This window comes from Polistes canadensis, unplaced genomic scaffold, assembly GCF_001313835.1.
Source record: "Polistes canadensis isolate GaletaPanama2010 unplaced genomic scaffold, ASM131383v1 scaffold_0, whole genome shotgun sequence".
Taxonomy (NCBI): Eukaryota; Metazoa; Arthropoda; class Insecta; order Hymenoptera; family Vespidae; genus Polistes; species Polistes canadensis.
Genome location: NW_014569547.1, coordinates 506,836 through 651,014, shown reverse-complemented (window position 1 = coordinate 651,014; position 144,179 = coordinate 506,836). Strand labels below are relative to the sequence as shown.

At 38.0% G+C, this 144,179-nt stretch overlaps 1 protein-coding gene across 3 annotated transcripts; it reads left to right on the top strand.

The window, feature by feature from the left end:
- The first annotated feature begins 50,936 nt into the window (after positions 1–50,936).
- On the top strand, positions 50,937–133,427 carry LOC106789119 (discoidin domain-containing receptor 2-like). Of its 3 annotated transcripts, XM_014753172.1 has the most exons (11): positions 50,937–51,106; positions 79,485–79,660; positions 105,105–105,211; positions 111,607–111,740; positions 118,350–118,455; positions 121,958–122,189; positions 128,137–128,592; positions 131,403–131,610; positions 131,723–132,274; positions 132,569–132,666; positions 133,030–133,427. In XM_014753172.1, exons 4-11 carry the CDS (start codon positions 111,629–111,631, stop codon positions 133,195–133,197), a joined length of 1,932 nt encoding a protein of 643 aa, XP_014608658.1. In that variant the 5' UTR covers positions 50,937–51,106; positions 79,485–79,660; positions 105,105–105,211; positions 111,607–111,628; the 3' UTR covers positions 133,198–133,427. The 3 variants fall into 3 exon arrangements, with proteins under 3 accessions (XP_014608658.1, XP_014608749.1, XP_014608573.1); XM_014753263.1 differs by lacking the exon at positions 79,485–79,660; XM_014753087.1 differs by lacking the exons at positions 79,485–79,660; positions 105,105–105,211.
- Positions 133,428–144,179: the final 10,752 nt, after the last annotated feature.

Sequence of the window (144,179 nt, the reverse complement as noted above, 5' to 3'; positions counted from 1 at the left end):
ATTATGCATTGAAAATAAAATCAATTCTCTCTGTGTTGAACTACGTCAAGGTTGTTGCTTCAGGAAACTTAATTTTTTTTAAATATATGTTTGTATAATATTTCACATATCGATAACAGCAAACGTTGTTGGCTAAAACCCAACAAAACTTGCTAGCGAGGTATTAAAGTTATCCAAGTGTTTGTTGTTTACATGACTAACTTGCAACAATTTTGAACTGCACCAAACTAAATATCAGATATGATCCATTTCATTTTTCAAGTTTATCGATAGTTAAGTAATGTTTAAACAAATTTAATATCGTTCAAATATTAATTAATTATACTACAGGATTTTGAGTATACATAAAAAAATAAATAAAAATAAATGTAAAATAATTAAAAGTATGTATTACAAGTCTAAAGGAAGAATTTACGGAGATGTTTACTCGTCGACGTGTATAAAAATAAATCTAAATCGATAATCATCAAAAAGTCTTTTGTATACGTGTCCACAGAGACATTTTTGTTGTTTTGATCGTTTGTCAGTATAAAATTTCTTCTTAACGTAATATGTACATATACGTGTATCAAATTACGATATAGATATTTTAATAATGATCGATCCTCTTATTAAATTTTTCAATCAGTAAAAAAAAAGAACATTGAAAAAATGATACAGTTAACGTATATCAAATTTTGAGTTCAAGTACAACACAATCTTGGGAGTTAAGTAAGAAACGTATTTTCTCAAATCCATCGTTCTCCATCATTCTTGCTCTGGATTTCCAACTGGTATGCGATTTTACTTTATGTTACGAGACGAGAAAGGAGTGAGAGTGAGAAAGTGAGAAAGTAAGTGTATATGTATGGAAGAAAGAGAGAGAGAGAGAGAAATTACGAGCTGACGCACAAAATGCTTTCCTTCTGCGAATGGTCTAAGAAAGCGTCGGCGGAATACAATAATTACTTCACCTCAGATTTACGAGGAGCTGGAAATTGAAATTTTCGTGCCACGCCAGGCGGCCACCACCACCACCACCACCACGGGTGGTGGTTCTCCTCTCCCTCTCTCTCTTCTCTCTCTCTTTCACTCTCAAGCACTACAGAACATTTTCAATTATGGCATTATAATTTGTTGCCTCTGCCGGTGGCGAAACTCGAATGCACGGACGGCGGCTGTGTGCCTGTGTATAAGAGAATTATATTAATTTAATTTCGTCTTCTTTGACCGTGTCGGCCGAACCTTTCCTCCCCTCTCTCTCTCTCTCCCTCTCTCTCTCCTTGCTTCTGTTCATGTATTGAGTTCTTTGACATCGTATACGTGTTCGCGTGGGAGTACATATGTCTATTTCCATAGGATGTTGAACAAGGTCAAGGAGATAGCGTTTGTGAACTTATCGATCACCATGTATCATCTTGTGGATGTCACGAAGGTAATGTATTCGGTTGGTAATTGGATCGATGATAATGGATACTGATACTATTATGTAGTATAGGAACACATTGTTCCGAAAACACACATTGGGGGAATTATTATTAATATTAAAAAGAAATAAAGATTTTTTAACGGAATGAAATATGTCGTCGTAGATAGAAATGAAATAGAATATAGGAAAGGAACAGAAAAAAAAATGTTTGAGATAAAAAGAGTGGGAATTAAATAAATAAGTAGAAGTAGTTTTTAATTCCACATTCAACTGGTCCAAGTTCGCGACTACGGTTGTTTCGCATGAGTACTTCAAAGTCAAGAAGAAAAACGATAAGTACCGGTAGCTGACTCGAGAGAAAAGTTGACAGTCGCGTTCGCGAGGTGGAAGAGAAAAAAGGGGCAGAGAGAGAGAGAGAGAGAGAGAGAAAGAGAGAGAGAGAGACAGAGAGAGAGAGAGAGAGAGAGATTGAGAAAAAGAGAGATATAAAGACAGCAGGCAGGCAGGCAGGCAAGCTGACTGAGTTCTCGTGATGGCAGACTGGACCGAGTGGATGGTTTGGGATGAAGGAAAAGAGTGAAAAGAAGGGTGAAGGACAGTAGGAGTGGGGTTAGCGATTCGGACAGTCGGGCCAGCATAGCGGAAGAGCATGAGGGTTGTTCGGTTGTGGAACGAGAGGCTAGTGTCAACACTCTCTCACTTTGTGAACGCGCACCGGCTCAGGCAAACCATGCCACGGCACGATATTAACGTTTCTCCTACTCTACCCTCGACTATAACCTCCTCCTCTCATCAACAGTACTCCACCAATCGACCAACCAACCCCTGCGCGCTACGAATGGCCACTTAAATAAACATCCCGCGTGTTTTATTTGATATTTTACACACGACTCGTTCGAAAATGAAATAACTCCGTGCGATACGTCTATCGAACGTTGCTGATGTGTACGTATATGTACGTGTGTGTATGTGTGTATATGTTTGAAATTAGTGGCTCGAAAAGCGACCTCGAAGTTTAAACTTTTTTGGGGTTACACTCTCAACGTGATCGATTCCGTTTTCATTTTTTGGCGGTCTCCCTTAGTTTCACGCGATACAATATGACAATACAAACAACGTTTTATCTTTATATATATATATTTGCCCGTAAATTATTATATTAATCGTTAATAATAATAATACAGATTTGATATTTTTTTTTTCTTCTTAAATATTTTTCATTTCAATATATAAACGATATTATTTGTCTCTGCTAATTAATTACCCAACAAAAAATTCGTTTAATTACCCGTCCAATCGATAGTTATATATTTTCTTTTACTTATGTTAGTAGCTATAAACTTTTTCTTTTTTTTTTTTTTTTTTCAAACAACTGTGAAAAAGTCTTCTTTGATTTGCACTTTCTTGCAATTTCATCGATTGCTATATCGAGGCCGTGTACACGATATGCCTTCGCTTGGACGATCAATTTCCGCGGGATCGATTGGACAAGTAAAGAGGTGGGGGACGGTCGCTCTATAAGACCGTCTGGCATGACGCTGCAACATGGAGCGCAATTTACTGCAAACGGCATTGGTCGGCGAGCGGAAAACGATGGATGAGTCTCTGACCGGGGCGTTCGCAAAAATTCCAACTTTTTCGTGCATTTTTATTTACGAGCTGAAGATCGAGTTCTCTCGCTCTCTCTCTCTTTCTCTCTTTCTTTTTCCTTCTTTTCACTTTCTTTTTGTCCCTTTTTTTTTCTCTTCTTTTCTTTTCCCATCTCTCGACTTTAAAACGAATGAAACGTACGAAAAGCTTTATCGAAGATGAAAAACCAATCGAAGATCACTCTGGTTCATTTTTGATGAAGAGTTTGAGTACCCAGCTTGAATTCTTTTCTTCTTACTCGGGGAAGAAATAAAAGAACTGAATCCCTTTTTATTATCGAGATATTCATTCTCATATATCTGACAAAATTCCGAACATCTTCGGGAAAATGTTGAAGGAGAGCGGTAGAAACGGTGATAGAGGAAACGATGGTGGAAGAGGAGAATGGATAAATGGTCAGAGAAAATCATTTACACCCCTCTACGTGAGGAATAATAGGAGCCACGTATATTTAGGTGGACAGACTAATCACCGGTTATTAATATTGCATCGACGCACGAATCCAGGATTAAGGATATTTCCCTTGGACCCTCCGATCTATCCTAATAATTGATTACCTTGGATGAATCATTTTGAATCGGTCTCTCGATCCTCCTATCCCTTTCTTCGATCAGCTGATTATCATCCATGGGGATTATGCAAAAGTTTGATTGGAATCGTATATGAATATTGTGAAAGCTTGAAATTTTGTGGTTTCATAATGGTTTTATAACAAGTGTATTGAAGCTAATAGGAAGATTAAGAGATATCGAGTAACGTATGAAAATATTTAAACGAAATGTAACTAAATGTACATTGCTTTTTTTCGATGAAGAAAGATCAATATTTCTATGATACACATGACTTAGGTACACAATTAACATTGACTACCAAGTTAGATCGTATTCGTTGGTTGATTTGATCAAACGCTGGAATATATCGTATCACGGGAATACGAGCCTCAGTTGTGTACGATTAACGATTCAGAGGGAGAAATTTTTGATCATTAATCATACGGTTGATCGGTGAACGAACGATTTTTCACACATGCTAATCGTGGTTTATTAATATCGAATCGATTATGCACTACGTCGAGGGTTTATGTAACGTAGCAAAAGGGGGAAGAGAAAGAGAAAAGGGATAGAGATGGAGAACGAGAGAGTATAAGTGGGATTCGTAATCGATGGCCATGAGAAATACGTTGTTCCATGATCCTCCTCATTTCGTTCTCGTACGTCCAACTGTGAGAACGGCATTGCATATCTAAAGATTCAATCTTTTTCAATCTTTCTTCGATCATTTATATTAAATCGACATTTACTCTAACGTCAAATTTATTTGCATACATTCAATTATTCCAATGAGAAAATGTATGGTAAATATATATTTAGAATTTATTTCATTTATATTATTCTTATTATTATTTTGTTAATTATAGTATCGATGAATGTTAATTGAAAAGAAAACCGAATATAATATGGTTTATTCAATGTAATCATTTGCATGACCTAGTTTCAATAGTAATAGGAGAATGATGAAAAATCAAAGGATCGATCCAGGTTGGACATTTGAAACTGTAACGTTTCCTTTTCTTGTATCAGTATCTTCTCTTTCTCTCTTAGGTTAATGGATTGGAATTGGCCAAAGGTCGATTACGTGATTGCGTCGAGCAACGAGTAGACGATTGAAGGGCTGGTAGAATATTTCGAATTTCGATCGAAAACGGCCACGGGCACAACTAGAACCACTACACAGTACGTACCATCCCTTACAGTTTGCCTGTGAAGAATGGCACCCTTCGTGTGCTTTATGGGTGCTACTTAACGAATTGATATTGCCGTTTTCGATCGAATCCAAGCGAGTAATAGCCCTCGCTCGATATTCGAACGCTTGTAAGCGTCGCTTTGAGCTTAGGTCTGTCGAACATACGCTTTGCCTGTTCAATAGATATGCTTGAATGGGATGAATCCTAAGGGAAGGTAGATTGTCGACTGACTAAATGTAGATTGCGTTACTGAGCTTCGCATATATGTTTTCTCGGAAAATCCATTTGAAACGTTCTACCCATTTGTCAGTCATTTGTCGTAACTGCAATAATGAAATAGAAAGTTTTTGCGGACGTCATGTTAGTCTCTCTCTCTCTCTCTCTCTCTCTCTCTCTCTCTCTCTCTCTCTCTGTTAAAGTTACAACGAATAGTTTTCTTGCTTTGTTTAGTTGAAGTACGGGAGATGCAATTTTATTTCGTTGATTGAAACTATTCTGTCGTTTTATCTTTTCAATATTTTGAAATAATTTTGAAAGTTTAGTAATGAAATATATAAATAATGATAATAATGCACATATAGTTGGTAAGATTGGATCATCATACTCAATCCCATCCTTAGTCCCAAAATCGCAACGCAGATGGGCCAAGCTTAACTTTACTTTTCTCCGTCCATATAGCTCGATCCGTGGCGAGCTAATCGTCCTCATTAATTATCGGATTAATATTGTGCATTATATAGGGAAGCCAGCAAGTTACGAAGGGCCATCCATCATCCGACCGAACGAATACGCCTCACCGATCTTCTGCAGATGCGCGTGCCTCCTGTCTCTTCTAACTCGTACGCGTTCAATGAAATTTGAGTGTGACGATGTCATTATCCTTGGAATCTAAATACACGAACAGATTTTTTTTTTTTAATTAGGACATTGCTTTTTTCTTATTTCTTTTTTTTGTTTCCATTAATACACTCAAATATTATGGCATCGCGTTCGTGGTATAAATACGATACGAAAAGCAAATGAATTTATTTGAATAACTTTAATATTAAAACGAATATTAAACTGTTAATAATTAATTAAAAATGCAAGAGATAAAAATATTAGAAATACTTTTTAGGTACTTTTTAGAAAACAAGTTCGGTAATAACAAAATTGATAGTTTCATTTTGTGGAATGTAATTTGAAATTAATCGATAGCATAAATACAACATAGTTTTCACTTGAACGTTTTAAATATTATCTTAACAGCCTTTTTAAATGCTACTTATTGAATGCAAAGTTTAAGCGAGAATAAGGAAAAATAGTGATACGTTATTCGTAGAAGACGAAACGTCGTTGGAACACGACAAAAGCATCCGAGACGTTCCATGCTCGATTACCCAACTGATGGATCGTTCTCGAATCGACCTTCTAATAAATCTACTGCCATCCACGGATACAGGCAAACACGTAGATGCACACACACACGTAGATACAAAAGTGTGAGCTACCATTTATCGACTTTTTTTGTTGTACTCGCCAATTATTTTGTTTCGAGTGGAGAAAGCGTCTAACTAAGAACCGGATACGACTGCTTTTGCTTGCTAGCTTTCGAGATGACTTTTCTGGAATCTGGCCAAAGTTGGACAATGGCGTGGACGTGCCACAGCAAGTTTCCTTCCTGGACGTTAGATTTTTTCAAATTGTTTTTGTTTCCAGCTACTAGCAGTTTTACGTTGTCGCTCGTTGTTATAATCCTTACTTCGTTTGAACGATCCTTTCCTAACGTTCTCGTGGAGTTATTTAAGAGCTCAAACTCTTCCAGGTCAAACAATTTAATCGAAGCGATGAATTAGCAATCCATCAAAATCGGTGCAAAGTTTAACGGGTATAACGTAATTTTGAGGTAAGAGAGGAGAGAGAGAGAGAGGATTGAAATGAACGAAGTTGCTATACGATCGAACTGATCGGCAATGAACTACAGAAATAATTCTCGTTCGAACAAGCATGGTAAAATGGAAACGGCTAGCCCAGCTCCTGTCGACAATAATTGAAACCGCATTCTTCGTGGCCATTAATACCCCTCCTACCTACCCTTTCTTCTTTCTCTCTCTTTCTCTTGCTCTTCCTCTTTCTGTTTTACTGCGGCAGACCCGTTCTCCATTTCTCTTTCTACACCCTTCTCTACCATTCTCTCGCCCTATATATCACCTGTTCTCTCTCCAACTCATTCTTCAGCTATCCTCGTCTGGCAGCATCCATCTGGTGCCGAGCATCCTTCTCTTTTCCTCTTTTCCATTAAGCCTCCTAGTCAGGCGAACCTATGATTTGGAAATCCACGGTAGACGCGAACAGGTAGGAAGGTTGGTTGTCGCGACGGGGAAATATATGGGTTACCCGGAAGCGGGGGCTTCATACAAATTGAATTTGTGCAATTACGGGAGTAATTACGTTGGGATTAGGGCCATTACCGGCGCGCCCCACGCAAACGTATCACGGTCGCCTTACCTCGACTTCCTTTCTACGGTTATACCATTTACCTATACTATACTGATTTTTCTTTTTTCTTTCTCTCTTTTTTTCTTTCTTTATTTTCCTTTCGCAGTCTACTCTCCATCGATTTTGATTCAACGATTACAGCTAAAGACAGACGTTGTTTCGTGACGAGCCACCTCGTTGACTGTTATCCTGCTTTGATGGTTACCTTCATTTCGAGGAAGAAACATTTTCGTGAGAAGGAAATATTAACTAGAGGGGATCGGCTTTGATGTCGTTGTTTTTCCACGTCTAGGATGTCCCTTTGTTTCTTTGAGATGCGTTAGAGTTAAATAAACTTATTGTTAGATTTACATCAAAATCATCTTAACAAACGATCGTAATGACATCACGACAAAATTGAAACAAAATGAAATTTTCTCTTTATTTTCCTCTTATACATATATTTTCGTGCTTAGACATCAAAGTGTATAAGAGATTAAGAGAGAGAGAGAGAGAGAGAGAGAGAAAGTAAGAGACGTGTTTAATATACATTTCGGTCTATAAAAAAACCTAACGATTATAGTTGAAGGATAATTAGAAGGTGGGAAAAGTGTCCATCCAATATTTCATTAAATCGGTAAAAAAAAAATGAAAAGAAAAAAAAAATAAATGTTTTCGTAGCAGCAAGAGCAACGGTTAACAGTTACGGGAGAACACCCTGCGTGTTCTATCTCGACAGGAGGATGCACAAGGCGCAACTCTAGCAGCAGCAAACAGTTGTAAAGAATTTCTGGGAAGGACGGTACGCGGTTGGGTAGGCACTATCTACCCCAAGCAGGGTGCCCCGCTAACTACCATTTATCGCGAGACCGCCGCTGCGTAATCAATTCCTCCACTACTCTCTCACGCCCGGAATTTCAAAACTTTTCGGTCCTTCCTTCTCTCCCTCTTTCTCTACCATTTCGTTCCTCCTTCGTTGGCATTACCAGTCGGTGGTGTGAGGTCCTCCTCTTATTCCCTCCACCTATCACCACCCCTCAAGGTTTCACTGACTGGCTTATATATCGGATTAAATTCGTGCTACTTCCGGCTAATTTCCAATTAATTATCTACCCGCAAGAACCGGTGACGGGATTATCTCGAATAAACTTTTCCAGTTACGAAATAGTTTCGCTGGCTCGTTGACGATACATTCTACCGAGTAGCGAGTAGAAGACACGTCTTTTTCTTGAAGTTAATATCGACCATGTCAATGGTTTTGTCTGGTTGTATTTTTATTTTAAACTTGTTGACTATTGTCAACGATGAGACGGTACCATGTAATAATCATAACCGCTAATAGCAGTAGTACACAGTATTTGCATATATACATAGTTTGATATAAATTTTAATAAAAAACTTTTAATGTTAAAGTCATACTTTATAACTAAAATATTTCTCGTGGAAAATGTACTACCTATATTTTTCAAAAGAACCAACGTTGTCAGCCGAGTCTGGATGAAATGCGTTTATCTTCTAACGTCTATTTATCTATCCTCCTGGAATTCTGTTTATCCTGTTGCGTCCGAGGAGATGGTAAAAGGAGAAACGTTCCAAATATTCATTCGCGTCCCATGATGCATAATTCCGTGTAGTCTTGGATGAGACGAGATATTACTGTGAGCTGAAATAGGCAGAGTCGTAAGCTCGAGTCTCCAACTACCAACAGACGAGACACGAAATGTGCCTGAGCTACGTTGCGAAATTTATTTCAAACCTCTCTCTCTCTTTCTATTTCTCTTTCTCTTTTATATACTTTTTGTCCCGTTCTTCCTTTTTTCTTTTTACCCTATGCCCTTCTCGTTCCTTCAAAAGTATCTTCTTTAAGAGAGCATTTCCATTATATTAATTAATAAAAAGGTCCTCATGGAATATGACACGATTGTAAGCAATAAAATTGAAAAGTGGTCCCAAGGAAAACCATTGCCGAGCAGTTTTATGCACTTAAGAAATATAAGTGGTTAGAAAATCGTCATTGTAAATTTTATTATTAAAATCATTATCGTTGATAATATCAATTAGAATATCAATATTAATGTTGTAGTCCTTAACAGTTAGATAGACATTCTTTTGGATTCATCGATTCGACTCACGTTTCTACTCTTCAACGATAATAAATGCAGGTGATTAATCAAATAACGGAAAAGACGTAATGAGCCGTCACGAAGGGTCACGCGCCGTCCACTCATTGGGGTTGGTTCAAGTGCGGTCAAGAGTAGAACTTAGCAGGTATCTCTTACTTTACTTTCTTTATTCCCTTTTTCCTAATCCGTGTTAATCTCCTACCTTCATTCATATTTATGAGTAATATATTTGATAAAGGATAGACCAAAATTTGATATACGATATATCGTTGGAATTGTTTCTCATAGTTTTTATTTTTAAATTAATTTCACGCATATCGTAAACAACACATTCGATGGAATTAAATATCGATTGACCCAGTTCGAAGAAAAAAGTCATAAAATATTTTAGAAGGTGTAGAAATTGAATAGGCTAGTAGAAACGTAGACCACATCGTTTACGATGCGAGAGGAGAAGAGAAAGGGTTAGGCGAGGATATGAGAGACTAGCCGGTTCAGCGATACTGGTAGGGTGCCATAGAAGAGAACGGAGGTATAGGATTGATTAATAGGGGGTACATCTGTTACCGGTGAACGAGGGGGTGGATGGCAATAGTCCGTAGGAGGGATGACTCGCAGTTAGCATTAATCACTGCAACACGCCGCGGCCTGACTGTCAGCTCCCATACAATGGCCAATGGCGCAAAACGAACTGATCTTTCCACCTGGCTGAAGAGAAAGAGAGAATAGAAGCTTCCTGGTAGCACTTTGAAACGCGTCATCTTGTTGTCGTTTAAGTGTCTTTTAGAAATGTTTCAATCGATTTCGGATGGTCCAGCTTTTAAACAAAGACAAGACAAAGAAAATGAAAGCAATTGATTCGTATTTGATAAATGATTATAGTTCGAAGTTATCTTTCTGTTCTTTTTTTTTTACCCTTGGACAATAGAAATTTGATTATTTCTTTTTAATAAAATTGTATTCGAAATGTTATTCGTTCTTTATTCTATAGGGTACGTCAGAAATTAATTGAACGCTTGTTATCATTGGCTGGTAATACAAATATGTGATAGTTTTAAATTTCACATGACATGTACTAGAAATTGACAGATGCACAGTGTAGTTCACAAACCGTAGTAGTAGCATTCAAAACCTTCCCGACATATTTCTCCCTCGTGACTGCAACGAACTGAGGGTTTCCACCCTGGTTAATCCTTTTCAGGGGACACTGATGTCACTTTGGGACCAATTTTATTCGATTAGCACTTATATACGTCGGATATATTAATTTCGATGGACAAGATAATGCACAAGATAAATTATCATGATCATGAATTATCCAGTCATTTAGCATTTGAAGGAATTATTATTTTTATTAATAGGGACCGCTTAAATTTCATTTATTATTCTTTCGTGGATGAAGAAAAATAATCCTAAATCTATTAGTTTATAATAAATATCTTAATCAATATGTTTTGGATTCTAATTAGTCTAATTACAAGATACGTAATTGATCTAGTTTCCATTTCTCTCTCTCCCTCTCTTGCATGTCTTCAATAATTCATTTTGAAACAGTCGTGACACGTTGTTTACGTCGTATACTTGGAACCATTTGGTGGATGCCGACTGTGTTTGTAAAGCTACACCGCTGATTTAGAACACCAAGGGGAAGGAGAAACTCGCTTCGGGGATTCACTCGCCTTTACGACGACAAGACAAAATACTCTCGCGATTCTAGTCTGCAAGGTCCACGAGAGAGTGAAGCATACAATACATCGGGGACAGCTTTTGAGTCAAAACCATGTTGCTGTGCTTTGCATGAAACGTTTATGTCACTTCGAACGGGAGAGGAAAATTACAGTAATTAGTTGGGCATCCTCGGAACGAGAATTTTGAGTTGCCGAGGGCAACTACCGACTCATGGTAACTGGGGTAGATCCTTCGAGTGGGACACCACACGGTGGCCCATTATCGTCTACCGCGGATACCGGTGCGGACAGCTTTTGTCGCGCGTCATAAATCTCTCTGGGTCTTTCTAATGGTCCGCCTGCACGTACGACGCTCGTGAATCAAAGGTCCGTATAGTAGTGGGTAACGAATGTTCCATACTTTTTTACTTTTTCTTTACTCCTAGATAAGGTGTACCTATCTCGTACTGAGACTAATTACAAATGTTTATTAAAATACTTTTATGGACTTGGGTTGGAAATTTAAAGATTAATGAATACTATATGATCATATAAGGCGTTAAAAATTATTTTTAAGAAAAAATATTTACGGCAAATAATTATATTTCGTCAAATTACCAACGTGTAATAATAAATTACATTCTATTTGATCACTTATAATTATAGTTAATTATTAACTATTATATTTAATGTGCATAACACACGAACCAGACGACGCGTTCATTTTTGATTGTAGATAATTATCGAAGACACAAACCGAACATTATTACAAGTCAGTCAAGTTCTCCTTAGAGCAAGACCCAACTTGTCACGCTCGTAAATGCTATTACGATCCAAAACAAGGTATTGAATAACAGGCTTTACTTACTCTCACGCTTCTCTCCACCACGCTTCATCTTTCGGCACCCATCATCATCATCAGCTCGTATCCTACAATTAGCGACTACCGACGTGCATCTGTCGACGCTTTTCTTTTTCATCAACCCGCCTGTGTCTCTTCAAATTTTTTTAAACTTCTCCTACCGACTTAAAAAATTACTAAGAAATTCATAACATCGAAAGTATTAGGAGGGGAATCGTGTGACATTCAACAACTTCAGAAAGGTTTTACGACGCAGTGTGTCAACGAACGATTATAAAACCTGATCTTGAAAAAGAAAAAGATAGAAAGAGAAAGATGGAAAGAGAAGGAGGTCAGTGCTTCCTGAAGGACTGCATTTGCTTCTACCTCGTCATCGCTTCCTGTGTTTACACTGTACCGACCTAACATCTTTTATCTCCCTCTTTTCCTTCTCTCTTTCTCTTCTATAGGGTACTCAAACGTGGACACATTGCGCTGACAACGTGTCAGCAAGCTTCTGCTCCGTGTTTTCTGACGGAGGACACATGGTGTTCGTACGTCGTCTCAGACTAAACTCGTATTGTATCTTCTTTCTCCCTCTCTCTCTCTCTCTCTCTCTCTCTCTCTCTCTCTGTGTTTCTTTATCTTCTTTTTCTTCTTCTTTTTCTTCTTATATATTTCTGTCTTTCTTTTCTTCCTTTTGCTGCGGTCAACCAACAGCACACCGTCGCTCATGTCTTCGTCTTTAGCGATCCGAGAATTTCGTAAAGTTTGCTGTTTAGGAAGATGGAAGAGTGCTGCTTCTTTGCCACGCTCGTTTTCATAGAAACAGCAAAGCTGTCCTCTTTCGTTCCTCGCGATCTCCTTTGGTGTGTTAGTGTATCCCGCGACAGAGTTTACACAGCGTCAAAGGAAATTTTTACGTAGCGCAGCAGCATCGTGCGAAAAATGTATACCAACTGGCCTTCCTACTCTTCTCGTTCCTTGAACTCACTTTTATACAACTTTTTTCTTTTTCTTTTTTTTCTTTTTTTGCCATTATATCAAATAAACCATTTGATCATAGCCGTACTATTAATGTTCGTTTTGAGAAATGAATATTTTGTGATATCAATTTTTTAAAATACGTTTTTTTTTTTATTCTTTCATATGGTGAAAATAATTGTGTATAGGAATACATTGATTCGAATAGAACGTCAGAATTCTTTTCACGTATTAACTACTCGAGAATCGATAGGAGGTTGAAACGCATTGGTGGTTGCTGAGTTCGAAACGATGAAGTATTTCCCGCCAAAGGAAACGTGGGTGGATAACCTGAAAGTGGTATAACCGTACGCGATAGAGGCAATCGGAGAGCCTATTATATCGCTGTCACAAGGTAAAGAGGGTAGCGTTGTAAAACGATAATATTACACATAAACGCACCGCTTGTTATTCCTCCACCAGCTATAATATCGATTCGATGGGTGCTCTTATTCCAGAAAATATAACTATGCGAAGTTTTACTGGGGAAATTACGAAAAGTAAAAGCTCGTTTTAATGCAAGATCGTAATAAAGTGGCAATCGCAAGCATTTAACCCTCAGTGATTCTATGGCTTACCTCGGCATTACTGCTTCCCTTTAATCTGAGTTAAACATATCATTTGATAATTTTAAGATATTATGAATTAGGATTTGCAAATAGGTTGGCCCAAAATTTACGATTAAAGATTGTTTTAACGTTACAACAATCTCGATCGTGAAACGTTTATTCTGAATGTTCGCGAAGATTCAGAAGAGTCAGGCTGAATGCTTACAGGTAAATCTGGTAGGTAACGGGCAAGCGAGGAGCGAGGTCGGCTGAGGGATCAGAGGTCACGGGTCGTGGGATCAGGTTGTCGCCAGGTGGAGGTGCAGGTACACAGAAACCGAGGATATTCTACGAAGGGCGCAAACGCGAGCGCCCTGCAGTTGAAACGGGAACTATTGCAAGTTAATATCGATCTGGTAATTCTCGCGGCTAGCTTTGCCTCTTTTCTCCAACGTTCCTTCCACCTTCAACCTGGCTCGTTCCAGCCGACCTATCTCCCCACTGCTAAGGCCTACCTTCTATTTTTTATTCCTTTCCTTTCTTTACCCTCTTATTTTCTTTTTCCTACCTTCCTACACCTTGTGGCGAGTTCTTCTGTTCTTTCTTTCTTTATTTCTTTTTCTTCCTTATTTTTCTTTTTGTTTTATCCATCCTCTCTATTTCTCTTTGTCCTACTCACAAGTCCAAGTACTTCTTCACTTTTAAATAGTCAAGCACAACACTAGAGTCAGACGCAATCAATATTGTATCCTACTTATCTCCATGCAAGGGGTTGCTCCTCGCTTGTCTCTACCCCTTTCAATCGTCCCTCTGACCCGTCTTCGAAACCCTATTACCTCGCCACAACCAGCATGCACTTTAAACTGCAAACATAGATACTGGAAACGTGAATACTCGAAGGGACTAGAGAAACCTTTCGGTCTTGTTCAGAGACTGGACAGGGTTCTCTCGATACCAGTTTGACGAAGACAAGGACGAATATTCGATTCGTTGATTCGATTTAGGATCCCATGTAACTGGTAATTTGAAACTAACGTCAAATACATTGTATTCCGAATGTTCTTTTTAAGGATCAAAACACATACGATTTTGATTATTAGTTTTAGATATAAAAAAAAAATTGTTGAAGATATTTACACAATTACGAATTACGTGTATATAATTTATTTTGAAAATTGTTTATTGCCTTGATAGAACATTTATACGAATAAAAGGGGAGGAATTAAAACATCTGGCAATAAAGTAGGGAATATAACATAATCGTTGAAAAAAGGTAGAATAAAATTCGAAATATCCTTCAATCTCGTCTTCTTTCTTCTTAAGAAAAGAATTAACAATAGAAGAAACCCTTGGTTTGCTCCACAAAAGCAGAACTTTATTCAGCTAGCCGAAATAAAAGCTTCCGCGGTTGATCTCGAGCAAGTTCTCTTGGCTTTTGCGTGATTTTTGCCAAGGGTTCTCCAGTTCACTCGGGAATGACCGAGGTAAATTTTTAAAAAGGAGGTCGTTGCAAAGCGCTACGTGACCTGCTACAGGGTATTGATTGTTCTGCAGGTACAGAAACTTATAGGATTAGGGTAAAATGTAAGAACCAAGAAATCAACTATACCTGATTTACGTGTCAACGTTAAATATCTAAAAAGATTTGATATATGTCGATTAATAAGTTTGAAAGAAACTTTATAGATTACGGGAAAATAGTTAAAATTGTAACATCCTTCGAAAAAAATATGAAAAACGTTGGTAATGCTCGATGAAAAATGAGCCACGATCTTTTCTAACCCCTTGGCCATCAACATTTACACACGCTGTCGCCATTATCACGAATGACGATGCAAACGCACGTCATTTTATCTCCCAACAACCGTCCTGTGAAAGCGCGTGCGTGTGTACAGAAGGACGGAGAAAAAAAAAAGTCCGCTCACGTATACCGTTCAGCGACACCACACCGTTCAGAAGTTTATTTAGGCGTCGTCAGACCGACGTGAAAATCCCGTCGACGCTTTTATTAGTGGTACGGAGGAAAGGGGTTCTACTGACCATTGGGGTAACAGGAGGAAAAAATGCCAAAACGTCTGGCGATTTAACAAGACATCTAAAATGAAGGCGTCACTGGCAAGTCTCGACGTATCTCCGATTTTCGTTCGTCTTTTACTGTTTTAATTTATTTCTTTTTTTGTCCATAGACGGTAAACGTCGAATTTTATTATAGGAAAAATACATTCTGAATTGCGGGATCATTGTCTATGGGGAAAACATTGTTGCAAAACGCCTATGCACTGATCAAACAAAAAAGAAATAGAAAAAGTAATCTTCATATCTAATTTCATTTTGGAAGCATATTTCCTCGGTAAAAATTATTACCGATACAATTGAAATATATTTATCTATCTGTCCATCTGTCCATCCATCTTTTACGTTACGCCATACAAAAGGATCAATACCAGCGGTGCATATGGAAGGGACTTAAACGATAAACCCCTTTTTGCCGTCGCATTTTAGCTCGTACAAACCGTGAATCGCACATGGCCGCGATACTTTGTCACTGACGTATTGCGAAAAAGCGCGGATGACACATGTCGCGATATGTTACTGAAACTCGAACACGTACATCAACGAAAGTCGAGGTATTAACGTAGTGTGAACAAAATCCTGGCCCTTTTACTTGTAATCATCAGGTGAAACACAGGAAAAAGAAATAAAGCCAAGATTCTTCGTGTGTTGAATTTACATTGAAAGGTGAAAAAAAAAATTGATTCGACAAGAAATTGTTGCTAAACACTTATCAACGTCGGGTTTGAAATTTTCTAACAGGGTTTTAATCGATCGATATTAGAGAGCTGTATAGCAAGCGATTGGATGAACGTCTATGTAGAATTACGTGGGGTCGATGACATAGCCTTATTACTTACTAGAACATTCGTCTTTCCATTAAAAGTACTCTTTTTCCTGTCGACAACGCGTCGACGACGTCGCGAACGTGATCGAGCCCGAGTTCTTTTACCTTCTTACCCCTTTTTTTGCTCTCTCAATTCTTTTCGAGCCTTATAAAACGGTCGCGTCGTGCACAGCAAAACGAAGGTTCCTGCCTCTTGAAATATCGGAGCTGGATCGAGTTAAAAACAGAAAGAACAAGACGGAGTATAGGACAAAAAAAGAAAGGGAAAGCTCGCCATCTTGCGGAGAATAAGTCGGCGATCAAGATTGCGAAAATGTAAATTGGATTGTTATAATTAAAAAGTATGGCAGTTAAGGGAACATTCATGGAAGCTTAAGGTATTTGAAAATGGTAGGATAAAAATGTTATTTTGAAAGATATCGAGAAAGGGTGAGGGTCTCGTCATTTGCTTCTGGGGGGCCCTTGAGTGTTCCTCTGCGTTATGATTTCATTGAAAGCTAGCGTGGTAGCGAGTGCTACAAGCTTGGAAGGAGTTAATCGGCGATATTCGCTTGGGAAGTTTGCAACTTTCGCACCGCCTGTCACGAACTCTAAGTGTATGCGTGCTTGTTTTTCTTTGTAGATGTACCTATGTATACGAATGTGCGCAAGCGTGCAGCTTATATATACCTCGTAGAGAAGGGAAAAGTGTCACGAACTTCCCCATTATTTACGATAGAATTCCTGTTAAATAAACTCCAACCAGGCTGTTATGCCTTCGCAATAGCGGTGTTAATTGTTTGCCGCCCCGTATGTTCCTAACATTTTCAAAGCTCCACTTTGTTTTAAATATTACCGGTTATTTAATATATAATATTTCTTTACGAACTATAAATACCGATTTAATATTCAAATAAAATATTGCAATTTTGCGATGTCGTAACAATTATTATTGCTTGTTCGATTACGTTATTTTTGTCCTGATTTTAGGAATAATAATAATATTGGAAAAAATGTTCGCGTTGTTGAAAACACGAAACAATAAAAAGCTTCTCTCTCGATTTTCTACAGGGTATTTTCAAACGTTGAACAAATAGGTCCCACCGCGGGGATTGCGATGCACCTGCATTATTTGTCAGTTAACTCAAGAAACCTCGACTCTGGGGGAAAAAAAAACAGATAATCATTGGCAGATACGAAGCTCCGAATTGACGAGGTGGGTTGGGAAGAGTGGCGTGGGGAATGCAGGGTAGAAAAAAGAAGCTAAAAGAAAGGATAAAAATGAGAAAACAAAAATCTAACCAGCGGAAACCTTTTACATTGAACATAGTGCTGGTAGACAATCGGTCTCGAGATCGTTGCACGATATCGACTCGAAAGAACAAAGAGTGAGATGGAGAGGAAGAGGTATGAAGAGAAAGGGGTATGGAGAGTAAGAGAAAAGGAACTCTCGCTGGAGGTCGTCGATGGGAGGTTAAACATCGTCTCGTTGGTTTCCCCGATGGCACGACGCGACCCGTACAGAGCCACGTACATGCGTGTCGGGCAAGTTCGCGTACAAGCTTGCATACTTACCTAGCGGTATAGGTGGTAGGCTTGGGAGTAAACGAGAAGAAGAGGTAGGGAGGAAGAGAGAGAGAGAGAGTTTGCAGCGAGAGGGAAGCAACATCAGCAGCACCAGCGCCGGGAGCACCGATGTTGCTGCTGCTGTTTGCAAAGCGGTGTATTATACTGTCAGCCATGTCGGGGATTAGCAAACGCAATACATCGGGCTTCGCGATCGTGCTGCGCATCTGTTCACCGATCCAGGCTCCATACACTATCACGTACGATTCCTCCCCTCCCCCTCCTACCCGCCCTTCTGTTCACTACTCTCCAGTCCCTCTTCGTCTGTCTCTCTCTCTCTCTCTCTCTATTTCTCTTTCTCCCTGTTTCTCTTCTTGTCTCCACCCCCTAGTGTTTCTCTCCGAAGGCACCTAACTCCGCACTATCGTATGCTCCACCGACACAGGAGATGCATTGCAATTGAAGCACGGTGCATGTAACTGCCAGCCTGCGATTCGAAATAATCGTAAGAACTGAGAGCGTCAGGACTAACGTCAGCATGTTTTTCTAACATAGCAAGTCCCTTTTGCTGATGTTGGATCGTCTAAGGTCTACGTGCACTAGTGTATTCTCATCGGGAGAACTAGACCATAGAATTGTTATCTTTCGACAGGGATATGGTAATGTTTAGGTGTGAACAGTTACAGATGTAATCAAACGATGTTAAATGTATATTAACTGCGAGCATAGATTAAGTTTATATTTTTAATGCTATACCGATCGTTTCTCTATTCAGATGGTACATGATCATGAGTCGTTTATTTTCTCTACACGTTGATGTACCTTACGCGTGTTCTGTTGAGCCAAGGATTGCAGATAAGGTGGAACATTAAAAGGTACGATTCTCACGACCGTTGAAAATGAAATGCGTACCATTCTAATAAATCACTGGACATGCATTTGAAATAGGCCCTTCGGCGAATCGTCCACAGCCGGATGATTCCATGAAGTCTAAACAATAAGAACGTACTCCTAAGAGAGAGCAAAGAAAAGTGAGAAGAAAAGGTAAGGCGTGCGTTGACACAAAAGCGGTGTGCACTCGAAGAACGAGATCGCAACGTGTGTGCACCCGGTGAGATCTACTCGAAAATTCGGTGAACCAAATCGAGAGTCGCGATCGCAAACGTACAAAGCTTAAGGAACAATATGCCATTCAGAGACAAACGTACAGAATCGAATTCAATACGACCTGTTTTTTCTTTTTTTTTTTTTATATATCTCTTTCTCTCTCTTCGGAAACCCTTATTTGTATATGCGTATGTTTAAGCACCTCATGTCCACCTAATCGTTAAAAGGGACTGAATAGGGGACTCGAAGAGAAAGAGATTTTTCTTGAGTCCTTCGATAGATCTGGGACCTGAACTGTCACCGGGTATATACCTAGCTTTGCTAACAACAAAGACAAGTGCAAATAAATGAGATCTCTTACAGACGAGATCAACTAAATTTTTTTGACGATTTTTTCTTGAATCAAATGACATAACCTATTACTACGGTCTTCTTTTTAAATGTTTTATTTCTTTTTTTGATACGGGTCATGTTTGTTTAATTATTTGACTGTTAATCTAACAGAAATGCAATTGAAAAAATATTCGTAAATAATTATTAAATATTTATATTATTTCACTTTTAATTTTATATTTCTCTTTTCGAAAGATTTTTCTCAACGTTAATGTTGATTGTATTCGATGAAGATCGTTCTTTCATGAAAAAGAAGATAAGGTTATTGTTTCTGGTAGAGATCAACGGAACGGTTCCGGGATGATAAAAAAGTCTAGACGTAAGATTGATCCTGACCAGAGTTTACTTCCACGTGAGTAAACCATCCGATTCTGATAAAATCGAAGCAAAGCAAACGGATCTCTTGGTTTTTCTTCCGCAATCGCGATCTTCCGCGAGCATTGTCCACGTATCAAAGGCGACACGAAGATAGCTCGTTTTTGGATTATCTTCGGATCGCTTGGTTTCTTTTGTGGAAAAAGAGTTTCCGTTCAAGCAATGTTAAAAGATACACCAAAAGAGAATAACGTCTTCCTCTTTCTAGAAAATAAAAAACCTGTAGTTCCGAGCATTTAAGTTAAAATTAATCTAGAAGGGAGAGAAAGGTAAAAGGGTTACATATAATTGGGGATAATTAATTATTGCCACGTCTGAATAGTTTTAATGGCCTAAAACGCAACGAAAAGGGTAAGGGTTTATAATGAAGGAAAGTGAAAGGAGAAGCCTGGAAATGACACGGCTTTTATGAAGTCATCCTTTCGTTAGATGAATGGACCACGTGATGTGGTGTACAATCGAATTAACTGTTTTTAGTACTTATCCTTTGCTAATATAACCGATAAAAGTGAAAACTTGTACATTATAAGATTGACTAAGTTACGTGTTATATCTATTTGAAATATATTTTTATAAAATGGGATGATAGGATGGGGGGCTCAATAAATAGAAACTATATCTCTACATAATGAATTTTTGATTATCCAAATGAACATTGTGAGAGTATTCATTAAATATTCATTATACGAGATTGATCGGCTTATCCTGTCTCTAAATTTAAAAGGCATTCATTAAAACGTTATTCTACCTGATCGATAAATCGACAAATGTAGATATTTTCGTAACTGTCACTATCTCAGTTTAAGGGAGAAATGAAAAATTTACCCATTGTAGGCTTAATCCAAGCGCATAACTCTCAAGTTTATCTCCATAACACCTGGACCATCCGTTCAGAAGGGGGTCCATAGAACAGCTCTGAGAACGTTAGCTTCTCTACCGGACGGCGGATTCAGGAAATTACGGAAGCAGGTGTGTACGCGGCTTAATAAACAAGGAGTGATTAATAGGTATCTCTCGGTCGTGCTTCATCGTCCCTCGAGGCGCAATGCACGTTGGACGCGGTGAACATCGCGGAGGACGAGGATGACCGCACATCCGCCAATGCTGACCCGCGAATAGAACCTCCCTACCAACAACGCCCTGTTCAGGACTGCCCTCCTACCAAACACCGGAAATTACATTTCGTCCTTGATACTGTAATAATGCGAACAGAGTCTCTATGTTCGCGATAAGGGTTGTTAGATAGAGAAGGACCTAGAGAGGGGAAGAAAGAGAAAGAGAGAGAGAGATAGGTTGATGATGATCATGATAAGAAATTCTACGTTTTGTTAGTGACGTCGGGTTCTATTTTATCAGTAAAATAAGAAAGTTTTTCACGTCTCCTTGTTTTTGATACTGATCAAAAGTCAATCCATCATTTCCAGTTCTTGACACTTTGTCGCAATTCCTCCGTCAAAGAACCACCCTGTCCAAAAGAATTATGACAAGGCGATATCTTTTCCAACCCTTTTTTTTGTTTTTTTTTTTGCTTCTCCCGAACATGGATCCTTCTTTTAGGGGATGTAAAAATAAAGTCGAGTTAATGTATCTATAACGGGTGGCAATGGTTGAGATATCTATACAGAAGTCGTTTAAATCTTTTATCCATCTGCTTATTCAATCTCTTAATTGCATTTTATTTAACGATCTTATTTAATTTTGGGTTTTAGGATTAGTATTGTAAGGTGTAATAATGTTTCTATTCGCGTTAGGTCTTTGAGTTGTTTCTACTAAAGGGAAAAACAAAAATAAAGAATGTAACAAAATTATTGTAATCATTTTCATAAGTTACTTTGTCATTCGCAGAGAATTGCGTTAGATTAAACATGACCATTCTGCGAAGTAATCTTAATTGCTGTTTCAGCTGATGAAAGTAATCCAATTTCTGGTTGGAAAATCCAACTTGGATGTTTTCCTCATCAACGTTAGTTTTACGACGAGCGAAATTTTAAATTGCTCTCGCGTGTACGTCTCTCAAATCAGTGTCCTCCATAACGCAAATTCGTATTAGACTAGCGAGAACTCGTTACTACTCGACTCACTCTATTTCTCTCTCTCTTTCTCTCTCTCTCTTCAAATACAGTTTGTCCTCGTAACGTAGACTTTCAAGTGCTTCTTCTTTTCGATATTTGTTCGTTTATCATTAAAAAGTTTTAATGCACACACACACACACATACACCTATACACCCATAAATATATACTTTCTTTTTAGGAAAATTCTAATGAGACACGTGAAAGTAGAACTCATTATTTTACAATATCTACTGATAAAATGGGACATACTCGTTTCTGTATTCATCAAATTAGACTTCCGTGGAATAGTTTATACCAATCAAGAAAAAATAAAAAAGAGATAACAAGAGTAAAAGGTACTAATCAGCACCGAACCAACACCAAAACATGACTAATCATTAAATCATACAAAATTCGTTTCCAAAAAATATTATAGTTCTCTTTTTATTTCGTGAATACAATCATCATGGAAAATCTATCTGTACTCTAAAAAGAGACATCGATGAAAGTAGGTACTTCTATGGGTTTCGCAAGGGGTTGTCGAGTAGTAGAACATTTTGGCCATTCGTACAACAGCGATCATCCGAGACCCTACCGATTCCTCTTCCATTCCTTTTGAAATGGAAAACGAGATAGCGAGTAGGGAGTAAGTCAGAGAAGAGGAGGCAACGTGGTTCATCGAAAGACTCGATTCAGCCAGCTGTAAATATGTCGTAACATACAAGAACATTCAAGGGGGTCCCGTCGTCATCATCAACGACGACCACGACTCTGACTACGACTACGAATTCGAATTCACGTCGATCGAACTTGTCCTTGTGCCATTAGCAGATTGTATCGCTCATCCTCTCGCTCTTTCTCTATCCCTCTCTCTAACTCTCATTCTCTTTCTCCTTTTCCCTCATCTTTATCTCATTCTCTCTCAGATCTTAATTAATTTCCAAGTTCCACTGACCCGCCAACCACTTCACCAATTACGGAAATGTGCTCGACGACGCGATGCGCATTTGTGTTGGTACTGCAAATCACAGAAGTGGCTACGATTATTAATGGGCATCTCTTGTCGCGAGAAAGGAATGGGGTTGAGTTTGGGGTTGGGTTTAGAAGAAACGAAAGAAAGAAGAAAAAATGAAAAGAAAAAAAAAGGAAAGCAAAAAGAACGAGAGAGAGAGAGAGAGTTAGGTGGAGTAGGGATGAGTTCGAACCATTAAAACTGCTGACAAAAGGCTTCGTTATGACGCTAGGAATATAACGAAGTTCCATCATTGGAGAATTTTTCGCTCGCCGAACGAAAAGTTCTCTTGTCTGGGCAATACTGAATACATATACTTCCAAATTCATATGCTCACGGGTATTCCATTGTCCTGATAGACCGCTAGGTATAATGCAAAAATATATTGCCATGCGCGATCGTAAAAAAAGGGTATTTTTTAAGGGGAACGGGGTGTTGCGGAGGGATTATAAATCATGTAGGAGACGTAGTCCCGTTGGTATTTTACCAGACGTAATTACATTCATTTATGGTTACTGACCATTCTGTTGAATATGTGAGCTCGTTATTAGGTAGGATTATATCGGACAGATAACACGCAGCACTGAAATATCCATTGCGTGCTTATCTTCACGCTTATCCTATTCTTTTTTAGCTTTAATACTTGCACTCCCAACTTACTTATTTATTAATATTTTCTAAACATTTACATTTTTCTTTTTATAATCTAAATTGTAAATTTAATCTCATGAATAAGTCTATCCGATCGATATTAATATCAGCAGCCACACATTAAGCTACAAAATGATAGAATTGTTTTACAATTATTATATTATATTACCCGTTCTCGTTTTCCTCGTATATAATATTATTTATAAACAAATAGTTGGGGAAGGGGGAAGGGAAAAACCATATTTCTCGATTAAAACCGATTCGTCGAGTCATCCCGCGAAATAATCCCTTACAACGAGGAATAAATGCGAACGAGTTTTGCCGAAAGGTTGAAATAAAAAAAAAACAAAAAAGAACAGAAATAAAAAAGAAAAAAAAACACGACGACGGGACGGGGAGGGTAGGAAGACCGCAAAGCCCGAACAACTCGACCAGAAATCTCATGGCTCGAGCGCGATTTATAACACGCGTTGTAGCGACGTAGTTCGATCTACAGAAGGGGAACGGAGGAAAGAGAAAGAGAGGTAGAGAAAGAGAGAGAGTAGGTTCAAAAATCTCGCAAATCGATTACCGGTGAGCAGGAGAAACGGCGATATCACATTCCCGTCATAAATCACCGTCGAATACGAGGTAATCGAGCGCGTTACGTCGAGTGCACTGAGGGCAAGAGCCTCGCGGGCCAATAGCAACCGATATTAATTCCTTTAGCGTGCCGAGAAGAAGGTGGTAAGGATCGAAGGAGCAGCAACCTGAGAGGTTCTTTTTTCAAGAGCCCCCCGCGAGCCGCGAAAAGTGCCACGTGCATGTTAAAAAAACCAATAGGGTGGTGAGAGACCGACAACAAAAAATATCCTAAAGTCATTCTGTACAAACTCATTTTTTTCCCCTTCTACGGACGATGATTGAGGAAAGGAAGGATAGAATTTTTGTTCTAATGGACAATTCCTCCAAACGTATTCGTTTCTTTCAAAATGATTGTACCTGATGATGAATCAAGGATCGTTAATTTTTACGCGTTTTATGACCCCAATTAGTACGGACTGTGCATCATGCAATCAACTATGCATTGCTGATGCATGAAACACGATGCGGTTATGCTCAACCGTTGAATAGCTCGAACATTTGTCGCTGTAAAAAGGACGGTGTTTTCATTAAATGAAATTTGATATTACTATCTAATTGACGTTTATATTCAACGTTACGTTTTTATTAATACGTTTATATTAAAACAAAATAGGAAAATTGTTTTTTTTTTTTTTTTTTTACGTATTATATAAAATATCGTTCATCTCGAACGATAATGTCCCGTTATTACTATTTTATGATGTTATTTCTAAATTGTTTAATACTGCTTGAAACTTCTTTCTACTATTCTTTGTAGATCTCTTTCTCCTTCGTTGGTTCGTGCTAAATGCATCTTGTTTTCAACTGGGCTCCCTTTAGAAAGTGGTAGCAACGGAAGACTTGCTGCACCCTCGATGAGAAATTCCATCCACGAACGGACCCTTTTTTCTCCTACCATCCCGATCAAAAATAAAAGTTCTCCTTTACGGTTTTTCTTTTCCTCTTTCCCGATTATCGACTACTCACTTTACCTTCGCGTTTTCTTTTTCCCCCGTTTGTAAAAGAACTCGGAGTCGAAGAAAATTTCGTGACATACCTTTAAGAAACTATTAAATATATATATATATATATATTATCTAAGAATAATTAAGTAAACAAAAAAATATATATCCCAGTAGGCTACGCGTGCAATAAATCAATTAAATAACGTTAAAGTATCAAAGATAAATTCATTGCCATTGATTATGCCTATTTATTTTGTCATTTCTCCATACCAGTACAAAAGGGGTACAACGTTATCAAAGAATTAAATAACATTCTTGGAAGTAACTGTAATACTTAAAAGGACATATTCTTTGGCAAGGAATAAAGATAGGAAAAGGAAAAAACACCTTTCGTGCCAAGCACGGCACGTACATTCCTCGTACTAGGGAGTTTTCCTGATCCAACATTTGGAATAATGCAATTGCTACGGTTACGAACTGGTGGTATACATCGAAGAGAAATACTTTCATCCTAATTTCGTGTCAGCGAGTACCGTAGGACGATTCGAGCCAAGGTATAAAGGATGGCCGTGGACACTTGGAAATGGTCCAAGTTGAACAGGGTCGTCGTAGTCGTCGTTGTGTGCCACTGCCATCGGGCAATGGGCCGTGCTAATCGCTCTACTCTGAGCTCCTTTGTGACCTCTCTCTGTTCCCCCAACGGCATCACCCTATCTTCACTTCGAACCAATTCCCTCCTCTCACTCTGTAAGCTTCCCTCTCGATCGGGCACGATCGTCTCTCGAGGTTTCTCGCGTCGTTCGTATCCTAACCCCTCTACCTTTCCCTCTCCCTCCCCCATTCTATCGCATGAAATTATATCGTGACGTTTCTCCTTGGAGGATGATATTTTATTGCTTTCATTTCTTCTTCTTTATTTTTATATTTTACCATCGTAAGATAGTTCTTAAAAATGTCACACAGGGTCGGAAAAACATTACGATAAGTGATACGATAAAGAGAGAACAATTCTTTGACGTATCAGGTTTATTGCTGAGAAACAAGAGGGGTGTATCTTGAATTGTTTATTTTTCCACGTTGGCTGGCTGCTGGTAGCTGCATCGATATGACGTTATTGACTTCGGATGTTATATCGAAAGAACAGTATATCCCGTTATTAAATATTCATCCTGGCAAAGTTCAAACATTCGAATTTATGACTGGTTTTCTTAGCCGATCCCAAGAGTCTAGGTATTATTCCACAATTTATTTCTTCCAAGACTCCAGTCAGTTGAATTTCATAAACCGGCTGGAAAACCGCTGTGGGACACGCCTCTTTCTTTCTTCCAACGCAAAACTTCGGCGTAAACTTTTGCGAATGATAATGGCTATGGTTGGTAGCGTGATGGTGGTGGTGGTGGTGGTGGTCTTTGTGGTGGGGGGAGTGAGTGAGTTTATACGAGAACATTTCGATCGTCGATCAGCCGTCTCGGTTAGATTCTCAAAGAGATTTATACTATCCGGCCAACCCCTTCGTTTTGTACGCCAATGAAATCACCAGACGTATTTGGCGGCTCGAGAAATTTGCACCAACCTCGTCTCGTTCACTTTAGGAAATCTCTTCTAGCACCCATCCACCCTATTTCGAGAGATAGCCAAGGAAGAAGGATCTAATCTTGGTTTTGCTGCTTTCCCGGGGATAATTGTCGCTTTGACTCTTCGAAGGAGTTTCTCTTCCATGACGATCCTCGATAATGTAAGATTCTCAAGCAGCTGAGAAAGGAAGCAAAGGGAAGAAGAAGAGAAGAAGGTCTTTAAGATCCCCAGGTTAGGGGTGTCGTCTATGACGATAAAATCGCTATAGGATAAATCGAATAGTACGTTTAGCTCGATCGATCTTACAAACATTTCTTTGATCTTCCGAAAGTTCGATTCACCTAACACCTAACGTTACTTTCTCGCAATAATTTATTTCAATTTTTACCGTCAAACCTTTGACAATGACTTCAGCATCCTATATCTTTGTTGTAACATAAAAGGATTTAACAAATTGTTAAGCAAATAATTGATTTGAAATAATTTAGCTATTTCTGTATCTCCAACTATTTCCCAATCTAGTTTTAGAAAACAGCAAAGACACGCATCATCGATCCGTCCAAGTCGTTTCGCCGCTCGAGCTTGACGATTAGTGTCGTTTTGGGTTTGAGTGCCAACAACGACGAAGCTCGATCCGTCCCTCTTCGACGACGACGACGACGACGACGACGCTTCTATTGTGTCGACTCGAGGAAAGACAGTGGTGGCTTTGATTACGACATTGTGCGAAGGAGAGGCCCAGACGCGTCGTGACTTTGTCGCCTTAAGCCGCGTTCACAATACATAACTATATCACCGATTTATTATATAACATGCAATATAAAAAGTTAACGTGATAATAATGCATAAGGATATGCATAAACGTTGTCATCGATACCTCATAGTGTAATATCGTTATTACAGATGTTTTTCGACGATATTAAAATCGTACAATATTTAATCAGTTGATGATATATATTCTTATAAAATGTTAATCGTAATATAGGAAAATAGAAAGTCCCATTAAAAAAGAAGACATAATAATAAGTAGTAAAACAAACGAATAGGGAAAATAAAGGGAAATGGGAAAAATAAGATGAAAATAGCCGTGGAAAGTAAGAGTTAGAAACCCAGGGAATGGGGGATGAGGTTATACGGGGTATTAGAGGTGGAGAATGAAATGGTCCCGTGGGGCGTCCAGGATAATAGACGTGTACTACGGCGTGCCGCAGGACGTGTCCATAGTGTGTTCCACGTCGTACAGTGCACACGGTTATACGAATGCCGCCACTACATGTATTATGTACCTACATGCATATCCATGTATTGGCAAGTGCTTGTAGGCAAAAGGGGGGCTAGAGGATAAACGCAGTTTCGCGTACGCGTTAGCAATGACGCAAAATGCCCTCCCACATAACCACCGATACTATAGGTACTGTAACCATCCACACCTATGTATACACCAATAAAGGAAAGCGTGCTTCTCCCAAAGGGATTCTCTCCCCTCCATTGCGTAATTAGTGGGCTCCTTGTTGAGAGGTAGGTTGAGCCTTAATTATATATCCCTTAAAATATCGGAGTTAAATTGAAAAGTCGTCCCCTTAATTATATTTCGTATACCCGGTATTATCAAGCAAAGAATATTTCTTTATGTCCTTTTTTCTTTTCTTTCTTCTTCTTCTCTTTCCTTCGTTCGTTCGAACTTTTAATATCGATCTCGCGGAAACCCTTAATTATTCTAGTCGGAAAGAATACTTTAAAGGGGGCTAACCAACCACCTTCAACAATTTTTCTATCTTCCTTAGTCGACGAATCGAACCCCTGCGGTATTTCTTTCTTTCTCTCTTTCCTTTTCGACTAAAATGAATACACAGATAGCAAAGCCGATCGTGAATCATAAGCTTCCGGGTTAACGAGCCGTGTATTTAAGAAGTCTCTTTCAAGATTATGAATTTGGCGAAGTCTTTGTCTTTAGGGAAAGAGACAGTTCCTTTCTCATTTTTTTAAGAAGCACGATTTAAATAGACGCTTATTTCGGTAAAGAAGGAACGTAACAATTCCTCTTCTTTTTTTCTTTTTACTTGTTTGTTCCTACTCGCTGGATCATGAAAAACGTTTGGTGCTTTAAACGATAAAAGTAATTGGTGCTTAAATCTTTCTGAATCATTTTTGTCTATTCGACTTTTTATATATTACGAGAGTATGCTGATGTTCGTTTAAAAAGCGATTCTTGTAAATAAAAAAAAGAATATAAAAAATGGGGAAGTCCATTTTGGCGATGTCGTAGAAGTTTGAACAAGTTTAACAAGATTCCATCTTGTTAAAAGTCTACGATAAGTTCTCTTGGGGCTTTCGGAAAAAAACAACGTCTTGCCACCGAAGACCGTAATAAGTGATTAATCCTGACTCTAGCGTGTACCCCACCTATCCTAGAGTTTCTAGAAAATTTTATAAAATCGAAGATTATAAGGGCAGAAAAATAAACGTGCTGGTGGGACTGGTGGTGGTTGTTAACTTCGATCGTTCCTACCACCTCAAGATATTTATGCTAAACTCTAACCGATTATCGTATGAATATATTTCTTCTACTTAATTCTACCTAATTTTCACTTTTCCAAAGGATCAATATGATCGACAAATATAAACAACATTTATTCAATATTTAATTTATCAATAATTTCAATTATATTTCAACAGTATCTATTACCTTTTTTTTAATTTGATTTATTTCACATTTGTATAATCATTTAATTACAAAATAATTATTATAATCGTACATTTATGACAATACTTTTTCCCTCAAGCTATGAAAAAAATCTGTAACTTTGATTTCTTCAGCAATATGACCTTGGGATTCAAGCATTAGCCAAGGAACACTCCATCATAATCGCTTATCACGGCTGGAATTTTCTCGATATCTGGAAGAATGAAAAAGAGAAAGATTGTAAGGAAGAGAAAAAGGGGGAAAATAGAAAAGGAAAAAGAGAGAGAGAGAAAGAGACAGAGAGAAAGAGAGAGAGAGAAAGAGAATGAGAAAGAAAGAAAGAGATGGAAAAAAGAAAAAAGGACTTTCCGCCTTTTTCACCTTTTTACTTCTACCTCTAACAGTTCTTGTATTTCCGTCCCACTGTAAGCGCTTCTGCTATTTCGCTAAGGTATACTTGGGTTTAAAGAGAGTCCCGTCTGCGAGAATTAGTATGCTCGAAAGAAAGGGGGGCTCAGGTGCGTTAGAGGCCGACTCTAACTCCCAACCACCACCCACCTCTCTTTTGTCTACATCTACCTATTTTAAATTTGATCCTGCCTTTGGATTGTATCTTCTTCATTTTATATATCTATAGATGAAGAAAAGAATAGAAATAAATATCCTCTTTTTCTTTCTTTTTATTTCTAAATATATGCCTACCTAATAAAGAGAGAAGAATTTAGAGCTATAATATCTCCAAGAACTGTATTATTTTACATTGAATATTGCCATTTTTATTCCCTCTTTTGCTCGAATGTTTATAGAGGTTTTACAGTGTTCGGTTACGTTTCCCGTGTAACGTAAGACGTGAAATATAGACTCCATCTGAATATGTCAACGAATGAATATGTGGAACGAAATGAAATTCGCTGGAGACACTATGCTGTCTTATTTCTTCGTATCTTTGTGGTTCGTAGTAGAAAAAACTTCTACTCCATGTTTATTCATGATCCCGTTTTATCTGATTGGACTTAATGTCATGCTAATAATAGTTTTAGATATTTTCAATATTTTACTAAGAATAAAAGAAGAAGAAAAAAAAAAGCAAAAAAAATAAGGTATCGGTTGTTTTTCTCTGTTTCATTAGAATTTAATCATATCGAAAAAGTAATGGTTTTCTCGTGGTTATATAAAATTAATATCCCATCGACTTTTAGAACGAACCGTGAGCTTTGACTGAACGATATTCCTTCATAGATATCCAAACGTCTCATTGGCAAAGGCGAATATCCACCGTAGGTCAGTCAAAAGAGGCAAACTTCCATTTTTTTAGATAAAAGTAGAAATTTTTGATATAATGTTAATTTGACGACGCTGAATCGAATGGTGCTAATCTTTTTTCAATCGGATCCCAAGATTTGAGAACAAGGGTAAAAAAGGGTAAAAAATGGTCGAATCTTAGAAATGCAACTGCAACTGCAAATGCAACTGCAACTGCAACTGCAAATGCAACTGCAAATGCAACTGCAACTGCAACTGGAAATGCAAATGCAACTGCAAATGCAACTGCAAATGCAACTGCAACTGCAACTGCATTTTTTGCAAATCTAAAAAAATGGAAGTTTGCCTCTTTTTGATTGGCCTAATCGGATACTTTATCTGATCGTCGGAAGTCTTCTACCCTCTCTGTCCCCCACCGCTTTTTCCTCTATAAGAGAGAAAGTAGCAGGTAGTAAGAACGTAGGCGTGACGCGAATACTCTCAGGCATCATGAACGCGAGCCTGTTTAACGTACGAAGCTTATGCCTTATCCACATTACCGAAAATTGTTTGCGAATAGTTTATAAGTTATTCGTGGATGCACTAATTAAGAAGTTAGCTAACAGTTCGCGAACATGATACGGCAGGCGGTTGCTAAATTATTCACCATCTCATCGCCGTTATATCTTTTTTCATACATATTTTTTTTTTATCAACATTAGTATTTTAAATTATTACCAAAATATTAGGATTGAGATAAACAAAATTAATTTTATTTCTCTACTTTATTAATTAAAATAACAATTAAATGTACACGCGTAGAATGATAATGTTGAACAATGATTTTTGACAATTTTGTTTGAAAATATCTGTTTGGTATTTGTTACAGAGAAAAATTTCGTTGTTGAATATCAGTGTGAACTGAACATAAGGTTCGACGAGGTAACATAACAGGTAGCAGGTGTCACGTTGTCGTTCCACACCATTCTTCCGCGATCTCGAGAAGGAGATACGCATGCTAGAGAAACTCAAGGGACATTCTGTCGTCGCTTAGCGCCAGGTAGACGAGAGTAAAGCTGTTTTTTCTTTTTCTTTTTTTTTCTACTTTTGTTCTCTTTCGTCGAAGATCGAAGAAAACGATTTAGTCGGACCAACGTAATCCAGATAGCTTGGTAGTAGCCTAAAGGGAACTATCATCGACCATTTCGTTTTATCGTGATAGGATCGATCAAGGTGATTCGATATTTTCTAAGAAAGAAGAGGACCTGTATTTCCGACACGATCCAAAATTCTTAACATACAGAGATAGATAATTTTTTTTTTACAAATGTTAAAATGTGTAACATTTGAACTAGTTAAACAGGTTTTCTATCGAAAGATTTTCAACTGATGGTCTTAAAAGGAAAGAAAACGTGACGGGACATGGTCGTATGTTAAAATTGAGAAAGGGTGAGCGAAGGGAGTGCGAATGGAGAAGGGTGAAGGGGGGAGGAAGAAAGTGGCCGGCACGGACGATAAAATTATCGTCCGAAAGGGTCTCTCTCGCGTAAGGATAAAGAGACGAAGGAGACCGCGATGGGAGCACTCGCGAGGCATCAAAGCGCTATAATTGGACGTCAGGTTGTGAGGGGGTCTATATTTAGGAGAACGCCCGCAAAACCGTATGGGAGGCCGTACGTTTAAGGTACCACCACCTCGGTGGTAAGGCCTATGGGCGCAAAGGGCAGACCTCTTAACGTCACGAGAGCCACGAATTATTGCGCCATTCCGGTCACTTAGGGTGCGACTGGCCCTTATTACCACTCTACCTTATTCTCTTTCCTCCTTCTTCTCCTCTTCATCTTCATCTTCATCTTCATCTTCTTCTTTTTCTTCTGTTTCTGCTTTCTCATTTATGTGGAGTCTCGAAAATCGACGAAGAAATACTGGCTTGTATCATATCATTGATAGAAAATTTATCTACTATTCATCGAACAATACAAATTTCTTTCTTCCTCTTGAGATACGAAACGGAAACATTTATATATGTATATATATATATAATTCTTTTAGAAGAAAATCGTCTCTAGTATAAAAAGAAGATCATACAAAGTAGATAGAATTTGTCGATCATTGAAATCAGATTTTTCTTCACTTCACCATTGAACGATCGGTCTGACTGCTGTGGGAACCATTTTGAAAGAAAACGGCTGAACTGTTCAAAGTAAGAAAGAGAGAGAGAGAGAGAGAACAGAGTAGTACTCCTAGCAAAAGTAGATGCATACTTTTTTCTTTTTTCCCCCATATAACCAGACGAGATCCCGTAAGCCCAACAAAATATAACCCGGGTATACTTTTTCTTTCTTCTTCAGACAACCACGGTATTTTAAAAGCAGATCAGAACGCGAAATTTCCCCTTCTTCTCTCTCTCCCTCTTAACCACGACCAGTACCTTACAACCATCTCTCTTTTTCTTTTTCTTCCTCGTCGTGGTGGTGCGATTCCTCTTAACGAGATTTTTCATGTATCGTTTTCCGCATGAAAGTATGAATCTCTCTCTCCCCTCCCCCTTACCATCTTTCTGAGGAATTCGTCGCGACAAGCTTGTATGGTGAGTGTGTCTCTCTCTCTCTTTTTCGGGATCTACAGGATCCATTGAAAAAGATTCTCTCGGCCTACCGCAGACACCGTATTTTTCCTCATTAGCGATATTGTTCAGCATCCCACATCTTTCGTTTGTCCCCGGTAATACTCGAGGATGCAACACGCTACGAGACTTAAAATTCTTTGTGATCAGCTATTTTTTAAACACGCTGCCTGCCAGCCTTTCTCTGTACTTCGACCTGCCGACGTAACCCCTTAACTTTTTTCCTGTCTCTTTTTCACTCTTTTCAAGTACTCATCGACCGTGTAAGCCCATTGATAATAATCAAAGGAACGGGATCTATCGTCGCATGTACCATCGTCATCATCTTTAATCCTTTTACAGAATAATTTAATAGATACCGATAAGCCTGTCTTTTTATAATTGATACTTTGAAATACTTTAATGTTGTATCGAATTGAATTTGTTTTTTATTTAAATAGATCGAACACAAATAGTCTGTTGGAAAATCAACAATATTGGAAAAAGGAAAGTGTGAGAAATATAAACAACTTAATGTAAGAACGAAATCAATAGGGATGAAAAACAAGTGGAAAGGGAAAATGAGAGAGAGAGAGAGAGAGAGAAAAGAAGTTCGGAAAAACGATGAAGAAGTCTTTTTTATATTTTTTATTCTTTTCTTGTAATAATGTACACTCGCACACCTGAACCTCGTAACTCTAAGCGAAACGCCGAGTCCTTTTACCTCGTTCCAACCCCCCGTAAAATCTTTTTCCTTCCTTCTTTCCTTCCTTCCCAACCCCCCAGCCCCCCATCACAACCACCATTTCTTCGCGAGTCCACTTCTGTCGCTCTGCTACCTTTTCTCTTCCACTTTTCTTCCTTTCTACTGTTTTTATTCTCTTTCTCTCTCCCTCTCTCTCTCTCTCTCTCTCTCTCTTTCTATCCGATTTTTTTTCTTTTTTTGTCTTCTACTCCTTTCCTCCCCAAGTATGCGTGGCTGCTTTTTTCCAGCGAGATTCTAAATCCACGAGTACGAATCCGCGGTAAGCACTGCATCACGACGAACGCGGAAAATAAACGTCGTTCTTACTGCTACTCTCTCTCTCTCTCCTCTCCTCTCCTCTCTCTCCTCTCCTCTCCTCTCCTCTCTCTCTTTTGCTCTGTAACTCACTGTTTTTTTTTTTCTTTTTTTCTCTCAATCTTTCTCCCTACGCTTTTCGCCTTCTTCGCGGCGAGACTAGAGAGGGTGGAAAAACAATTTCGTTCACAGTCGAATCGCGTAAACTCGCGGATGAACGTTACCCCACTCGCACACGTTCTCGCTTTTTTCCAAAGCGTTTTCTGCTCGCGTAAGAGAGGTTAACAAAAAAAAACAAAAGAAAAAAAGAAAAGGTAGTAAAGTAAAGGAAAAAATAAAAGAAATAGAAGAAGAAGAAGAAGAATGCTTTTTTCGTTCTCCGCGTTTGATTATTATCCGGGTTGGTTGGTCTTGGTCCTTCTATCAGGGAGGGAAAAAAAAGAAATAAAGTAAAAAGCAAAAAGCCCCCCTCTCCCCTTCTTCCCCCAAATAAAAGGGGCATAGAAAACTGAGAGTTTGCACGGTTAGGGACGATGATGCGGCACGAACTAACACGAACACGTGCTCGCGCATTTTTTTGCGGAAATCTGTCATGGACCGGACGAAATTTATCAACGCCTTAGCGAGAAAAAGAAAGAAAGAAAGTGAGAAGGAATGAGAGGGTGATTGAACGTGTGCCGAGTTATTCGAGTTTTTCGGTATCCCGAGCATTTTAATTGTCGACCGGTTGAGACCAATTGAAAGAAGTTCCTTGTTGTGTACTATGTGCGACGTATCGCAAATATATAATAATAGGATTGAATCATCTTAAATTAGATATGGCCCACCACACAAGCTTGCCACACAAATTCTCATCTTAAGTTAGTATCTTACTTTTTTTATATACAAGTGTTGTAATAAAAAGAAACCGAATGATAAATTGGTAGAAAATGCTTGGATAACCGAATGATAGAAAGAATGATAGAAAAATTCTAGGGGGACAGGGTTCATTCGACATGGTTTGAAAGTTAATAATGGTGGTCGAGAATGAAACCTAGCTCGGTCTTTTCCCAGAATAATATAAAGCATGATTCATCCTCGTAAAATCGCTACTCATGGATCGTCCAACGGATCAACAATAATTGTACAGGGTGTGACGATTAAAGGAGACCACGAGGCAGGAAATTTTCATTGCCAATATTCGTGCAAGTTGTAATACATAGGAGCCCTTTCGTGCGTCCAATGTTACCCTCCTTCTCCTCCTCCTGCTCCACCTTCTCCTTCTTGTTCTCCTCTTCCTCCCCAAAAGCCCATTCTATTTGACTCACTCGCTCTTCTCTTCTCTTCTCGGGTTGGGACACGTCGGCATTTCCGATTGTTCTTCCTCGGTATGCGAGCACGAGGTACGCGCGTGTTACTAGCACAGGCGTGCCCCCGACAATGCCATTGTAGCTGCCGGCTGGCATAATAGTGGCAGCATTATAAATGAAATGTCTGCAACTAATTTGGAACAAGCCGTAGCGGTCGGGGTTCCCGAACTTACCGCTTTTCTACCACCCGTCTCTTCCTCACTCATCTAACGCCACTACGAATTTAATATTTAACGGGGTATATCGAACGAATCTCAAGAACGGTCTACAAACAATTTTATGTAATCGAATATTTGAACAGACCTTGGATACTAACTTTCGTGAAACGTGTCATTGTTCTTACTTTACGAATTTTCATAATTAATCATGTAATGCAATATTCGTTTTACAATAAGATAGATAAATCCTCTCGTACGTATATTTATAATTATTTATAATTATGAAAAAATTATTTTGACTAATCTATTATAACGTTCGTTAATTTTTTAAACGTCTAGCAAAAAAAGAAAAAAGAAAAAGAAAAAGAATCGAACCAAACGACAGATCTTCTTCGTTTATCATAATAAATAAGCATGGGATGTTTGTGCAGTCGCACAAGGATTTCCGTTTCGTGTTTCGCGCGCGTCAAAAAGCACGGCACGTGATAGTGACATCAACGCAGGCGCGAATATAGGAACGATTTGTGTGCGCGTACGACGTTCTCTAACGTACGTTAACCGTACGTACCGTACGATCAGGAAGAAACGCACGAGCGACTTCCGTTCTTTGTTCATGTTGACGCCTCCGCGACAACAACATTTTATCTTTACTCAAGCAATTTTCCGTCTGCTTCTTCTCCGGTATATTTCCATGATAAACTTGACGATAACTATCTGGATATTGCCAAGGTTCAACGAAGTAACGAAGTTTCGCGAACTATGTTTTATTCCACTTGACGATTTTCCCCGTAGAAATCTGAAACTATAATCAAAGTTTAACTCTCTGAGGGGTTACGACCTTTGACCCGTGACAAGGTAGAGTCAGAGAGAGAGAGAGAGAGAAAGAGAGAGAGAGAGAGAGTGATAGAGAGAGAGATGGTCGTCTTTGGAGACTCCCGTAGTCTAGGATAGATAATGCGGGCATACATATTGCATCGTCTTCCACGGTACGCTACCGAGCTCGTTGCATCTTTCGTTCTTCGAGAGACGACCTCTCACGAAGAGGTCTTCTTACTTACTATAGCATTCCTCTTTGTTCATTCTCATTCTCTCTATCTCTCTTATTCTCTATCGCGTTTAATCTCTCCTTATTTTCTTTCCTTTTCTACTCTTCTCTTCTCTTCTCTTCTCTAATACGAAAATGATTCGATTTCAGGTATATACTGCATATATATGTATATACTGTACTAAAATGTTAATCAAACGGTTGTCTGGATAGTCTAATAGTCAACAAGATCACGAGAATTCATAGGATTATTGCAACGTATCGAAAAATTTCCAATTTTATAATCTTACCTTTTCTTAGTCTCTATTAAGAGGTCAAGCTAACCCACAGATCGTCACTGACTGGGCAACCATTTGAACTTTGGAACGTGCATGCGTCAACGGAAAAGGTTGCCTAGCTCGAATCGTCGAAAAAAGTAAACGTGTAAACGTATATTGCATTAGCTACGAGAGAATGCGAGAGACAATGGAATAAGCATAAATGTTGGTTAATGATCTTTGTCTAAGGATAAAGACTAATTGGATATTTGACAAATATTTTTCTTTTTTAATCTCAACGACGTTTCTCTTATGTTTCTCGATTAGATTAGAAGAAAAAAAAGAAAAGAAACAATGACCGAGATTTCATCGAACGTTGAACCCCCTCGACAATCATCATCGTAGATAATTTTTCTAGTTAGCCTCGCACTAACGTGGACATAAGAAAAGAGAAAACGGGAAAGAAAGAGTGAGAACGAGAAGATTCTTGTCGGGGATCGTGTTTACCGAAGTTGACGCAACTTGTTCGTGCGTCTATTTGTCGCTCATAGACGATTATCGGAAAGTGGAATCGCCTAAAGTGAAATTCGTACAAATATGTACAGACTGCTCTCTTTCCTCCTCGTCTAATCTCACGGTGCCGCCCGGCAAATACTGCCAGGGTGTCAATATTGAAATATCTTATCGTGGAAAGCGCCATGCATACTTGAGAAAACATTTTTCGAAAATAAACGGCTCTACGAAACATCTCTCTTTCCCTCTCTTTCTTCTCTCCTCTCCTCTTCTTTTTCTTTTTCTTTCTCTTCTTATTCCTTATTCTTCACTTTTAATCTTTCTGTTTCTTGCGTGACTCATAACCGGCTTACTACGATAAATAGCCCGATAACAAAGTGTAATTTTAAGTTCGACGAGAACTCTTATTCACCTTTTGTGTGAGGCATAATGAAAAAGTTGAGATTCAAAAAATAAAGAGAAAAGAAAAATAAAAAAAAAAAAATAAAATATGAAATGGAGAAGAGAAAATGATAGGGGTACAGCGCGCGTAACGTTACGATTTTGGAAATATGAGCGAATAGATATGAATAAGAGACGGATAGATATTTGTATTCGCTATGGAAATTGGTCAATCGAAAGGAAAAAAAGAAAAGAGGAAAAAAAATTCCACGACACGCATCAATGAATGAGCATTAAATTACGAATAGAAGAAGAGGAGCAAATATTGCGCGTGGAAAGGGTTTCAGGCTATGGAAATACGAGAGCTTTCAAAAATGAGTCTCCTTTTTTTTTCTTTGGCTAGGAGTCGCATGCGTTAAAGCACAAAGAATATTTTCCACGAGTTATTATACCCGGTGAACTTATTTATGGTCACTATAAATACTAGAATTTATCAATTTCTAATCGTTATCGTCGTAACTACGAATCGTAGTTTAGAATTGAATCGATATCTTTGTCCAATAATAGTATACGTAAAATCGTAAAAACTGTAAAATAAAAGTAAAGTCTGTTGGTATTATCGAACCGACAAACGATTCGGGTAGATTCGTTATCACCTGGGGGGACTCACCCGGTATACATATTCACGCAGCGAATGAGTACTCACGCAGAAACGTGGTCCCTGTTTGTCCAGCGAACGCGTCCTTTCATATTCGCTCTTTTCTCTTCCCCTCTCTCGCTCTCTCTCTCTCTCTCTCTCTCTCATTCTTTTTCTCTCTTTCTCTCTGCTTCTTCTTCCTCTTTTTTGTTCCCTTCTTCTCTCTTTACTTTTCAAACGCACGAGCACGCTTATTGGAGCGGATCGTTGGGTTTTCCGTATAATATAAGAGTAGACGTACACGTGAAAAAATATATTTCTATCTGGTATACACGTAGGAATACAAAGACAGATGAGAATATGAGAAACGCAGCTGTGGTCCAGAGATTTTGGCGAAATCCTTGTCGGACGTTAGAACGAGAAGACGAGGGAAGCAAGCAAGCAAGCAAGCAACCAAGCAACCAACCAAGCAACCAACCACTAGCGAACTGGCCAGTGGGAGTTAGGTGTTCGTTGGTGAGAGCAGCTTACGATGTTAAGCTCGTGGGCTTTGCCACGGCGCCGGAAGATCGACGGCCCGTATTTTCTAGATCCAGGACCTGGTCGACCTTCTGGATGGGCGGTACTGTTCTACCCTGGCCCTTCGTATCCCTTAGCATCCTTCGTCAAATCCCGTAGGACTGACGTTCTCTTACCGTTCCCGCGAATACGAGTCTGGCCTTGTTTCGATGTTTTCTAAACCCTATAATCGTTCCGTTCCCCACCATCTGTGACTTCGACCATGGAACTTGAGTTTTTCTTAAGAAAATATTACCGTCGTCGCGTATGTCTATCTAGCAAACGTTCCTTTTAACAATTTTATATCTTTTTATTATAATCGTTTCTTTGTTACAAATTTTATTTCTGTGATTACTAACTTTGAGATAGCATTAGATTACGAACACGTCATGAAATAGATTCCAATACGACAAAGAATGAGTCCATTGATAACGATATCGTGCTTCTTCAAACACATCGAATTTGATAGATTAGAGTGGATTAAATCGAAGAACTGATCGTTCTAAATTCTTATATAAAAGATAAATCATTTTTCCTACTAGCGAGAGAGTAGTTTATTCATCTATACATTTTTATATGAATATTTCGTTCTCACGAGTCGTTTGAAAGGGAGGGTCAACTATTTTGGAAGGGTGATATTTTTTTTTTTCTTCTAAATGCGTACAATGCGCTTTTTGAGGGAAGTAAACAACATTTCTTAGGGGGTTCCTGAACAAGTCGGCACGACTTCAAGGTGACATAAAAGAAGCAGGAAGCGTAAGGGGGATTTGAAGCTTCAAAGAAGATTTCTACAGGACCTAACGTGAAAATCGGCTCAATCATACGTACATATAAACGCACACGCACTCGCAAACATAAAGAACTAAACATAAATGTAGGGTATTATTTACAGAATAGATGTACCTATCAGGTGTACCAAAACTTATACACGTATATCCATAAAGAAAATGAGAATATCCTAGCCGTCCGATTAAAGGGCATGAAATGCCTCTTTTTAGATTTCGATCGGGCATTAAGCCGTCAAGGATGGCTGTTTTTCTTTCTTTCTTTTTTCTTTTTTTTTCTTTTTCCAAAATTTCTCCTGTCGACTCTAATCCCATTCAAGAATGAAGCCGTCTTCGAACCCCTGTCAGAGCTCACACAGTGTGATCTGGTAAGCACAAACACGCGCTGGCAATTCCGCATGTTTACGGGGAGATCTCCGTGACTCCCATAATCCCAATGTTACGGAGGGTTAAAGGGTAGGAGAATATGTACGAGAATAAAGGGGTAGATGGAAATTTTATTTTTTTTTATTTTTCAAGAAAGGTATAGACGGTTTGTTAAACTATTATTTTTTATTTTCGAAGCTTCCTTAAGAAGTTTCCAACGATCAAATGAACCACGAATAAATATTTATAAATTTTTATATGTCCTAGGTTTTAATGCTTATGAATTATTTCATGTAAAATCATCGTCCTCAACTTTGGATCGTTCGCATTTCAGTAGTATGTTAAATGTGACATTTTGAAATATCGTTGAATTCATGAAAACTCACACGTGTCTCTCGTTTAAAGAGTAACAAAAAAAAGAAAAAAACCGATCGATGTTTCAACGTTTATTTTCTCGTTGACCACCAGGAAAAGCTGTAGCCAAAGTTCTCTTTCGCATCCTTCGAGAGAACCGGAAGACCTTTCCAAGGCGATGAGCTATACGCGCGGCTTCCTGTCAGCAGCTAACGAGAACCGCTTCCTTCTCGTTTAGCTTTTGTATACCGGCACCGGGCCATTTGCACCCTTGAGACACCCTGCTGTGCCTTGACCAAACACCGCTCGGATTCTCCTTTTTTCTTCCTTCTTCTTCTTCTACTTCTTCCTATTTCTTTCTTTCTTTTTTTCTTTTTTTATTTCTTTCTTTCTTTCTTACTCTCTCCCAAAGCATCTTCGACCGATTTCTCCGCCGGAATATGAAATTTGATTTACGAGAGTTAGGTATCTTGTGGTATCCTTTTTTTTCCTCTGTTTAACATTCGGGAACGATTTTTTTTCTTTTTTTCGACTTGGCACGAGACACCGTAAGATAGTTTTTTGTTTCACATTTATTTCCCTGGTAATTTGGAACGTTCGAAGGAGGTCGAGGTCGCGGTTAGTTTCGAAAGATATTAATGTGGGTTAAATTTAGATATAAATCTACAAAAATTGATATCTGTATTTTAAAATATATCTTGTTGGAGATATATTCTGTTGACTCGTCATGCATTTGATGGACGATGAGATTCTTAACGAGAAAAGCAATTAATTATTATAAAATAAAAACCGAGTGTAGAGAGATAATTTTAAATGGAACAGAAATTCAAAGAAAGAAAAGGGTTTCACAATTGATGGCACGGCAAATTATTCTAATGCAAATTGCAGGAAACGTGTTCGGGAAGTCTAGCACTCGTGTACCGAGGCGAAAATCATTCCAAGAAAGGAAGTTGAATAAAGGATGAATGAGGATTCGCACGGGTATGCTTAAAGAAAGATGGCGAATGAAGAAGTAGATTTCTCGCGAAGGGAGACTCGAGACAATGGTGGGGTCCGGAGAAACGTTAAAAGGTACTTGACGTTGTTCACTTTATCGCGATTGCTATTATCGCGGTAGGGTGTTTATGGCAGATACGCTGTTGCTCGTGAAAAATCATCAGCATCGTAGTTGTGTATAGCTGTTCTGTTAGGAAACTTCAGGACTGGTAATTAAAGCAACGTCCTGCTTTGGGTTGCGAAAGCAACCCTCGTCTCTTCGTGGAAGGGTCCAGCGTCCTTCCAGAAATAAAAGGGACCATTCGATTCCTACGTGTGCCTTTCTACGTTTCTCACATAATAGTCAAAAGACAGAAAGACGGAAGGTGGTGGAGGAGGAGGAGGAGGAGGTGGAGGAGGGTGAAGAAAAATAGAAGGCTCATAACATTTCTTCGATTCGACTACGGTCACTTCTGGGAAATCGAAAAGCATTCGTGCGTTATTAATCTCCCATCGAGAACCGGTGAAATATGATTTGTGCCTTCTACTGTTCATAAGTATCAAACTCCGTAGCTGAGAAATCATTCCAGGATGACGGATGACGTTTGTGGGTACTCATCGGCCAACAAACTTACGTGTATTTTTTCGTCTTTCTTTCTTTTTGAATTAATTCATACAACTTCAACGATTTAAAATAATTTTACGACGTTTATTGTGTGTTCGCAGATTTTTCAGAAATTATTTATTTCAAACGAAATTTTTGTTTAATAACGAACACATGCGATCGGTATTACATAAATAATGAGTATAATAAATTGTTATGTGAGACATATAATTAGGCTAATTATGTTACGCGTTCGTTCAATATAAATGAATTTTTCATAGGGTGTAACATGCAACATGACCGAAAAGGGCAGGTACGTCGAACCATTTTAATTCTCCGAGCATTTGAATCGGAGCACGCATGCACATATACTACTTGCACATACGTGGATGTAACGGTATACATTGAATGCCGTACGGAATATAAATCTCAAGTTCTTTTGCGATGACACTGTCACTGACTACATACGATATACATATGTCTGTATGTATATAAACACTCGTTGATCTTGTAACATGTGCATTTTATAACATGTGTCCTTTCCTGTATGCATCAACGGATGCTCGACGCAAACATCATTGATTCGAGTGAATAACAAAAAAAAAAAAAGAAAAAAAAAAGAAAATAACTTTCAATGAACGTTACAACATCAGCAAAAATCAACGTATCAATTAAAACAGACGATACTTGATCAACAATAAAATTTCGATCGGCAGACAACGATGACAAAAAAGAAGAAAAACGAAAACACGGGATAACAAAAGAAAGGGTGGGGGGGGGAAATTAAAAACCAGGAATAAACCAACGATCGACCACGAAATGGGAAGAACGCATTTTATCTCACCACCCTTGGTCCGCGTCTTCTTTTTTCAAGCTTGCCGCACACACGATTATCGTCCTCATTAATAAAGGGATTACGCGAAAGATGGGGTGGTAGTAGAGGATAGCAGCGGGTACTCGCGAAAATAAAACGCGCGTGTGTAGCTAAGCTTGGCGTATAGGGACAGGTAGCACGGGTGAATTATTATCGTGGACAACGTTACTCAACCTCTTTCTCTCTCGCACTCGTATCTTCAAATTCCGTCCTCTCAAGTGCACACGAGCAACGACGAGTTTTCGTGTGTCTCTCTCTCTCTCTCTCTCTCTCTCTCTCTCTTTCTCTCTCTCCCACATCAACACACAGAGAGAACGTTTCTCTCGTATCTCGCGTTCCACGTGTCCGAGGGACGTTGGACGTTAAAATTTGACATTGCGGGGCATAAACAAAAGGGGAAGAATTCGAGGGTCTCTCTTCCTCTCTCTCTTTTTCTCTTCCACAACGCAACGTCAACCCGTTCACATGTGCATAACACACTTACACGTATATATTTACGAATACACATATGTACATGTCCGTTAGGTAGCCGCGTAAGCGTTGGAACCATCTAGCTCGAGCTTTCCCAAGTGGCATGCGGGATCCGTCAGGGGCATTCAAATATACAGAGTGCTATTATTTACGAGCTCTGGATACATAGGGTGCCACGGATTCCCAACTAAAAAACGACACGCGTCTGCTACCTCGGCTGCTCGTCTTCGACGTTCTTTCTTATACACGGGTTATATCTCTGCTCGTTTCCTTGAATTCTGTTTGTCTGTTTACGTTGGAGGGATGGGCTAGAATGATTACATTATTATAAAAAGTCAAGAGGTTTTTTTCTGTTTTCTTTTTAAAGAGATTTTGTATCACATTTCCGCATAATATTTGGCTGTTATTCGATAAGAGGAAAATAATAAGATTGGAATTAATAAAGGGTTCTGCTTTTTCTTTTTTCCAAAATATTTATTTAAAGAAGGACTAAACTAGATGGAAACGAAATTTATCTTACATTTAGAAAAGAATTATGATTCGAACGTAAATCCGGCAGATGAAAAGAAATGTAAGGCTTCTTATTCGGATATGGAAAACTTCTGGCTTCTCTCCTTAGCAACGAGCAAACAAATATTCGAGTATTTATGCGCGTTCCTGACGAGGAGCAGGGTCTTTTCAGTGAGAAAAGCCGAACAACCAACCGACCGACCAACCAACCAACCAACCAACCAACCCTTTTCGACGTGTCCGAGAGTAGAATTTTAACGGCACAACCGTAACTCTTATGTCGGAAACGAAATTAAACGGACTACTACTACCCCAGGTTCGACATAAAAGAGAGAGAGAAAAATTCTAAAAGAATGAGCGGAAAGTAGGAAAAGTTAGAAAAAAGATAGAACGAGAGAAGAGTAACAGTTCCGCTTTTGTTTGTAAGTTCAGTAGTAGCGGCGTAAGTTTGTTCTGAATTTCTATCTCCTTTTCTCTGTATCCGAAGAGGGTCGAAAAATTTCAATAAGCCAATTCGGACAATGGAAGATCGACACACACGTGCGTGCGAGCTTAGGAGGATCGAGAACTCCCAGTCTAAATGCATTGTCCACATTTGTTTCGTCCTGGGTTTCGAATGGCATTTGAGAAGGGGGGTGGGGTGTAGTGGTGCTAAGGGGTCCATCGAATATGAGACCGCTGCTAGTGACGTTGTGGGTGCAACGAAGCGAGGGATTCAGTGCATACGTCACAAATTCGTCACGCCTTGCCGATGAAACAAGCGATACCATTTGAGAACGTGAATCTGTTTTGAACGGATAAACTGGTTAGAATGTTATATAGAAAATGATTCAGGGAATATCCTCTCACGTTTATACGATTATTTATATTTATACCGGAAAGAGAGATAGATAGAGAGAGAGTAGTAGTTATTCGTAGGATTTCTTTGATAAATTGCTATGGTTAATACGTTAAAAATGGATACGTTTGATAGCCTAAAATTATCTAAAATTGGTTTCTCTATGTTCATATAACACTAACATCCTCAGTCGGTTTCTTTTTTGGATTAACTTTAATAACCAGATATCGTTAGGTTGGATGAAAGATCATAATGATCGATAGAAACGTAGATTTGATCTTGCAAAGTAAACTCGACGACTAAGTTAGCGAGCAAACACGAACTGCTTACAAGACGATCACTTCGGTTAGAGTGACAATCGTGATAATTGGCCTGGCTATCGAGACGTCTCGGATATGTATCACCGTGAAATCTAGTTAGCCGTGTCGTCGATGTTCAGAGAGACGCGAGATCGAGAACCTTCCTGTCGGATAAATAACGTTCCAGCCCCCGAACGAAAAGGATCCTCCGGCTAAATTCTAACGCCACCGGTTTGCCTTGATTCGTAATAACAACCGTGCCCCAGCTTCATGGTGAACGATGCTTTTCGTAGCCCATACTCAGCCGGTCGTAACTTACGTCAATTCCGAACTAAATTCCGGACAACCTATCATTGTTATTCGAGTGAAACTAGTCCGGAGTGACTAATCTTTCACTCGAATATTACTCCGTTTATTTGCCTGTATCTTTTTTATCTTCGTTTGGTTAACATCTGCCAATTTTGTTCCGCGGTCAGATTTTAAAAATATAATAAATAAGCTTGTCCAAACGGACAACAATTTTTTTAAATATTTCAACAAAAAACTCGCGTGTGAAAAAATTAATCTTTGTTTTTGTTATCGCACTACGACGTGATCAATAACAGACAATGTTTAATGATTTATAATTGTTTAAAATTACTTTGTTCTTTTTTTCTTTCTTTTTTTTTCTTTTTCTTTTTTCGTAAAAAGATTGAAGAATATTTCAGATTTCTTTTTTTTTCTTTTTGTTATGTGCAGAAGGATTTAAAAGATAAATTCTTTTGTAGAATCTTCAACGGAGGAGTGCTCCATAAGGCTCACAATTTATTCGAATCCTCTCTCCATGGCATCCACACGAGAGCAGATTTCCGTTTTCCAATAAAATCTCGGTTCATGTAGTGCCGGTAAATAGCGTTCCACGTCTTATATGCTTCAAGACTATAAACCAAATCAAATTCACTTCTCTTGTGGTTGAGAATAAAAGTAACATAAAGGGATGGATGATAAAAAGATTTGAGTGATATGAAATTGCATTTAAAGGGAAAATGTTATTATAAATGTAAATGTAATAGTCCAAAAGTAAAAATCATTGAATGATACTACTACGACAGTATTGTGTCCGCTTGCGGTATTTGTGTCCGAGGTTTAGGAATTCGAGCAGCAGCAGCGGCACATTTTCAAAAGGAAAACTGAAGAATGTCAGTTAACAAAAGCCATGACTGTAACAATGAACGTTCCAGGATAAGTCCTACTGACATACTTTCTTTAGCAAGAAAAGCCAATTATCTAGGGAAGGATTTTCTTCCAGGATTCATAGCCCCTTTTTATTTTCTTGGAAATAACCAAGAATAGCATTGTTCAAGTCGGCGATTCATATGAATCCGTTGTACGGTTTGCTTAAGCTTTGTAATATTCTTTGCTTTTTTATTGGCAAAGGTAAAAGAAAAAACACGAAATATTTACGAGTATTGTTAAACTATAAAAAATGTTGTCTTGCATGTTTGGGTGTAAGGATAACAACTTAAGCGGGTTGTTAATACGCCCTTAGGTGGTAACAAAAAACTACCATTTTAAAATAGCAACCCATTGAAAACCTACACGGTCAAAATGTTAAATAGCAAAATAATAGAAAGAGAATAGACCTTTTGCGTAGAAGTTGAGCGTGTTCGATGCATCATGAAATCTGTTCACCGTTAAGACACAGTTTTCTTCCAACCGATTTCTCTCCTGCCATGTCTTTATAGCTTGAGCGTGACCCGTTCAAGAAAGGTTCCTTTGCGATGAAAGAATGGAGATAGCCGTTGAGATTTGAAAAAAAAAAAGAAAAAAAAAAGAAAAATAATAAAAATCTAACGACGTTAGGACAACACAGTGACCCAATGAACTTTACTAGGGATGACAACATTTTCTTACTATCTTTAATCGTGAAAGATTTATGATAGAACATAAAGCAATCGAGAAAGGTTATATATCTTCAGAAAGAAGAGTCGAAAGGATTATTGTTAGCAAATTCTGTTTAGACATTATTGATTAATTTTCCTAATTCTATAATCAATCCAGTTTGGTTTAAATCACTTATTGCATTTTGATAAATCGATAAGAATGATAAATGAACGAAACGAAATAAGAAATAACGTATGTCGAACGAAAATCAGGAAATAGTAATTAAAAATAATCAACACAACGTGTAATCCCTTCTTTTTGTTTTGTTTCATTTTTCGTTTCGTTTCTTTTCTTTTCTTTTCATTTTTAAGCAATCGTTACCAACGTAGGAACATTTCTGCGGACGAAGTTGAAAGGCGTTAAATTTGGCGAAAGGGCAAAATTTCTCAAGCACCTACGCTGCTGTCGGTTTCTGTCGTTAATGAGGCTGTCGGTTGATGAAACCTACGTCATGGCGTAGCCGCAAAGTGGTCCGACGTTGGCGAATTTGCGGTCGGTCATAGAACTCTCACACACACATACACACACATACTCTCACGTTCTCTCTCTTACTCATTCTTGCTCTTTGTCATGCCCGTAACACGAGTACTACGATTACGATAAACCAGCATCGCTTTGCTACCTTTGCTACTAACTTCCGTTTTCTCTTCCCTTATTTCACCCCCAACCCACATCACCTTTCACCCTCCCGTGCAATCTCTTTCTCTCCGTTCGACGTGTTCTCGCCTACGGTGGGTAAGATAAACGTATACCTACGAGAGGAGAACCCCCCTCCCTGTTCGAGACTTAAATTAAATCCGGCTAATGTAACCGACGGGTATATTAGATCTCTTGTCTGTGGCCTTGAAAGAGAGACTAAGAGATCTGTAGTTTCCTTTAACATTTGCTAAGAGTCCAAAGGTGTTTCATCATCAATGGTAAGGAAAAAGAAAGGAAATGAAAAGGATAGACAAAGGGAAAGGGCAAAGAGACGATGAAGGAAGGAATCGAGTACTAAGACGAAGATATGAAGGATGAAAAGATCGGAATAGTAGTACCATTTGAGAAGTTCCGAAGGGTGTACTCTAGCGTACCATTGCGTACTTTACCATGAGAAACTTGTCTTTACTTTTACGTTACTCTATTCCTACATATTTTCATCGATTCCTCTATGCTATCTAAGGAACGTTTGATTATATATCTAAATTCACAATACTTTCACGATCTTTGTAAAGAAATATTAGGTTGTCCCATAAGTTCTTTTCGCGCCTGGCTATGTATGACTTAATAATTTGTAGTAAGTCTCAACAATTTTGAAAACTTATGGGACAATCTAATTGATCAATCTAATCATGATCAGAACCTAAGATCATCGTTTAAAATGAATCTAATCAAATGATGATTTTCGAGAGAAATTACATTACCTAATGGTAAAAATATTTGTTGAAAAAGTGTTATACAGTCATGGTTCAATATTAATCGAGTTCTTTTTACCACGATTTATCATTATACCGTTGAAAGGAAGAGAAGAAGGAACGTTTGTAAGTAGCGAAAATCGTGAGATATCGTTGCTCGTCACTTCGAAGCATCGAATCGTTCGATCCAGTCGAACTGCTGCTATATACCATCCACATTCGGATTAATGTTTATGGCGCCCAGGGTACATACACCAAGCTATCCCTACGTGCCTAGGGGATACGACAAGCTGATAAATATTAAGAACCAATGGGCTGTCATTTTTCTCCATTGACTTCACACTTGGCCGATATTTATCGTCACTTCGACACTATTGCTAAAAACTTAGAGTCACAGTTTTTTTTCCCCCTCAATGTTACACTTCGGTTACAAAATTCGAACGAGATGGAATTTAGTAAACGCGACACGGTAATATAATTAGCTTTGATATCTTTTTGTTTCTAGAATTCGACGAATCTTTAATTAAAATTACATAAAAATTTCATGTTACTGAGAGGGAGGGAGAAGGAAAGAATAAAAAAACAAAACAAACTCTTCGCGTTGAGTCTGATGGGAATAGAAGAGACGAGAAACGGATACTATGAATTAATTGGATTAAAAAGAATATCTGATTACATGCGGTTCGCTTGATAAGCAGTCAAAGAATTTGAAATAATTTTCATAGAAAACTACGTGTTTATTTACGCGCGTGGATGAGTTTATTAATTTGCTGATGATAAAATTTGCGAATGAATATACGTACTTGGATACGTAACATCAAAAATTATGTTTGTTCCCTGAAAAAATGATTCTTGTTGAAAAATATTATCTTCGATCTCTTTTAAAACTGATGATAGCTCTCGTAAAAGTTTAATTAATTATCTCGAAGGTATTTTTAGACATATTTTGGAACGAAAATATTATTAGCGAGGGGTTATGAATTTAAAAAAAAAAAAAAAAAAAGAGGAAAAATAAAGAAATAATTTGCATAACCTCAGGACGCGTTCTCAAAATTCGAAAGAACGAAAGAAGGTGGGAGAGGAGGAGGAGGAGGTTCGTCTCGTGCCAGCGGTCGCTTAATTAAGCGGGCGCGCGTATACGCTCTCTCCTGGGGTGGAAAAAAGATCAATAAAATCCCTAGTCTACGGGCGACCGCATTCATCGGCCACCCCATTTCTACAACATATTTTGCAACCTCACCCCATTTCGGGCCATGCTTCACCCTCGTCCCCTCTGCCCCACCCCCCTATATTCCCTTTCTACGTCCTGTGCCCACGTGCTCACTTCCACCCTTCTCCACCTCTTCGACGGACAGTTGGAGAAACGTTGAGTAGAGGGGATGATGCTGAGCGAGTGTCGTTCGCCGATGCCAAAAAAAGATTTAAAATAAAGATAAAAAACACAGAAAGAGAGAGAGAGAGAGAGAGGGTGGGTGAAAAATGGAAGTCTATTAATCCGTACGAAACAAAATTCTTAATGATGAATTAAATAATATTAAATTAATATATTAACGTGTGTGTGTTAATCATATATGCAAACGTTCATAGTAATAAAAATTATGAAATATGTCAAAGTTGACGTATTCAGCAAAGCGCATTGATGGTAATTAATTAATATTGTTTATAAAAGAATAAACAAAAAATATAAAATCAAACAAATAATAAGTCAGATAATATTTATATTTTTTAAATACAAGTAAATTGGTGGTGTTTTAGTTCGCGTGTATGCGTGTGTTAAAGAGAGAGAGAAAGAGAGGGTCTCGTGCCAGAGAGTGAGGTTTACTCCCCTCTTTTACTGGCTTCATCCCTACTCCTGATGGCACGAGTCTCTCCTCCGAGGTCGCTTCGACCAACCGGAGACTCTCGACGGACTGTCAGTTAGTGCCGTGGCGCCGTGACGGTACGGTGACCCTTTTTGCGTGTCCTTTATATATCGAAGTATTTCTTCCAACCTTCGCGATCATTTTCGATCTCGCGTGCCCGTCGCGCCGAAATATAAAAAAATATACAACAAAAAAATAAAAAAAATAAGCAATTTTCAGGAAAACGAAACTCGGTGTTACCGGAATCTAAGGGACAAGTAATTTTTGGACGTGAACAAAATAATTTCTTTCTTTTTTTTTTACATACAGAAAAACAAACAAACAACAAAGCAAGATTATATTAAACTGTGATTTATTTTTCTATGAATATTTGCGAGTTAATTAATGGAGCAAGGAGTTAGTACTGTGTAATTAATATTTTTATTAATAAGAAACAAAAAAAGAAAAAAGAAACTTCGTTAACAGTGTATAAGAAAATAATTGTTGTGATTAGGAAAAAGTGTTTATTTATTTATTTTTTGCGGCAAGTGAATTTTTATATATTAAAAAAGAAATACGTTCGAACGAGAGAATAAAAGAAAATAGAAAATTGGGGAGAGAAGTAAACATATAACAAACAAATATAAAACGTTCCTGTGATATCCGATGATCTACAAGTTCGTGATCTATCCGTGTGTGTTACGCGTGCATTTGCTGACGGCTCATGTGGATAACAGTTAACAAGGTGAGCATACAGAATTGCGTTAAAAATGAAAGTGTGTTCTACGAGTGATAATTAGAAGAAATATTTTGTAGGATCGTTTAAACGTTTTCATTTTTATTATCCCTTACAGTGAAAATACATTGGGGTGGGAAATACGGGAAAGTTGTTATTTCTCATTAACGGGTCGGTAAGAAAAAGGCGAAAAAAAAATAATTCAATCTCTAAAGATTGATAAAATTCTTCCTTTAATAAATTTGCGTAACGTTCCCATTAAGAAATAGCATCCCTTTAATCCTCCTACTTACGAAATTTTCGTTGAAAGTATTACGGAAATAACGTAGCACATAGATATTTCTTAATCATCTGACGAAGAACCGATCGTTTCGATAAAAGGACGATTTTATGAGTTAGATAACGTCAAAGTATCCCTTGAGTCAGCCCTCGTGAGTGAAGGTGATTGAAGAGAGACGGAAGAAGAAGGTCGGGTAAAAAAGGAAGGAAAAGGGAAATGGAGTTTGTTTGGAAAGACCGTTAGAGGTGTCCCAGAGGGATCGTAGAGGGAGAAGCACGTTGGCGATTAGTAGTTGGGATCTGTTCCTAAGACTTGCTAATTTCCTGCTACTGGAGGAACTGGTGAGGTCATGTGGAAAAGGAAGAGGCCATCTATTAGTGAGAAACGAGCTGTAGGAGGACATTACGCGTATACCCTACCCTCCTTTAAATCTTTCTCCCCTAAAGATGGATATTATTCTTCCTTTCCCGCGGAAGTGTACACAACCATACGGGCCAAAATAACGCAACAGGCAATGACGAATGCGAAACGGAAAAGGAAAACCGAGAAAGAGAGAGAAACAGAGAAGGAAAGAAAGAAAGAGAGGAAGAGGAAGAGTAAGGAGAGAGAGAGAGAGAAAGAGATATAATGTGGTGAGAACTGGAAATGCTCCAAGCGTATCTCCGGACGTGATCCTGACGATTTTCTAGGACGATAGACGTGATAGTGGCTCTCTACTCGAGAACCTTTGAATTTTCCTTGAGTTTCTTCACAAGCCCAGGACTCTCCAGGTCGTACAGGCTAAACGGATTACTTCGTTTGACGTTGCGAGTGATCTTTTTTATTCAACTCGGACGATTCCTTGGGATAATCCAGAGAAACTCGCTGGATTAGTATCACTATCCCGTACCCTTAGTTACCCTAGAATTTCCGAGTATCCGTTCTAACGTAGTCTTAAGTACTTCAAATGAGATGGTAACACCAGGTACTATATTATAATAACGAATGCATTAACATTATTCAGGGTTGAAATATTAAACTTGAACAAATCTATGCGATTAGGTATCTATGATACAATGATTAGCTTTTAACTGAGTTATAAACCGTAATAATTTTTGTTGATTAATCGTAGAGGTCCAACCGCAAATACGCGGTCCATGTCATATATTCGTGATTTCGGATTGGATACGCGAGCGACGGGGGAAAGTAGGTCCTGAATATTGATGAAAATATCATGAATATATTCATAAGTCTAACAGTTTATTTCCGTAGTGGTGGGAAAGAACAATCCTATCTTTCTGTATGTTTCTTTACCCCCTTCTTCTTCTTTTTTTTTTCTTTCCCTTTCCTTTTTCACTATCATTCTCTCATTCTCTCTTTCTCTCTTTTACTTTTCCATTTGTAAGATTAATTTAAGCGAGTTAATCATCGCAATGAGCTTCTATTCATTATCGAATGTAGGAGGATGAGGAAGAGGAAGAGGAAGAGGAAGAGAAAGAGAAAGAGAGGAAGAACGCGAAAGGGATGGGGGAGGGGGATAAAAGATCGTGATCCATCGTTTAGTCGCAAATTGATCCAAGATGGAAAGTCAATGCGATACTCATCTCGATTACGAGCGAATATTCTTCGAGAGATTCTTCACTCTCAGTTCCGTATAATATCTTCATTATGAAAGAAAGACGACGTACGAGTTTTACGACGTCTCTTGGACTCGCAGTACCCCCTTCTGTCCCCTTCTCAACCCTTACCTTTCCCCTGTCTCTACTACCATCTCTTCCATCAGAAACTTACCTGCCTGAGGACTATCCCGTCGAAAGACTGCCGTCGTAAATTATCGTCTAGTTATTATTAATCCCTGCGACGACGACGACGAGCAACGTCCTCGCGAACGATCCTTTATAGCTTCACAACGATCTTTTATCTTTTTTCCCTTTTTTTTTTTTATTTTTTATCTTTTTTTCTTTATCTTCCTTCTCCATCCTTATCCTTTATCCTTCCCTCACTCTCCTCTCTCTCTCTCTTTCTTACGTACTTTAAACTCACCGAGAATGAAGAAAGGGATTAACGGTCAAGAGAGAGAGAAATAGAGAGAAAGTAAGCGGAAGTACCGAATTATTTCATAAGTGCCGTGAATTTTTCTCCTTCCCCCCTTTTTTTTATACCAATCATATAACGAAGTAGTGAAGAGTAACGCAATAAAGTAAGATAATCGTTAAGTGGAAAAATATTATAATACAAATCGTATATGAGAGTGTTTATGTTATTTAATAATTTATTCGACAGATTAGTTGGTCTCTTTTTTTGTAATCATTTAAAAAGATTGTACTTTGTTTTTTTAATTGTCTATTATTAATTGTTAAATTTAACGTTAGATTTTACGTAACATTTAATTCGTTAAATTTTTGATTATTATCATTCTGCGGTTAAAAGATTTCTTTTGTATCATATGTCCATTTGCCTGACTCTCTCTTTCTCTTCCCCTCTCTCTCTCTCTCTCTCTCTCTCTCTCTCTCTCTCTCTCTCTCTCTGTTTTCATTTTCTTCCCCTAACTAGTGCATTAAATTCCAACAATATCCTTCATACGAATAATAAATAGGTATCATCATTCCCGCGTAGGCGTAGGAGGATGTCATCGAAGTAATCGAAATATTAATTATTCGTTTGCATAATTAACGCGGACGCAATAAAGCGAGCTCTACTCCCATATGCCATCGAAGATTAACGGCAGCGCGACCGAGCACGGGATCGTTGATGTTCATTTTGAATATTAACTTCTCGGAAATGAACGTATGCCTGGTTAGTGTTGGTGGTAGTCGAATGGATACGGTGAAGTTTAACGCGACCGACATCGTCGAACCGCTGTGCGCTTTCACAAAAGGGAACGAACACGCATTTCTCATACGAACTATAATATCTTCTCCTGTCCCCATCGTCGTCAGTCATTTGCCATTTTATTCTATCATTTTACTATGTGAAATTTGTCTAATGATTACCATAGGATTCCCATAGGATTCCCATAGAACGAGATAAACGTCGATTATTATTAATTATCGTATCTTTTGTTATTTATATTCATTGATCTAGGATGAATAATTTTATCAACGTGCGTATATATATATATATATAAAAAAAAAGAAACATTTCGATCAAACGTAAGATAAAAGAAATATGCCGATATTTTATCAACGTTATTACCACAGTCCATCTTTATGCCAGAAAATTTCCTTTACATCGAATTTTGGACTCCCCTTCGAGTGTCGTTTATCCGTGCTCTTTCCAAACATGAAAACGAAACAGCGGGTGGCACCGAGTACCGGCACGATGACAACTCGACGTCAACGAATGAGAAAGAGAGAGAGAGAGAGAGAGAGAGAGAGAGAGAGAGAGAGAGAGAGAGAGAGAGAGAGAGGATACATCTTTCATATGCTATACTATGTTCAAGAATTCAAAGTCAGTGGGAATCTCGCTGCACCTGATCACCGGACATCCATTTCCAACCCTCGAGCATCCCTTCTCTCAAAAGGTGTAGAAACTCTGTGGGAGTCTTTACCGCTTTTCTACCCTGTACCAGACATGCTAGAGTACGCATGACCGAAAAGTAATGGCTTTCTAATTGCTCAGCATGGACGAGACGATCTGGTCAGGTATATGTTTAGTGTTACTTACTACGAGAATAGAAACAGGTATTGAGAAAATAATAGTGATACCCACTTAAAGGAAAAACTATTGTGTTGTTCGATATTTGCGGTATTACGGTATAGAAGATTTTCAAAAGAAAAGTCATTATTGATTTAGGTCCTTCGAGACAGGTAACCGAGTAATACTGTGGATAATACAAAATCCATTATGTTGCGAGCTGAATAAGAAAGATATATGCTTGGGGATAGATGAAGAAAGATATGTCAATGGCGTGGATATATAAATTTTATTTTATTTTTGTTCAGAATATATTAAATTATTTAAATTGATTTAACGCAATAACTAATACATATTGTAATAATATATCAAAAGATTTAAAAAATTGAAATAATTTGAGACAGGTGCGTTGGATATGCTTGAGTTAATCTGTATCTCTAGCTTGGTAATAAGCACCTTCACTTTCAAACTCGTAACAGGCTTACCAGCTGACGAGGAGTTCCGTTTATGTTACCACCAAATGGACGAATCGTCGATATTTGATGAGCACAAATAATGGAAAAAGAAAGTATGATTAAAGTAGGGGGAAAAATGAAAGCAATCTCTCATTTCGTGAATGGAAGGTGAAAATATATTAGATCGAGATAACTTGTTAGAATTCATAATAACGTAGGAAAAAAATGATGAAGTCGAGTTAACCACGGGATAATAGGGGAAATGGTTAACGAGGGGTTCGTTAGCGTCGAGGAAAAGGTCATTGGTATGAGGCGTAAAAATCCCATTCTCGTGAAAAATAGAAACCGCCATACTCCTTCTTATACGTGATCGTATTTTAAAGTGTTAGCGTGCGTAAGTTCAAATCTATGTAGAAGTTTACTGCATCGTACTAACGCACCGACTCGGAAAATTACCACGTCAAAGAGTAGATCTTACGCTTAGGATCCTTTCCCTTTAATAACAAACGATGCTATAATGACGACGACGACGACGACGACGTTACAAGATCGCTTATTATCTTTTTCACACTCATTCTCTCATTCTCACTTACATACAACGTGTGTAATATCATCCCATATATTTATCACATATATACATGTATTCTTTTTTACCACGATTCACGGTTAAAATCCCTGGGCAATAATGATCAAGCTTCTGATTCGTTCTCCCCTCCTTTCCCACCCCCTCTTTTTTCTCCCATCACTATTCAGCATCACCATCATGAAGTTCGGATAATTGATAGACTCTAGGGGAGGGGATGAAGCCGGTAATTGTTTTGCGAATACCAATAAATTCGATATTCAAGCGGTTCGTTCAATAGAAGCATACCCCTGAAAGTGGTTTGATTTTCTGTAATTGGTGGGGTCCCTCACTTCGCTTCCGTTTTTTCAAGTCAATTTTGATATCGGTTAAAAAAGTAAATTGAAAGATTGGAAAGGATGCTTTGAGAAAGAGTAGGCTGTATCTATTTAAATCCGGCATTTATATCAGACTCTATGATTCTTTTTCAACATAAAAGATATTACATTATTCTGTATCGTTTTTAACTAGAAGATTTTTATATTCGAACTCTCTCTCGTTGAAGATAAAATGAATTGTATTTAAATATCAATGTTCTTGAGATAACAACTGTTAGACTTTAAAAGGGACTCCTTATTGATGTCTTTTGATTAGGTCCATACATATTTATATCACGTAGCTTACATATACGTAGCATTGAAATCATAAATGTCAGAGAAACAAGGAAATATCTTTCTTCCTTTTTTTATTATTTCTACCCCGCCGATTTTGTGTCCCCTATTTTCTTCTTTTTCGTTCGAACCCTTTTCGTCTTTCTCTTGACGCAAGCAAGTCTGCGAAAATAAAATATGCCGGAGGACATAATGCTACCTCCTTAGGGATACACCTGACATGGGAGAGTCGCGAGAACCCTGTACCGAATATATCCACCCTCGAGGATAAGCGGTCTGGCCCATAATTCATTCTAAATACTCGTATGCTAATAACGGCGCTAGCGTTGCAACAGAAATTTACTATTCCCCAGGTGTTCTTCTTGCTCTCTTCCCTTTCGTTCCCTTAGACTCCCCCTCTGGTTCTCTCTTTATCTTTTACTTTCCTGGTATCTCTTTCTATCTTCTTTTAACACCCCCTTTTTGGTTGCTTTATTCTCTTCTACCAACCAACTATAGATTTATCCGTTTTATACTTCATAATTCCATTTTTAATATACTCTTATTTGGATTACATTTAAAAGGATATTATTAATAAGATTAGATTAAAACTGACTAATCCAATCCTTATTACAAATAATGAGATTACTTTTTATATTATACAACAAGACTATACATTATTTTGAAATTTTATTCCTACGTTTTTTGTGTGACAAACTTCCTGGGAATAGACCACCGGTAGGCTGTTGTATATCTTTCCCTTTTTTCTTCTTTTCCTTCCTTCCTTCCTTCCTTCCTTCTTTCGGCACAAGAAAAAGGGAGTCAAGGTACTAGGGCGATGAGAACTGTTGCAAAGTGGAGATGATATATCAACGGACAGGTCGAGATGACGACCCGCTGTGCTGCGGTTACCTGCTTCGTAGTCTCACCCAAAGCACAGGAATATTTTTCAACGTTTTCGATGTTCATTCTTCGGTTCCCTCTTTTCATGTTCTTAAGCCTAGCACGATGATTATTCATGTTTCCTAAGGTCGTGAAATGTTGGTAGTATTAATCGAACGCGTTCTACTAGCTTTAAAACGAAAAGTAAGATGAGAATATTATTGCGAAATTTATTTCGAATTCTCCTATTATTTTTTATTTTACTGTTTCTCTTCTGTGATTTCTTTCCTTTTATTTATTTTTTTTCTACAATCTCGTTGATTCGTTGAATATTCATACGATTCCCAGGTCGATAGGAATTCACGTGAGATCAGAGAAATGAAAAATATATATTCTCGTAATACTACTTGGAATATGACAGGTGTAACACGAAAATCGATGTTTTTATTTAACAAAGATCGTATTTTAAAGAACTTGGTATAATTCGGATCTGAATTTATCGATATTTGTAAAAGCTACGAAATTCTATACGAATTGTGTAATATTTTAATGTGAAATCGACTATCGATCATTTTGCAAAGCTAGCTAGCGTTGTATTCGTAACGAACTGTACAACGCACGGTAACAAGAAAAGTCATTTCGTTAAATTAATTAGAAAATTTGGATTTGTTGAATGAAAATCGACGAAAGCTATAGTAGCTAGCACCGTCCCACGTAGTAGCAGCCTATGGCCTACTTGAGTGTGTGTAGCTCGGTCACGAAATAATAATCACTTTGAAAATTGCGGAAAGCTTTTAGCAACCGTTCCCTCCCCCTCCCCTTGTTCCTCCTCCTCCTCATCCTACCCCCTCCCCACCACCCCTTTTCTATTCTACCATTATTGTTATCCAAGTTCGAGAGCCAGCGAGAGTAAGAATAAATTGATCGTGAAACGTACGAGCTCTCGGGAACAGATCTCATTCGTGGCGTTTTAACGTAAACGATCTCACGAGTCCCGAGCCAAGAAAGAAAGAAAGAAAGAAAGAAAAAGATTTCGTTCAGCCGGCCGGACGGCCATTCGAAAATCAGATAAAACATTGAGTTTAATGCCCGCATGCAATAGTAGCGATCTGAATCTTAACGCTTCTTCTTACTATACGTAGGATTGGTAAACGAGAACGAGTTACCGAAATTGGATCTTTCGATTGTGACGCGTCATCCCTTTTTTTCTCTTGCTCTTTTTCTGTTCCAAAAAAAAAAAACAAGAAAAAATAAAGAATCGGTAGCAATACAATCGTAAACGCAAGTTTTAACTTTTCTTTTTCTTGCCTGTCCCGTTTTCTCTTCTCTCCCACTTCAATGTACAGCTTCCCACCACCGTTCTCCTCACCACACGCTTTGAATGTCACACTAACGAGTTCGGCCGGTAAATTATTTTGTAAAGGGGCGTTTTACACGCCTAACCGTGGCACACGAGTTATAATTTCCGCAATGGCGACTTTATAGAACTGGTCGGTCGGTTGGTCTGTTGCTTCGGTACCGAACGCAAATACGTACGCATAGCTCTAAACGTTAGCCGTAAACCGTAATCAATTCCGCGTTTGGTGTCGTGCAAGTATCGGAAGGTTTTTAAGAGAGGAGGGGGAAAAAAAAGAAGATGACTACCTCGGCTCGTGAGATCCTTGAATTACCATAGATCGATTCGAACGTTTATATTCTTTTGCATGGGCTTATACGTTGATTTTTATTCAACTGAATTGGTAATTAAATAAGCGTATATTTTAATTTGTGAATTAACTCGAATTAAAATTAGAGTTCGTTCTTTTAGTTTAATCAAAGATATGATATTGTTGTGAGAGTTACATCTATGGTGTGCGTTGTTAACCTTTTTATTCTTAACTCATATTCGAAAACTTTTGTTTGATTTTTATTTTTCCCCCGGATCCCCGAAACGACGGATTAATTTAAAGGAAGACCGAACGAGGAGGAGGAGGAGGAGGAGGAGGAGATCGTTTAACGAGCCGCGAACCCGTTCTTATTTCCAACGAATGCTACTCGTCGTAGTTCTCCTCATCTTTGCTCGTTCTGTCTCCGCTTCAGTCGGAAAGGCAATTAGCAAGGACGCGCACAAGCGGCATCTTTGATCGTTCTTTATCTTTCAAAGAGGAGACAGTCGTGGATTCATTAATTCAATATCAACCGAGTCTCTTTCTCTCTCGCTTTAGTTCACGTAGTTTACGTTCACTTTAATGGAACGTAAATCGCGTGAACGATTAATAAAGGCCAGTGTTGCGAATTAATGGTGCCGAACGCGCGAAATGTATTTTCTCGCTTTAACGAGCACGACGATTGAAGTTATTCTACACCTTTCCGGTGTCTCAAGCTGGCTCTGTGCACATCTGCGATTAAATGTTGTATGTGTATCGTAACATGTCCCGTCGCGATACATCAGTATCTTTTATGATATAACTTATAAGCCATGCTGTTTGATTTTCTTCTTCTTTTTTTTTTCCTTTCTTTGTTATTTGCCTTGTCGAATAGGTCCGGTCTGAAATAAATGATATTACCTTTAATAACTTTAAAGTACATATACACAGGTTGATCAAGATAATATTACGTTATATTTTAACATTGTATAAAGAAGGGATTAACAAAACAAACAAACTGATTTGTCCAATTAACTTCTTACATCTGAATCTTTGATGTTATAAGTATTAAGTCATTCAAATAAGAAATTGGAAAGAGAGATACCACATTCGAGGTAGTATGTCGTTACATTTGATAAGGTTGGAAGTAACGGATATAAAGGAGTTAGCTTAATTAGTGTGACGGCGAGAGGCAAATTGGAATGTCGGAGTCTGAGAGAGGATAAAAAAAAGGAAGAGTTGGTAATAAAGAGAAGGGAAGAATAAAAAAGAAAAGGAAAGGAAGAAATAAAGGGAAAAAAAGGGTGAAAGAAAGAAAGAAACAATGAAAGAAAGAAAGAGGAGTCCTTTTTTCTTTGAGACAGGAATTAGCATGCAGGAGCCAGCGTCCGGTCGTATACGCTGCGTGCGTTAAGTAAAACATCGTAGAGGATAAAGAGGAGCAAGAGGCAAAGGGGAAGGTCGGTCGCGTGGCGGTACGTTCACCAACTTCGAAACGAGTGGAGAAAGAGAAAGAGAGAAAGATAGAGAGAGAATGAGGAGAGAACGGGCTTCCAACACGAAGCAATAGTTACCCTTTAATGCATGCGGGTGTCCTTTGTGCCTTTGGCTACTGTCCTCTTCCATCTCTCTCATTCTGGTTACACTTCAAATCCTTGGACCCTTTTGGTATTGGTGTCCGTCTCTATCTAGGGAAAGGTTCCTCCTCTCGCATACAAAAATACAAAGTAAAGGGACGTCCAGCCTGCGCGTGCCGATTCCTACACCAAAAGAGGGAGAGAGTGAAGTACAGAAAAAGGGGGAGAAGGATTCCAGGTACCACCACCGTCTACGGACTTGGTCGTCGTAGGAGGTGGAAACCACCGTCATGACAAACGCCATGTAACGATGGACACAGAAGAGAGCCACCCTTCATTTCGTATTCCATTTCACTCTCCTATTCTCTTTTACCTCGCTCATCGTCCTTTGTTCGAATTTCCTATGGCGGTGCCAAGCCTTAACACTTTTATTTCACTACAACTTTTTTTTCCTTTTTCTTTTTTCTTTTTTTCTTATTTAAATGTTAAAGCGTGGATTGATGATGACCCATGATTTTCCCCACCTTTTTTTTCTTTCTTATGCTTATATAAGAGTTATCTAGCTAGCTCTGTGGTTTTTTTTCGGTTAAAGATTTGTTAAGTTAGTTGGTATAGGAGAAAAAGGATATTTTTTCATCGAATCAATCATACATAATATGTTATCAAAATTTTGTTGATTATCATATCGTAGAATTCTCGTGTCACGGTGGAATTAAACGAGACGGAAATCTTCGAAATTACATTAACTCTAAAAGAATCTGTTAACCGAACACAAGAGCGTGAAACATCTCTGCTTTTTACCACGAGAACAATGAATTATTTCGCCGGGACGAACGTTTTCATTCGTTTCTCTTTCGGTGCATTCAACGTGGTAAGAGGAAACGGTCCTGGGTACCGAGAGAAAGAGATAGGGTGGAAAAGGAAGACGAGAAAGACTAGAAGGACGTAGACCATCCCTTTTTCAAACCCCGGATTTTACTCGGAGGTCGCGCTGAAATCGTCGCTTAGTCGGACAGTTTTATCTCGCGGTTCAACCGGACGGCTCCCTATCCTCAGCTTGTTTCCCTCCATTATGCGAGTTACACGATAGCGAAAAAGGGTCTAGTAGTAGCTTTTAGAGTACTTCAAAATTTACAGATATGGCTTGTTTCTGTGACCTGTTTTTTTTTCTTTTTACACAAAAATAAAGATATTTAATTAAATTGTAAGTATATTAAATAGAATAAATTATCAAAGAGATACAAGATCTATTGTGAAATTAGTTTCTGCTTCAATAAAGTGTTTTATGAGTCCGGTGGTGAAGAACGAATAGGAGTTGAAAGAAATCAATTAACAAACTGCTACTTACGAATTCAATTACGTTACTCTATAGACTATCGCGATATTTTTTTTTTTTTTATTGTTAACCTTCATCAACGAAGATTATTATAAAAGATATAATGCAGATCTTTAGTTTTCTTTTTTAATGCTTTTTTAAATTATACAAGACTTCGGTTTCAGAAATTGATAGCTTACGATGTACGACGACTTCTACCCTGATGCAAAACTTTCCAAGATCACGATGCATTTTTCAAAACGTGGGAACGTTTTGGGTTAGGATAAAGTGGTTTAAAGCAACGTTTCGTCGCCGTTTTGAAAGACTCACTCGATCGGAAGTAATCGACGCGACGTATCGATCCTATTTTCTACGACTTTTGTCAAACTGCGCGTGCAGTAAATTGGCCGACGTACTGCGACGAGTAGTAGAGTACGATTTCAGGACCCATTGTTTTACGAGTAATTAACGTTCCCCCTACTCCCCCTCCTCCGGCCGGCGTATCCACGACGAATTCACTTGCCGGATTGAACTCGATTGTAAAACCAAGCGGATTATTCGCTTATGTTTTCCTAAGAACACGTGGCAAGGGAAAATCTATTTTCCTTTTACAGCGGTTGATTAATTAAACCGATGCGCTTGGAGATGCGATAATTGAATATTATTTCGTTTAAATGCGGTACCATTATGTAGATTAATTACTTAAAAGTAAGAACAACATTTTTTCTACGTAAAAATAACAATGTATTCCTGATAGTTTGCAATCCCATCATGATGAATTCGGTGGTTTATTAGTTCCGTCAATCCTTGGTGATCGCAGAAGTTACCTGAAGGGTCAATCAATAGTAATTGCTTTTCCAGTTTGAAAATTTCTCATCTGGATGAAAAGTTGACCCTTGACCCGTTCATTTATAACACTAAATCCCGAACTCCGGAAGCAAACGGATCGGGCTACCGGCAGGTAGAACCCGTGAGAACAATCTTGATCAATCATTATTTTTTCGTGTCATCGGTAATAAAAAAAAAAAAAAGAACGACAAGAATTCTGAATATACCCTTCGTTGCATTTTCATCAAACTATCGAAAGTTTCGTCTAAGATTATTCGAAGTCAGAATGAACGTTCTTTTACGAATGGCAATGGTGCCGTCCTCACGCTTGATCAGCTTCTACTTTTCATCGCGATCACAAGCTGCAGAGATAGCGAGGAAAAAGGGAGAAGAAGAAAACGAACGAACGAACGAACGAACGGTAAGAAGAGGAAGCGGAAGCGAAGGAGCGTTAAGCCCTTCAAGGGGCTGGGCTACCCCTGTTCAAATAATAAGTCCGAATGGAAGTTGGATTCCAGTGCAATTGCCCGGGGCAATTTCAGCGCGAGTCGCAATATCCCGGTCTCGTTCTCTCTCTATCTCTATCTGTCTTTGGGTGTCTCTTTCTCTCTCCTTCTCCCTCTCTATCTTACTCGTTCACTCACTCGCACTGTCTTTTTTCTTCTTCTCCACCCTTTCCAAGAAGCAACCCCACGGCAAAGCAAGGCAAGGCAAGGCAAAGGAACTCGAAAAGCTTTCCATTTCACTTCCTCTTTCGTTCGATGTCTCTGATGTCTCTATTCCTTTCGCCAAGCTTTCGAGATCTTTAATCGTTTTAACTGCTTTCTTGCGACGACCACTGCTAGCGGTCTCGGTGAACGAAACGGAAAAGACGTGGGAAGAGAAAAAGTGTATATTTTTGTTTCTTGTCTTCTCTTACCCCACGATGCATTTCGCTTATAGAAAAGAACCAACGAGTGTGCACGAGAAATAGAGATATAGATAGGAGAAAAGAAAGAGAAAGAGAGAGAGAAAATGAATGGGGAGTTGTCATTGTCCGTCGTATCGCGAAAGGAAGAAGCGCGTTTTATCCCTCAACGGAAAGGACTCTGTGCAAGATCGCGTCTCGCCTTCTTTTCACTTCGCTCGAGAAAAAAGGGAGAACCGGGTTGAAGCGAGCCGCTGCTCGTTATTACACCGTGGAGCCCTCCAGAAAAGCTCTTCCTAAAGTTTCTACACCCTCGTCCAGTACTCCGTGATGTCCCATTGTCTGATCGTGCCGAGCACTGAATAGAAACGAAAAAGTCAAGAAGGAAGAGTCATCATCGTTCCACCAACTCCTGAAAGTGTTCACCGACCTAACGCCGTTGACTTTTCCGTGAATAAGTATGCGACGCATATTTAACGGCCGTTTATTTGCTTGTCTGGGGCTAAGAAAAAAAAACTTTGTTAAACGAATATGGTTGGATTCTCGACGTAATAAAAGATTGTCATGAAACAACTTTTATTCCAAGTTAAAGAACCACGAACAACGGATATTTTTTTCTTATAAAAATTTTAACATAAATTTCGTTGAATTTTATATCATAGAAAATAAGAGAAAATAGAAAATTTAACGAGCCGAAAAATTATTTTCCGATGAATGCGCTAAAAATCGTCCTAGGTGGTCGAGCACGAATAAAACAGAGCACCTGTAAAGCTGACACAAGACGTGTCAGGGTTGATCAGCTACTCATTCTTGTACCTGCGGTCCTAACCCAGGGTGAGGAGATCAAACGGATATCTTAGATAATCCACTTACTAGAAGTAGACAGGCTAAGAAAGCAAAAGAGGGTGAGACTGAAAGAGACAGAGAGACAGAGAGAGAGAGAGAGAGAGAGAAAGATACGGATGCGGAAGGATAATAGGGTCTCCTGCGGAGAGAAGGGATTTGAAACGCGCAAATGGCGTTCTTTGCCGAAACCCGACAAAGCGTGAGCTCGCATCGACCGCTTGGAATAAACCATAGGAGAAGGAATTCTTTTTTTTTCTCTATCTTTCCTTCTTTTTTTCACCAGCTCCGTTCTCGTGTTTTTTTTTTTTTTTTTTTTTTTTTTTTTTTTTTTTTTCATCCAAGAGACCCCTCTCTAGAAAATATCGTCGATGCCCAAAAAGTCAGAAGAGAACGTTACGTGTGGGTCCGTGAGGGCCCATGAGAGNAGAGAAGGGATTTGAAACGCGCAAATGGCGTTCTTTGCCGAAACCCGACAAAGCGTGAGCTCGCATCGACCGCTTGGAATAAACCATAGGAGAAGATTCTCTGAACGATTCTACCTCAAGAAAGATTTTATATTCTATTATTGAAATCGCAATTTATTTTTTTTTTTTTTTTATTTCTTTTTCATCCAAGAGACCCCTCTCTAGAAAATATCGTCGATGCCCAAAAAGTCAGAAGAGAACGTTACGTGTGGGTCCGTGAGGGCCCATGAGAGGGGTTTTCTTTTTTAACAATGGCGTCGAAACGCCTCTAGCTCGATCCTGCCCTTAGAGTCCTTTCAGCTGCACCGAATTATAAACGAGCCAACGGTTTTCTTCGCGGCACGTAGCAGTAGTATACCACGGGAAATCTCTTTACCGTTCTTAAAGCCTGCTTATTAATTCGCAGCGTGCTTTCTTTGTCCTCCATCGGTCTGCTCACGGACATCGGGGGGACATAGGGGGAGGGATAGAGAAATGGATCCTAGTAGAGAGAAAGAGCGTGACTCAGTTATACTCGGTTATACTCGGTTATTCTTACCTAGAGGATCACGAGTTAGGTTGATATCGAGATAGAGGGAGGAATATTCGTGATCGAAACGATTCCACGCCGATTGGACCCGCCGTGTTTTCATATCACGAACGTGCAAGATCGCCATAACCATGCCCATGCTCGTATCGAATCGGTCCGCTCCAAAAATCACGATGGGATTATCTTGCGGCTAAAGAGAAATGGAAATCAGCATTGACCGGACTTATATAGACTAGAGAAACTACTCATAAATAGTTATTTTAGTTACCTCATTTGTATATCGGGCAAAAGAATAAAAAGATCAGATATTTTTATCCTTCTTTTGAATCTAGTTTTATAGTTTTTTAGGATTGTCGTTTATTTCGAACGAACTATTGGTAATGTTTAATATCTTTTCTCATCTTGAATAAATCATTTTCATAAGGTACTGTGTAGTACCTGTTGTTTCTGTTTCTTGATCATAAGTTAAGATATATTACAATATTACTATCAACATATAGATTATTTCTTTCAGAAAATAGGTAATGCACATGTTATCGTAATCCAACGTTCAATCTAAATGCTCGTGAAATCAAAGCGAATGTTTTTACATTAACTTGAAAGTAAAGATAAAAACTTACTAGGGAATAACGTGATTTCTATCGATCTAAGAATAAAACGTTTCCACTTGCAGTTAAATTCAAGTCTTGTCTCCATACGTAGTTTAAACGATAGAATCCAAGCTCTCAACTCTTTCTCTTCCATTCTTTTTTTTTTTTTTTATCTATTCTTTGTATTTTCCATTTACGACCGTAGCAGCATCAGTTCGTGATAGTCGTAGAAGAAAATCTAACGTTTCAAGTTAGTGTCCAAGAAAAGGATCGTTGTACACAGGGCAACGATTTTATCGACAAATGTGTAACGAGGGCAAAAGGAGATACCGAAGTTTTTCCTGAGGGAAATCCTTTTCTTTCTCTTTCCCTCTTACTCTTATTTTCTCGTTTTGGTTCGAAGAGAGCTGGAGAGAGGTTCTAATGCTCCCCGAAGTGTGTCTAACATCACTCGGGGAAAAAAGAACTGGGCTGGCTTTGCAAAATCGAAGGGTCCACGAAGGGATTTCTGAAGCTCCGTGTACATTTGTTATACGAGTGTACGTATTATATACATGTATGTGTGTGTGTGTGTATGTGTATCGAAAGATGCATAGGTACTCGACGAATAGGCAGCATCTGCCTTTGAATAGATGAAGATCCATGAAAAGCATAGTCCGTGAATCGAGTCGATATAGGATCGCTGGCCTATTATTAGAATTAAAGCGAGCGTAGGATCTTGTTCTGTCCTCGTTTATTTCACTTTTTTGTATTCTTTTTCCTCCCTTCTCGTATACGTACGACCTTTGAAATCAGTCCACGAGACACGATGATGACGTACACCTTGATCCTTAAGGCTAAATTTGCTGATTGAAATGCGCCGACGTAGAAAAAGTACCGTGAAGAATACATCATTTTTTTTTTTTATTCTTTTTATTGTTTCTTTCAGAGAAAAAGAATTCGACCATGATGAGAGAGATTTTTTTTCGATATTTTTATAAATATGTTATCCTATTGACAGTTACCATTGTCTTATTTTGAGTAATTTTATAGTTTTTAGAAAAATATCTGACAAGGAAGATTTTAAAGTTAGAACTTTTTGAACGAGGTCGTCGTTTACAATCGTAAAGGTTGAGTCCCGTTCAATTTTGCCGTAGTGTGATTTTGTTTGTATCGAATTGTTCTGTCAACGACGGGGAGAAACAAGTTGAAGCTCGTTTAAACTCGTGCGGTTGAACGCAGCTTGCGTCGAAATGACGTCGAAATTCTGAGTCCATTATCAAAGTCTGAGCGAACTGAACCCGTATTCGATGGCGTGCGCCACAGTGTTACTCGAAAATTAACTGTGGCCTGCTTGGATGCGGTTTCACGGTAGGAATTTCTATGTAAACAGCCTTCGATCCGTCTCTCTACGAAGCTACAAGGAAAGAGGATGGAAGGACGAGAGAGGTAAATGCGTTGTAGGGAACCTGACAGGGCTAGTTCTAGGTACGTTTTGTTTGGTCGAATCGTTAGCGGAAATTAATATTATCGACTGGATAGAATGGAATGGTAATATCGATAGGTATACAATTATTTTCTTGTTACATTTAATGAACTTCTAACGAATGGGCTGATTATTAAATTACATTTTTCTTTTTCTTCCCCAACGTTGGACTTTCACAATCGTAATATCCTTTCTGCCGCAATAAAGATTATTTTCTTACAATTAGAAAGTTCCAATTATATTAGGTCATTAAGTATGAATTATTTGACTTCGAACTGAAAGTAATCAGTGTAATCAAACGTTTTATACTTAATGATCTAATATCAAAAGTTCTATCCCTTAATTGTGAACAAATTAAAATTCTAATTAGTCTAATGTTGAAATTATAAAAAAAAGTAGTAAAAGTAATGAGGTATTGTTAGTTGAAAATGATTAGTAGTCGTTGAATCTTTCGGTCACAAGTAAGAAAGAATGAAAGATATATCAAATAGCAAAACACCAATAGAAGTTAGTTTCTCTAACGATGATGGATGTTCTTGTTTATCGCTGTCCACGGAATGACCATTATATGGAAGATGAATTATTTTACGGAAGTAGGAATGTTCCTTTATTATTGACGAAGTATTTTTAGTCTTTTAGAGTTTAAATTTAAACCGACGCGTTTACTTTGTTTCATTCTTATTTTATCTCGTGAAGAGAAAATTATGCTTATCTTTGTTTTTATCTCATATTAACTCTCTCTTTCTCTTCCGTCTGTCTCTCATTCAACGAACCGTGCAATTGCTTCACTGTTACATGCCACCAGCCTAGAGATTATTGGCACTTTGATTAGTTCGAAACAACGTTACTCGGCCGCAATTTTAATAAGCTATCGGGTACACCAATTATCCGGCGTATCGAGCTTGAAGTTATGAACGTTGGATGTTGGACGCTTGACAAAATCGTCGACGGAAATGAACGATATTAATACAATACCGCTAACAGAAAGCATATGAATTGATACTGGCTAGCCAGCACTCGACCAACCGTTCACGACATTTTCCACCCTTCCTTCTCTTCATCCCCCGTTCATTCCCCTGTATCCCCTAAAGTGCCTCTATTTCAGCTTTTCGAAGGAGGGAGATGAATGTACCACCAGCAACAGCAGCAGCAGGGTCATTTCAACGAGCTCGATTTCGAGTTCACAGTACTTTCTTCTTTCTTCTAACCCCGCGTGCGCGCGCTCGCGCGTCCTAGCAGCTGTCCCATTTAATAGAGCAATAAAGAAACGAGTGTAACTTTGATTTATGCCACAGACATTATTTAACAGTACCCAACTTTATGTCATATCGTGAGCGTATGCTGCCTATAATTTCGAACCTTCGATGTCCTTTCTTTTTTTTCTTCTTTTTTATCTCTCGTCCGTTAAATGACAATACTTCCTCTCGTTTCGATTCCTCTTCCTTTACTTTCTTTTTTATTGTTTACTCTTCTTTTTTCTCTCACTCGTTTTTTCTTTTCTCTTCTTTTTTCTCTTTGGGGTTCAACGGTGATCTTTCATGAAACGAACGAACGAACGAACCATTTGGGTGTGGTTCGACTAACGCGCTACCGTACAAAAATGATCCCTAACGAAATCGTCGATCATAAATATAAGAATATCATAAGTTAGGTGTATAGGAATACTATCCTATGTTCATACTTTATTCAATATATTTATGACCATGGAATATATTCTAAAACTGGATAACTTCATAGAAGAGGGTAAACGTTTCTTCTCTGAATATTTTGGATTTTCTTACCGTTCTGTAAAGAGTCAGCTCGATGGGATAAAAATCTGTTTGTGTTGGAGAACGTTTAAAGGGAAAACTCCTTTAGTGGATTTGGTGTTTCTATAAATATGTGACGAGCAGGTTCGCTCGACGTTTTGGGAAAAGAAGTTTGGTCTGTTAATGATCCACTTGACGGCTCCTTCAGGTTTCTCGATCGTAAAGCTGTTTCGTTCTAGAAATAACATTTCTGAGAAAGCAAACATAATGTCATCATTGTTTAAATAAACCATCCTTTAACCACGTTCACTGCCGGATATTCCATTGATAATAATACACGCATGACTGTTCTATCAAACCGTTTGTTTCTTTTTGTTGTTGTTGTAGTTACCAATGGTAGTGCAAACGCATTAATTCCATTCATTTCATTCAAATCGGCGCCGTCCGGTGGAAAAAATTACAAGTAATAGAGTCACTCGACGGCGAGACATACAAAATATGGTCACGTCATGAACGCGTTAAAACAACTTATGGTCTAACATCTATATAGAAAATAAAATGACGTTACTTTGATAACGAGGAGGAAGTCTTTTAACAGACATTTAAAATCCGTCATTAAAATAAGTATAACCACAGTTTATACCTATAAATATATCGCTAAGGTATAAAGTAATAATTAAGGTAGCTAAAAAATGATTACAAGAAGCTTAACGAGCTTTTAATCGATACTCTCGATCTATTTATCACTACTCGTTTAGCATTCTTGTATCGGTTCTTAACCGTCCTAAACGGAGAGAACTTTCCCTATACAGGTTGTTCTCTTCCTTCATCCGGTGTCTCTTTCTCTCTCTCTCTCTTTCTTTCTCTCGGCTCGTTTACACGCTGGCGCCACTCTTGGAGAGATCGCTCGAGACACGACCTACTCGTGGAGGCGCACTTGTACGTGCCTGTCTGTATGTTTGTATGTCTTGCCAAGTGCCTCGAACTACTCGGTCAAGTGTACGTCGATGAGAGAAAGAGATAAACTCGAGAGAAGGACGAGAAGCACAAGGAACAAATCGATCACCAACACGCTATCAAGGTGTACTTTGAACAGTAACACACACGCGCGCATACACCGAAAGAATCATTTCAAATCATTAATCACAAGAGAGTAACATATATGTATATATATTTTTTGACCAACCATAAGTCAAAATGTTGATAATCCTTAATTAGTCCTGAGAAATAAATCGACTTTGGAGTATCGTTCCTTTATTTGACGTTATGTCATCGGGAAATATTCTTGTTTGATGATAGTTCGCACGATTATTGCGCCATTTGAATTCGTAATGGTCTAGTAATTCGACGGTTTCGTTTGCTCAGCTGCGATCGATCGCAAACGGGGATGGGAGACCGAGTTTGGGGATTGGGAGAGTGGGGAAAATGTTCGCCGAAAACATCATCCCTCTTTCGAGTATCTTTGTTCAAACCGAATGCAGCAAATAAAAGTTTTCGGAGCATTAATCGCTGCTTTTCTAGTCTACGTTCTTTTAACTACTTGTTTTCCGAGCCATCGATCTTTCTTACCTGAACTCGTTGGAGCGTATCTTTGTTGGACAAATTTACAAGATAAGAGGGTAGAAAAAAAAATAATATGCCTTCTGTCTTCCTATCATTGAAAAGAGGGAGCGAGCCGTGCATGGGCAAAATGCAAAGTGCACTTTTACAAGAGGGTCGATCATCCCTTATTATTTGCTTGCGCATTATGAGCTTTCATATAAAAAGAGTCTGAGGGTTTAGGTATTGGAGAGAAGGTAGACGTTAGTTAGGGGAGACCAGAGCCCAATGATGATGGTTAATTAAACATACATTGTGTGCGAACGAATTTAATTAGCCTTATGCGTAATCTTTCTCTACTCGTATAGGTTTCAAATGGAAATTCGAGTTGAACGAGAGACTCTTCTGGACTTCATATAAACTGGACTCCTTTAGTCGTGCGGTAACATTGTACTTGTTTCATTAAACAATTATTTTCAATGTTATTAAAAGCGTAGACCGTATAATATAAACCTCGAGAAACGTTTTACTATAAGTTCTCTGTAATATAACGTTTCATTGAATTATTAATAAAAACTAAAAAGAAAAGAATTCAATGAGGAAAAATATTATCTCGTTTCTAGAAAACACGAGCAAAATTTTTCACGTCGATTTGATTTAACGATAAAGCTAAAGCTTTTATAATTGACAGGATTATTAAACACGGTAATTTTGTTGGATATTAAAAACGCGACCGTTATAATTATTTAACTTTTCCTATCGTTTGCTTTTTACATAATACAATAATCGAAAATCTGAACACGTATCAGCCACGCTTCCTGAGTCCGCTGTTCGTTCGCACCAATGCATTTCCATTCCCAATGACACGTGCCAGCCTGCTTGAGTTTATTCCAATCGAACGCATTAAATTGCGATACAAATGGCGAAATAACATTGGGGAAAGGTGAATTTCGTTCAAATCCACTGGAATTCCGATCGTCAGGTCGACATTATGTCACGTCGGCGCTTTAATGTCGATTTAAACGAATTCGATTTTCGCATTCGCGTCACGTATCGGCCACGCTTCCTGACGAAAAGAATAAACGACGAAAACAATGGTGCTAGAAAAAATATAAGATTGCTACAATTCTTTATTATTACTTCTTTATTTTTTATTATTATTCTTCTTCTTCTTCTTCTTTTATCACTATAATGCCATGACGCGTACGCGCACGCCGTATAGAAAGCACGTGCCGACCGTTATGACTTCCTTCGCAGCCAAATTTAATTTACAACGCTCGCCCGCGGTGCTCAATTTTCGACTCCTTCCCCTTTTTTACTTTTCTCCTCTCCTTCCAACCAATCTTTCTTTTCTTCTTCTTTCCCGTAGTTGTCGTTTGCGGGAACGACTTCCTTTACTTGGTTTTTTTTTCTTTTTTTCGTACGTCGCCTAAGTGCCCCACTCTTGAGAATTTTTTTTCGTTCTGGCCCTTTGCCGAGTAGATTGCCTTTATGATCACGTCATAAATCTGCATCAGTATGAAGAATCTTTTTCCCGTCGTGACGTTGACGTGTTCGAACTTATCGATTATGTGGAATAAATCTGTACATCCAAATGAAATGATTAGTTGGATAACCTTTAAAATACTGCGATACACCAGAAATTACTTTGGCAGTTTGATCGGTGTGATATTTAAATGTGAACGACCGATCGCAAGATATTCATCAGTTAAGTTTGGCAAGGGGTTGGTTGGTTCAGACGATCGCTTGCGTGCGTCTGGGGGCCAAGTTAGACTGTAGACGGAACCCACGGAGTCGTTCGAGCGTGCCCTCGACCGGTTCCGTGTGCCCAGGATCGATTTCCAATAATCGGAAAGCGAGCACTGCTATCGAGGATTACTCGTGATCACTAACAGGAAAGAAGTTAGGTAAAGGAGCTAGACAACCACACTGATACGTCAATTAGTTTCTGTTTTTAATTAAGGCCGGGGGTACGTCAATTTGTTCTGAAACCAATTTTGTTTTTGTCAAAGGTAAATGTAAAAAATTGATCAAAGTCAATAAGATACGAGTTTAAAAAAAAGAGAAAAAAGGAAAAATACGATATCATTGCCCCCTCCCCCTCACCCTCGACTATCCTATATCATAGTTTAGGTCTGGCTGGATCATTTTCGCAAATATAAAACATTACAAGCTCTTGTTGTGTTTGATATTCAACGGAACAACGTGGTAGGAAGAGACGTCAACAAAGTAGTCGCAGTTTCATGTCACGAACGGCATGAGCCAAACGTTTATTTATCTATGCTTGTGCAAGCACGTTTTCCCGGCCAAGTCGAAACGACTTCATTCAACCAAGCTCTTTCTAGGATAGTGTATCGTGCCCATATGTTTCGTGCACATAATGGAAATGGCCTTTCGCGTTTCTCTTATTTTCAGCTTTATCTCGTTTTAACTCACCTTAACCATTACAGTTTAAATAATGATCCTACGAGGAAACAGAATTATACAATTTTTCTTATATTCTCAAAGTTTTATCTTATTGAAAGTACAATAAATATGTTTATAATAAATTTCATTTTCATTTGCTTATTCATTACGATTAATGATGACGTCAATCAAGTCATTATTCGTTTAATACAAATAAATGAATACCGGGAATACGATTTTATTTCAGGGAAAAGGTTTTAGCCGAGTGATGCGACAAATGCTGATAGCATGTTCAACTCACATTTTATTTTTCTCTTCTCTCTTACAGTAACCCCCCTATCCACTTTTGCGAACAGATCCAACGATACAAGCGTGCCCTTAACGACGTGCCGTGGATCGATTTCCAATAATCAGAAACCGAACACCGCCAACGAGTTGCTCCGCAATCAGAAAAATGTCGACAAAGAAAGAAGAGAAAAAAAAACAGAAAAAAAGAAAAAAAAAAGAAAAACGAGGAAAATAAAAAAAAAAGAAAGAAAAAAATGCGAACCATATGAAAGTCGGCTGTTCGGAAGATCCGCCATATTTATTCTTGCTTGCGACGCAAAAGAAATCCTCCGAGCTGGATTCGAAAATTTACGGACTACTGAGCCACGTCATATTTATTCAGAAAATTCAAAAGTTTTCAGTACATTCCGAGGCTTTTTAATGAAAAGTCATTCTAGACCGTTTGTTAGCGAACAGAAAATATTTTCATAAATGATACGCGAGAAGAGAATATAACGTATAGAGACTTGGCCTTTTTATTTTTACAACTAAATATACAGTTCACCCGTCTATCTATCTATATATATATATATATATATATACATATATACATATCTATCTAACTATCTATCTATCTTTTAAATCATTTCGATAGAAGGAACGAAAGAAAAAGAAAATCAATGATCAGAACTTTATCGTAATTATCTTAGAAGGAAGAAAACGAGTGTTACTTTCGTATTTGAAATCGGAAGGATTTCAAAGAGAAAGAGAGAGAGAGATGGATCGTGGTGTTAGAGTTTTCGTTCTATGCCGTCCATTAATAAACGTAGATTAAAGAGAGGCTAATGCTTCTGACTTTTCGAACGGTAACGTTATCGCGAAGTATGAAACAGCGTCGACATTAAAGAGCGGCTTGTTCGTAATTTATCGTTTTATTGCTTTTTATTTACATCGATCGACCGGCACATTTATCAGTCTAAAATGTACTTAAAAAGGTTCGCAGAAAGCGATAGAGAGAGAGAAAGAAATGGTAGAGAGATTTTACTGACCAGTACGGATGGCTTTACGAGTGGAGTGTGTTATTTACGATCGGATTGATTCAGCTAAGCGCCAATGTGTGTACTATACTCGCATATTCTTTCTCTCTCTTTTTCCCTTTTACGCGAGCGCGCACTTTCTCGAGATGTATTCTTCCGCATTTGAATCACGAATCTCGTTGCGCCGTCGTTGGGTTCTACGACGATTCGAGGAGTGCCACCTCGTGCGGCTTATAAAATTGTCCAATGCAGAGGAAGAAGAAGAAGAAAAAAAAAGAAACTAAAGGAAAGAAAGTAAAAAAAGGGACAGACTCGAGAACGGCTTTACGTATAATTCCGTTACCGATACGATACCTCAACCGGCTAATCGTTTATTCTTTCATGCGTGAAAAATCTATTACTCGGATAACGTCGGTTTATTTAAACATTAACAAGTATCTCTATTAATTCGTTGAATAAAATTACAATATTATATCTGCACAGTTCTAATAAAGTATTAATTAAGAAAATGAATCGGAGCGTAAATAAGTTGAATCATTGATATTGGTTATCCTTACTTTTTTATGCATAAATTTTATTTATGAAATGTGATAGAGTTCGAAAGATCCTTCTCCAATTTCTTCTAAGCAAATCGAATTTACCCAAGACGATATCGAAAAGATTTCGAAAACGAGGCGGAATAATCGAGACGACGTGTGTTCCCAGCATGCATCTGTGAGGTCTAAGCATATGTGTGTGTGCGTGTGTGTGCAAATGCGGCTGAAATCTGATTCTTCAGTATAATACGATGCGCTCGATGCGCTCATTGACTTCAAAAGGGTCATCGATGTTTCAAGACTCGTCTTGTTTGAGAATAAGACACCTTACCACAAAGCGTTTCCCCTTTTCTAGACTTTTTGTTTTGTTTTGTTTTATTTGTTTAATTAATCTCCGCATAATCCTGTTATTTACGCGCATAGGATTAAAACGTGAAATTAATTTGATAGCATCTATATACTCGTTGAATTATACATTTTTTCCTTTTACTGTGTACTATAAATAATATCATTCTAAGAAGACACTCGGTAAATTGTTCATAAAAATTTAATACGTCACCTGTAGAGATACGTATTAATTCGAAGTTCCGAGTGAAATAAATCGATTAATAACGATGGAAACAAACGCCACGTATAAGTATTATATATAAATATATAGGTATATAAAGTTCGGCGAAAGAAATTTCGTTAGGTTAGTCGTTGCAACGGCATCGTAAAACATTGCGAACATGGCCGTTCATCGTGGCTTTATGAGACTTTTTGATTAACACGACTAGAAGAACGATACGGGCATGGAACCGTCCAGTAAATTCCTTTGGCATTTCCCAGACGTGACCCATGCTTCTTCTTTTCTATTTCTTTTCTTCTTCTTCTTCTTTTTTTTCTTCTCCTTCTTGGTTATCCCCCTTTCGTCTCATCCCTTAGTTTTTCTTCTGTCTTTCTTCGATACAATGACACCGTTGGGTTATTAGTTCCAACGCTTTCATGATTAATGCCTCGTGGACTTTGGGAAATTGGCCTTAGTTGACGAAAAAGTGAACGGATAAATGCTTGTCACGTGCGAAAACCTTCCTAGTGGAAGGTGGTTGGTCGCCTTGACTTTTAATAGCTCCCTGAAAATCCCTTTTTAAAAAGAACGAAATAAGAAAGGAAAGTCAACCGAGTGGGGGGTGGTATATGAACGTTAAGAAAAATTCGATATCCTGGTGTGGTGGTATCTTCGTTTTCATTGGATTATTTTCTTTTGCTCGTTAGTATTCTAAGCGAGATTACGAGATAGATAAATCGTTTGGTTGGTTTTTCAAATGTTATTATTACGCATGAAGATGATACTTCGATCCCATGATTGATCGTCTGATTCATTTCTTAAATAGATTGTGTGAACTCCAAGAAAGTTGTTGATCTTTAAGATCGATGGTTAAAAAGCATGACTCAACTGATTCGTCGAGTTGACGCGAGAAAGTAACGATAACTTGAAAGATGTCTGAATTATTGATTTCCAGGATATTGAGCGTCAAGGTGGTAGCATTTCTCAGGTGATTAAATATTGGTTCGTTGAACTTGACGTTGATTGTGCGGGAGAAATAGAAAAATGATACTCTAATCATTACGTTCGAACAGATCTCCGATTGCAATGAATAAAAATCGTTAGGACAATTTGATTCTATTGACGTGTTTCCTGGGAAACAATTATTCATTTTTAATATTGAAATTAGTCGATTCATTAACAAGTGACTTTTAAAAAATTGTTCTATTGTTCGTTAACGTCAGATTACATTAAAAGTATTCTTGTTTCTTTTTCTGCTACGTTTCTTGTTGTTTCTTCTAATTGTTCGGTCTGTTCGTTTACCGAGAATCCGAAAAAAAAAAAAGAAATCATCACCCATAGCATCGAAACAAATATGGTAGAAAAGTTAGAGAAAAGTTCAATCATTTCTGGTTTGTTTGGAGGTACTTTAACTTCTGAGGGCGTGACCGAACCAATGCCTCATGGGTGCAGTCTCGAAGTACACGTAGAGCAGGTCGATATCGAAGAACCGATATCGATCCCGTCTGTGGATAAGTCGCCGAGGTGCGAGATAACTCACATTCACCTTCGACGACTTCCAAGTCGAATTAACCGAGTCCCATGGGATTATCGATCAAACAATAAAACGCTTTGCCATGATTTTCCTTAATGATTCTATTCCCCCCTTTCCTCGAAGTTTAATAATACATTTAAAATGATATAATATATACATACCTAAATAACACAAGTATATAATTTCTCTGAAAAATATTTCATATATATATTATTTATTATAAAATAGAATTCTATCATAACTACGTATAGAATATATGGATTATTCGATTTTCCGATAAATTCAATACGGATTTTCTGTTTTTTTTGCTTCTTCTTTTTTATTAATAAAAATATCGTTTGTATAGAAGCGATAGGGAATTTTTGATCTTTTCGTTTTATAAATTCAATCGAATCGCGTTCTCTTTCTCACGTTATCGTTCGTACGTCGAGAAATACGTTTATCTATACGCGTACAACGAGAAAGAGGAAAAGAAAAATAAAGATAGAGAGAGAGAGAGAGAGAGAGAGAGAACGCGAGAGTTGGCTTGGAGAGGCAAGTCGTATCAAGGGAATTTCTGTACGATGCTTGAGGCAGGCAGCCTCAACGAACAAACATCGAAAATTCGATTTGTCGATTCGCACGCTCGCAAAATCGAGTACAGTCGACTTTCGAAGCGGGAACCTCGACGTAGGGACAGGGAACCTCGCGGGAAAATTCCTTTATCGCGAGACATCTACAGTTCCAGTTATCACCAAACTTCGATTAATAACTTCTTTCCAGTTTTTCCATTTTTCTTTTGTAAAGAATAGATATCCGCAAATGATTTCTTTCTAAAAGATTTGATTCAAATAGATTTACATTAAAATATATCGTTATTCTCGTAGGGAAATAAATAATTTGCTAATATCAATATATTAAATAATAAAACAAACACAAAGTTGTATACCAAACCGTGAAAAAGGAAAAAAAATACATCCTAAATCGAAAGCTTTGATTTTAAAAATAAACCCTATATACTCGAAGCAACCTATACGCAAACACATTTGCAAATGAACATTTAAACCGCCATCTAGTGAAATCCTCTTTATATCTGGCGCAATATATCACAATCATTCGAAAGAAGAAACTTCCATTTCATTTTCTCTTTCCTCCCAGAAATCGCTAAATTCTGAGTTAAAGTTGGAGGGTGCTGGATGGGAAGACGGTAAATTTTTACGTTCGCGGTATAAAGCACGTAGGTTGGTTGGTTGGTTGGTAGAAAGGTGAGGGGTAAAAAAGACGTGGTAGATGAAGGGGGAGAAAGAAAGAAAAAAAAAAGTAAAAGAGTAAAAGGAAGAAAGAAAAAAAAGATTGGGAAAGAAGAAGGAGGAGGGGTATGGTGGAAAAGAAAAAGCAGAAGCCTTTTCCCGAAAGCAGAGTTATAGTGATAACGCAACGAGGAAGCCAAGTTTATTTTCATTCCTACCTTCATCGTGCCTCCTTCTTCTCGTTTCGTCTCCCGTTTTCAACTATGGACGCTTCAACCTGTAGCTCCCCCCATTCTGTTTGCGATTTATATTTCGTTGCACGCTCCGAGGACGACGAACGCCTCCCGAACAAACTCCTATTTTTCGATTTCGTCCGCATCGAAGGTACATTATAACAGGGATTCTCTTTTTTTTGTTTTTTTTTTCTTTCTTTCTCTTTTTTCACTTTTTTTCTTCATTTCTTTTATTTATTTTTCTTTTTCTTTTTTTTCTTCTGGCCTCTTCTACTCTATGGTTCAACTTGCTAATAGAAACTCGCGATTTAATCTCGAAAACTTCTCTCCGAATATAAGTTGAATTAATAAAATTAAACTCGTCGTCGAGTTTATGGATACTACCGGTAAGATCTGAAAATATTTACCGTTTTATTCGGAAGTAATATTTCATATTTTGAAATGAAACTTATATATTAGGCAACGGTAATGATAAAATCTTACGAAACTTATCTAATTTTAGTCAAATTTATGTATAAGAAATGGAACGTATATTTTTTGATTGAATTTAATTAAATCCTGACCAATCGAACTATACTATTTATTTTATTGCATGTTATCAGATATATTTAGTCTCAATTATTTAAATCATATTATTTGTATCAACATATATACCAGCTCTTGTTAAGATAAATTCTTCTTCTTCTTTATTCTCCTTCTCCTTCTCTCTCTGTTATCGTAGGCGTTTTCTTCTACGAAACGAGAACCGAGTGTCGGCAATGTTAGAAGGACCATTATTCCCATCTGTCGGCATAACGAGGCGTAATTGAAATCTCTCGCATGGACACGAAGGCGCGAGCGGGCCCCGTTTCTCACGTTGGGGCCACTCACAATTGGCCTTAATGTTGCCTCTGTCCGGTGCGTAGCACGATTTTCTTTATCTCTATTTCTCTGATGGGGACTTTCTTGCCAGTCTCTTCAAGAAGATCCTCACGAGAGACAGAGAGAGATGTTTCTTAAGAGGGGAAAAAAAACGAAAGCAAAATAAAAAAAGAAAAACAGAAAAAAGAATTAAGAAAGTTTAGCGCTTTTTCCTCGTATACCGAAAACTCGTTCATTCACCAATGGAAATAAAAAAAAAAAAGAAGATACATAGATGGATAGATAAAGAGTGCAAGAGAGAGAAATAGATAACACGCGAGTGCGTGTATGTATGTGTGTATGAGAGAGAGAGAGAGAGAGTAAACCAGTACATAGGTTGAATTCGTGATTGGCATATCGACGGCTAGCTCGTAGAGTCCACGTCGAGGCGACAATAATCTCGTTAAGAGCGCACACTATACGTATTCGGCTTACCCTAGGGAAATAAATGACCGCACTACGTGAGTCCAGAGAAGGATATCTCTCGTTCTCGTTCGTAGCCAATCCGATTCCTACGAATTTCTCTTTCTCCTCGAACGCTCGACGTACCAACGTTTCGTTTACTCGTCACGTGAACTTTCGACCTTTTCCTACTCACAATTTAATCACCCCCTTTTTTAGATTTTTTCTTTTTTTTTTCAGTTTTTCTTTCCTTTTTTTTTTATCCGTTCAAGCCTGTTGATCGTTTTTTTTTCTTTTTACTTTCCTTTTTCTCTTTTTTTTTTTATTATTTCTTCATTTAGTTTTGTCCGGTACGTCTACCTGATGATTCCTATTTAGATGGAGATAAGACGAGAGAAGAACTTACCAAGTTCGTTCTTGACTTGTGAGTTTGGGATGTTGATGAAATCGTAACTGATGAAAATGTTAGTTCATCTTGAAGCAAACCTAATGAGTTTCAGTAGCTACCGAAGTACAGTCAAAAATCAGTTAAATTGTACGATTGATTTTTTGATGGTTTTTTTTTCTTTTTGTTTTTTTTTTATTAAATATTTATATAAACGAAATGAAGAGGAAATATATATCACACTAAGAGTTTACGAATGTAAGTTAACTCATATTACAATTGATCGAAATGTTTTATATCCTATTCATAATTGTTTATAGAAGCTTACGACAATGTCTATTGTTTAAAATCGTACTATTAACCAGGACAAATATTGTTCGACACGAAAAGCATCGTTCAAGCAAAAATGCACGAATAATTAGTTGTTCATTAATACGAATATTTAGGATTTGTAAACGAAACCTATGGAATAATAATAATAATAATTTAAAAAAGACAGAAAAACTGGTCGGAATTAAACGTCGGGTGGTAAATGGAGACAAAGGGACCAAGTTAAATATTTTTGTGCTTGTAAAACGAATGTTCTAGATCTATTATTACACTTAACCACTCATTTTCATTTCATTTCTCTTCACTTTTCCTAACTAAAGCGTTTTCTTTGAACGAACCTATTCTCCAATCGGATGGGCCTTTTCCTCGTTCGTCTGGGAAAGCATAAAGTATGGAAATGACGTTTGACTTAATCCAACGTTAATCGTGTTCGGTTATATATGAGACTATAACTATCCATCGCTTTTATCATCTCTCGCGAAAATCATCCTTTTGATCGATTTAACGAACTCTCTCTTTTTCTCTCTCTCTCTCTCTCTCTCTCTCTCTCTCTCCCTCTTTCTCACACACACTTCATCTTGTGGACCAATAAACCTCTTTCTTCATATATTTTACCTCTTTTCAAGCAAAAATTGACTATTTATAACGTCCCATCCTTTTAACTTTACCATCCAATCTTTATGATTCAATGCTTTTTTAATACTTTTAACTTAAAATACTAGTAAGAGATAGATAGAGTTTTAAGTTCGTTCATTGATAAAACGATGTCGCTATATTATACTTACAGAGTGTTTCAAAAGTTGATGAAATATCTAAAAAAAAAACAAAACAAAAAATGAAACGTAAAAAACGTTCGAATAAAATTTTTAACCGAGAGTTATATTTACTTTTTCAAAAAAAATTCGTTGAAAACAAGAATATCCTCTTCTAATTTTACGTAGAGGGATGATGACATTTGACAAATTCCACGACTGCTCTAAAACTTTCGGAATCCTCCTGTATATAGAGTGGAAAAGTGCATAGATCATTGGAGTTGAAAATATCTTTAGTATCTCATGCTAATATATCTTGAAGAGTTACTACGTTACAGTTTGCTCAGCTCACGAACCGTTTTATAGAACACTGAGGTGCCTAAAGTGCGACAACTTGCACTTCGGTCCACAAAAGCATCTTGATCCTGTGCCAGCAGAACAGATTGACGAAGGAAGAACATAACCGCAGGTTAGGTAAATCGCTCGAGGAATGTTAACCAGATGTCGTAATTCGCATTTATCGGCACTGGATGTTTATTAGTTCCGCGGTGTGGTGATACTCCAAAGGCCATTCCGCAGATGCTCGCTTCATCGTTCATTTTCTATACCTATAGCTGGTATGCACACAAACGAATACGTGCACGTACACATATAGACACACACACAAATATACAAGTTTGTGTATACATACGTAGCACTCGTTTTAATTGTTTGCCATCGTCTCTCGCTAAATTGGGGTTTAGTACGAGCCAGTGATATATACCGATAATCCTCTACCACCAATACCACGGAATTTTCCTATGCCAGGGGTACAAAAAAAAAAGAAAAAAAATAACCTTTCGCTGCACGATTTTCTTTAACGACCGTTGCAACACGTACCTGTATTAAAAAAAAAAAGATAGACCATTAAATAATAACTCATTTCTATAATATCTGTATATCGATATAGAACGCATCGATTACATTCTAGTTGTTAATATATTTTGTCCCCCTACTCTGTCGAACGAAATAAAATCACGATTGTGTTTTGTTTATGTAAACGTCCGTTCCATTATACTTAATCCCGACGAAAAAAAAACAAGACGAATCCATTGAAAAACAAAAAAAAAAGAAGAAGAAAATCGTGAAAATCCATAAAAGGGTTATCATGAAATGTAGGGTGTGCTTGAGCACGCGTGCTACCGAGTTAATCCTACAGAGTACGGAACGGCCCTTTTCGTCGATTACGCTTCGCGCGCATTCCGCCATGGATCGTCGTCCACGGTGTCCATTGTTTTGTAATTAATACTCACGCGGGGGAAAAGGTGGTGAGGGTGCGACGGGGGTTGCGGGGGTAGTCGCGTTGACGGATCGTTTTAACGCACCGTCGAGCTTCCCGTTAAAATATAGATGTGTTTCGGGCGTGTCTCTGCACCCTTCACTCCTTCTCTCTCTTTCTATCCCTTAACCTATGTATCTCTATCTCTATTTCTCTTATATATTCTCCCTTTGCCTTTCCTCCGTACGTTTTCTCTATCTCTCATTCTCTCTTTCTCTCTCTCTCTCTCTCTTACCTGTACGCTGACTCATCGATCAACACGGGTATTCTCTCGCTTATATACTTCTGCTTTATACACCTGCGTTAGCCGCATGACTTGATCGATGGTACGTAGGTGCAATCATCTTTCCTCGTCCCGCAACCGAATGTGTCAGTAGTAGTATTCTTTTTGAAAAATCTACGAAATAAAATATGCAGAAAAGTTATAAAAACGAATTGAAGGAATTCTGTAGTAACATCTGAGGCTTATCAAGATACCGTTATATTATATTACTGCTTTACTGTTCTAGTAAAAAAAAAATAAATAAAAGAAATTATCGCAAAATTGATTGATCAATTTTTCTTCCTATAAATTATCATACAATGATTTTTGGTAATTAATATTTTTCTTATATAAGTATATACAGAGAGAGAGAGGGTATCAAGTCCAAGACCTTGCACGATAGGAGCAACGTTACCCCTTACCCGTTAACAGGATTCTTGTTTTATCGTAGAAGCCCTGTGGCTGATTAGCCGGCAGAAGGAAGCAGGAGTAATTTCGAGCCCGTTGGCGCGGCTGAACTCGGCAGGGTAGAGATAGCTATGACAAGACGAGAGTTTACACGGTAGACGGGAGTAATTACATCCAAGTTTCGGTCCTAGATCATTCTATCTCTTTCTCTCTCTCTCTCTCTCTCCTCAGTTTCATCCCTCTCCTTATTCCTTCTTCCCTATCTCGACTTTCTCTTCTCATCCGTCCCAGCCCACATATTTCTATCGCTATTCCGCACCTCGGTTCGTTTTCGTAGATTTCCGTCTTCCGACGATGTATCCTTCATCCCCACTTCATTTCCCTCCTTTCCCCTCTCCCCTCTTACCGCCCTCCTAACCCCTTTTTCCACCCTTGTTTCCAGTGTCTCTCTATCTAACCGAAACGACTATGCGTTTCCAACTACTTCTCTCTGCACACATATGGTAATACTCACGTATTATTCCATGCTCGTAGCAGAATGAGTCGTCTGTTGATGACAAGACGCGGTGACGTTATGGGACAGGAAGTAGTGGACCTTAAAATACTTTAAACTGACTAAATTTCTACCCGAGATTTCTCGTAAATATATACAAATACGTTTTTTTTTCTGACGTTTGATAGAACGTTCGTTTAATTTAATGAATATTATTTTAACGTGTATGTGATTAAATTTGATCATTTGTTTATCCACGAACATTGCCACTTGATTAACTTATTCGAAATATATTTGTAATAATATTATAAATCGATTTTCATTAATGTTTTTATATATAATATTATCTTGATTATTTCGTTATTAATGGTAACATCCATTTCGATTTTATTGCCAGATTAGTCTTTACGGGTTTCAACGAATGACCGATGTGAAATGTGTTTTGCTTTAATGCTAATTACATTGTTTTATCGATATATGGATGACGAGAGATCCCGCCCCGTTGCATCGTATGCTTCAATTTTATCCGTTTTTTGATCGCCAAGCGTAAATGATTATCGAGCGATGCGGATAACGTGTTCAGAGCATCGATACGTATCGAGATTCAAGGTCATTTATAAATAGAATATGCATCCCCTCGCTGGAAATAGCATGTCAACGTCAACGATATAAACATGACATATTCCTGAACTTGAAATCACGTGATAATCTGTTGAAATATATCTGATCGTTTGAAAATAGGGAGAGGTACGAGTCAGAAATTACCTATCGGTAATTTTTAAATAGAATTTTATTTAAAATAAAAACAAGTTCTTATTTAAAGAGATGACAGGCTGATGATCGATCGGTAAAATAAAAATAAAAAGAAAAAAAATGGACATTTAATTATCTACTTAGGTTAAAGAAAAAGTCAAGTTTATATATGTGTTAGCTTGGCAAGCCAGTGATTGGTCCAGTTACTTTAGAACTAAGGAGAAAGGATAACTACTAATCGTATTGGGTGTAGTTTCGATCAGCGTTCAATCTCTATGCGCGTTCGTGCGTCAAGTTTTCGTTTAAATCGCAAGCCCTTTGCCCTTTTATCGAGCTGCCCGTGCGAGCCAGCAAAAATCGTTTCAATACATAAAGATACAGATACACATACACATACACAGAGACACAGCATCGTTTACCGCTTTTCGTATGGGAAGGCGTGGGCGTATGTAGCTTCACACGACGATGCTCGTTACTCGCGTTGCAGCACGATTATGCAGCCACTTAGCATAATTATCCTCTTGTATGCCTACGTTCGTATACGTACATATACGCGTCTAGTACATACATATAACATACATGTGTAGATAGCGAATCGAGCTCGGTTCTCGCTGATATAATCGACGTTGGTGCTACCGACAAAAAATAACCCTCGATGATATCGAGTAAATGTTTTTATTGACTTTATGCAATCTATCACCGCATGAAATTATGGTAGGTTTTATGATAATTACCAAGTGTATGAGGTAATCAATCGAAATACATTCTCGTAATCACTTAGTGATGATAGTTGTCATGTCACCATTGTAAACTTGGAATTCGTTTATTCGCGAAATACCAGATCAAATTGTAAAATGATTATACCGACTAGCTAAGGTATGGATGAAAACAGTTCTTACTTTTTGATATTCGAAATAATTGAAATAATAATGAGTTTTGTTTTTTTTTTTCCTTTTATTCTTCTCTCGATTTTATTTAAACGAATCATAAACTTACTCATCAAAAAACTATATCCATAAATAAAAAAAATAAAGGAGTCTTTTTCGAAGGTGTCCTCATTTTAGATAAGCCCGAGCAATATGCAGAAGGTTTTAGAATTGTATGCTCTACAGGATGCACATTTATATGGACTCTTTTATTTGCTTTGACGTTCGCGAGTTACCCCCGAAGAAAAGAATGCAATACATAGTTGGTATGTTATATAGGTATGCGCGTGATGCTTTTTGGGGTAATAAATAACCAGCTTTCAGAACGAAAGGAACGCAAAGGGTCGATCTGTGAGAGCTCGGTGACGAATGAACGACGCGACGCGCATAGACAACGGCGATACGAATCATGGGATCATTAATCTTTTTTACATGGTACACGTGAATTTAATGTAATCTCGTTTTCCCTCTCGTGAAACGCGCTTCCCTTCCCATCCCTCCCCTTCCCTTCTCTCATTCTCTCTCTCTCTCTCTCTCTCTCTCTCTCTCTCTCTTTTTCTCTGTCCTTCGACGAAATGAAAAAGACGTCTTTGTTCTACCCATCGCATCGTAAATTATATTTTGTTTATCATACTTTAAGTTTTTGTTAATTATATTTCACTGTGATTTATTAAATCATATTTTACAATGAATTGTATAATAATAATAATAATATAAAATATCACATTTGTTATAGGATTATCTCTAGAATATTTTCAATAAGGCTATGATATGTGTCGACAAGAAAAATGACTATGACAATTCTTTAAGAGAACATATCATATTTGCTCCCTTTTTATTTGTAAAAAGGATTTTATTAAAAAAACGAACATAGATAGAAAGTAATATAATGTCCTAAATTGGTTTAACGAGTCCCTCCCTGCTTCCCCCCTGCAATAATTCGCGAGGAACATAAAAATGCCGAATCAATTCTCTCAGAAATGGGAATTCGTAAAGAGTATTATTAGGTACGGCGGCCATCATTACGATCGGAAAAGTAGGATCACATCAGTGGCCGTAATTCGGTCTAATTTCGGTAAAGTGCATTCGGAAAGAGTAAATTAACGAGGTAACACGAGCAAAGTAATGTGTTCGTTCTCTGTCCTATGAGAAAAACGAGGTTGATGGGGGGAGGAGGGTTACAGGGCTTTGGGGGGAGTTATAAGAGTGGTGAGGAGTGAGAGGAAGGAACGGGAAGATTGCGACTGACGGAAAACCCGATTCTGTCTCGAAGCAGACGTTTCCTTTAGCCCTGGTAACGCTATTTTTCTCTTTTTTCTTTTTTTTTTTTTTTATTATCTGTGGGAGAAAATTGAGTTTTGTTTTCTGTCCTCTCTCGTACACGCCACCAGCTATATGTATGAACGGACTTTGTCTTTCCTTTGCTTTTCTCTTTTCTTTCACTTTCTTTCGCGCGAACCTTTAACACCTTACTACTTTTCCTTCGAACTTTTCGTCAACGCAATTCTACACCCTTAACATCCACCACCCCCTTTTCCAAACCCTCCCGACGAAGGTAATGAGATTTCTTTGATTCTTCGTTGCTCTCTCTCTCTCTCTTTATCTTTCTCTTTCTGTCTTTCTCTTTTTGTTTCTTTCTTTCCTTCTTTCTTTCTTTCTTTCTTTCTTTCTTTTCACGTAATAAGAATTCTTCGTCGAAGTTTCCTAGTAGGAGGTGTACGATAAAAGATTTGTCCTATCTTTTTTTCTTTGTAAGAGAGAGTTCTTTTAGCTTGTGCAGCGGATCATAGCGAGTAACTAGAAGAGAGTAAGAAGAAGAGAATGCAGTTTATTATAGTCCGCGTGAGTGACTCTTTCTCCAAGAATAGGAGAAGTGAGGTGTGCATCGAAAATTGGAAAAGTAAGTTGAATGATAAAAGGAATGATAATGCGTTTGGGTGGGTAGAGGGTGGATGTGCTTGTTTGAACTAATTCGTTTAAAAGTAAATCTTGATATTAGTCGAGACGATGGCTTGGATCTGAGAACAGGCCAGCCGTATTTAGACGGACGCGATGCAAGATAATAATTATGCAAATGGCTACGTTACTGAAACTGCTACCAACACAAGCGGGATACTAAAAGAAAGAGAAAGAGAGAGAGAGAGAGAGAGAGAGAGATAAAATCGAGCAACAGATGTCTGAAACTGCTCTCGTTCGTTCGCGAAGCTATCCGTGCTTCTTGTAGAATCACCGATAGAGAATACAAGGTGGGACACAAGGAGATGAAGCATCAACCAAGAAGAAAGGAAAGACTATTTTCTATCTCAAGATAACGCCAAGAAGGAGTCCAAAACTTCCATTTTGAATTCTTCCATATTCCTCCTCCTCGGTGTGTCGGCAGGTGGCACCGATTGCAACGCCACGTCGCCTCTTTTCTCCTCTTTTTAGAGGAAAAATTTCGAAGAAAATTCGACGCCATAAAAAATCACGACGACGACGACCCACACATTTCTCTTTTTCTTTCTTTTTTTTTTATCTTCTTTTTTTATTTTTATCAAAAGGCTTTAACTATCGTACCCGAAGTTTTAGACGATTCTAATCTTTACAGTTGAATTTTAATGTCGTGTAATACGTTATAGAAACACAGACTCCTAATTGAAAGTTTAAGGAAAGTTAAGAACAAGATTGATTATGAAAGCATTCGTTACGATTCTAATACGTTTATCAATCAATCAATCAATCTACAAATTCTCATTACGTCTTTATGTCAAGAATATGAAGAATTTGTTCTCGAGTTGTCACACGTAAGTATAGACAAATCGATAAAAATAATTTTATCAAGTTGTTGTAAAAAGAATAAAACAATATTTAAAAAAAAAGAAATAATAAAATAATACAAATGATCGTGTTCCTTTAACGTTGCTCTTCAATCCTACGAAAGTTTTCTCGTATAGAACGGATTATGAGATTCTGTGCTTCCAAGCTGCTGCCGTTTTCAATCAAAAAAAGAAAAAAAAAAAGAAATAAAAATAAAAAGAGAAAGAGAGCGAGGAAGAAAAAGGTGAGATGAATACCATGGAAGGTATTTTTGCGAGGATTTTGTAGACGTCGAAACGCATCAAGCCGTCCGTTATTTCGAGAAGCAGAGGAACAGTAGGGAAGGGAAGGGAAGGGAAGTTTGACCCAACCTCTCTCTGTAAGAAAAGACGAATAGGAAAAAGCTTTGGGCGGTTTCCTCAGGGCTTTCGAGGATTTCGATCGGCTAGAAGAATTTTTCTTCTTTCCCGAGGAGCAGCAGTACCTCAGAGAGCCCTCTCATTTTCCGTCGCTTCGTACAACCGTGGACTCGACAATGCCAGTGATTTCTATCCATTCAATTCGTCCTTCCCTCTTCTTCTTCTTCTTCTTCTTCGTCTTCGTCTTCTTCTTTGCCGACACCTCTTGCGTTTATCGGGTGTCAAACGATGCGGCGTTGGTGGAACGGACCGAAAAGGATCCATTATCGATCTGTGGCTATCCATACACTACTTGGAGAAAAGTACGATGTGAACGTGTAGGGTGTCGAGAAAAGGAACGCCTAACTCCTATGAGCACCCTTCGTAGACGTCGTGGCTTGGATTTCGTGCCACTCGGTGATAAGCCGCTCCAACCAACCAACCAACGATCCAGCCCTTAAACATTGGCCTTAGTTTCTTTCGGCTAGAAACGAAATCGCTTCGGGGTTTTGTTCCGCGAACGAATAGCTTCGATCGACTAAGAAGACCCTGCTTTTTGCTTGTACCTTCCAGTATATCTGGATTATAATTGGTCAACAGTTGGAAACAACTGTTGTTTCTTAATAGGATCACGTAAGGGTAACATTTAATGGACGAAGTCGAATCGATGATGACATGTACACCTAACGATATTAAAAATTATTGGATTTTTATATAAAACTTTTGTTACTTTATATTATGTATTTTTAATTCCTAATAAAAAAATGGAATATTATTTTTCGTAAAATAATACGAATAAAGTGTTGCAACTTAATTTTAGATTTCTACGAATACGATCCATGTTATTAGCGTAGATCTAATTTCAAATAAATTTCGTCCTCATCTCCAGATTTCATTTGAAATTACTAAAACTTTCATGCAAATCCTATGTAAGCTAAAGGATTATGTTCTCCAACGAGCATTCAGTTTTATCCTAAGCAACGATCACGAAGGTTTATTGTAATCCTACACGAGCTGATATATTCTTTGTGTACGTGCATACATGTCCCACTGTTTTCCAACATCGCTATAGTCCCTCATATTTCTGCGGCAATCCGCAATGACCGACCGTGATTTCCATTCGACGTCGTTGCGTGTTCCCCGTCGGTTTACTCTGAGAAAACATGCGAGCTCCGCGACGAGGCCGAGACCGAAGCCGAGGCATTTACATTCAAATTTCTTTCCCTAGACTGAACCTCGCGATGCGTGTGACGTGGAACCAACGACGATTCCTTTGCCGATCGATTCACCCACCATCCCCTACTGGAAAAAGATTCTTCCGGTTGGATATATAAAACACAGAAAAAAAAGAAAAAAAAAAAACTAAGGTTTCGATCAAAAACAAGTCGTTCCACGAACTCTAATGTTCAGTTTTTATCCAGTAAATAGTATTTTAAAGTAGCTGCGGTTTATCTTTTAAGGAAAAAAAAAAGTTAGCTGTACCAGGAAGCGAATGAATATCTCTTTTTTGTGTTCTCTCATAAAAATGTAAATCTATAGATAGATTTATAACCGTGACTCATACATCGAAGTTGTACATTCGATGTTTACAACCAAATTTTATATTTCTTGTTGTATTGATAAAACGTTGCTAATTAAAAATGTATTTAATGCGACTACGAGAGAGCTGTACTTTCCTCTAACAAATATAAATGTTATTGAAAGAAACAGTAAGTGCAATGTTATTCGTAAAACTTACTATGAGTTCTCTTGGTTCGACGAAATAATAGAAAGAAATACGAGTCTCTACGCCGGGGTTAGATGAGGCGAAGCGAGCACGCAATATCGATGGAAGAATCCCTTGTGAGTTTTAATCGAGATGGGTAAGAGAATAGAAACGGCATCGGGGGAAAAGGTGATTACTGGGGTGGGTTGTTGGGTGAAAGTGTTCGAAGGAGCAGAAGGAGAACGCAAAGTAAACGAGCGCTAATTGGAGCTGGAACGGTTTTGTTTACCATGACTACTACTGTAACTACAATCAACTACTACTAGCTAGCTAGCTAGCTAGCTAGGTGGTATTGCGTTTACCAGATGTCTTCCCGTTGCTTTCTTCGCGAACCAAATCGTGGGGTTAGATTTCCCCATAGACGCAATAAAAAAAAGTGGTCGGAGATGAAGTTAGGCGAGGTTCGGGATTAACAAACGATTCGTATCCGTACGAATTCACTAACTGTACTCCGCCACAGGGTATTGGGTATATATATTGAATTATGTAGATACCCAGTCAGTTTCCTCAGGGTATTCTTACAGTCGACTGAGTTTCATGTGGGGTGAAGTTCTTTGCTGGACCCAATATAGTATTTACTTGCCGTGGTTGAGGTTGTTCACCACCTTTCCTTCGAATCGTAGGATAACTTTGGCAACGGATATTGGAAAAAATAAGAATTAGAAGCATGATAGGGGAGCACACTCCCTTCCATAAATTTTATTATCCCATATAGTCCATAAAATCAATTAGAAATAAAGATATGTACTACTTCAAATATTATAAAAGCAATAATATTTGCTTTTGGATATAAACAGATCGTTTATCTTAAACGATATCGAGCTTTATTCTTTTTTCCCTTACACATTCATTTTGTATTTTTCTTGTGCATAATAAAACGAGAGAATTCTCGCTTGGGTGTTCCAGCACGTATTTTCTGAACGAGGCCATCTCAAAACCAACCGCATCACGTTTTTCGATTTAAAACCCCAAAGGCCAAGAACTATCCGCCCAACGAATACATTTCCACTAGTTTGGTAAAACATTGGTATCGCGCAGCAAGCTCCCATGCCGAACGAAACCCTAGTTTTACCGGTTGTTTTTCCCTTCAGTATATACGTGTGCTTGCTCTACCTTTGCTATTTGCATAGATCTTCGTAGGAGCTGCACGACGACACATCTTGCTGTGCCAAATTGAATTTCTGATGGTGTTACCCGAACGACCTTTACACTTCTAGTCCCTTTGGGCCACTCTCTGGGATACTTCAATTCGCCTATATTTTATTTATCGTTTCGTGATATACTCTCTCTGTCTCTCTCTTTCCTTTCCAGAGTTAAAAAAAAAGGACATTACCGAGGAATATACCAGTTTCAGTCCGGTTGAAATAGTTGCTTGCGTTCGGAGGTATCGATGAAGTTTTCTTTCTGCATGAGATATATATATATATAGATATACATATATACAGGATGGCCAGTGTTAATACCGGAAATAAAAGTGGCAAAAAGCTGGCATAGGGATTACGCAGCATCCTCTTCGGACAAGTTTATTCCTACAAATCTATTTTCTTCTTTTAGATTTAACAGCAAGAGCGGCGGAAATCGTAACTCCACCAGTCTTCTTACTGGCTCTTATCGCGATAGAGAATTATCTTTCCGATTATATCTTCGCGGTATAATAATACGCGTCGAGGCGGATACGGAGACTGATGATCGTTAAAAGAAATTATTTCTTAACGGTTAGAAGCTAGCGGCATTCGAGTGCACACATATCGATAGCTAAGAACATTCGAGATTTCATAAACTGTGATACATGATAGTAATCTTAACAATGATCGTTCATAAATGTAATAAAGGTCATCTGAACGATTAAGGTTCAAGAATTAACTCATTTCTCTAAGTAACATAACGGTTGTCAGGTGTTTCTCCGGCTGGAGACACGAGAACGACTACAGTTATCTATTTGGTCATCAACTATGAAGTGTTTCATTTTAAATGGAAAGTAATTGGGATAATAGGTTTTTTCATACGTCAATTACCTAACACAAGAAGTAATTGCCTTTTTAATAATAAAGAGAGAGAAAAAAAAGGAAAATGGGAACGAATCTGGCAGAAAATTTTTATGCTCCGAATAATTTTCTAGATAAAAATAAAGTATTAGGAAGATTGCATCATCTAGAATGCGTAGCGTGTACTTGGTTGGAAGGTTCAGTGGCGCGAGAAAAAGAGGCAATTCGTGGCTACAGCATTCGATCGGACGAGGTGCTTAAGTGTGAACGCAATTACCAGCGTAACCACCTACGGTGGTATCGAATAACACGTATTAAGAGAGCCCGGTGAGGTAGAAGAGGGAGAGAGAGAAAGATAAAGAGGAAAGTGTTCGCGAAGGGGAAAGAGAGAAAAGAAAGGTTAGGTGCAATAGGTGGTGATTGTGGTGGTGGTAAAGTCGAGAGGCTGGGACTAACGAGCAAGGCGTGATACTGGCTGGCGAAGGAACGGCTAGCCCCCACTGTAGTAGCATTGGGCCCACCAGCGTCAGGCCCACGAGCATAGCCTTCTCTTACCCGCGTCCACGCGTTCGTCTTCGGTCATTGATCGCAATCTCTCGCTAACGAGCTTACCGCCGGGTGCGAAAATCTTACCCGGGGCACACCACGGTCCCGACCTGTGCCTTCTCTCTCTCTCTCTTTTTGCTTTCCAGTATTCTCTTTTTCAACATCTCGCTTCTTCTTAGCCTTTCCTTTTCTTGCCTTCTTCTTCTGTTTATTTTTTTTCCCATCTCGAAGATTCCTCGAGTGCCTACCTGCGTGCTCGATGATAATCGAGCAAGATCCACCACTGGGCTTCCTCACGAACCAGCCAGGATCTTTATTTACAAAATCGATCAGCCCGTTTAAACGTGATCGTTATTTATGACTTTAAAACAGAGGATCGGGGTCGGTTCATCTTTACCTACCTGCAGGTATCTCTCGTAATTCAAACAGCGTCCTGCTATGAGTAAAGAGAAAAGAAAAATATCGTCATAAGTTGGGAACGAAGTTCAATGACCCTAATGAAGATCGATTCTAATCACAGAAATGTTAATGTCTGTTTGGAATAAGTGAAAGCGAGATGATGAAATTGGGGATAGGGGACGGGGGTGTCCAATGGATCAGTTTCGGCACTGAATTACATTGGCCCCAAAATCTTAAGGGGGTTGGCTACGACATTCAATGTCGTGCACGCCTACGCAGATGGTGTGCTCGGGGTGTAGCAGTTAATTTCCTCCGTCCAAACAGCACTAATCCCGAGTGACATAAGCCAACTGACGGCTAGAGAAGAGACTATTATATCGTTCTAGGAGAGAGTCAAAGTGGGAGAGAGAGAGTGAGATGGAAACAGGACAAAGACAGAGAGAAATAGAGGAAGGGACTTGGAATACTGGGGGAATAGACAGAGAAAGAGATAACAAAGTTCGGACGAACTCAACTACGTACTCCGTTATGTTTCTTTGTCACTTTATCCTCTCTTTCTCTTTCATCTCTCTTTTCTTGTTCTTTCCGCGAGTAGGTACGTGTAAGCAGTGTGGTGTTCCGCGTCCGTGCAAGCCGAATGAAACACGTAGCCAATTAAAGCGAGCTGTACGTTCCGGTTTTGCTTGTGAATCAAGTTGTACGATGCATCGTTCTCCAAATCCTTTGTACACATACACCAGTCGTGAAAACCTTGCCAACGGGAATTCGTATAATCTCCAACGTTGAACTTGTAACTTGAGATTGAACGAATAAAATTATGGTTTACAAACTTGTTCCTCGATCTTATGCATTATTTGTTCTCGACATAATTTATCCGTTATTTAAACACTTTTTTAAAAACGCTATTGCACATCGGTGTTTGTGAGTTATAAGTATCAATCCTAGAATAGCTAAAATATATTCTATCAAAGTCACACACACACACATTGTTTGAAAATAATAATTTTGTTCTAAGGATAAGATAAAAGAAGAAATAATCCCGAAACATCAAACCTTCCTTCAACTTTGGGATTTTTTGCGATGACACTGTAAACTCTATAGGCTTTCTTTCGGATTTATTTTCTATCTCGGTTCGTTACGCTCCAATTTTCTCTACCTGCTGTAGTCCCTTTCCACGACAAGGAGACCTAACGTAAAAGGATTTATAGGAGACACCATGTGACATGCCGTCATCCTATTACGGATCATCGTAAGCCTATTTGTTTAGGATCGGAACGGTCACGAGCTTAGATCGTCATCTAATTGTCTGGAGTAACGTGTGTTCCAAAGTTGCAGCAACCTGACGTTCCCATTGGCCAGGTTCACAAGTTCTCCTCTTCCTTCCAAGAGCCTCTATGACGAACCACTTTTGTTGTTAGCATCGTGAGAAGCAGATGCACTAATGCCAAACCGTTTGACGCGATATTTACTTTACTAACAAGGCGAAAGTAGTCTTTCTAGGCAGTAGGATAGAGATAATACGAAAACTAGGGACGAATGGAGCCGAGAGGTAAAGAGAGATAAAATCCTGAAGTAGGAAGAGAACAGACAAGCTATGGGCTTTCTGCTCTAAATATATATCTTCGAGCTTGTTGTATGGGAAGTGACGAGGGAGAGATATTTTCTCTCCCTCGTTCCATAACGAGCGGGGAAAAACGATGCCACCTGCTCTTCTTGCCGTGCGCATGAACTTTAATTAATAGGCTCGAAAAACGACGTTTAATAAAGTACATTAAGCTGGAAGAACGTACCCAGACATATCTCTTTTTCTCTCTCTCTCTCTCTCTCCCTCTCTCTCTCTCGCTTTCTAGCTATACTCGTTCATATGAAGAATTTAATTGTCGACTTTTAATTGGATAGCACGAACTGACGAAAAAAGTCAACGTTGAAAATTTGATGAAAAATCAGAAATATGCTCGGCGAAATATTTTAATAATATCGATCGTACAAGAATGATTTTCAATTGGTTTTAATAATAATTTTCCCCAAGGCTTGATATAAAAATATAAAAGTCAATTAAGCCAATAATAAAATGGCTGGTTACGAAACAAAAAAAAAATAGAACGAAAAACGAAAAAAGAAAAAAACCAATAACGGTTAACGATCAGACCTTAAAAATTGTTTTCGTGAATCGTTTTTGATCGACAGACGTACATTTCGGTTTATTTTTCTCGTGTCTTCTTGATAGATGTGAGATAGATTAAAAAAAAAATAAAAAAAAAAAATAGAGAAAAAAAGAGAATGATCCGGACTTTGACTAGGCGTTGTATTCGAGCTAGTATAGATGTCGATTCTACTCAACGTCTTGGCAAGATGTGCGTTCGACGCGTCGTTTATGTTCCGATCAGGAGGAGGCATGCCGCGAAACTGACGTGTTCCTACGGCACCGGGCAGTACTCGAGACTAATTGATCGTACGTCTAGACGTGATCGGTCGTCCCTTAGTCTATATCGAGTTGTCGATCGAGTTCAGGTGATCGGATATATCCACTAACAGCTTCATACTATATCTATCATCTACTTGTATCTTGCCCGTAATCTAGGCACGAAGTTACTAGGTATGTATGTATCTATCTATTGACTATTTGTAGGATGAACAAATTTCGTTCTAGATTGATCTATTGAATTATACATCTACCGATTTCTGATTTACATATATTTACTCTGTGCGATGTTTCAATTGAGTAACGTCATTTGAATGAATATGAATATGTATATTAAACAGTGACCCAACGAATCATCATTTTAACGTTCATTCTTTCATCGGCAAAAATAGTCGCAATTACTAAAGTAGAATAATAATTCGTCGGTGCAATCGTTATTTGGACGGACAGAATGCTAGGAATGGTATATGGGTTCGAGCCAAGGTCATGTCGGAAAAAGTCGGCATTAGCAAGTTGTTACTAAATTTAAGCATATACTACCGTTATTCGTTCTTCGAGTTTAAACGCTTGTCCCTTGCGTATAGATATTCGTGAGTCTTGCTCTGACGGACCAGATAATTGTTCCCTGTCGGATTAGGGAATATCAATTCCAAGATTCTGCCGAGTCAACTTGCCAATTATCTTATTCCTTCGTTGGTACACTCGTCATAGACTCTGGTAGTTTCTACTAAAGAATTTCGAAGAAAACATTTGCCTGAAACGATTAGCGAGGGTGTTGGAAATAACATACTCCTGATATTTATTACATCTAAAATTACTTTTGAAAAATTCGCCGAATTGGTGGACGGATCTTTGCAGGAGGACGTAGGGCTTGCGACGAGTGTGCTGACTCTGATCTAAATTTACTGCTGTGTTTCATGTAAACGACAGAGAAAGCCCTCGACATAGCGTAACATTCACGGGCAGACGGTTCGCACGAGTACCGACAACCACGAACGCTTGCTCTCTCTCTCCCCCCTTCTCCCCCTCTCTCATTCTCTCTATCTCTCTCTCTCTCTCTCTCTCTCCAGCTTCTATCTCCGTTTCTCTTCCTCTCACTCCTCTGTGGCTGACGGCCGGCTTATCTATGCTCCAGTTTCCTCCCCGCGAGATATCTATTCGTCTCTCGAGCTCACGTCTCTGACGCGTTCAACGAGCCTTTGATCGAGTGCTTATCGCATTCCCAACCCTCTAGCTTCGACCCTTTGCTATTTAAAATTGCGTTTCTTTCAAGAACTGACTGTTACCACAAGTGGCATGAACTGTTATCTAATGGAGTTGTTTGTTTGAAGAAACAAAAAAAAACTGATACGTTTAATATCACGTAGGAAAATATATTTAATGGAAATGATCTAGTTCTCGGTTGTTAATAAATAGTAGCTAACAATGTTGTAGTTAACAAGCTGATGACAATTCTAAAACAGAAGTAAAATCAATAAAGAAACTGGCAAGAATTGTCTGTCCTAAACCTTTTCTCCTCCTCCTCCTCTTCCTGCTTTACAACTTTTTCTCTCTCCTTTTCACCCTTTTTGTGTTCGTTCATGCGAGAAAACGCGAATGAGATTGCACCCGTAGCTGGTACAGGAACACCGCCAATTGTTGCAACGTCGAGGAGCGTGGCCCACACCTTTTTACCCTCTCTCTCTCATCCCCCCACGTCGCATAGCCACCATCCACTCGTGCCCATTGTGTTCCCATTGTATCCTCCCTTTTCTATTGCACGAGGCATTTTTATTGCAACCGCTCGTCGAGCTTTCCGCGGCTCGCAATATCCCTGCAAGGTGAACCTCGCGTCAAACGAATCGCAAACGTTTGTTTCCGTCTATGCTGGACTCGCGTCGTCCCTACTACCATCATTTTTTGGACCTTTGTAGCAATGAATATGAAATAGTTGTACAAGCAGAGAAATAGCACAGAAAATATTTTCTTTTTAACAATGGTATTTAATTTATCACCTATGTTCATAAGTTAATCCTTATGAATTTATTCCATATAATCGTTTTGTTACAATTAGTTGAAAAATGTTACGGAGTATAATAACCTGTTTCTATTCTTTTTTTTTCGTTTTTTTTCACTTTACACGTTCTCAAACGAAATTGAAATGTACGACCGAGAATGTAATTTTCTACAAATTACGATTTCCCTATTCTTTTTCTTTTTATCTTTTTTTTTTTTTTTTTCTTCTTTCTTTTTGTTATAAGACTTTACCGGGAAAAAGAATTCCACCCTCGTCGGGGATTTGCTTTATTTAACTAAGAACAGTTACTGCTCGATTCTAGTATTTTAATAGTCACCGAGTTTATTTCCCTCGGAATGGGAAAAACTATTAACAGAGAAGGGTGGCGGTGGCATCTTCCTCTGTCTTTCGATTTACATTTTTTAATCGGAAAAGAAAATACGTTGAAAGAAAAGTTCTTCTTAATAGCGAACTCGTCGAACCCTCAGTTATTACGAAAAGACTCTGAAGCATTATCGTTTTCCCCGCAGACAATCGTCCGTATAATATTTCAAGAGATCGAATGCTATTGTTCATCGAAATCGCAGTAATACATCGACACCTAGAAGTTCGCCATACTGGCGAACTATTGCGCTTGTCTAGTAACTCGAAACTCGTCGCTTTATCCCTCGACAGCAGCACCCCTAGACATTTCACGTTCAAAGTGTTTCTTTCTTCTTTATAGAGAAGTAACGTGAGATCCGAAAGGATTCGTCTTTCCAAAGACGTGTCTAGGGAAAAAATAAAACAAACAGAAATTAAAGACATATATAAAGATGAATTATTATTATTAATTACATGATATAAATACAATTTCACTTTCTTATAAAATTCATCGATTTAATATAATAAATAAATCATGATTTTAATTAAACATCACAGTTCCTCTTTTCTCGTGAGAATTGGAAATACTAAAACTCGTAAAGTGATGGCCATTTCAAGTCACACCTACTTTCTAATTCGATGTTTCAACGATGGTAAAGTCGAGGAAGTATCCTCGCACTTCCTTCGTTGGCTCTAAACGTTGAATATGGAGTTGTAAATGACAAGAAGAAATACTTGTAAAAGAGCTCTCAGGAGTTCATCGTGGTGTTCCTCTTAAGTTGCCTTACGATTATAGGATCGTTCAAATATACTTAAAGTACTACAAAACTTGCAAACTGATAATAGACTAACGATGGCTTAGAATTGGAAGTAATATTTCAAATCTTCGAGTAGTTGCTGTCACTTGGAACTTTACAATTTAAAATTAATAATTGTTTTTATGATTTACTAAACACCTAACCGACCTAAAAAAGAAAAAAATATCAACTATATCAATTTACAATAATAAAATACGAAATTTGCAAATATCAAATTTAAAGATTTTGAGTTGACGTCAAACCTCGATGAAGTTATACCTAAAAATGGATACAGAAGTTAAACCAAATAAAGGAATAATAGATATCGAAAAACTGGTAACTGAGAAGAAGACTAGAAATACGATCTTTTTACTATTTTATACCGTGACGCGCTTACGGAAAATGCAATCGTTCTGGCGTGGCGCCACGCGATGCAATTACCGAGGGAATTCTAGGCACGCGGAGGGTTTGATACCGAGAGGCACCAACCCATACACACGGTAGTAGACACGTCGTGCCATTGCACGAAAACAACCCCTCTGTCTCTGCTAGCGCTAGCCCTTTCTCCTCTCTTCGTCCCTTTTACTTCTCTTTCTCCAACCGATGAAAGGACGGCAGGGGTTGGCAGGACTGAAATTCCAGCTGGATACGATCTCCAAAAAGCGTCAGTCTCTCTCTCTCTCTCTCTCTCTCTTTCTCTTTCTCTCACTCTACAAACCCCCCACCACCCCTCTCCCTATCTTTCTCTATGAGAGACTCCCGTCACACAGATTATTATAGCTCTCCCTTTTACGATCAATACTATAAACGGATTATTAACGCGTGCTAGCTCGAGTCACTGTGTTATAAATGTGCAAAATCTTTTGGTCTTCCCCTTCCCATCTTTCTCCTCCTCCTTCTAGTCTTTTCTATCTCTTTCTCTCTCTATATCTCTCTCACCATCAAATTTGAAATTTGATTCCTCGATACGATGTTTCCCGTGCCAACGAACTTTCACGGTGTATATCTTTTTCCTCTATCGATTTTGTTCCAAAGTTTTTTTCATGTCAGCATGAAAAGTTAGATGGTTGATAAAGAGTGTAGAGTGAGATACTAGAGTCGAGCATATCACAAGAAGAGGATTTTGCATTAATGAATATGATCTGTTATTCTAACGGTGGGGTAGCACTTTTCTAAATCCTCTTATATATGAGGCGAAATGGGGACGAAAAAGACAAGGGCAGACGGAAGATGAGGAAATAGAAGCAGAGTAAGGAAAACTTGAAGAGAGTCCTCCTAATAAGAATGCTACTTGCAATAAAATAGGATTTCCACTTGATAAGGATCATGAAAAAATGCCAAGTAAGATCGTTTCGAATACATCAGCAGAGAATGCTTCTTGTGATTTTATATTCGTTTATTCTTATTTCAATGGCTTCAATTTCTTTTCTTTCAAATGTTATTTTCGATTTTTTTTTTTTTTTTTTTTTTTTACAAAAAATATTTCTCTATACTTGATTGGGCACGATGATTTATTCTTGTGTGTTCAAATTTTTTATTTTATTTTCCTTGTTTTCTTTTTCAAATAGTTAAACCTAGATTGAGTCGAATAAAATAACACAATTTCGTTTTTAAGTTTAATATGAAGGATATATAATATACCTAAAGGCAACTCTCAAAATATATTTCTATCAAAATCGTTGATCGGATAAATGAAATTCGACGGAGGCACGAAACCGTATCAAGAATAAGAAAGCCGCGTGATCTCTTCTGACACGTAATAAACCGTCCGCTCTGAAAGCAAAAGGAATAAAGAGTATAAGAATAAGAAGAAGAAAACGAAGAAGAAGAAGAAGTAGAAGAAGAAGAAGAAGAAGAAGAAGAAGAAGAAAAGGTAAAAGAATCATTTCACCACAATGCCCGAGGCTTTGTGGTGAAGACATCACGGATGAACGTTAATCGTGACACAAAATTGGAACGTGAATACAATAGGTGGGACAGTTTGATTTTTTTTCTTGATTTCGTTGTTGAAAAGACGATGATCCCCTAACCGAGCAGACCTAAAACGAGTTGAGTATTACTCTACAATATCTCGAGTCACGATTATTTTAATTCTATGACTTTCGTTTATGAAAAAAAAAAAAAGAAATGATTTGCTTTGAAATATGATTAAAACACGTTGCATTGAACTAACAATAAGTAAACGAAAAAAGGATTACATTTGAAAAATTAAGCAAATCGAGCAATGAATGACTAGTCAACCGGAAATGAAACATCATTGACTCAGGAAGATTCTTCTGTTTAACCACGACGAGATGTCAGTTATAACAGACGTTTCAGTAGATGGACCGGTTACCCTCTAGACACTCCTTTTCGCTAATAGCATGCACGCGACCATCCGGACCACACGTGCGCAATAATAGGAACGAGCTTGAAGTAGGAACTGGTACACGTGCAAACAGAAATACATATATATATACATACATATATATTTATATATATATATATACCTATGCTTGTACATTGGTCCACCGATCAAGCATAGCATAGCGACGAGCGTCTGTCGCTAGCCGACTTTCTACCGTTCCATCTGTTCCTTGTTACCCGGGGTTATTAATTAGCCGCTTTCTGGTACTCGGTAAACTTGGGGTTGTCGAATGCGACTCGAGTGACATCGACGAGAGCATTCGAAGTTATCCGGCATATGCGATAAGAATTAAAAACAAGAGAGCGGATGTTGAGAATGAGTAAAAAAAAAAACAAGAACGAACGAAAAAAAGAGGGAAAGAAAAATACAAACAAAAGATGAAAAAGAAGAAGAAGAATAAGTAGAAGTAAAAGAGTAGTATTCCGAAAGTAAAACGAGGACAACAATAAACTTTTGTTAAGCGATATCGGGAAATGCATACGCATCAGTAATATTCGACGAAAGTGCTTTTCTGCATCTCATCTACTTCGAAGCCTTCATATAGCTCTGGGATTTGTACGGCAGCACACCGTGTGTGTTGTACACCACGATGCGTCGTTACGTCTATGTTAGGTTTCAACATTCTCTCCGAATCTCCTGGTGGCAGCCTCAAGCGGCCCTCGCCCGCAGAAATGTAAATACCGCTCGGCCAATCAGCCTGATTGGTCCCATTCGCTCGGATGCTCGTCATTCAGCAGCGCATATAACGTGCCTTACGGGCCGGCTCGAACGGGCCTCCTGGATCCGCGCATTGTTCAGGGAATTGGTGTATAAGTGCGTGTACACGAGAACGCACGTAAACCGCGATTCCACCCAGTCTCGACGCATCCGGGATTTCGTCCTAGTAAACGAGAAGGTACATTAGTTGTCAAACATGTATATATGTATAATATACTCCCTATCCTACGAGATTGAAATCTTTCAACGATGTTAATGCATTAAATTATGACAATTCTATGTCGATTATTGGTTTAGGTATTATGCTAAAGATTGTAAGATCCATTATTTTAATCTGGTCTTTCTGAAATTAATATTTATGAAATTGAGACAAGAAATTAATAAAGTTTTACTTAGTATTATTGGAATTTAAATATTACGTTCCAAAGAAAACAGTATTTCAATACGGTTGAGACGCACATTAGAGTGCGTGCGTGCGTACGGTTGTCAAACGAAAGCAAAAAAATAAAGATAGGGAGAACGAGGGCAGATATTTGAGATTTTTTCCTCGAGGGCACAATGAAAACCAACGGTCTAACAGAAAAAAAAAAAAAAAAAAGAAAAAGAAAAGAAGACAGAGAACAGAGAGAAGAAGAAGAGAGTGGTGGAAAGGGTCGAGCAATCGGCGATGCGCACTTTGAGCAAAGAGGAATTAAGTGAACCCAAAGCCCAAGGTTGAGCGAGCAAAAGCAGTCAGTCAGTCCGGGGAATAGAGAGTTCGCCGCACGAAGGTAATATCCTTCATTCGTCGAGATAACGTGTTTGAGCGAAGGGATGTTTACAAGGGTGGACCGAAACGTAATGTGGAAGCGAAGGAAAAGAAAGTAACGACTCTACTTGAGAAGATGAACCTCTATAGTGGGGGGCCTCCTTTCTCATCGTCGTTGTAACATCTTCTTTCTGTCTTTTCCTCTCGAGATAAAGAAGAAGAAGAAGAAGAAGAAGAGAGAGAGAGAGAGAGAGAGAAAGAAAAGCCAAAGACGAATGGAGTTCAGAGAAAACAGCACTTACGTCTCACGTTTCTAATCTGGTCCGATTCTTGTTTACTGGAGGCATCGATAAAGGAGTAAGTGAAAATCTGCAGGAATTTTCTGTCTCGGAAATGTAACTTGAAATTTATTATGCTTGTAAATATAAACTTGGCAATGGAACAAAAAGAAGAAGAAGAAGAAATACAGAAATAGGATAACGCGTGTCGGCGGCGTTGGTGGCTAGGATTAGAAAGTTCAAGCTCAGAGAATAGTTCTGTTCGCTTTTCGCTTTCTCGAACAGCTGGCGCTTCTTCTATGAGGACGAAGGACAAAGATGGCGGTCTCGCTACGGTGTCGCGAGATCCATTTTAACGAGTCACCCACTCCTCGAGGGAGTTCATTGAGACGCCGGCTGCTTTGGCAACCGTCTTGCCTCTTCTTCTTCTTCTTCCTCTTTTTTCTTTTTATTATTCCTCTCTCAGTTACTCTTTCGGTTTCTCCCGGGTCTGATTTCTTATTCTTTCTTTTCCCCTCCCTCCCTCCCACCCCCCAAACCCCTTCCACGAATTCTCGGCATTATTCAACGGGCGCGCGACTTTCATTGAGGATGCGCGCACGTATTGACTGATTCGGAATCGTTCGAAATCAACGATAAAAACGTTGCTTCTTGGAAGGACAGTACCACCTCCTGTAGTGCCACTAAAATTGTTCTTAAGAAGAATCATTTTTATTGATTCCTTTATCCTTTTATATCAAAAGATACGAGCCGATTCGTTCAAGGACATGCTTTTCTTCTTTTTCCTTTTACTTTTTTTTTTTACTCTATCCGCAATAAAAATACTCCGATTTTAGGATTCAATTTATTATCAACTTTCCTTTCTAATATTTCTTTTTCGTTTTTCGTTTTTTTTTTTTTTATTGACGGCGCAATCAAATGGAAAATCATGGAAGCTATTGCAATTAAAATCCAATAAGAGCAATCGATGAAAGCTATGCGAAAACCTCTCCCCCTCTCCCCCATCCTCTCACGCATAAGTCTGGTTGCTGTGAATTTCATGGACGAAAGCGTGACCATTCGACGCTCAGTGAAACTAAATTTAGATTACGAGCGCGTTACTAATTGCACGCACGGCATTATAAAGCTTAATCGCTTTGATTACTTATTGCACGTAATTAAGCGTTTATTGCAGTTACTTCGGGATCGCTCTCGATGATTTATACCGGCGACAATGTTCTATATCGATCTATCACTTTTTCTCTTTCTCTCTTTGACTATGTCCAAATTTTCTCTCTTTATTTTTCTCTCTTCCTCTCGTTTTCATTCGTTCTCTCTTGTACGCAACCGAAAACTCGAAACAGTGCAGCTGCAACTAGAAAATCGATTCGATCATAAACATCGAGTCAATTTTAAACTATTTGCCGCTTGTCTCGTTTCTATTTATTTTCAATTCAATCTACTACCGGCACGTACGAAATTTCATTCCGCGATGTCCCGATATAAAATTTCATAGCTTTCCGCATCGACCGATAGAATATTTAGAAAATAAAAAAAGGAAAACAACAACAAAAAAAATAGATAGACAGGAAAAAATAAAAATAAAAATTAAAATTAAACAGATACATTTTTTTTTTTTAAAAACATTATTATACTTCGAAACGATGTGTATATCAAGATGGAAAAAAATATATAATAACAAACGTCCCTGGGAGTGCAATAGTTTATGCGAGAAAAAAAAAAATATATATATATATATATATATATATATATATCTAACCGTCAAGTAAGAAAAACGGAATTCGTTTGCTTGCAGGTAGGTAATCCAGTTTTGGAGATCTCTTCCACATTGAAAGATCAACCGTAGGAACGAAGGAGCACGAGGAACGATAAACACGAAGCTCTTTAGAAAAAATAAAAAAGGTAGGAAAATAACGTCGTAGGCCGATCTACAAAAGCTTTATACAATAGTAGAGAGAATCAGGAGATAGGATAATCTTTGAAGGAAGCACACACACACCCCACATATACGTAGGACGTTTCTTTTTTAAACTTGTTCTCTTTCTTTGCCTCCCCCATATTCTGCCTCATCTTCCTTCCTTCCTTTCACCCCCCTTTCCCCGTTAGTCCACAACTTTGAAATATTTTTTACGCAAAGGAGAACACTGCGAGCCAGTGGGGCATAGTCAACGCGTAGCACACATCGTGGCCATTTGACAATGACGAGAGGAAGGATTCGAGTTTTGGAAGAGTCAGTCAGGCTCCCAAGCGTATACGTACGTATAGTACTCTCTCAACAACAAGAGAGAGAAGGATCCGATCCCTCTTTCCTACGAAATAAACTGTTTTCTTAGGCACTCTCCGGGGCTCTTGAAAAATTCCTAAATATTTACTCGAGTGGAGGACCCCCAGACGGACGACACTTAAACGGTATTCTTCGAGCATAGTACACGAAGACGGGCTTAAGCTTCCCTGAAGGACGGATTAGAGCCACTCGTGCGCATTTCCTACTCTCTCTCTCTCTCTCTCTCTCTCTCTCTCTTTCATTTTCTTTTTTCCTCTATTTTACTTCTTTTTCTTCTTCTTATTCTTTTTCGATCCTTTTTCCTTTTATCTTTCTTCAATTTCCATACCTTGAGAAGTCTTCTTGCACACACACTCATACACATACACACACAGAGTATTTGCATCTAGGGTAAATCGGTCGTTTCTTCCAATTCCTATAAGTATTTCGAATTCTATACTTATAAGGATCAATATAAGTCTAACTTTTTCGTATATATGATTCTTACGACTCGTTCGAATCATTCTTCTATCCTTTTCCTTTTAGTTTCATTTTTCTTTTTTCATTTTTTTTTTTTTTACTCTCGACTAAATCGTAATTTATTCCACGTTTATTCAAAGCCCGATGCCTAGCTTGATCGGAATACGTCGTCGACACGATCTTTCAGGGAAGGCAAAAGTTTTCCCACCAGCTTAGTCAGCTCTACCTACCATTCACAAGGCTAAAGAGGCCGTGAGACTTCGACCCAATTTATCCTGGCTAGCTTAACTCTTTTTTCTACTTCTCTTTCTTTCTTTCTTTCTTTCTTTTATTCTTCCTTTCTTCTGATATCTGGGTATTTGATTCTTTTTTTTTTCTTTTTTTTGGTTTCATCATCTTCAAACCAACCGATTTTGTTCTAGATGCATTGCTAAAATATTTCTAGGTTAATAAAAAAAAAAAGAAATACGAGAATTATAGGAAATAAAATGCGAGAAGAAACAAGTTACTTATCGATAAGACTCTAAAGTGATAAAAAGAATTTACGTAAATACACCTCTTTCTTCTACTCTTTATTTTTTATTTCTTTACTTTTTCTTTCTCCCTATCTCCTCTATCCGTTCCTTTCTTCCTTTCTTTCTTTCATTCTACCTTTTTTCTCTTCCTTTTACTCCTTTTTTTTTATTTCTTTTTTTTATCTTTTTTTTTTTTTATCTATTTTCCTCAACGACGTTGTAAGCGTCGCAATGCAAAAGCATTCCCTTGTACGAAGTTGCAACGCTTCGCCCATCGGTTTTTCTCCGAAGGTAACGCCTTTCGTCTGAGAGCTTCGAAAAGTTTCGTCGAACTGTCGGGGACTCCGTTAAACACGAATAAACGATTTCTAAGGACAGAAGACAGAAAGAAAGAAAGAGAAAGAGATTGTTAAAGAAAAGAAAGAATAAGAGAGCAACAAAAAATCCCACTAAAGATATCGGGTTTCTCCGGTTCTCATTTTTCCTACCTTCCTTTCCTACCCCCCCTTTCCCCTTCTTACTCTCTCTATCTCTTTTATCATCTTTATCTTTCATTTCTTTTTCTTTTTTAATTTTTTTTTTTTAAGATCTCAACTCACCTTGCTCATTACTCGCCAATAATTAATCGGCCAGGAGCAAGAAGCAAGAATCGAACGAGTTCTTCGAGTTCTTCCTGCTATCTCCGCTTTGTCATCGCACCGGATAATAATTCTTCGACGATCGGCGTTGCGAATGAGCAACTCGTTCCATTTGGTTCGTTTCGATCGATTGGTTCCTCCGTTGGTACGCCGAATAACGGATTAATCCCTTAGGCTGTTTCGCTTCTACGGATTGTTTGATTTTCGTCCAATGGGGGATTCGATTCGTCGGGCTTATGTCGTTTACCTTCGACGTTGAACTCGCGACTTCGATTACTATTCAACTACTGCTCTAAGGGTTGATATTTATTTTATTCCAAAGAGAAAACAATTTTTTATGTTAGTTAAGTAAGAGGTATATTATATTTTCGCGATCGATACTCTCAATGTTAAGTTCAATCTAGAAAAAAAAAAAAAAAAAGAAGAAAATATTCAAATATTGGATAGAATTTTGTTTCTTTCTTTTTTCGTCTCGTCTCGACTTTTCTTTTTTTTTTTTATTCGGAAAGATACAATCTCCTTGAAGAATGGTTAGAATAATCAATATTTTTGCTCCGCCTCGCGTTTTCTTCTTTTCATCTACGAATATATATCTCTCGTGCATTCCAAGAGGAGTATAAGATTCTCGCGTAGAATCTAAAAAGGCAGGGAAGTGTACCTTCTAGGATGCAAACTTCAACCCTACCCTCCTTTATTCTGTACAATAAAGCGTGTGCCGGAGGAAAAAAACAGACAGAAAATACAGACAAGAGAATAGAGAGAGGAAAAAAAAGTAAGAAAGAAAAAAAGAATGAAAGAATGAAAGAGAAAGTAGACAGACCAATCCAAGAAAAGTGCAAAGCAAGGAGATAAGGACGTTTATAAAGAAAGAACGCATGAAATAGAAAAAGAGTACGTGAACTTGCTATAAGTGTCTGCGGACGTGCACTTCAGCCCTATTCGGAAAATAAACTGGGCCGGCAGACGTATCGGTATGAAAATTTCAATCGGCCGAGTCAAAGTGTCGGGTAGGAGAAGAAGAAAAAGGGGTTGAGAGGGGAGCTGGGGGAATAGTGGGGTTGGACGTGGTCGAAAGCGTTGGAAGCTGGAGGCGCAGGTGGAGTTTGTCGGGTGAAAGAGCCGAAAGGTAGTAGTAGGGAGAGTGGCAAGGGTAAAGTGGCTCTGGACCGAGTAAGTATAGCCTCCACTTTTCTATCTGCCCCCTTCCCCCTTCTCTCTCTCTCTCTCTCTCTTTCTCTCTCTTTATACCAACCTTTTGCTTTCTCTCTATCTGCTCTATCTCATTCTCAACGTTTCTCTCTTTCCACCAACCCCTACCACCACAGCAAGGCCTCATACCTGCCCCCCCTATCCCTCAGTCTATCCTTGTGCAAGGCCCTAGCCCGCGGCGAACTGCATAATTCATGGCCCTACTACACCGACCGCCTCCCCAGCCGACCCTCTTCCAGAGGGACACCAACACCCAACCCTCGTTACCTCTTCACCACCACTACCACCTTTCTTCTCTTCGTTCTCCTTCTCCAGGGTCAGCCTTGGAGTCGCGTGCATTGTACGTCGACGTTCTTATAACCCGCATCTGTAAACTGGCATGTGTTGGTTAGCATGAGGGGTTAGGGAGAGAGAGAGAGAGAGAAAGAGAAGGACAGTATGCTAGAGAACACAGAATCTCCTATGTGATAAAGTTTGACCCAACACAAACGCACGTACATACTCGTCCCAGCTAGCCTTCTAAAAGCGACGGTGCAAAGGAATGTAGGCGAATATTTTGGCTGAATTATGGAATGGCTATGCTGGCATTGAGGTAAAGAGAGGATTATAAAGAAAGAAAAAGAAAATAAGTGAGAAAGAGAAAGAAAGATCGTATGAAAGAGTTTCCAACGATTTAGTCGGAAACGTCTGTTCGATAAATTACCTACATCTCGAAGTACCGACTTTCGTGAAAATTAATACGAAGGAGACTTTGATCTAACGCCCTGCGCCATACGGTGTGCGAATCTAAAAAGAGGGATGGTAGAAAAGGGAGTGACTATCCTACGGCTGGATCATGGACTACTACTGCCTTTTCATTTTTTCGTTCTGCCAGTGGACAAGCCGTACCGGTTTTGCGCGAGGAATAAATGGGAGAGACACGCTCTGCGATCTTGACCATCCCATCGCTCGTGCTTGAAGATAAACATCAGTGCCAGGAGCGGTATTACACGATAGTATCCACACCTATGCCGTACGGTAGTCAAAGGGACTACTCGTAATTAAACTTAGCGATTTTATTTTAAAAATATGTTTCTTTAGATTCTTGAAATATTACGAATAGCTACTAGCAAGCAGTCAGGCAAGCAAGCAAGCTTTGCTTCGGTTTATCAACATCAGTATTTTGTATCGTTGTTTTTCTTTTGGAAAATCTCCAAGTAAGCTCGCTTAAACATACATCTAAAGTCTTTTCTATGTTCTTACTACGTAGGTAAAAGCCTTTTGATAAAAGGCTTTGTAATCTCCAGTGCTGGGTGGTTGGTGGTGGTTGGTAGTTCGCGATGGTGGTAAAGCGGTAAAGCAAACGGCAAGGCTCGCTCGAGCGGATGAAAGATGGAGGTGTACGTTTCGTTCGTAGGAAGCGTGCTACGAACCTCGAACAAACGGGACTCTAAATCCACGTAATTTCTTCCTTCGCTCTTGAACCATATCGCGTGAACGTTTTACGCTAGACGTAACGTCGCCGTCGTTTCAAGAGGTAGCCGGGCATTAGGAAAAATTCTTTCTCCGTTCGTAGTACTCGATCTTAGATATTTCTGAAAGTGTCGTGTTTTCGTTGGAATGAATGGAACACATAAGTAATGGCAATGCGATGCAGCAATTTAAACGATCGTAAAAATCTCATTTTAACGTTTGCGATCGTAGAGATAAATAACTATTCGGTAAAAATTCTATCAAAGCAAAATCGTCGACTAGTAGTTTCTTTGATCTTGATAAAATGATTGAAAAATAAAAGAGTTTTATTCAATCTTAGGTTATCGTTGGGTTAACAGGAACAACAAAATATTCGCAGAAGCAAAGGATCGATCGTCTGCTTGCTGATTCAACCGGTTCCAAGTGGAACGCACGTCTCCGACAGAGGCGACTAGTCTGCTCGAGTAGACCTCTAGGTTGGATGAACCCTAGGACCTTAATTACCGTGTCGGCTAATCGATCTCCTTCGCATTGTGATCGCGCCATCGTCGACACTGGTACCGACGCTAGTAACCACCACTGCGAAACGATATCTCAATCGACCGTCTCAGAATATTATACGAAATTGTGTTAAACCATGAAGACCGATATTGAATGAAATTTTAATTTAAAAAACAAAAAACAAAAAAATATACACAAAATCAAACATAACAAATTAACTGGAAATTGGCTAGTAATCTCATAATATGATGATGTGACTTTGATTGCGAGAAACAGTCCCAATTGACCACCGGATGTGTCTCATAAATCTTAGCTTTCGACGAATCCGTAATTCGAAAAAAGAAATATCGTCTGGAACATGTTTTTCGTGACATGTTAAGTAACAGAAATACATAGACAGTGGTTTCCTAAACTCAGTGGATAAGCATCGGAATGAACGTGGCCAACGAAAGTCAAGTTAATTGGTCAAAAAGTGAGACCTCTTCCATTCCCCGTAGAAGGTGCCTTCCCTTACTCACCCTCCAACTTCGTGACTTTTTTCTTCGTCCGCGCCAAGACGGCACCACCAAGAATAAAATACAGTTTGGTCTTCTCCTTCTTAACTTCTTCGTCTTTCTTATTTTCTCTTTTATTTCTTCTTATTCTTATTCTCTTTATTCTCCTCCTCTTCTGCCTCTTCTTCCGTTCGAATACATACATGCTCGTAGAAGAATCCAGGCCCTACTACAACTCGCTTCTTCGACTCTTTCTCTCTCTCCTTTTCTCCAACTGGTGATCCTAATCTCGATAATGATGCGTAATGGCTGCTGGCGTGAATGTAGTTCTTTGTCCATAGTTCCTACGCCGCTCGTATATCTGTCCGATACTGAGCGTACCATTTCACCCTGGCAAAAGTACGAGGGCTGCCGAAGGGCCCCTTTACCAGTATCTTTTTTTTTCTGGCCTCAAGAAACTGCTAAACCCTCCCTCTTCTTTTCGGTTTATACAGGAAAAAGCATCTTACTTGTTTAATCGTGCTTGATTCCCGCAAGCAATAAAGATTTGCCATAGACAACATTAAGTTTAAATCAGATTGAACATAAAATTTAGCAATCAAATTTTAAAACGAGATTTAACGATGATGATATTTAACAAAAATGAAATTTTTTACTTTTATATATGTTCGGGGAACAGAGAACATGATTATATGGTTATGTTTTAAAAATTTATTCACATTTAATCATTCTTTTTATTTTACAGAAGTTGCGGTTATGAAGGTTCGATGACTACAAGTTTTAGTAACATCAATATGGACTCGCCTTATCTGAGAACTTGGCTACTAAAGATTTTACTTCTTCTTTTGTCCTGTTCACCTGGACGATCTATAGACATATGTAAGTATTAGTAGGAAGATTTAACGACCGATCATTATCTCTATAACAGAGTTTTTTCCTTAGTAAGAAAATTTATAACATAGTTTTTTATCTTTAAAAGTGATCCCTAATTCTAGAGCAATCCTTCCTTTCTATTCGATAAAAACCAGGCAAGAGTGGTTCGTCGTAGGGTGATCCTTATGGATAGCGTTTAAACCTCAGTTTCAAGCTTTTACACGCTTTCCATTCCATTGACTCTTCCATGGGCAACGAGAAGCTTGCTCTCACTGAGGCACCCTCGTACGCATTAAGTAAACAACCTCGGAAACTTGTAAAGTATTCGACGAGCATTCAGTCAAGTCGCACGTGAAAAAGGCTTTTTAGGTTCTTTCAAATCGTGCTGGAAACTTAGATATAGAAGAGAGAGTATGCTGATCGATCGAGTCAAAGTTGTTTCCATATATGCGTAACATTCTTGAAAGAACAGTTTGAACGATTCGACAAATTTCGTATGTTGATCATTTGCTTCTACGTTGGGCTTTCTCGAACGTAAAGAAATTCGATGGGAAAAAAATATATTTTATTGGAAGACTAAAGAAAAATTAAATAAATAAAAATTAGATATTTTTTTCTTTTTTTATTATTATTATTAAATGATCCATCAGCGAGATAACTCGTACGATTCAACACGTAATATAATAAGAATCGTTCGTTAAAATAAACATGAAAAGTGTTATTACCATTCGTAAATATCTTTCCACGAAATTTACATCCCCTATAAATATTTCCAGTATCAGTGTTCCACAAATGTATAAATGAAAATGAAAGAAATGTAAAGTACGGGAAAGAAAAGTAAAGTAAAGTAAAATAAAATAAAGTAAAGTAAAGTAAAGAAAAAGAAAAAGAAAAAGAAAAAGGAAAAAGGAAAAAGGAAAAAGAAAAAACACAGGATCGTAGTTCTGAAAGGCTCGTTCAGCGACGAGCGAAACGCGTCACGATTATCGTCGCCGGCGGCGTATTTCGGTCGAGGCAAACGGTTAACCGGACAAGAAGTGGGCGGGCGGGGGTGGAAGACGAATTAAACGAACTCTCTGTGGCACGCGTATGCCGAAATATAAATAGCATCGAGAGAAACGAATTCAAAGGCTTTGCGAGAAGAACCGAAACACACTATGGGACAACCCAAAGAGTGTGATTCTCCTTTTCCACCACCCATCCGCTGTCCTACCCCTGTTACAATCCATGCCGAGTGAAGTTGTACGTTGAACCACGCTAGTAAGTTCGCGGTCGTGTTAAGCAACTCAGTTTAAAGTAAGAGAGAAAGAGAAACAGAAAGAGAAATCGAGCAACAGCAAGTAAGCCTATGCATACATGAAAGATAGAAAGAGATAGAGAGAAAGGAAGATAGAAAGGGAAACAGGAGAAATGGTGAAGGGCTGCGGAGAGAAGGGAATACAGTTAAAGCGCGCATAAATTGCAATGTTAATGTTACCGGCGATACATAAACATGTTGTCCGTCGGTTGGATTGCGGTCTGCAAGCGGCGAACGCGTTCTGCTATGCATGTACATCGTGCAGAAACGTTTCGGAGGGGTTGTTGCTTTCGGGGGACACGAACTGCTTCTCTCTACATACTACACTAATATGAATTTATTGCTCATCATTCACTATTTCGAATCTTTCGATATCAGTGTATATTCGAATTCCCCATTATTGATCGTATCATTCGTATTATTTAACATTTAATTATTTTCTATATTTAATATGATACTTTTATTATAGAAAATCTTTCATATCAAATCAACTAATAAAATATCTTTTAGAAATCTAAACGCAAGACTGATTTAATACGAAACTCAAATCCAATTCTATGATAGTACAGAATAGAGAAACATTTAAACGAAGTATTAATTCTGATCAAAGCTTAAAACCCTATGATTCCAAAGTGCTTATTATTCTTTGTCGATCAACTAACTAAAACTAAAATTTATCAGTGACAAAATCTCGTTTATAGATTTATACATGTCTCTAAACAAGCTCGGTAAATATTCAAATAGATCTAGGATTTTCATATTCGTAAGTGTATTTGTTCAGTGTACGATGATAGCAAGCAAGTAGATCTCAACGTAGATTAGAGACAGGGCATAGGTTTAGATTGAGACGGAGTATGTATTAGAGCTAACAATACGTATACACATACATCCATACATACATACATACATACATACATACTTATGTTTGGCTGTGCACGATGCACGATGGATATGATTGCACGAACGTGCATTGGAGTTTCCATCTCGTCGACGACACGCAGCCGGACTGACATGACGAGCGCTTGTCCTGGATGGAGAACCGTTACGCGAAAAGCCCTTTCTCTCTCTCTCTCTCCCTCTCTCACCCTTTCTCTATTTCTCATGTACGCACGCGCACATTACACTATTGTCATCCTTCGAGCAGTCGTCCTCCCATTGCAACCCTTTCCCTAGTCTCCTTCCTCAATTATTCGCAAATCCATTAGATCCGCAACCATCGGATACGAAATTATCAGCTTGCTCTTTGACGCATTAACATAACAACCTGACTATTATAGCGTTATCGTTCGTCCATCCGTTCTGACATTATAGTCATTTGATCCAGGTCACCCGGTCGATCTAGATTTCATGTATTTAAAGGTATCTCCGCTCTGGGAATATTATCAGTAATCATAATTATGAAAGTTTGTCTAGGTAATGGGTAAGTAAATTGGATTAATATTTATAGAATACTCTCGGGACATTTTATACGTAATTACGTAAAAACTGTTAGACCTAATTTTGAAAGAATACGAGCATTGGTTGCTATCGTTATTATAAATAAGAAATTTTCTTGACAACTAATTGATCGTAAAAATGTTGAACTAAATAAATTCAACATAATTCGAATGATAGGAAGAACAAAAAAAAAATGAAAAATGGAAAATCTTCAAGAGAATTGGTACCAAAAAAACAAAGTATTATACAATATCTCGGTACTATATTCTTAATAAGCACGATTTACGTCGCTAGTAAAGAGATAGAGAGAGAAAGAGAGAAAGAGTATTTTCATAAATCCAGGCCACGAAGGCAAACGCAAAACACATGGCACGCTGAACACAAAGGGGTTGGAGTCTCGCGTCCCCTCGAGAGGTAACCAACGCATGCAACTCGAGACGGTGATTTTGAGTCTGGTGAGGAGGCGGGTCGGTTCGCCCAGGGGATCTCATGGGGAAGAGGGTGTAAAAGGACCGATGGAAGAAAAGGTTCGGGCAGCAGGACGTCTGAGGAGGGACGGAAGGGTCGCGTAAAAGTAGTACTTCCGTTTTTCCAGCCGTCGCGGCGCCAGAAAGAGAAACGACAAAGAGCATGCGCCTTCGGTTCACCACCTAACAACACCACCACCACCACCATCACCAACACTACCTTTCCCTTCCAACAACCTACAGCGCCTAGGCTGTTTGTTTTTCCTGAAAGAGGCGAAAATGGCTCCCTTGGACCTCGACAATGAGCACGAATGGAGAGAAAGAAAGTAAAGGGAAAGGGACTGAATGAGAAGGAGAAATAGAAAGAGAGAAAGGGGAAGAAGAAGAAGAAGAGATAGCACTACAACACGACCACGATGTTGCCCAGAGGGAAAGCATGAACTTCTTTTGAGGTCATCGCTCTTCCAAACATTCATTCTAATTTCACTGGTCCGCACGAAAGGAGTTTCGTGTTTTCTGTGATACAGAAAAGAGATAGAAATAGTGGAAAAAGAGAGATGGAAAATACCGTGCAGCAGGTGGGCAACTGCTAATTTTGTTAAGCGAATAAAGTGTTAGACACTAGCATAATACGACCGAGGAAAAGCCATTACGTCTACTATTCATTATTAAAGAGGGAAAAAAAGCTCGTGTCTCTACTTTTAACCAACGATTTTATTGTTCCTTCTTTTCTTTTTCTTTTTGATTTTTTTTTTCTTTTAAATAAAAAGTATTTCATTATTCTTCCTCGTGTTGTTGAGGCTCGTGTTTGAATAACGTTGATAAGAGCTGCTTGAATATCAGACGTTGTTTTTCTTTATAGGAAATAGAAAAAAAAATAAAAAAAAAAAACAAGAAATTGAAAATAATTTTTATTCTTAATGAATCTCGTTGAAACGTTGAAAGATCTTTTTAATCATGTTGAATGCAAAACCGATCGATCAGGCACATTTCATACCTGACAGACTTTCTTTCTGCGGGTTCAGAAAAAAAAAACTATATACATATAGAAGGAATACATTCGCGGGTAGTATTTAAAGCAAGACATGATTTATACGTTAATATCGCGGCGTAATAAGGCAGACCGCTTAATATGTTTTTCGCTAAGATCGAGAGAGTAATTAATTTACATTCGCGCCGTTGAACGAGGAAAACATGTAAAAGGAGGAAGGGTGGAACAGACGAAGAGCGAAGACCACGGTCTGGACCGCGTACACAGTCATTAATAATAATCACCGAGTTAACAAAGGCAAGGGGGCATGGCAAAATTATTAAATCCGCCTGAGATAGAAGAATAAGAGAGAAAGAGAGAAAGAGAAAGAGAACTCTGGGCGTTGCGTTGTGAAAATTTTCCCTCGCTTCATTTCCTTCAACCATTTTACTCTGACGCAAGCAGAAAAAGGGCCCCTTCCTTCCTTCCTTCATGGAACTAAAAACGCAAAGCCGACAATCCTGTTGCTTCAAATAATTAGCATCTTCATAAACGTTTTCTTAGTATACCGCATTCTCCTGGCTTCGTCATTTCGAATTTGCCTCCCCGTAAGAAAAGGTGATATTTTGTTCAAAGATGTTTTCTTCTTCTTCTTCTTGTTTTTGAATTTTTATTAATTGAACTATATTTCCACTGATTTGTAATATTTAATTGATACGAGCTTCTTATAGTTAGCACATTCCATTTGATATATAATAAACCTAATAATTAAATTGAAGTGAAATTTGAAGAAAAAAAATAAGTGGGTGATGGGGTACACTCATGTCTCATGGAAAATGCCTTCTACGAGAACATACGAAGATTCGAAAAGCCTTCTTCCTTCGTAGAAAAACGCTTATCAGTTTGACAGCGGAAGAGAAAAGATGAAGAAGAAGGAGTAGTAGAAGAAGAGAAAGAGAGGAAGAAGAAGAATCTCGCGAAGAGGGTTGCTAGGGCATTCAATTTCCCTCTTCTCGCGGATGGATGAGGGCGGGCCCACCCTTCCGTTCGGAGCTGTCACTTCTTGAGAGTTATGGTGACCGAACGAGTGGCTGAGGCGGGCCAAACGTCGCATAACTTACTTCTACTTCTTCTTTTCCTTCTAATACTTTATTTTTCTCTTTATTTCTTTCTTTCTTTCTTTCTTTCTTTCTCATCTTACCTCCTTTTCCAAGATGTCTATAAATACAGAAATCGAACCTGCTTTCCACAAGGAGACACAAGTTCGTTTGTTATCCCTAAATGAAATCCCACTTTTGTACGAAAGCTTATATAACTTGTCTACCAAGTAATACATTTATTTCGTAAATTATTTCAATTTTCCTATCCCATAGACAATTTATTTTAAACAAACAGTTGTACATGGTATTTGAGAAGTTCAAAAGTTGTACTCTAATTTGAGTCCAATTTAGAGATCAAAAAGTTCTTAATTCTTATTCATTGTATTTGTGTCCAAGAATTGCAATACCAATTTTATTCTATCAGCTTGGTTGTAAGTAAACTAAAAGTAGATATTTCTATAACGAAAAAAAGTTTTACTATATGATAACAATTTTAAGCCCTATCTCCGAACGTGAAATGTCGTAAGTGGCAATCAAATTTTATCTCTTTACCCATTTGAGATTCAAAGTTTTTGGCTAGATTCTTAGAAGAAAAAGGAAAAAAAATGAAAAAAGAAGAAGAGAAGAAAAAAAATAAAAAAGAACATTTACAAGTTCACTTATTTACGTGGTCTCTCGGCAGCCTTTCGTGACGGGACAGAAAAATCAGTGGGAGAAAGTGGACGGGATAAGAGAGAAAAGGAAAGAATATTTAGGAGTAGTACGAGGAGAAGAAAGTTTGTGGATTTAAGGTCGTTGCACGAGTAAACGAGCTCGATAATCGTTGACGTGCCTGGCGATGATTCAGGAAACAGCTGTCGTTACAGCCAGTAGGAGTTGAATTTCCTACTTGAATTTATCGAGTTTACGAGAGCGAATTGAGCCAACGCTACCAATATTATCCGTTTTTCCTGAGAACTTTCTTGCGGTGTATGTATAATATATATATATATATATATATATATATATATTCGTGTAGAGCAATCAAGGTCTCTTTGATCTAATAAAAATTTCTTCAAAGAATAAGTGTCGATTTAAAAGTACCGTTAACGAGAATCAAGAATAGTATTCTATTCTTTTTCTTTTTCTTTTGCCTTATCGAATGATACGATCTATAAAAGGTATACTTATTTTTAGAGATAGGAAGAGGGAGGATTGATCATAGGTATCACGTGTTAGGAAAAGTCTCTTTCAAAAAATCATATTGATTCAAGAAGGAGTGTCGAATAAACGTGCGTAACCGAATCTCCCTACTTTTTTTTTTTTTTTCTATTTTTTTTGTTCTTTTTTCTTTTTCGTTTTCAGCACAATGCATCGCACCCTTAGGAATGGAGTCCAGGGCAATCCCAGATGCCGACATTACAGCCAGCTCGAGTTTTGATAGCGGAAACGTTGGACCCCATCATGGACGGTGAGTAGTAAAGTAAAGTAGTATATTCTTTTCTCCCTCTTCGATACGTTCACGTTGCTTCAAGTAATACAATAAGATAGGAAAAAAAAAAAAATACGTATATAGGAAAAAAAGAAAAAATGTTGTGGTATCGATCGGCAGTCAAGAAGCACTTTGCTTCCATACTTGGTTCGTGGTGGTAAGTCGTTTTGTGGATACGTGAGAAACGATGTCACTTCATCGATGACACGTTCGTCATACCCCTACCAACGTATTCGAGATAGGTAAAGATCTATCTCGAGAGTCGGTTGCCATATCAATCAAATACCAGTAAACTGCACGTCTACTTTGGCCGTCAGCTAGCAATGAGGATTAATGACGCCTGGGATTCTAAGCCCCGCATGCTGAATCATTTGTATCGGCCAGCTTCAAAGCTCTTTCGACGCCCTAAATGCTTATACCCTTCCCCATACCTAGTCCTTTGATTATACGTGCGAGTTAATTACCATTGAAAGAAAAAAAATAAAAGAAAGAAATTCAACAGAGTCTGGTATATGTGATACAAAGGGTCGTTTGGACCACCTACGGTGTTCGGTGTATTTTCTCTCAATGGTTCCTACTTTTATTCCCATCGACCATTTGTTTGACTGTTTTTTTTTTATTGTCAGAGTTACTTGCATTCGAAACTTAATTCGTGGTAAATGTTATTCGTTATTTAAATATTTTTTCTTTCTATTTTTAACAATTTTTTTTTTTGCAAATAATATACATTATAACAGTGTACACATTGAATTGTTTAATCTTCTTCTTAAATACATTTTTAATCACATCCCATGAACATTAGTTCTCAACAAACGAGCAACACTTTAAATCCAATCGTTAAGCAAGAAGAGCTCTTTGATTTTTATTCGGAAAAGCTTGAAAGCGCATTAATAGGTTATGCGGTAGATCTAGAGAGAAAAAAAAAGAAGGACAAGACGTTTTTTTTTTCTTTCTGGCACTCGTTCGTATTGGCGACACGAAGAAAGCCCCGTGAATGCAATACCGATATCGTTCACTCCTACGCAGTCTTTTCCTAGTAGACCCGTCTAGACCTCCTTCTACGAGCCCTTATAAGGTTTCTACGATGCCACGGGCTTCCCGGTGAATACCCTATTTACCTGTACGCCTTCCATTTACCCTAAAATACCTATATTTAAACATTGTTTGTACACACTTTAATACTATCTCTAAATCGGCACGCCGTTTCGCCAATTCAACGTTTTCCTAACATTTTTCCCATCACTTTTAACCCTAAACGAGTGTCCATAACGTTAATGATATTCGTGATAAGGAAAGATGTCTTCATTAAAGTTACATGATGTTAATTTAACGTGTTAACGAGAACGGATTATTCATATTGTCACATATCATTCTACCATCTAATATTTTTTAATATCAAACACATAACTACGAATTCGTGATAGAAATATTTTATCGAGATTATCGACAAAAAAATCTACGAATAAGACAGATATAAATAAAATAATGAAAAGTTATTCTATAGAACGTTTGAAACGTTTTATATTCAAATAAATGAAATCAAGAATATACTCTACGTTATATATAAATCCTTTCAACTAGAAACGTACCTTCTGTCTTCCAAAGTTCTCTCTCTCTCTCTCTCTCTCTCTCTCTCTCTCTCTCTCTCACTCTGTTTCATGCCCCTTGTCTTCTTCTTCCTCTTCTCCTTCGTCAGACGGATTCGAAGTTTTCGCGACTGGTGGAGAAACACGTTGGATTTCGACGTCCATTATATATCCCAGCGTATGCTCGACTTCTGGCACGTTCGTGCTTTCGACAAACAGTTTCTCCCGATAATCGAGTAACTCACTCCACTCTTCTCCTTCTTCTTCCCTCTCTCTCTCTCTTTCTCTCTCTTTCCTTTCCTTTAGTTCTCTCAAAAGCTTCTCGCACCGATTTCGCCAACGTGGCAGCTCCAGGCAGAGTCTACTCGCAGCGTAATCGTCCGTTCTGAGATTTATCGTGGAGCGGGTGCCGCGTACGCGGAATGTCTTTGATGCCCTGGACTGTATCAAAGTGGCAGCCAGACAGTTCGAGCTCTCTTAATGGGCTATGAGTTATGGTCCTTCACGGTGGTGCATATTATCTATCTCTCTTTCACTCTCCATCCATCCTCCTTCCCACCCCTTCACTTTTACTTTTCTCTCTTTCTCTCTTTCTCTCTCTAGTTACCTCTTTTTTTGTTTGTTCTATCCACCATCCCTTTCGTTTCACCGTTTTCCTTCACTTCCTCTACCCTTTTTTCTTCTTGTTATTTTCTTCTTTCCTTACTTCCTTCCTTCCTTCCTTCCTTCCTTCCTTCCTTCCTTCCTTCCTTCCTTCCTTCCTTCCTTCCTTCCTTCCTTCCTTCCTTTTAGAAGAACACAACAACTCCGCGAGTTCGTTCCGTGTACTCGCTTTTACTGCCCTTTTAGTCAAAGCAAAACTCAAAGTTCTTATACTTTATAAAGAGAGGGGAGAGTTTAAAAGAGTTTAAGAAAGATAAAGGATTATGGTTGATATCTTTGTCGCAAAATAATTTACCAGTAATACACTCCGTGTTACCCGTTCTTTTTAATCTTTTTTCATTGAATTAAATTTTCTATAATTCTATTAATCCGACTAATTGTAAATTGAATACAAAAAATATATTTATCTCGATATATAATATATATTATATATTAAATTAAATTAATAATAAATGAGAATTTGTTTTGTTTAACGGTGTAAAAGAAAATTCTTCTATACGTGTAAAACCCCCGATAATAAAATATTCCCTGATTATTCACTGTTAACATTACAAAGAACATTCCAATCATTTGTCAAAGGATTAATTCCAAAGGTACTCGAATCGTTCGAAGGATTCTTCGGTAAAGAGCACGCTTCTCTGAGTGTCTGAGTGTCGCTAAAGGTATGTGCGAATACAATTATTAGCCAGCTCGAAGTGGCTTCACTATCCTCGTCCTCGTCGTCCTCGTCGTAGTCGACGTCGTTGTAGTCGTCGTTCTCGCGATGGTGCCACCTCATCTTTAATTCATGTCATCCGGTGGCTTGGCACGATCGATAAATTATAATTTCACTCCCCCGTATCAACTCCACCTCATCCAGCAAGGTGACGGTTATCCGTCGGCCAGGAAGACGATCACGTATTTATGCGACTTCCTTTTCTCGATGATGCACACATCGCTTCCGTTCGCAATCCTTTTATTTAACCTTTTTTTTTTATTTTCTTCTCATTTTTTTTTGTTTTTTTTACTCTTGTTGTTGTTGTTTTATATCAGTGATTTATCGTACATCAGAGCAACGGATGATACATTGTCTTAGGTCAATCGATCGTATAAACATTTTAAATCGAGCAGCAAACGAAAAGAATACAGAGGAAACGACGAAATAAGAGGTTTAGCTTCTTATTCTTCTTATTCTTCTTCTTCTTCTTTATTTTAAAAGAAAATATTGACCTTATTTTGTCCTTTTTCCCCAGGCTTAGGCAAGAAAGTCACGGAGGTGCTTGGTGCCCGAAGCAACAGATCACAACGGAACCACGAGAGTGGTTGGAAATCGATTTACACACGGTGCATATGATCACGGGAACTGGCACTCAAGGTCGATTCGGAAATGGACAGGGCGTGGAATATTCGGAAGCATATCTTCTGGAATATTGGAGACCCAAACTTGGCAAATGGGTTCGCTACAGGGATGTTCGTGGCGAGGAGGTGAGTTATATATATACGTATTATCACATCATTTTATTATTTGATTAACGGATAATAAAAGAGTTACGAGCTTTTTCATATTTTCCATGTAAAATATTGTACTTTGAATGTTACACTTAAAAAAAGAAAAAGAAAAAATGAAAAGTGCGATAGTATTCTATCTCATCAAGGTTCATATGATAAAATATTTATTCAAAGGATAATTTTATTGAATATTTCAAATATATTCATCCGGTCCCATCTTCTTTACATCCTAGTAGCACTTGAACTATCATCGTTGACCCTTAGAGACCACCAGCCGCCCCCAGTAGCCGTACTTCGAATAAATGACCACAGGCTTTTATGACGAACGAATAATTCAAATCGATCGCCGAAGTTATAGTAATTTATCCGAATAGAGTCACATTAAATGCGAGAGGGAATACGATAGAGGTTAAATTTAGTCGAGGGCAATGTGCATAAAATGGCCGTGCGTGCATGCGTGCGTGCATGCGTGCGTGCGTGCTTATGTGCTTACATACGTGTACGAGGATTATTGAGAATGATTTGTAGCGTTGTCCACGAGTCTAAAGGCCGACCACGAGCAGCAACTAAAGCGTGACATTAACAAGACGTAAATCTTCAATGTAATACGCTATTTTCCAGAGATCTACGTTCTTCCTCTCTTTATCTCTATCCCTTTCTCTCTTTCTTTCTCTTTCAAAACATTTTACTAGAATAGATTCGTATACGGGAATCTACTAACTCCTTAATTAAGTAGACAATACCTACACAATAACTTTGACTTTCTTATGAACAGTTTTATTAATGTTTCAACTACTTTGACAAATATATTGAAAACATTTTCTCGTGATATCATATTTAGTATTTTTCTACCTATATAGAAATAATGACTTTTTTATTATATTATGTGTAGAAATAGCAAAGGTAGTTACAGTTTCGTATATCGATTTACTCGTGGGAAATCCGCAATGTATCATGAATACATATATAGGTGGAGAGATCTTATCAGCTTTTGGTTGGACAACGCTTCAATCTCGTAGAAATGTAGTGGACTACGGTTTAGCCGAACTTGCTCTCTACTCGAGCTTGTAAATGAATTTGATTGTTCTGCAATTCTCACTGCAACTTAATCTACATATTCACTTTGGATTAGGGGTTTGAGGGGGTCTCTATATTTGTACGAACAAAATATATACGTTCTTCATTTACATTGATTAAATTAATTTATATGTTTCTGATGTAACACTTGAATGTAATATGAACGCGAATATTTTTTTAGAATTAATAATAATAATAATAATATATAATAGAAAATAATTTGATTTTCTTAAATGGATACTTTACTTTATAATAAGATTTTGATGAAAATTGTTAAGAATTGTATTTTAGAGCATGCGCAAAATTCACGACAAGATATCTTTGAAATACGTAACGAAAGAAAGAAAGAAAAAAAAAAGGAAAAAAATAAGAACGTAAAGCGTCCGATCGTTGAAGAGGTTTTCCTCGGGAGTTAGTACGAAAGAAGGCTGCCTCGAGCTTATTTGTATAGGAGGGTGGATCAATAAAACGAGGGAAGGGAAGGTCGTCGCGTGCACACGGGTCAGACGATATTCAACTCACCTATATAGAACGTACCTGTCTGAATAGGCGAGGCCATACCGAAGTACTCCACGAATCTCACGAACTGCGAAATTCTAAAGGGATCACGGCTCTCCAGAGATGCCCTTTATACTTCGATATGGATTTCCTTGTTTCTATGACTTTCTTTTTTACTCTTCCTTTCCTTTTCCCTTCTTTCCTCTTGTTTTTCTCTCTTTCCTTTTATTATTTATTCATAAACTCGGTTAAGGTCTTTCATCGTCATCGTCGTCGTCGTCGATTCATTTAAACACAATATTTTACTTTTTCTTCTGATTTTTCTTTTTTTTTTTTTTTTTTTAAATCATCCGATAATAATTATATTGAGCAGGAAAATGAAAAGCTTAAAATAATAACGAATAATTTTCATCCGACATGTGTAACAAGACACTTATTTCATTGAAACGATATTCCTCGAAATAATTATTCTACACGCGTTCGTTGATACGAATCGTTAACTTTTTGAGACCCGATATTCGTATTACATTACTTCATTGTACAAATGAATTCTATTGAATAACAATTAACGCGAATCCAATTACATTTTCTATTTAACCCTTTTGCAGAATATAATAATATAATTTATTTTATCACTAAAGCGTACACATATGATGATTACGTTCGAATACAAAGGAAAGATATTCGAAAATAATAGAAAATACGTACTCCTATAACAGCTTACAATAATTACTTTTGATTTTACATTAAATATGATATAAAAAGTAAAATGTTTTAGAGTCAAAAGTTAGGGGGTACAGGGGAGGGGGCCCACGGTTTCTATCATGGGTCGATACGACCTGGTGGAGTCCACTCGAAGGACACCACCAGTTCGAAAGGATAAGAGAAGGTTGGGCCCACCCAAGAGGTTGATACGAAAGGGAGAGAAAAAGGAGAGAAAAATAGAGAGAAAGTGCGAGTATAAATCCGCAGAAATTCGCGTCCCCGCGGTACGTTCTCCTCTCCCGCTGAGAGAAACATCCTTCCCAGTGTGTGTGCGTGTTTCTCGTCGCTTAATTACGGAACGACGTTCTTCGTCCTTATCGTACGTACGATCGTCGAGCGTTCTTTCGAGGACGGCCAACCTTCGTTGAATATAACCGGTACGGCTGTCAGCGAGTCGTGTTCACGGACTATTAAAGGAAATTAAGAAAAATCTACGAGGCAATGGTATATCTCTCTCTTTCTCTCTCTCTCTTTCTCTCTCTTTGCTTGCACACATTTAGATATACCTATATCCGAGCTAAAGTCAAAGTAAAAACATACAGAAAACGACTTCATTCCTGGCGGTCCCCCGCGTAGGCGTCCGAGACACCAATTCGGTAATTATTTTCTGACACGAGTCAAGAACTTTTATACGGTCGGAAAAGAAGAAAAAAGAAACTTTCATTCAGCTTGAGTGCATTCGTGTCAACCCACGGATATATATATATCGATCGGTAGACCGTGTAAGAAACGAATACAGTTTACTATTAAAACTTCTGTAAATTCGATTTACGTTGACTTAAACAAAAGTATTGAAGGAAAAAGAAAGAAAAAAGAGAATCAATTGAACGTAAGTTTTTTTAATTAAGTTTGTTCTAATTTGTGAGAATTAATTACACGGAATATAATTTCAATTAATTCGATAATTTTCATATTCCAACAGCGTTGTTTAAACATTTTTACTTTCTCGTCTTGTTTATATCGTAATTGAAATCAGACGATTATCTATAGTGAATTCTTTAAAATAAGGAAAGTACTACTCGTTTACTCGAAGAGAGAGAGAGAGGAAAAAGATACATTTTAGTTTGTTTTATTCTTTTCGAGCCATTACTTCGTACCTGTGGGATATCTCGATAAGATACCAATCGAGATGTTTCACTTGTCCCTGTACCATTCTTCTTTTCTTTTTTTTCTTTTCTTTTCCTTTCTTTCTTCCTTTCTTTTTTTTTCCTGTTCCCTCTCTCATATCCCTCTTTCTTTTTTTTCACCCTCTCCCGGAAGATAATTTCGTAAATATCAACCGTGAATTTGGAGAGGGTGATGGTGGACCTAGCAAATGGAAAGAGAGAGAGATAGAAAGAAAGAGAGAGAAAGAGCAAAAATACGACGGCATTTACGAGTCGTCGGTACGTTCGCGCGGTCGCCAGGAAAAATAAATAATCTCGATATTTATCTTCCCTCCCACGCTATAAGGAGTTGCTGTGAGAGCCAGAAGAACGAAAGAAAGAAAGAAAGAGATGAAAAGAGGGAAGCCGCAAACGGATTCAGAGTAAAAGACTTTTCTCTTGATATCGCTTCTTAAATTATTTCTTCCTCTTCTTTTTCTCTCCTCCCATTTCTCAACATTTCTTCTTCTTCTTCTTCTTCTTCTTCCTCTTCTTCATCTTCATCATCTTCTTCTTTACTTCTTCTTCTTCTTCTTGTTCTTTCTCATCTGAAACATTTTATTTGTCTATTTTTCTCGTCTACATCACTGACAAGATTTTCGGTAGACAAATTCCGAAGAAAAAGAGAGTGGTGCCGATGCGACAAAGAGGTAGGCGTGGCTCAAGACCAACGCCCATTTTATGTTAATGTTTTCGACGCGTTTAAGACGACGCATCGATGGGTATACAGGTAGCAGACGGCAGGTAGCTCCTGTCGTCGACTTGTTCGGAATTTGCTACGAACCAGTCTCGTGAACATAAAACACCTTACGTGGATATTCATATAAAGTTAGATGGAGGCGGAGGGGGAGGGGTGGGGGAAGACAACAACAAAAAAGAATAATAATAGTCCTTCTTTTTTAATGTTCGAAATATAAATTATTCAATTATTTTTTTATATCTCGTGTATTCGCATTTTTTTTTAATGAAATACTAAGAATACATCGTTTCTATTAACTTTCGGCATGTCAAGATTTTGCATTCCTGTTATTATCTAATTATTAATAATGACCGTGTTAAATTAAACATTGAACCGAGTGGACAAAAATAAAATATAATAAAATAAAATAAGATGAAGAAGAAGAAGAAGAAGATCTTGGCAAAAAGGAATAACGATAATGCTTTGTAGTAAACGTACGAAACGCCTCTCGATTGGAATCTTATCGAAATGTGTTACGTGTACGAATACGAATGGCAATGTTAAAAGGAGAGAGAGGAAATGGTAGAAATACCGATGTCTCGCGAACGACGATAATAGGGTCGTTAACACTGCTAAAGAGAAAGGGAAAGAGAATGAGAAAATACGAACTAAAGGGAAAAAGAGAATAAAGAAAAAGAAAGAGAGAAACAGAGAGAGAGAGATAGGAATAGACAGAAAGATGTATACCTACTAGGAGTAGGTGAAAAGAAGGTAAAAAAAAAGAAAAAAGAAGAAGAAGAAGGAGAAAAAAATGAAAGAAAAAAAGTGAGAGAAAAAGAAAACGAGGGAAGAGGACACTCGTTCACGTGATTGTATACTCTCTCCTCGTAATGTGCAGTACGCTCACGTAATTAACCATACGTGAGAAGGTTGTAGGTATTACGCGAGAACCGAGGAACCTAGTCGACGAGTCTTCCCTAAGTGGGAAATAAGAGAGCCTTTGTTTCGAAGGGTCGTCTCTCGCTCTCTTCGAGAAATTCTCGATATTCCCTACTCGCCCTAACCCTCTCTTTTCGTCGCTATCTTTATCTTTCTTTTTCCCTTCTCTCTCTCTCTCTCTCTCTCTCTCTCTCTCTCTCTTAGCGAATCTTTTCGTCGTTCCTTGCTCCTCGCGGTCGAATGGTCGAATAGAAAGAGCCTTGTTTCGAACCAACTCCCCGCCAACTGGACAAATCTCCTCCAGCTTTCACCGCTCAACCCTCTCCACCCCCTCCTCCTACCCTCGCCCTTCATCCTATATCTCCTTTTTTATTTTCTGCGAGAAAGACAGCGAGGCGAGGGGGTAGGAGGCCGAGTCGCGAACACTCAAAGAATATTACGAACGGGTCTTGTCTCTTTTAACGATGCGTTATCCTCAAAATGAAATAAACGACATAACTCTCAGAGATGCTTTTGTAATGCCGCAGTGATCTGTGAGTACTCTCTTTTATATAAGATATATGTCTGATCTTTTTGCTTAATTCCCTTGTCACAACATGGTAACTCGATCTTTCCTTGTATCGAACCAATGTGATTAGTTAAAACAACGTTGGTGTTGGATAAAATTAATGGTGTCTAATATGTCACATCGTATTAAAAAGATAATATGAAACGTTATTGACAACAAATGAATTATATTTCATGATATTTGTTTCAATTGGAAATGTATTTTAAATTACGTATTGTGTTGAATGATGGATTATCTTTTTTTTCATTTCAGGTGATAAAAGGCAACACGAACACCTATCTAGAATCGAAACACGAGTTAGACCCGCCAATGTGGGCGAGCAAAGTACGATTTCTTCCTTACAGTTATCATCGTCGTACGGTTTGCATGAGAGTCGAGTTGTACGGTTGTCCTTGGAACGATGGTATCGTTTCATATTCAATGCCACAAGGAGACAAGCGCAGCAACTGGGAATTCTTTGATGCTACTTACGATGGTTACTGGGACGGTCAGCTCCTACGAGGTTTGGGTCAACTAACCGACGGCAAGATCGGCCCGGATAATTTCAAGATGAGCTACTACGATTACGATCGTGGTCAAGGCTGGGTCGGTTGGAGGAATGACACTCGTTCCGGTCATCCGCTTGAAATTAAATTCGAATTCGACCACGTCAGGGAATTCTCAGCCGTTCACATTTATTGCAACAATCAGTTCACCAAAGAAGTACAGGTGAGTTTGGAAGATTGTTCTTTTTTTTTTTTGTTTTTTCTTTTCTTCTACGTAAGAAAAACTTAAAAATCTTGTTAAATCGTTAACTTTCTTAACGGGGTACAAAAATATGTATATATATATTATAAACTAGTAACTATAGGAGTAACGACGAGTTGTTTGTTAACATTAATTAGTACGTTAAAGGAACTTTATCGTTAAACTAATAATCGGATTACGCGTTTTCTAAAGTTATATAATTAGGAAAATATTATAAAGAAAAGTTACGAACAAAATCGTGTAATGATGTCACGTACGCAACCGTGAAATACCAGGAAAGCGGTTTTCTATGTATTAAATTTTACTAACCGCGATAATATACACGATGACTTCATCGTTCTTTCCAAGTTCTCGCATGTCTGCCCCGCTAACTTTCTTTTCGATCGATAACATCGCGCATAACATACACGCGACTCATGAATACACACACATATACATACATATATATGTAGCGAAGAATTCCTAAGCGTATAGTGACGATCATTGATGCACTTTGCTTGCCCTTCTCCAACCAACTTGCTGTTCATTACTCCCACCCATCCCCCACCCCATTCTCTTGGTACTTTATGCTTATCCAAGAACGAATAATGTAACTCCACGTAGTCGTAATTTTTTTTCTATTATTTTTTTGCGAATCCTCTTTGTCAAGAGCACAAGGTATTTCTTTTCTCGTTCAACAATGAACACTCGCGTGCATTCTCACACTGGTTACTAACTTATTAAAGACACTAGTTGTGTCCATCTTACTATGGCGTACACACAGAACCTATTATTTCCGTGACTTTCACAAAACTTTGTCGTTAGAGACGAAGTTCCAACCTCGTCGTCGTCGTCGTTGTCGTCGTCGTCGTCGTTGCTTCGAACAATCCTCGGAAGTCTTGGAAATATCGAAAAATTCGTACGACGAAGCTTTCCGGATAACAGAGAACTCAGAAATATCTGCAGAGACGTAGAGAAGTATATAATATGCGCGTGACGAAGAGGAAATTGGAAGACCCTCGGGCGACTTTTCGTTTGCACCAAAATGGCGACCAAAGGAATACGGGCTAGGGGTGAGGAAAGAATAGAGGAAGAAAAAAAAGAGAGAAAAATATGAATAGGAGAAGGAGGAGGAGGAAGAGGTGGAGGATGAGCTTATGCTGGAATGATAGTTCGAGGAAAGGAAAAAACTGTAGAAGGAAAGAATGAGAGAGAGAGAGAAAAAAAGAAGAGACAGAAACCATAAATATAGACTCGGGTTGAAAACCCATACGAAGGAAGGATATATCCAGAGCAAAGCTTTAATCCGTGCCCGGAAAAGACGAGGGTGGGTATGTACGGCATAGAATCCAGTTTTCACGTTGGAGTCAAGGTCGAGGTTGTAGGATGGTTAACGAGGCGCAACAACGGTTAGCCTCTGGCTTTGCTAGATGGAATGAGATGGTATGGGGGAAAGAGAGAGAGAGAAAGAAAGGAACCATAGTTAGGAGAAAGCTTCTTTTGCTTGTCGGCATTAACGCGTAGGGATTCTCCTCGACGTTGGTTGTTGGCCCTTCCGCGAAAATTTTCCAACTCGCACTGGGATCTCTCTATATAATGGGCCGCGAAACACTCTTCTACCGGTATCAAGATTTATTTGAATAGAGCGCCTCATTACCCGGCTCGGGAGCCGATTGTATAGCCGCGACCAAGCGAGAGAGAGAGAGGGAACAAGCATGGTGAGTGGAAGAAAGGAGAAAGAGAAGGATAGCAGCAAGTAGGTTGGGTAGGCAGTAGGAACTCTCGGTAACGCGGATTTAAGAAGGGTGGAAGAGTAGGTTCGAAGGGAGCAAGGTACCGTCGCGAGAGCTTCTCTATCTTTCTCTCTCTCTGTCTCTCTTTCCTTTTCGTATACACAATGGTAGCAAGCAACGACCCGGAGAGTACAGATACGCCACGTATTCGAATACAATACCGGCAGTCTGGCAAATCGGCAGTACTTAGATGTATAGGAAAGCCTAGAGGAAAGAGAGAGACAGATAGATGAACTGAGTAAGAGAAAATGAGAGAGAGAGAGAGAGAGAGAAGAGTAGTTGGCAACCTTCTCAACCCATTCCACTTTTGAACAACTCCTTCTATTAACAAGCGAGTGCCCACTTGCACGGATAGGACACGTCTCCTGAAAGACACTGGCACTTCAAAGCGCCGTCAGTAGTCTTCTATCTTCCTCTTTCTTTCTTGCTCAAGATGGTGTTTCCATTTCTCTTAGTTGGAGACGAAAATCCACGAAGCTCATCTTAGACGGAGTTTGATAATCTGGGTTTTGTAATCTTCGCTTTCGTGTACCACGTACCAGCCCTAGTTCTCGTGCTATCTCTCTTCGTTTATCTGTCGGTTCCTCCTCTTCACGATCTCCTTCAACTACCAAGAGATCCAAATTAGCATTCCGCGCGTATTCGCATCTTCGATCCTGATGCATCAGCGTTAAGGTCGTTATCCGTTCTCTCCTTCTCCATCTACTTCTCTTACCCTCTCGCTCTCTCGCTCATTCACTCATTCGCTCTCTCTCTTCCTCGATGGTGATAACGATAATAGCCTTTGATTATATCCATAATCGAGTGCGCTTTAAGCGCTCGTAATAGCGTTAATAAGCGATATTTGCTGATTTAACTAGAGTCGAGATTGACTGCGTTAACGCGACAGGACTGTTAACGTCCTTCCGACATCTCCTAATCCCCATTCCCCTACCCTACATAGGCGGATTACATACGAATAAAAAGGATTCACCAACGTTTTGTTCTTTTTCCCGTTAGGTGTTCTCCGAAGTTAGCATCATGTTCAGCGTGGGTGGCAAGTATTACACTGGAGATCCAATCGTCTATTCATACATGGAAGATAAAATTTTCGAACAATCTAGAAACATCACGATCAAACTTCATCATCGAATTGGTAAATTCGTCAAATTGAAGTTTAGTTTCGCTGCCAAATGGATAATGATCAGCGAAATAACTTTTGATTCTGGTAAACATTCATTTGTTATTATTATTCTTTCTTTAAAATGTGAATTTGTAAAGATTTAAAATCTCGCGCATAACTAAAAAAATGTTGGTCGTCCAATTGGCAAATGTTACAGATATCGCGCATGGTAATTTTACTCCCGAAGTTCCGCCTACAACAGAAGCACCGCGAAGTCGTGATAGAAATTCTGCGCGAGACAATCCCTTGCAAGCCGAATTTCCCGTTGCTAAGCAAGACGAACCTACGTACATGGCCGTGATCATAGGTGTTTTAGCAGCCGTCATATTACTTTTAGCTGTGGCCATTTTTCTCATAGTCTCGCGTCATAGACAGAGAAAAAACTTTGCCAGTCCGTTGGGTGCCAAAAGTGCTATTCCTTCAAGCAATCATCAACATTTATCACCTGAATCGGCGTATGGTACCACGGAAAAGGATCCTTCTTTAATGACGTACAGAGTTGAAGAATTGGATGACCGGTACGCGGGAACCAAATTAACAACCCTTCCACGTGATCTCAATGATCGGTTATTGGGGGATGTTAGATTGGACGAGTACCAGGAACCATTTCACGAGAACAAATATCGTGAACCTCCTCATGCTGCTTATTACGGATACAGCACTGTCGTTATAGACAACAAAGATCTTCACGATAGCGTTGAACAATCTGGTAAGTTAAAAACTTGTATTCTCTTGTTGGAAAGAAAAATATGTTACATGCGTTTCAAAAAACGAAATTTTATATTTTATTTATTAACATGGCCAGTGACTTAACATTTTACTTCTTTTTTCTTTTTTTTTTTTTTCCATTACCCACTTCGATTTTAATCTTAAAGTAATTTTCAACTTTATTCTGTTCACATTTTAATAGTAGTAGTCGTAGCAAAGCAACGATTAATTTGCCATGTTCGTGATACTCTTTTTCGAGTCACTAAAGTAGATTCGTGTGGTCTATATCGTGCAGATGCCACCTACGATTACGCGGTACCAATGCCTGTGCCTAGCGTGAGCAGCGATCAAGATAGCGTATTTTCCAAGTCGTCATCTAGAGGCAGTGCGAAGGTAAGCACCCGGTCTTTTCGAATTTTAGATTTACAATAGTCGACATTGTTAGATAAAATCGTTTTTAAAGTACTGGACAGTTTACCAAAATAATATTGGTCAATGAAATTTTCTTATAATACTTATTAATATATTTTATATTAATTCATCCGAATATTTTTTCATCGTCAGATATAATCCGAAGGATTCGATATCTATCATTAATCAATTGTTTCAACTTTTCTAAACGAGGGGAACGGTCTCTTACAATTATATTATTTTTTTCGAAAATGTGATTATTATTTTCATACTTATTGATATTTTATCGAAATCAAAATTTTCTTGTGATGAATTCTAATAAGTCGCCGTGTTGTGTTCTCTTAGGCTTGTTTACAGAGCTTTTTCCCACCTCCCCCGCCACCGATGAGTGCTCCACCACCTCGCGGTTCGAATAATCTTACGTATTCTAATCCACCGAGTCCAGAACCAGTATGCGAACGCGAACGCAGAGGAAGCAAACGCAGGGAACATTCTCTTCATAGATACGCGTAAGAGAACGTTCGTCGTGGCACATGTTCATCTCACACGCATACCTGCATACATACATAAATATTACATTAACACGAAGTGTACACGCGCGCGCATTCTTCGGGGATATACGCAAAACGTGTCGAAGGTCACCGAGGTACGTTAATTGCACAATTTGATTAATTATTACACGACATTATGGTTCTTGCTCTATTTCAACTTATTCGAACAATGTTTGCATGTATTAAATACAACAGAAAAAAAAAACAAAAAATAATTGTATATATTTAATATTATATATTAATATATTTATATAGGTGACCAATCAGTGATTATTTATCGTTATCGATATCTAGATCGTTATTATTTTTTCTCGTCTTATGTTATTAGTTTATAAATAACATAAAATCTAGTTGAAATGGAGCAAATCTAACTGGTTAATAGTAAGATGGAAGTAGGAAAAAGCAATGAAGATCAAGCAATACGTTGAAATCTCTGAACTGCGTATTCGCAGGAAGAGACGACCATGATTAAACAATATTTACAAAAATCGTATGCGTTCGAGATTAAAAATAGTTCTTACAAAAATAATCGGATTTAAGTTCGTTCTCCTTCGACGTGCACTGCCATTGACGCACTATTAACAATGTAATAATCGTAATTAAGCGTTAAACATTCGGGGGAATATATAGTATGTATATAAATATAAACAAATATATATACATACTATAAATACTATACAATGTAGTTAGATAATACGCGCGTTATATTCTCACGGTTGTATTACACGAAATTAGCATATCAGAATTTAATAACAATAATCGCGAATAATCGCACGGATTTTAACTCTTCTGGAAATTCAATGTCGCGACGAATACATCTCTTTGTAATAATAATAATAATAATAGTAATATTAATAATAATAATGATAATAATAATAATAATGATAATGATAATGATAAAAGGATTTGTAAAATAATCCGATCATTTGTATAGGAAAAAAAAAAGAAAAGAAGGGAAAAATAAAAAAAAATAAAAAAGATAAAAAAAGGAAAGAGAATGGATGTGCTCGTAGAATAAAATCGACAAAGTGATCGGATAAAAAATACAGCCAATCGAGATCTAACGTATGTGTATGTAAATCATTCAGAAGACATATCTTTTGTAGAAAAGCAACCTAGGTACTTGTAGTATCGGTTTGCTTTGATTTTTTATAAGCTTATGTCGTTTCTCGCTACTCAAAGGACCTCTCCTCTCCTCTCCTCTCCTTTCCTCTCTCGTTCTCACTGCCACACGTATTCCGCGGATGTCACAGAATACTCTATTATAATATTATCGTATATAATCTTTTTTCATTTAATCCTCTAACTCTTTCTCTTTATTTTTTCTCTTAAATATTATTATTATAATCGATCGCGCAAATATATTGTGATCTTTATCGGTTTTTAATAGCGCGATAAAAGATTTGCGAGAAAAGACGAAAGCTATTTGTATATATATATATATATATATCTTCTTTTTATGTATGTATGATTAATCTATTTACTTGATGATAACACAAAGGAGAAAAAAAAAAATGAAAACAAAAAAAAATATATATGTATATATAATAAAAAAACGCGCGAGATAAAGAACATGAACGCGTCGTTGTCGTCGTCGTCGTCACGAAATTTAATCGAGATAACATAACAGACGGATTTCCAGAACGAGTAACGCTAATGATTCCCTCTGTTCGGCACGCATGTGCAACAAGATCGAGCTCACTATCGATTCGAGTCCGACCGAAGGATATACACACGCATATATTTATATATATATAATACGTGTCCTACAAGTACACATAAATGAAACAGTAAGAAAAATAACAGGAGAAGAAAAAGAGAAAAAAAATTAATGTCGAGCTTGATTAATCGAATATTTATATATTCGAAAGAACATTGGCACGAGATCGGTGTGGGGTAAGAGGAAGGGGGGTGACAAGAGTAAGGGCCGAAGGATAATTAATCGCTCGATAATTACGAACGCTTGCTTTCACGAGACCGTCGTCGGTTAGATCCAGTTTGATCTACAAAAATAAAAGGTTTTATAAGGACCGATACAATAGTGAGCTTCGATCTCGAATCTTTAGCGAAGACTGACGTGTTTCGATAAATTCATATGATACAATATGTTATATATATATTATTATTATTATTATTTAATTAAAATATAATGAACTCTATCCGATCCTCACCCCCTCACCCCGCAACCATGAGCAGCTGACTTGTGACGCTTGCGCGCGCGCTTCCTTTTTCGTGTTATAATATATAGGATGTCCTATTAAAAATTGAATATTTGATAACGTTATTTACGACGATGAAGTTTGTGTTTGCCGAAGTATAATAATGTGGACGATTTTATGTGACATCCTGTATATGTGTATATATATATAAATGATATAGGCTGTATATTATTTTGCGATATATCCCATAAATGTACGTAGCAATATTTCTCCCCCAATCTTGCAAATTCCCTGAAAAAAACCCACTTTATTTATATACATAATGTATGCCTACGAGAAGTGAAACTATAAAATATATAAATATATGTATATATATAATAACACACTCGCACACAAACAAAAATACGTACATATAAAAATTAAATGAACAATTGCATATTATTATTCAAAACGAACTTTAAACATGCATAGTACACATATACATATACATATATATATATATATATACATATAAACCCAAGATTATTTCTCTATCGGTACCAAAACGCCTTCAAGCAACGAGATTTAAAAGAAAAGAAAAGAGAAAAGAAAAAAAAATGATAAAAAATATACCGACGTAAGGAATAGACAATACAGGATGAAAGAGAGAGACAACAATAAATAAAATTGCGTGTTTGTTAAAGAAATTAACGAAGATAATTATAAAAGGGGATAAAAATAATATGAAAAATAATAAGAAAGAGTTGAGTTTAGGATAAACAAGAAGAAGAGAGGATACAAGTACAGGAAAATAAGGGAACCCGTTAACGCGACTTTTATTGTGATATAGAAAAAAAAGCAAAAGAAGAAGAAGAAGAAATAAAAGAAAGGGAAAATAAAAAAAGAATAAAATAAAATAACAAGGGCTTGTATGGGGGGCTCTTTTGCGTTATAGCACTCACCTTTTCTCTCTCTCTCCCTCTCTCTCTCTCTCTCTCTCTTTCTAACACTCTTTTTCCTCTATCTCTCTCTCTACTTCTCCGTTTAGCGTGCGCGCGCGCTCGTATGTATGTATGTGCGCTTTTAACACGTCTCGTCGGAGAGAAGTTTCTTTTTTTTTTCTTTTCTTTTTTTCTTTTTTTCTTTCTCCCGATTTTTTGTGGTCCAAAGGTGTGGAGAAAAGAAGAGGAAAGAAAGAAAAAAAGAAAGAAAGAAAGAAAGAAAGAAGAAAATAAAATAGAAGGAAATGAAACAAAAAAGAAGAAAAAAAGGGAACACGAAAGGATTTTAGCGATGCGTAAATTAAATTGTTTTTCATTATTAAATATAAGTAACCGTAGCAAGAGAATTTTTCTAATCGTTAAAAACGAATTCTTAGGAACGCGTTAATGGTGATGGTAATCACGCGATCGCGAGAGTTAGTACAATTTGAATAAATTAATAAATTTATATAAAAACAAATTATAAAAGAAGAATGAAAAATTATACGCGTTATATTGTTTGATATTCTTTCGTATTTAATTTTATTTGGAATTTTTTTTTGTAAATTTTATTTCATTTAATTTCGGAGGGAAAGTGTACAGAGACGACGCGTATATACAATATATACACACATAATATTTTACAACGATCAAAATCTTAGCAATGTATATCTTTAGCGTGTAATCGTTGATATCGTCGCCTCGTAATTTATATCGAATGAAAGAGAAAAAAAAAAATTATTAGGAAATGATAAAAATTGAAAATAATTGATAAGAGTGCTTCTAAGTGCTTCTCGACGGATTGTAAATATTAATTAATAGGAGACCGCGTTAAATGTAATACATAAATAATACACACACAAATACACGTATATTACACTTACGTACATACATGCATACATTATAGACAGACAGACAGACAAATAACACATACAGATCTTCTCAAGCGCCTTAAGTTAATTGGAGACACAAGCAAATAAATCATTTTCAATCGCAATAACGGCGTTGTGTCTTTGTTACGAAGCGCGAGCATCATTTTTCGTGATTCGATACGGGAAGGAATCGATAGGATCGATTTCACCAGGACTATACGTACCAACGCATTCTCCTTTACTTCCAATAAACCTGTCTATTCCTTTCCGACGACAATCATCGGATTTATATTGTAAGAACGAGCTAAGAAACGTGTAAGGAGATGATATGATGTTACGTAAAGACTTTCTCTCGTTGTTTGTTGTCTTTATTTTTTCTTCCAGTATTTTTCCATGTATCATATAACACTAAAATTTATATATATATATATATATAGTTGTATCCTTATATATATAAAAAGAAAAAAAAAGGGAGAAAATGAATAATAATAATATATTATAACAAAAAAAAAAAAAAAATAAACGAACAAATATTTCTTTCAGAAACAACAACAACAAAATTCGGTCGCAATTAATTTATATGATATATATCGGGAGAAAAAGTGTTAAAGGTCCAACCGACGAAAAGAGTGTGTTATGTCGAATGTATGAAATATGTATAAGTGTGTGAAGAAAATATTGAAAGAAAGGGTTGTTATAAATTAGAGGGTATGTATGTAATTTGTCAATGAAAGAAACAGACAGAGAGAAAGAGAGTGAGAAATAAAAGAATAAGAAAACAACGAAAATAAAAAGAACAAAAAAAAAAGAACTTATAATTGTATGTATGTATGTACGTACGACGTGGGGTTAACTTACTGACAATGATGAAAGAAGAGTGAACTCGTGATCTAACTTCTCGAACAAAAGAGAAAATGATACTTTGCTCGAGTTTCGTCATATCTGTTTGCGAAAATGCACTACGTGCATGCTATACATACCCTTCAAATGGAACGTAGAGAAAGAGAAAGAGAGAGAGTGGGCAGGGAGTGACGTGGGAGGAAAAGGGAAAGGTTTGAAGGGGGTAGTTTAGAGGGTTAAACATCGGGTCGACCTCAGCGACCAACGTGTCGACGACAATGCGATATATAGTCGCGATACGGCACGCTCCTGACGGATGGGTGGAGGGGGGAGTGTGGGGGAGGAGGTGGCAGGCTTACGTGAAAAATATAAAAAGAACCGAAAAAAAGGAGAAAAAAAAGAAAGATAGAGAGAGAGAGAGTGAACGAACCGGTCGTATCGAGGGAGTCACGATGTCTGCCATGCTCGAAACTCTTTGCATGCGATCTTCTAGTGGCCCTCGCTGCTTCGAAACACACCCGTCTGCATTTTTTAAGTCCTTCGGCCGTACCACTTTCACCACCTCCCCTAACCCCAAGCATCCAATTCCCCACACACCCCTCACCCTTCCCCCCTAGACCCTAAACCTCTCCCACCCTCTCGCATTCACTCGAATACCTCTCGAGAGATTCAGTCGGGGAGATTAACTCTTTTTCGTTAACGCTCGCTCGATGCTGAACTCGTTCCATTGTGTAACGAAATTTCTTGTTAAATTTGTTCCCATCTTTGTAATATTTAATTTGTTAGTTTTCGTATTAAATTATATATGATGATGATGATGATGATGATTATTATTATTATTATAATGAAAATGATCTGTTTCTGTCACTTTCTCTCTCTTTCTCTCTTCGTGTATATAATGTTGTAATTTATATATAATATTATATGTAAACGTGAAGAGGATCGCTGCTGATATATGTTCGCTAAAGTAAAAACGCGAACTGTGACCATTTTGTACATAAATTGTATATTAATGATAATAACAATACAACAATAATAAAAATAATAATAAAATAATATTAATAATAATAATAATAATAATAATAATAATAATAATAATAACAATAATAATAATTATATTAATTATAATAATAATTATACCGTAAAAAGGACGAGAAGTACCACTATGAATGTAATTATATTGATCGACTAGTATATGATAACAAGTACCGGAAGCATATTTGATATCTGTGTGCCTGTATTCTTTTGTATGCTACCGAGATAGACACTACTATATATATATATATATATATATAGTATATTATATTATTGGGACGTAGGAGATTGCGAATGTGAGGTCTAATGTATAACAAGTACATATGAATATACGTATACACACAGAATACATACGCATAAAGAAGAAGAAGACATACAACACTATGCATTCTCATGTTACACATATACACACATACATAAGACTATCTCTGTCCTTAGACAACTTTGTCTGGACGAAAATAAAACTTTTAGCAAAGTGAACAACATGATCTCCATTTTTTTTTTCTTGTATATTTCAAACTAATAGATCGAATGAAATTGTTCTCATTATCCTTTATTCGTCTTTGTGTGGAATTGAGAAAAAAAGATAATAAAATAAAAACCACATGGAAGATCAACGAGATCGTTAAGGAACCGTCCAGTTCCTGTGAGTCAATTAACAGGTAATATTTATCAAACGATCTCTTTCGTCGAGATGATATTTATTTTTATTTGACATTCATTTAATCGAAAAAAAACTATGTAGTAGTAATAACGACATCGTTTATTATTCGATTAATGCAACGACCAGTATCATTTATTTTATAAAACCATTTAAAGCAGGCTTCCACAGTTTCCCAATTACCATGAGTCATACTGCTCAGACTTTTTTCATCGAGGACATTGAAATACCAAGAAAATACTTGGAATTGTTTAACTCAACTAAGAAGAATTATTAATCTACCGGTAAAGTCCCAATGGGAACTTACGAGGAGGTAGGCTATGCAACCTCTTTTAGCATAGACTTTTCACGAGTGGTACCAACGTAAGCTTGGCTTTCGCGATGGCTGTCGTCCTTTCATCGTACTAATTTGGCGCCGTCAACGATGTCATTTGTCATTCTAATAGCCAGAACGACGAGCGCGTTTTTAATGACTCGAGGGTTGGAGACCGTCATAGCCTTTACCCCCACCAACCAATGTACCCTCGTTCATCTCTTTTTCTGAGTTTCCCTCTATACCCGTTCCATCCTTCCATCCTTATTCCTTTCCTTTCCTTTCCTTTTCTCTTTCTCTTTCTTGCACATTCATTCGCTAGTTCCTTTTTGCGTGAGTTCCTCTTTTAATTTGTCCTCGACACGGTGCTTTACGTTCTATCGTCCGTTTCCCCCTTTTTTCTTTCTTTCTTTCTTTCTTTCCCTTTTTTTTTTTTATTTTTCCTCTCTCTCTCTCTCTCTTATTCCCGACAAGGCTAACCATTTTCTTTTAAAGAAGGCTAATGCAAAGGTGCGGAGGAAGGACCGACCCGACTATTCGAACGTTTTCTTCTCTAAAATGTTTCCACCCCACCCATCGATTCGGACTTCCATTAGACAGGCACGATCCATTAGGCCCGCCAATCTCGGCTCTATCGAAATTACTCAAAGTTTGACATACCGAGACAGTCCTATTGTGTTCTCATCTTCCACACCATGAACTACTTTCTCCTCGCCACTTTAACTAGTTACCACCACATTGACCCACGTCTGCCAACTGTTCCTCTGTTTTAATTTCATTTATTGTCACAGACTCAAATATAACTCATAAATATGTTGTCCTCGTTAAAGATCGTGATTGTTAAAAAAACGAGAATGCTACAAGATCTAATTTTCATTAACGATTAATTGTCATAATAAAAAAAGTTCCCATTATATATAAAATCATTCGTAATTAATAATAATTACCCGGGGTCTCAATTTTTGTTAACCTTGTAGCCAAAATCGTGACGACCATGTCAAAAGGAAGGGAAATAAAAATGATATCGAATAGAGGAGTCCAACGAATTGTCCTAGATTCCATTTAGTTAGCACCCTCTTAGAAAACGACACGCGAAAGGTGTGGGCTAGCTAATGCGCTTCCTGCGAGAACCTTTAACCTGTGCCATTATTGTTTCCCATCCATCATGGTCGGTCTGCCCTGCGAGTCCCGTTGCCACGGGAAATATATATCTCCCACCGCCATCCTCCTCCCCCCTTCCCCCTGAAAATGTTGCCGCATCACATCCGAAATTACGGTCGAATCCCAACTTTGTGGAGTTGGTGTGTGCGTGTTTGTGTGTTAGTTAGGGGTGCGGAGGCTTGCTTTGTACCACGTCGCTACTCTGAAGTTCCGTTTTTGGCCCTGTACTGTGGTAGTTATCGTCCGCCCTAATTCGGCCCACGATTAGCTGCTAGCTGTCTGCCCTAGCTTTCTCTCTTTCACTATTTCCTACTACTCACCGGTCGTATCCTTCGCCAAAATTTCTACCTCGATACGAATTCGATTTAAGGATGGATATTTAAGGGTGAGTACACTTTATGAATGATTCGATTTATCTCATCTTTCGTTGTCCATTGTTCTAAGACACAAATAATGTCCGGTCATTTTCGTAATACATGCCTGGAAAACATTAATGATTGAGATTAACTATAGTATAGCATATATATTTCTTCTAAACGGGGTTATATACTTCAGTTCTATAGTATTTTTCTTTATGTTATTTTTATGGCCGTTGACACGATGTCGTTAACGTTTTATAATTTCGTGCAATCGCACGTACCACCTAGATTTTTATACTTTAAAATAAAATGGTGTATAATTTTTGAAAAGAAACACGTGATCGTTAGTAAATGTAATGTTCATTTTCTAGACAAAGTTAAGCGACGTTGATAAGGGTCCTTTTTTCTTCTTTCTTTTTTTTTTTTACGAAGAGAAACGTAATCGTTAAAAAAGATTCTTATTTGAAAGTAACACGAATGTAAGAAAACTCGTCAGAAATATATCCATCCATTCCTAATGTCGGCAACGCTTGGAATTCCAGGAACCAAATATCAAGTCCAGGGTATAATGATCGCATATTTGCGTGATATCGCGTTATGCTTGTCCTGCGTAAAAATAAATCAGTGTGCGAGATAGTGTTAGTGGCTAGATTAAAGCTTTTTTTCTTTTTACAAAGAGAGAGAGAGAAAAAGAAACGATTTGAATGAACGCCAATCTCACGTATTTTTATAGAGTCTTAGTTTATCGTAGAAAATGCGTCGGATTAAAAAAACTTTTGCACGGGTCAAAGAAATTTTCGTGTTATTCATAATATATGTATTTCTTTTTTTCTTTTTCTTTTGTTGCTTTAAAGTATATAGATATATTAAAATGATTGGGGTCAATTAATCCGTCGAATTTTTATATTTATCGTTTAAATAATCGATCGAAAAATGACATTGTTAAGCAAACGTTGAATGTCAAAAAGTAAAAGCCGCGTAAGCGAATGCATTCATATGTATATATATATATATATATATGCATATGGCTTATACGGCTATGGTCCACGTGAAATGAATACAGGACTTCATATTTTATTCGTTCAAAACAGATCGAATCGTCATAAATTCAAGAGTCCGCCGACGTCGAGTATATTGACGATAAAATCTCTCTATTCATATATTTCACAGATCACATTTATTTAATCGCCTCATTGTCGGTTTAGTTTTAACGAAGTATTAATACCCATGTTCTCTCGAATGACATTTACATGTAATCCCGCGTACTTTATACCTGATAACACTAGTAATCCAACAAAAACTGAAGTATAATTCAATTTTGGTCTATCCGTAACGCGTTCGATTTCCCCCTTGTTGCATTTTCTATGAATTCGTCTACATTGTAACGAATCTGTTTTATGGTTAAAACACGCGTATAAAATCCATTAATACCGCGTATAAAAAATATAATCCTTTGATCCGAAAAAATCACGTTGCCAATTTATTTTCATTCGTTTGTTTTTCCTTCCCACTTTTATTCTTTTTTTTTTCAAATAAAAAGATTACTCGTTTTGCTGAACTACGATAACGAAAGAAAAAGAAAAAGAAGAAGAAGACCAAAAAAATGGATGGCAATTAAAATAGAGCACGATGTTGTATAGCTGGTAAGCTCTGGTAATTCCTCTGGAGTCCCGATGTCACCCCGATGTATCGGATGTCAAATGGGCAACTCTCGAAGACAAATAATCCCTGTCGCTGTATGCCCACCATACGTGAATTCGCTCGCGTTCGTGCGTTCGTTCTTGTTTCATCTATTTTTCTCTTTCACTACGGCTCGTTAAAAGAAGAAAACGGGGGAAGAAGACGGACTTATTTTGAGTCATACTTTCGCGCTTCCTCTTCTTCTTATTCTTATTCTTATTCTTATTCCTCATCTTCTTCCCCTCCTAATTGCCAGCAGGAAGCCACTACTCAGCGTAACTCGTAAGATCTGCCGCTTCGATATTTCATCGGTCCTCCACGACGCATGCGGTCGCATTTGCAAACTGAACCCCAAATTATCCAGCATATTCATAATAAACGTCTCTTTAATTGTATCCAAGTTTATTTTCATTTGTTCCAACCAGTTGTAATTTCCCGAAATGGTCTTCGTACATCGAAGGGAATTCTACTTAATAAACGTAAGTAAATTAAAAAATATAAATAATGTTAATAATATTTATTTCTCTTATACGAGTTGCAACAAGTCATATTTTAATGGAGAACATAAATCAATGATTTAATTGTATTACCATCGGTATTCTATACGAGTCATTATTAATATCCTTTACTAATGTAAACCTTAGTAACACACGTAATAATCGTTAAAATACGAGATACATAAAAGATAAAAACACGTTGAGATAGTCGAAGGAAGATCGTTTTATTGTGAATACATTTTATTACCTCTGTATTATCATTCCTCTGCGAATAACACGGAAAATGTAAAATATTATGAGAACGTAAATACATTTATGGTCGGCGAAACTATGAGAAAGATGGTGTATGAACGTGCCTATAACGGAGATTGAACGCGAGCCAAAAGATGGATTTAAGTATGTCCGGAA

Bases quoted from the DNA above. Each gene is read 5' to 3' on its own strand.
- LOC106789119 (XM_014753087.1), top strand. From the start codon at position 111,629: ATGACTACAAGTTTTAGTAACATCAATATGGACTCGCCTTATCTGAGA. The intron at 118,456-121,957 runs GTGAGTAGTAAA...CTTTTTCCCCAG, and splicing joins GTTGGACCCCATCATGGACG to GCTTAGGCAAGAAAGTCACG. The intron at 132,275-132,568 runs GTAAGTTAAAAA...TATATCGTGCAG, and splicing joins CGATAGCGTTGAACAATCTG to ATGCCACCTACGATTACGCG.